Raw genomic sequence first — 144,179 nt, 5'->3', positions numbered from 1 at the left:
TCTCTCTCTCTCTCTCTCTCTCTCTCTCTCTCTCTCTCTCTCTCTCTCTCTCCTTTCAATATTGGTTGTATTCTTAAATTTGAAATAATTTTAAGTTTACAAAAGTGTCTTAACTGGAACAGGAAGTTCCCATATACTTTTCACCAAGCTTTCTCTCGCATAAACATTGCATCCAGTCACAGCATAGTTATTGACACTGAGAAACGATCACCAGTACTGCCAATAACTAAACCAGACTTCACTTGAATGTCGCCAGCTTCCCACTGGGTTCTTTCTGTTTTAGACCTTCACACTGCGTCTGGCTGTCTTGTCCCCTTAGTCTCTCATCTATGACAATGTTTTGGTCTGTCTTTTTCTTGACCTTAGACACTTGGAGGAACACCCGTCAGGTTGGAGAGCTCTCTGTAAGATTATGTGGTATATGTCATTCCAGATCTTGGCTTTTCCCACAGTAGTTTGAGTTATTTTCCTTGAAGATGGCTTCTAAATTTTGTTACTATTTCCTCTCTATGTACTGATAGGTTTGTGGGATTTTAAAAATCTATTTATAACCGGGTGGTGGTGGTGTATGCTTTTAATCCCAGTGCTCAGGAGGAAGAGGCAGGCAAACCACTGTGAGTTCAAGGCCATCCCTGTCTACAGAACAAGCTCCAAGACAGCCAAGGCTACACAAAGAAACCCTACCTTGAAAAAACAAAATAAATATAATATAAATAAAGTACATTTGCTGTGCTTTAGTGGGATTTCAGAGACAGTGAAACTGAATCGTTATATTTAATCTGCCATCTTTATTTGGTAGATAAAAATTTCAGAGAAACATTTTTGGTCACTCTTACTGTTATTGTTCTGTGGGTAGGGTTGTCATAATTCTGCCATGGACATGATCCACAAATGTCACTAGCCTTTGTTTTACGTCATTGTTACAATCTTTAAGAGCTGTGATGAGGGATGCAGCCCAGCCTACAGACATCCATCATCTTGTTCCTTCAGCCCACACAATGCTGTCCATGTGCCTATCATAGTCCCACACCCCACAGCACTGCCCACCCAAGCTGTCCAACTTCTCTCTCATCTGTACTGCCTGCTTGCAGTGAGCTGATGGCTTCTGTCAGAACTACAGATAGCTTTTGCTTCTGTAGTTCGGTTTTCTAGACTGACTTCTACCCGGTATGTTCTCATCAGAACTGTAGAAGTTTGGAAACGTAGTTTTTGTTGGACTAAAGCCTTTGGTGTAGACAAGAAGAAGGGAAGAAGTGGTTAAGCTCTGTTCCTTTGTGTGCGCAGACAGGGTGCACACACATTTTCTTACTGTAACGCAAGCCCAAAATGTTCTTGCCTAGCAAGAAGTGCTATTTTATGCCTAACCACATACAAATAGGTAATAGCCATTTGTGTCCTGTCACATTATCAAAAGGTTGCGTGGAATCTCTTCCAGATTTAGGGTCCCCAGGATGTCAAATCTAAGACTCCTCTGTTGCTCATTTATAACAGGAAACACACGACTGATGCTTCTGGGAAGTGGCCAGTACAGGAGAAGGCTTTTCAGGATGTTGCAAGTCCCTAAGTCTATTCAGTGGTTCCCAGAGTGCCAGTGGCTAAGAAGGGCTCATGGCTTCTTTGAGCAAGACTCAACAGGAAAAATTACCAAACAAATATCTAATGTCTGAGATCACAACTGAGCCTACTTCTTCTGGCAGAACCATTTCTTCTTCTTTTGAGAAGTCCATAGCTTACTCTCTTCTTCCCTGGTAGAAACTGGAAGATGAACATGCGAGTCTAAAGGGTTACTTTCGCTGTCCATTCCGGGCGTTAGCTGTTCAGGCGGTACATTAAACATAGTGTCAAGGCTGGGCGTGCACAGTAGCTGTCTATCAGCAAGTGGAAATTATATGTAAGTCCAGACTCAAGTGAGTCCAGAAGCCACATGCATTTACATCAATGCATGCAGTGTTCTGGCATCCACAATGGCTACTTCTGCTGCCTCGGGGTGGCGGTGGGGCAGGGGGTGGGTGGGTGGGGGGAAGGGTCTCTTCCTCATCTTCCACTTAACGTTTTTTTGTTTTAAATTTTCTATTTTTATTTTTAAAATATATTTTATTAATTTATTCATATTACATCTCAATTGTTATCCCATCCCTTGTATCCTCCCATTCCTCCCTCCCTCCCATTTTCCCCTTACTCCCCTCCCCTATGACTGTTCCTGAGGGGACCTCCTCCCCCTGTATATGCTCATAGGGTATCAAGTCTCTTCTTGGTAGCCTGCTATCCTTCCACTGAGTGCCACCAGGCCTCCCCATCCAGGGGACGTGGTCAAATATGGGGCACCAGAGTTCATGTGAACGTCAGACCCCACTCTCCACTCAATTGTGGAGAATGTCCTGTCCATTGGTAGATCTGGGTAGGGGTTCGAAGTTTACTGCACATATTGTCCTTGGCTGGTGCCATAGTTTGAGCAGGACCCCCGGGGCCCAGATCCGCCCATCATAATGTTCTTCTTGTAGGTTTCTAGAACCCTCTGGATCCTTCTATTTCCCCATTCTCCCATGCTTCTCTCACCTAGAGTCCCAATAGGATGTCCTCCCCTCTGTCCCACTTTCCTGGTAAGTGAAGACTTTCATGGGACATGCCCCTTGGGCTAGTGTGCAGATATAAGTGAGTGTATGCCATTTGAGCACTTAAGGTTTTTATGGAGAGTTCTGTGTCACGCACTGAAGGAAAAGCGAAAGCTTGGACTCTGCCTTCACAAAAGCTCTGTATCTTATGCTAGTACAGGCATACTCACCCAGGGCTGCCACCGAAAAGAAAGCGTCAAGAGACACTCCCGCAGACATCAGGGCTCTGAGCAGTGTCCCAATTTCTCGTGCTTTCCAGCAACAACCCTTTTTCCTTTTAACTAAACAGGACAATTCAGTGAGATGCTCAGGGAGGGGCAAAGGGGAGAGAAGCTATGACTGAGGGAAGTCACTCTCCAGCTACAGAATCATGGACCCATGTATGGTAGGCAAGCGCCTAGAGCAGAGGCCCAACCTTACAAAACGTTGTTTCTTTGTTTCTATAGCTCGAACGTTTTAGGCGCACTCTGTTGTTACATGTGTCCTTGGTCAGAAGCTGTGTTAAGTAGAATATCATGACGAAAGGAGGCGGCTTTTGTGACCGTACTTGTAGAAGCACAGTTCAGTTGGAAAAGTGAATCCGTGCCCAATTGTTTGTCTGTTACAGCTTTGAAAAATTCTTCCAGGGCTGGAGAGATGGCTCAGCGGTTAAGAGCATTGGCTGCTTTTCCAGAGGTCCTGAGTTCAGTTCCCAGCAACCACATGGTGGCTCATAACCATTTATTTTATTTTGGTTTTGTTTTGTTTCTTTGTTTGTTTTTGTTGTTGTTTTGTTTTTTGAGACAGGGTTTCTCTATGTTATCTTGGGTGTCCTGGACTCACTTTGTAAACCAGGCTGGCCTCGAACTCACAGCAATCCACCTGCCTCTGCCTCCGAGTGCCTGGCCTTCATAACCATGTATAATGAGATCTGGTGTCTTCTTCTGGCATGCAGGCATACATGCAGGCAGAACACTGTACACACAATAAATAAATAAATCTTAAAAAAAAAAAAAAAACCTTCCACAGTGGGAAGGATACAAGAGAAATTGGGACAGCTCGGAATGATGCCACTGAGATAACAAAAGTCAAGGGGAAACTCCAGCAACAAGAATCAGGCTCTTCAGGGAGGATGTGCTAGGTACCACATTTGATAGATGCTGGCTCAGGGGAAAGAGAACATGAAATAATCAGGGAGGAAACTATGAATTAACTTAGCAGGGAGGTAAAACACCTCTATAATAAAGACTTTGACATACTGAAGAAAGACTCCGAAGCAGACAGAAAATGGAAACACCGCTCATGGCCAAGGGCTTGCGTTTTAATACTATGAAAATAGCCACAGTGCTAAAAGCGTTCTAGGGGTTCAATGCAAACTCCATCAGTTCCAGCACATTTTTTTTTTCACTAGAACTAGAAAAAAAAAATCCTAAAATCCATACAGAAGCACAAAAGATCCCAAATAGCCAAAGTAATACTATGGTCAAAAAAGCAAAGCTGGAAACACAATTGCCTGGTTTCAAATTATCTTACAGAACCATACCAAAAGCAGTTTGGTGCTGGCAAAATCAACCAACCAATCATTAAATGCAATCAACAATATGGAGACTAGTGGACTAGAGTAGACAACTCAGAAATAAACCCACATCTGATTATAAAAGCAAAAATCATACACTGGAAACCAGCCCTTGTAACGATGGGAAACTGAGAAGACTGTCTATCCATATGTAGAAGAATGTACCTCTCACCCGGTACAAATTTCAAATTTAAAAGCGCATGCCTTTAATCCCAGCACTTGAGAGACAACGGGAGGGAGATCTCTGTGAGTTTGAGATCAGCTTGATCTACAGAGCAAGTTTCAGGACAACCAAGGCTACACAAAAAACTCCTATCTTATAAAACAAACAAACAAAACAAAAACTAAAAGTGAAACTGCCATATGACCCAGTTATAAAACTCCTAGGTGTGTGTCTGAAAAAATGTAATGGGCCACACAGAGAGAGCCCAGTGAACCGCTGTCTACTGTGACACTATTCACGGCAGCCACATTTTGACATCAGCCTATTGCTCATCTACAGATGCACAGACAAAACATGCTACATGTATGTACAAGGGGTTTTACTTGGCCCATAAAGAAAACCAAGATTGTTATTTTCAAGAACAAAGATGGGACTGGACATCATCTGCTATGATAAAGCGAAATAAGCCAGAAACACAAAGACAAATGTTTTCTTTCACATACATGATCTGGATTTAAGGACTTATATGACTATATGTGCATGTCAGCGATGCTGTGACTTGTGGAAGATACTCATGACCAAGCAGTATGTGTCAGTTAAGCAGGCGAAGGAAGGAAGGAATAAACAAATTGATGACAACTTTGGACAAACATTCTTCAGACTCTGGAACTGGAGAAAATAGGGATGGCGGAGAACGAGGACTTGTAAGCCTGTACTGGAACACGCATGTCTGGAAAAGTCGAATGCTTTTGTTCTAGGAAGAACAGAAAGACCAGCAGGTGGGGACTATTTGGGACACTGAATGTGAGAAAAACACACAGAAACTTTTTTTTTTACAATGAATATTATCCATTAATTTTTAAAACTGTTGGGAAATACTTGTATCTATATGGCAAAATTCTGGCTTGTATTTAATTTTGTTCTTTTTGTTTTGTTTTGTTTTTCCAGGAAGGGTTTCCCTGTGTAGCCTTGGCTGACTTGGATTTTCTTTGTAGACCAGGCTGGCCTTGAACTCACAGAGATCTGATTGCCTCTTCCTCCCTGAGTGCTGGCACTAAAGGCATGCACCACCACGCCCGGCTTTTAAAAATTATTATTTTTTTTTATTTTATCTGATTGGGTGTTTTGTCTGCATTAATGTCTGTGCACCACATGCATGCAGTGCCCATGGTGGCCAGAAGAGGGCGTTGGATCTCCTGGGACTGGAGTAACAGAAGACTGTGAGCTGCCTGTTATGTTTTAGGAAGCTGAGACTGGGTCCTCTAGAGAAGCAGCCAGTGCTGTTAACTCCTGAGCCATCTCTCTAGTCCCCCTGGCTTGAGTTTAAATGGAGCTCAGGGAGATCTAGCTCTAACGTAGAACAGCAGCTGTTTTGGTTTGAGACTGTAACTGAGACAAGGTTTCTCTGTGTAGCCTTGGCTATCCTGGACCTGCTTTGTAGACCAGGCTGGCCTTGAACTCAGAGAGGTCTGCCTGCCTCTGCCTCCCCGAGTGCTGGGATTAAAGGCGTGCACCACCACGACCGCCTGGAAATGGTATTTCTTAATGTCTCATAGTAGCTGCCATTCAGATCCATCCCACAGCAGATCTGGTCTAGCATTCCAGGGAGAGTAGATCAGAAGTGAGACGTAACAGAACTGTCCTGCGCACCCATTACTTCCTTGGCAGAACGTGCATGTAGCATAAACAGAGTCTCCTTCATCATGGCTTCTGCTCCTTGGAAAACTTCGTTGGTGACATCAGTTGGTGACATGTTGGAAGAACTGCAAGGATCTGGGTGACTAGGGAGGCTAGAGAAGGAGGAATTTGATCAGTTTTACTGGAACGCAGGAGAATGGGGTATGCAGGAGCGCAGAATCACCACAAGGAGGGTGTTAATCGGGAAAAAAAATTCCAGTTAGGCTCTCCCAGAAGCAGCTCCGGGTTAGAAGTGATAATCAGTTAATTTCTTTCTATGCTGCGCCATCTAGTGTTCATACTCATGTACTTCTTACGTCGTAGTTCGGGTTAAAAGAAGACAGAAGGTTTGCCCTCTCAGAGCCGCGCACGCAGCGCGCACGCAGGGGTGGGGGTGGGGGCAGCCCCATTGTTCCTACACTCTAAGGTTTGCTTGGTCTTGTAGCAAATGCACCAGCCCAGACTGGTGAGTTGCCCACACCCTAGCCCTCCCACGTCCTCCCCACATTCCCAGGAGGCCTAGCTCAAGTTGTGCAGCAGCTCCGCACCCCTGTTTCTCCCAGTTCCCACACTCCCAGGCTTAGTTCACATAGGGCAGCTTGTGCACCAGCCCAGGCACACCTAGCCACGTGTCACAATTGTCCACTTTCTTGGACCACTAAATTGGAATGACCCCTGTCCCTCTAGTTAAACATCAACACTGAGTTCTTCATATCCAATCTAAAATCAAACATGCTTGGGCAACAGCAAAAACAGAACTAAACTTCCACTCAATAGAAGCAGGCATCTCATTTCATATACAGCTAATGAAGGAAGCCCATGTGACTTCCAGGCTATGTCAGAAAACCACAAACAACATGAAACACCAAGACAATACAGAGTCCTCTATACCCTCTAATATGTATAAATGTTCTCTGACACAATGACCTAGATGAAACAGCATTAGACTATAAAAAAACATTATAAATACAATCATAGAAACCAAGGAATTCAAAGAAGAAATGAACAAACAGGATTGGGATAACTCCAAAAGGAAGTTCAAGAAAACACAAATATATAACTGAACGAAATGATGAAGACAACTTAAGATTTGAATTCAGTAATCGAAAATACTGAAGAAATTCAAGCTGAAATAAAAGTGGAATTAAAAAAAAAAAACCCAATTAGAAAACTCAGGATCCAGTAGAATGGGTCAATTAAAGCATCAGAGCTTGATGGAAGAACTGGAGCACTCCATCTATACTAATTAAAAACATGAGAATTCATATTACCTTATCTCTTAGGTAATAATTAGGGAAGATTTCTTTAGTTACAAAAGTGATGTTATATGGAAGCATGAAAGCTGAGCAGTGGTGGCGCACGCCTTTAATCCCAGCACTCCCTCGGGAGGCAGAGGCAGGTGGATCTCTGTGAGTTCGAGGCCAGCCTGAGCTACAAAGAGAGTTTGAGAACAGCCAAACCTAACACGGAGAAACCCTGTCTCAAAAAGCCAACCAACCAACCAAACATATGGAAGCACAGAAGACCCCAGCGAGCAAAAGCATTCTGAACAAAGAGAAAATTTCTGGGGATAATACCATTAAAGATTTTGGGCTATACTACAGAGCTATGGAAATAAAGCCAGCATGGTACTGGCACAAAGCTGGACATGTAGACCAGTGGAACAACATAGAAGACTCAACATGAGTGCTCATGATTACAGTCATCTCATATTTGACAAAGATGCCAAAAATACACACTGAAGGAAAGATAGCATCTCCAACCAATGTTGCTTCGAAAACTGAGGTCCATATGTGAAAGAATGAAATTAGATCCAAGCCTTTCATCCTAAGCAAAAAACCCCAAGAAGAGCAAGGACCCCAAGGTAAAACCTGAAATGCTGAAATTTCTATAAGGGAAGCAAAGCATAGGCGGTACCCTACAAGATTTAAGTACAAGAAAGGACTCTCTGAATAGGACTCCATTGCTTAGAAACTAAGACCAATGAGTGAGAAAAGGGGTCTCACCAAACTAAAAGGCGCCTTCCTCTCTGTCCCTCTCTGCTCCCTTTTCTCTCCTCCCTCCCCCTTTCCCACAATAAACCTTCTTTATACCAGGAAAAAAACACGCCTGTAATCCCAGCAGTCTAGAAGGCAGAGGCAGAGGCAGGCAGATCTGTGTGAGTTCTAAGCCAGCCTGGTCTACAAAGGGAGTCCAGGATAACCAAGGCTACACATAGAAACCCTGTCTCAAAGGAGAAATGGGTACAGAGCCAGGTGGTGGCAGCACATGCTTTTATCCCAGCACTTGGGAGGCAGAGGCAGGCAGATATCTGAGTTCAAGGCCAGCCTGGTCTACAGAGTGAATTCCTGGCAGGACTACACAGAAAAACTGTCTTGAAACAAACAAACAAACAAACAAACAAACAGAGTACAGATCTAAACAGAGAATTCTCAAAAATGGAAACTCAAAATGGCTGAGAATAAAGAAATGCTCAAAATTCTTAGCCATCAGGGAAGTGCAAGTCAAGAGTACTTTGAGATTTCACCTTGCACTAGATAGAATGGCAAAGACAACACACACACACACACACACACACACACACATACACAAGTGACAATTCATGCTAGTGAGAATAGGGAGTGAGGAGAACACTGGAAGTTCCTCTGGAAGTTGGGAATCTATTTACACCAACATGCAACTATACCACTCTTGGGCAAATACCCAAAGGATGCTTCACCCTACCACAGAGGTACCTGTCTATGTTCATTATTGCTCTAGTCATAATAGCCAGAAATTGGAAACAACCTAGATTTCCCTCAACAGAAGAATAAAGAAAATGTAGTATGTTTACACAATGGAATATTACTTAGCTGTGAAAAATAATGAAATAATGAAATTCACAGATGAATGGATGGAACTTAAAAATAAATCATCCTGTGTCAGATATCCCAGACCCAGAAAGACAAATATAGTGCCTATTTGCTTATATGTGAATATTACCTGTGAAGTTGATGATAACCAAGCTATAATCTGTAGAACCAAGGAGGTTAGGTACAGAGTATGGGGGTGGGGTGTGGGACAGAAAATATTATTAAGTAAGGAAAATAAAATAGTTATGGATGAGGGAAGGGAGCAGAATGGGAGGATCAAATGGGCAGGAGGGAAAGGGGGGGCAAGGGATGGAATATGGGGAGATACAGCTACAATTAAGGGCCATTTGAGGGTAGTATGGTAAGCTAACACAGAAGCTTCATTCATGTATATATATATGTATATACACATACATATATATACACACATGAATATATAGAATATATTCTAACTGAAATTACCAAATAATAGAGACAGAACTTCAACTTGCCATCTCTTGTTACCAATGAAGCTTCCAGTTCTAAGATTAGATTAGATTTAATTGAGCTGTTGGCCTGAGGGATACTGCGAGAATCCATCCAGGCTGTTGCCAAGACTATAGGTTGCTCTCTACAAACTGACGGCAAGACCCCCATTGCTGAAGACAACATTTACAGAACTCATCGAACATGGAGACGTCAAGCTGGTGCCTACATCTTCAGTACAGGAAGATGCTCTGAATACTTAGTACCAAAGGAGAAATATAAACACCAACCCAGCCATAAGCCTTTGTATTGACAACGGTGTCTTGCCTGAAAGACATGCTATTACAATGGTGGCACAAAGCTTGTGGGAGTAACCAACCATTATCTGTCCCCACTCCATGAAATGAAAGCCATATCCAAGATTGCTTGGGTGACCAAGAACCTGAGACTGGATAGCCCAGGCACCTAGAGTAAGTTTTTACTAAAGGAAAAAACAAAAGAGTAGTGATACAATGTGTATCTAATGGTGAGTGGGCGTGGTAGCACACACCTTTAATCCCAAGGCTCAGAGAGGCAGAGGCAGGTGGATCGCTGTGAGTTTGAGGCCAGCCTGATCTACAAAGCGATTCCAGAACAGCCAAGGCCGTGCAAAGAAGCCCTGTCTAATGGCATTCTGCTATAGTCATAGATGAATGCCTGGCTCAGCCATCATCAAAGATGCTTCTTCCTGCAGCAGATGGGAGCAAATACAAAAATCCATAGGCAGACATTATGCAGAGAGTGGCAGGCCTAGACACACTCAGCCCTAAGTGGTACATTTCTATCAAATCCCTACCCTGAGGGCTCAGGGAACCCCAACAAAGATGAAGCAAAAATAGTGTAAGATCCAGAAGGGCATGTAGGACACCAAAAAAACAAAAACAAAACCATGGCTCCCTAAACCAACATGACAGATGAACAGAAAAACTCACAACGCCTGAAGCAGCGTGCATAGGGCTGCACCAGGCCCATTTGCATATATATTGTGGCTTTCAGTTTTAGTGTTTTTGTGGGGTTCCTGAGTGTGAAAGACGAGTGGGCCTCAGTTTCTTATACCTTCTCTTAGACTCGTTTTCTTCTATTTGTTTGCTTTGTCGAATTTTGATGTGTTGGTTTTTGGTTTTTCTTTTTCTTTTCTTTTCTTTTCTTTTATTATTATCCCTTTAAAAAGTATTATTTTAAATTAACATGTGTGTGTGTGTGTGTGTGTGTGTGTGTGTGTGTGTGCTTGAGTGTGTGAAGGAGCCCGCAGAGCTGAGAAGAGGCTGTTAGATCCCTAGGACTGGAGATTTAGGCTGCTGTGAGCTGCTGCTGTGTGGATGCTCAGAGTTAAACCCAGGTGTTGTGCTCTTAACTGCTGAGCCATCGCTCTGGTCTCCATGCCCTCTGGGCTTTGCCTGGCCTGGAGTATAGTTTCATTAAATGGTATTGTGCTTCCTTTAAAACTACCTCTCGCCTGTGTTTCTGGCTTGCCGCCCTCCTGTCTCTTGCTCTTTAGGATGATTGTTTTCTTTGAGACTCATTTAGTAGGCTTATTTATCAATGCCTCTTTCTGAAAGGGAGTTGTTGTGATGTAGCTTCTTCCTCTGCCATAAAATGACTGCCTAGTGTGACTGCCCTAACGTGACTGCTGTCCGTCACGGAATAGACACTGTTGAGGTAGCTTAGAGACTATGTTGATCTCTGTGATGGTGGTAATAGAATAAGCAAAATACAACAGAAAAGGCTAGGTGTACGGTAATAGTAATAGGCCCATGAACACTCCAGCAGCAGAGGGAGTGGGGAGTCACTATACTCTAACGTGTCTTAGGTGGAACTAGAATACACAGGGAGTGGGAGGTTGACTGGAATGGAATACGCCAATGACTCTGCTTGCATGAGGTCATTACCTCATACTGATTTTTCCCCCATCCATGCCCTTCTGCTCAGAAATAACGACTCACAACATTCAAGATATGTTTACAAATACTTAGGACATCTCGGTGGGCTCTTCTGTGACTAGCCCATAACTTAAACCAACCCATGTATTCTACTCTACGTGTGGCTGGTTACCTACACTCAGGTACCATAGTCTGTCCTCCTTACATCTTCCTGTACAAATCTCCCATGCCGGGCTCTCTCCCAGAATCATGTCTTCCTGTTAGATGTCCCAACTTCTATTCTAACCTTTCCTGTAGGTCATAGTTTTTTATTGAAAGGTTTTGCACCCATAAAAATACACAGGATATTCTCTCTACAGAACTGTGATTTTTTTTCCCCCAGCAACGCAGATGCATTTCACTTACCCATACTCCATTAACTTCATCCATATTTCTATAATTGACTTAATAGATAAACTCATTGGTCGGCCAAAAAAACCACAAAAAACAAAAACAACAACAACAACAACAGAAAACATGCAATCATATATGCTGGACAGTATAAAAGGGGAACACTCTCTTGCTGTTGGTGAGATTGCACACTGGTGCAGCCACTCTGGAAATCAGTAGCGAACACTTTTGAAAAGCTAAAAGTAGAGCCTCCTCCATATGGCCCAGCTGTGGCGCTCCTTGGCGTATCTGCAAAGGCACCGACATCCTCCTGCAGAGACACTGGCTCAGCGCGTTCGTTGTTTCTTTATTCATAGCTGGGAAATGGAGTCAACCCAACTGTTCTTCAACGGATGAGTGCCTAATGAAAGATTCACGCCATAGCACAAGTGCGTGTGCACTCACACACATGTCCACACACATCAACACACATGCACAACAAATGAGTAAATAAAATTTAAAACAAAAAGGGCTTTTAATTTCTATTCCCCCCCCCCATTTTCATGTGACTGTTTTCTCTGTTTTGATGTTAAACTTGGACCCCCCCTTTTTTAGTTTTATCCACTTGACCACAATTCAGACTTTTATGCATCTTTTGGAGGGATCTATTTCAACTCCTAACAGTGAGTTATTCAGTCATATAAGGGATGTGTGATATTAACACAACGTATGCCTGTTGATGACAATTTTGACTGTGATGGTTTTAATTTTCTCCATTGTAAAATTACTTTATCTTCCTTTTTTTTTTTTTTTTTAAGATTTATTATTTATACAGTATGCTGCCCGCATGCTGGAAAAGGACACCAGATCTCATTATAGATAGTTGTGAATCACCACGTGGTTGCTGGGAATTGAACTCAGGATTTTGGGAGAACAGACAGTGCCCTTAACCTCAGAGCCATCTCTCCAGCCCTGAAGAGTTACTTTTTCAATGTAAACTTTTTTGGTGGGGAAGGAGGTCACCAAGCAAATGCTGTTAACGAGTGTTGAGTGTTCTCCACCTCCTTGAGAACTGAGTGTCCCTGTGATTTATTTGGAGTTACTACCCAATGATCTACTTTTCAAGACCCTATGGCTATTCATCTTATAGTCGGAGTTAGAATACACTTGCATTGTCTTGTTATTCAAATAGTCCCATTGAAAGCTTTGATTTTAGGCTTCCATAGCAGAAACAATTTTATCAGCAAGAGTCCAATCTCTCTGTTCAGTTTTTCAGTTTTAGACTCACAATCTTTTCCTTTCTAGAAATCATTCCCCAAATTCCAAAGTTATATTGGCGTATTTTCTTCTCTACTTTTTCAGTGAGGTTAATTCTACACACTTCTCACAGTCTACCTTTTAACCTGTGCTCTCCTGTGCGACTGTGGAAAAACAAAAACCTGCAGGCACTGAGTGCTGCTCAAGCCAATTTTGTGCTATAAAATCCTGTGTTTAATGCATGAATAATGGCACATAGCCACTGACCCAGTATCTTACGGAATAATCTCATGCTGGAAAGTCCTGTGCTGTGCTTATTGCTTATTTATTGATTTTTGGGTTTTTCGAAACAGGGTTTCTCTGTGTAACAGCCCTGGCTGTCCTGGACTCACTTAGTAAACCAGGCTGGCCTCGAATTTACAGAGATCCGCCTGCCTCTGCCTCACGAGTGCTTGGATTAAGGGCGTGCGCTACCTCGCCCGGAGCTTATTGCTAATTTAACCATCCTCCCTTCAGGCACCCACTCATAAGCTCATCATATCCATAGCTTTGCCTTTCCCCACGTCTCCTGCAGGAAGTAACCTGTGATGGTCAATTCTGTGCCTCAACTTGAGCGAGTTAAGTGTGACCGGCAGATGGTAAAACATTAGTTCTGAGTGTGTCTGTGAGAGTATTTATGAAAGAGACTAGTGCTTGAGTCAGCCGATGGAGTAAAGAAGATCTGCCCTGAGGCAGTGTGTGTGTGTGTGTGTGTGTGTGTGTGTGTGTGTGTGTGTGTGTGTGTGTTTCCATTCTTTTCACTAATATTTATTCTTCTATATAATTTGGAGAATAATCTAAGTCATACTTTTGGTTTTGACTGAGTTAGTTTATTAAATTATATGTAAAAGCACAGAGTGAAACAATAAATTTCAAGAGTGGATGGACAGACAGCAAAACATCATCAAATTGGGGTCTCAAGACGCGCAGCAGAAACGCACCGGAAACCCTGTTAAGGCAGCCAGATGGAGTTCCCAAGAAAGTCTTTAGCAGAGTTGAAGGCCGCCTTAGGTGAGACTTGCAAGTAAAAGAACAAATAGCAGCAGAGAGAGAACTTAATCAAAGTGGGGACTTACAAATACCCAGCAGAAATTGACTGGGGAAGCCAAAGTAGGAGCGCCCAAGTGTGCTTTTTCTCCGTGGATGAGCTTCTGGTAGCTGAACTTCCGGTTTCTCTTTGCCACTGCAGGCATTTTCATACCATAGGATAAGTAACAGCTGTCCTCAATTGCACGTTTTGCGTTTGGGTTGTTTGCTGGTCTTTCCCACACTATCACAGGGGATGGGGAGCCATCCCCAGACAGGTGGGTTCAGAGGAAACAGCTTAAACATACTTGAGTCTGGAGTGGAGGGAGGGACCAACTCACTTCCGTAGCCAGCTTCTCAGGGAGCTCACACAGCACGTAACAATAACGATCGCCAACATAAAGCACACTACCAGCATCTAGCTCCTGGCGTATCGGATGGGGTGGGGACCGAGAGTTTGTTTGTTTGTTGTTTTTTAACTTTTGAACTTGTAAGATAAATACTTATGGTCAGTTTATATTTTTTAGACTATAAGCATCCTTTTTTAGACTATAGGCATCTTGAAGACAAAGTAATTTCCTTCCTTTATTACTCTTGTATCTTTTTTTTAAAAAAACGTGAACTCAAAGCTAGAGAGGCGGCTCAGCAGCCAAAGGTGCTTACTGCTCTTTCAGAGGACGCAGGTTCAGTTCCAAGCACCCACATGGTGACTCACAACTGCCTGTTACTCTAGTTCCAGGGAATCCAATGGCCTCCTCTGGGCCTCAGAGAGCATTAAGCATGTGCATAGGGACACATTCAGGCAAAACATCCATACACATAGAATAAGTTAGAAAATTAAAAATAAACTCAGCACCACCAGCAGTGAAAGCAAGTTCTCTATTAGTTACGTAGAGTGTTTTCAGGTCACCTAAGTTCAACCACATCCTAGGCGCGCTGAATACTGACTGAGGAGGCTGATGCTAAGTGGTGCTCGCCTTGAATCCCAGCACTCAGGAAGGCAGGGGCACGCAGAGCTCTGTGAGTTCAAGGCCAGCCTGGTCTACAAAGTGAGACTAGGCTACACAGAGAGACCCTGTCTCGAAAAGCCAAGAAAGAAAATGAGCAAAGTGATGAATATTAAGCTTCTGTGTATCTATTTGACATGTAGGATTGCTTAATAAAAAGTCATCAATATCTGCAAAATGATTCTAACAGTATTAATAGTGCATTCATAAAACATTACATCATGTAAGTAAATAGCTTATCTATTTACTTTTATTCAGGCTAAGGAGAGTTATAACTTCAAGGATAATTTATTCTGAAATACTATACATATGTTTCACAAGTTTTATATTTAGGAATCCCTGTTACGAACTTGTGAATTCATAGTTCAACCATCAGGTAACTTATGGCTGCCATGCTACCTTAATGCGCTTTATTTCTGGAGGAGTTTTATATTTTGGGTTCCAGTTGTACTCTGGTGATAACACCCTGGTGGGTTTATTGATAAAAAAATGTTTATTTATGTGGCTTTCATATGTGCTGTCAAGTTTACTGGCACTGTCCTCTGTAATTCCCTTTATAGATTGTTTAATAAGGGCTAAAACATCATTGGGTGTGCCACCAACAATGGCACCGTTGTAGTAGAAATCTCCCTCTTCAAAAGGGATGAAGGCCACTGATTTAACTCTTCTCTCATAAGGGAAATCTCTGGGGTTTCTGAAATACCACCATGAGTGAAGCTGAGCTACAGATGTGCCCAAGGTCTCTACTCCAAAGCCATTCTTGAAGACCTGGCTCGCAGCCATCACGAAGAGAAAGTTGACTTCGTATTGTATATATTGCATGATTTTGCTTTTCATGCTGTTCATGTTTCTGAGGCTGCAGTCTTGACACTTGTCTTTATTAGATAGCTTCCATGCTTTAAGTGTCCGAAGAGGGCCCAACTCTAAGTACGGTAGATGGTACCTCTCGTCAGCCAAGATGTAGAAGATAACATTGTAGCCAACCATGAAATACTTATCGGCAGATTTTATGAAGTGTTTCAGGGACTGACTTGTAAAGCTATGAAAAAAAAAAATGAAAAGACACCTACTTCACTGAAATTCCCTAAGAGATATGTGTGCCATTTAGCATCCCAATTAACACACAAGACATTGGCGTTAAGAAGATAGTGGTCTTGTGTTTGTGCCTTCAGTTGTATTGGTTAGTGAAAGAAAGTGTGGTGAGCTTGGGGGCCCTGAGAAGAGACATAAAGTTTGGTACAAAGAAAAGGAAAGAGAGTTAAGTGGCCAGTAATGAGGAGGTTTGCACACGTTTTAACATTCAGCTAATGCTGGAGGGGAAAAACCCATCCCACTATCCACAGCTACATGGGGCAGTGGGAAGTGATGACAGGTCCCTTAGCAGGCAATGCTCTGGACTGAGACAGTCCATGCTGTTTGTTCATCCTTATGTCTCCAAAACACAAAGGGCAAATACCAGTAGTACATACTTTTCAGTAGCAAAGACAGCCAAGCCTATGGTAATGTTCAGTCTCTTATAATATTGTTCTAGAACTTCTTTATTATAAGTTCCTTCCCATATGACTGGAGCGAGCCAACTAGTTGTAGCTGTAACATCAGGACGTTTCCTGTTGAGCAAAACAGAATAGAACCCTAGCAGATTAGCTGATTGTGTCAGCAATACAAGTGATATTGTGAAGTCACACAAGTGATAATAGCTAATGGCTGTAGAGTGCTCACTATGTTTTTAACCTCTATTTTTCCTCTCTCCCCCAACCCCCGAAAACCTAGGGCATTTGTTTTGTGGAGCTGGAGAATAATTCCATCAATAAAGGCACTTGCCATGAAAACATGAGGACCTGAGTCTGCTTCCCAAGTCCCCATGTCCAAAAACTGAGGACCTGAGTCTGCTTCCCAAGACCCCATGGCCAAAAGCTGAGGCATGGTACACACCTAGAGACAGGATCCCTACGACTCACTGGCCACCCAGCCTAGCCCACAGAGACCTCCATGTTCGATTAAAATCTGTCTCATAAAAGTAGAAACACACTGAAGAGGACAATTGGTATCAACCTCTGGCCTGCACATGCACCTGCGTGCGCGCACACACACAAACACACACGCTGTTCGTTACTCCCTTCTCAGCTTTTCCTTTATGCTTTAGGCACATGGCTGCGATACAGGGGGAAATAAGACTACTAGAACAAAGAAAATTAGTAGACTTGTTTCTGATGACTTGATGGCAGGGTTAGCAGTCACAAGTAATCCATCTGAAGTTGAGGCGTTAAGTCAAACCCAGTGAGATGCACACCTTAGAAGGAGTTGAATTTAAAATTAAATGAGGTTGTAAATTTAACTACACCTCTATGTCCACACAAAGATAAAATCTGGTAATCCTTACCAGTGTGCTAACAATACTGATGGAAATCACATAGTAACAAATTCTTTAGAAGTTCACCATTGCCGGGCAGTAGTGGTGCAAGTCTTTAATCCTAGCACTCGGGAGGCAGGGGCAGACGGATCGCTGTGAGTTCAAGGCCAGCCTGGTCTACAAAGCAAATCCAGGACAGCCAAGGCTACACAGAGAAACCCTGTCTCAAAAAAAAAAAAAAAAAAAAAAAGTTCACCATTGCTATATTAAGAATTCTTTAACATACATAGTTATTTAAGTCTCCCTGTACTGGGAGTGTACAGGCATACATTTATATTTAAATCACAAACTTTAAAACACAATTAAGACAGGCCTACTGGGGTGGTAGATGTGGCTCAGATGGTAGAGTACTTGCTTAGCATACCCTTAGCTCACCACTTGGGAGATGGAGGCAAGAGGATCAGGAGTTCAGAGTCATCCTCAGCCACATAGTGAGTTCGAGGCCAGTGTGGGCTACATGAGATCCTGTCCAAAACCAAAACAACCCAAAACCTGACTGCATTTTTGTCACAGCGATGGTGTGCTATATATTCAAATAACATCCCTGTCAACCATGGATTATTCATGGCCATTTTGCTTCTGTTTGTTAGTGTTATTGTTTGTTTCCTTTTGTTTTTTGGTAGTGTTGGTGTTTAAACCCAGGTCCCATAAAACCACTGGCAGGTCATTTGAGTTTTCTCAAATGTTGAATTAAAACGTAAAAATATCATGAATACACTGGCTGGGCAAATTACCAAGGGGATACCTGTTGCTATAGCAAAAAATGACAGCCCAGAGAACTGCCTTCCAAAGAACACAAAGAGCTCTCTGGGGTGCTCCTTACCACTCTCCTCTCCATTGTGGTGCCTCAATCAGGCAGCGCCGCTGAGGGACTTGGGGTCTTCAGGAATGAAGGAGATCACAGCAGACGCCACAACCGGGGGCTGAGGAGGCCGTGGGTCTGGTTCTTACCTGCTTCTGCTTGTTATCCATCTCCCTAACAGCTGTTGGGACAGGACTGTAACAATTACACATGGGGTAAATTATTTCCCCCTCTCTCTCTTCGACTTTGTAGGATGAGTATTAGGGGGTGGCTAATGTTATCACGTGACTGTCCTGTCATCCTCCTGTGATGATACAGTTGATGGAACCTCATGTTTATCATGTTTGAAGACATGAAGGTTTTCACATCAGTGAAGGCCTTGGGAGACAGTGCAGTCTGTGAGAGGCTGTTGTGCTGGTCACTTTCCATCTATCTTCTCATCCATCCTCATCCCTTCTCTGCTCTGGGGAAAGATTGTCACCCAAAGTCCTTTGATCTATGGCTTCTAGTAGGGTCTACAAATGAGAAGTGCCAGTGAAAACTCAGAGGGCACGAAGGGAGAGAGGTCAGGCTACCTGTTTTCTGGTTTGTTTTTCCTCTTCCATTTTGTTGCACGGCAGTGTCCCTCTCTGGGTACAGTGTCGTTGCTGGAAGCCTCCTCTTCCACAGCTCCGGCAGTCCCTGATCTCTTATAAAACCATCCCACCTCCCCTTGCTCCTCTAGAGCAAGGCGTGGTCACAGCCAAGAATGAAATATTCGATATTATAAAACTAATATCAGGTAAATATGTAAAATAAGTAAAACATTACTAATACTTACCTACTATAGATTGGAAAATAAATAGTATAATAAGTGTAATTGAATAGCCTAAGTCAAAAATTAAAATTTTTATCCTTTAGTCATTAATCTTTAAAAACGTATTTATTTTCATTTTCTAAGCGTGAGTGTTTTGTCTGCAGATACGCATGTGTACCACACGCATGCCTGGTACCCAGTGATGCCAAAAGACAGCATGGGACCCCCTAGAACTGGAGTTATAGATGGCTGTGAGCTGCCAGTTTGCTCCAGGGATCCTCTGTGTCCACTTCTTAAGCATAGGGAGTATAAGCTGAGTACCAGCATTTATGCGGCTGCTGGAGATGAAAATCCGGTCCTCACATGTATGCAACATCCACTTTACCACACAGAGCCACCCCAAAGCTTGCAACCTGTAGCTTCTAAACCAATGACTCCTTGTTAGAAATCCATGCTCTTATCTCACACACACACACACACACACACACACACACAGAGAGAGAGAGAGAGAGAGAGAGAGAGAGAGAGAGATTGCAAATTATCACACAATGTCAAGGAAATGCATAAATGCATTACTAACATTTTATAAACATACCATGTAAACATAAAGTCAAACATTACACAGCCATTACAAGCAGATAATGATCTCCCCTGAGTGTTAATGCCAAATGAGCGTAATAGAAGAACTGACACTAGCAAAACATAATATATGCATGGTGGAAATGTCACAGTAAAACCTATTTATTTGTATAATTAATATGGTAATTACAGCGATAGTAAATTAAAATTTAGAGGAGTCAACGCTGGTATTTTTAGGTTGCACCTGAAGACATCTTCGCCTTAATAATACCAGGAACGTTAAATCAGATTGAATATGTCAGCTTTCTTATCATGCCTCTTTAGCTGCATGAGTTTTGGAAAGTAGACCATACACATATGAAAAAGCTTACAAGTAAAAGGTCTTAGAACTAAGCCCATTCTGTGTATCTTGAGCACCTACACTTTGATGACAGAGTAACATTTTCTTCAAATTGAGTTACATTACTATTTTGTTCTTACTTGGGATTAAACCAGGCTGAGAGCTGAGGTTCTTCCAAAGGATCGTTCCTAGGTGCAAAGAGAAGACTCACCTCAGGGGGCGTCCACTCAGTGGGCATTTGCCCCGTCTGTGATGTAAAGGACGTGGTTTGGTGCAAAGAGACAGACATTGGAAATGTTATCAATCGTATCAAATGGAGATGGCACAGAAATATCTCAGTGGTGAGCCCAACAGCAGGGTGGGGGAACTGAAGAGAGGACTTAGCAAACCGGAAACATAAAGTAACAAAACCACTCAATTTGGTCAATGGAGATTTAAAAACTAAAAACAACAAAAAAGTAGTTTGAAGAAATGCGGTGGACCGTAACAAAGGCTTCTACCTGGAGTCTCAAGAGGATAGGAGAGTGACGCTTAAAAAAAAAAAAGTGTATGCTGGATAATTTGCTATTTTTATTATTCTAAACTTGGGCATTATGCCTTCTAAACATGTATGTATGTATTTATTTATTTATTTTAGACCTCGACTGCAGTTTCCCTTTCTTCGAGCTCTCCCAGTCCTTCCCCACCCCCTCCTCGGACCTCCCGCCCCCCCCATCCACTCCTCCTCCCCTCCTCTTCAGAAAAGGGGAGGCCACCCATGTACATCAACTGGCCTTGGCATATCACGCTGCGGTAAGACTAGGTGCACGTTCTCCTATTGAGGCTAAAGGAGGCAGCCCAGGTAGAGGAAAGGGTCCCAAAGGCAGGCATCAGAGTCCGACAGCCCCTGCTCCTGCGGTTAGGAGTCCCACATGCCAGCCAAGCCGCAGGACCGTCACATATGCGCAGAGGGCCGAGGGCCATCCCATGCCTGCTCTCCGATTGGCAGTTCGGTTTCTGTGGGTCCCTGTGGGCTAGATTAGTTGACTCTGTAGGTTTTCTTGTAGTTTTCTTGCCCCTTCTGGTTCCTATAATCCTTCCTCTCCCTCTTCCAAAGCATTCCCCAAGCTCCACCTAATGTTGGGGGAGGGGAGCTCGCTGCATCTGTTTCTATCGGTTGCTGGGTGAAGCCTCTCAGATGACAGTTATGCTAGACCCCTGTCTTCAAGTTTAGCAAAATATCTGTAGTGGGTGTAATTGTGTTTTTGTTTTGATCCCAAGTGCGGGATGTGAAACAGACTTCTGCGAGGGTGTGCAGTGATTGGTTCCTGGAAACAGACTTGTGAGAGAACACCTGGTGTGTTTGTTCAGTAGAAGAGGAACTGCCTCTTGCAGAAGCATGGCCTTTGCCAACTGATAAACATTCTAGTACGGACTCTGACGGGATATATATACCCCAAGCAAGAGGTATGGTTTTGGAATTGCTTCCCATTGTCTGGCTGTTCATCATTCTGCTTTGAGACACTCCTAGAAAGAAACGCTCCAGAGAATGCTGCATCGAGGTTCCGGGTTCCGGCTGCTGCGGTTGCAGTCACCTTTGCTGAACTGCTGGTTTGCTGGAATCCTGATGATGGGGAGCGGAATCTCTCCCAGGAACTACGTCTAAGAAGGTCTACTTCTCCTGCCCCCATTAACCTCTTTTCTATCCTATCCAGGGTAGGTGTGTTCAAAGGGAGGTGTAAGCATCAAATAACCCCAAATAAAGTAGGTTTGAAAGAGTTCAAAGCCTACAAATATCATTAATAGTGTCAGGGATGGGCTCCCTCTCATGGCATGGGTCTCAAGCTGGACCAGTTGATAATCCCCTCAATTTCTGCTCCAGCTTTACCCCGGCACATCTTGTAGGCAGGACTAACTGTAGGTCCAAGGTTTTGTAGCTGGGCTGGTGTCCCAATCCCTGCATTGGAAGTCTTGCCTGGTTACAGGAGATAGCCAGTTCAGGCATCATGTCCCCCACTGCGAGGAGTCTTAACTAGGGTCACCCTCGTGGATTCCTGGTTGCTTCATTGACCTAGGTTTCTAGCTCGGTCCAGAGATATCCCTCCCCCTCCCCCCCCCCCTTGCAGTTGTCTCACCCAGTACAATTCCTCTTTGTCCTACCCCAACTTAATCCCTCCTGTTCCCATCCCCATCCCCACCCCTGTCCAGTCCCCACCTCCTCCTTTAAAGTACCTTTCTTTTCTCAGCATCTCTGTTAGGAACCCACTTTGCTCCATCCGCTCTTCCCTCCACAGTTCTTAGAATATTCACGAGACAGAGTCTTACCAGCAGACATACATCTTCTGTAGGTGATCCTTTATTCTTTAAGGGGGAAAAAAAAGTCAATTTAGCTTTCAATTTGAAAAAAAAAAAAAAAGCCTATACATAATAAAAATAACAAAAAAAAGCCAAACAAACCAACAAGCCCCACTGCAGTTGAGGCCTCTCCTTTCATGTATTTGTACACACTAAACGCTCACTCTGTGCCTGACTTAAGGTTGCAGCAATGAACTACGTAACAAAGGCAGGCCTGCTGGTAGTTTGTTGGCTGTGTTAAGATTTATAATGCCCAGCTGTGAATCTCCTTCATTTAAGTAAAATAACTCTGGAGGGCAGATAAGTGTAGCCTCAGGTACCAAAGCGATGGGGTAACTTTAAAGACATTACCGCTCACAGCTGCTTTTCAAACAGGGTTGGTACCATTGGTACAAGGAAGACAGAGTAGAGCGCTGGAGAAGGGAGAATTTAACATTTTTCTGTATCTGGGAACATTAGCATGTTAATGGTCCCTGTCTGCACCCTCTCCCCACCCCACACCACACACAGCCTTGTTTCTCTGGCAGGTTGGTATTTTAGTCTCATTCACAATGATTGGAACTTTGGTGCTACAAAGTTGTTTTTCCTAAAAACAAAAACAGAAAAAACCTAAACTAGCAGCCCATTGTCCCACAGACGTGTGTGTGTGTGTGTGTGTGTGTGTGTGTGTGTGTGTGTGTGTGTGTGTGTGTGTGTTGCACTGGGGGAAGAATCAGCAGAGAAATTCAGATTGAACTGATTTTCAGGCTAATATATAATATTATATATAATATATAAATGTTTGCTTTGGTTTTTTGAGGCAGAGTTCCTCTGTGTAGTCCTGGCTGTCCTGGAACTCACTCTGTAGACCAGGCTGACCTCTGACTCCACCTGCCTCTGCGTCCTGAGTGCTGGGATTAAAGGTGTGTGCCACTGTGCCTAGCTCAGAAAAGGTTTTAATAAATGAGTGCCTTAAGAGTAAAATAGGCCCTACCCAGATCTAGCCAATCCCTACCCAGATCTAGCCAATGGTCAGAACATTCTCCACAGTTGAGTGTGGAGAATGGGATATGTCTTTCTCACATACTCTGGTGCCTCACATTTGACCATGTCCCCTGGAGGGGGAGACCTGATGGCACTCAGAGGAAGGATAGCAGGTTGCCAAGAAGAGACTTGATACCCTATGAGCATATACAGGGGGAGGTAATCCCCCTCAGGAACAGTCATAGGGGAGGGGAATAATGGGAAAATGGGAGGGAGGGAAGAATGGGAGGATACAAGGGATGGGATAACCATTGAGATGTAACAAGAATAAATTAATAAAAAAAATAAAAAAGAAAGAAAAAAAAGAGTAAAATAGGACCTGGAGAGATGGCTCAGAGGTTAAGAGTACCGGGTGCTCTTCCAAAGGTCCTGAATTCAATTCTCAGCAACCATGTGGTGACTCTCAACCATATGTAATGAGGTCTGGTGCCCTCTTCTAGCATGCAAGCCTTACATGCAGGCAGAACATTGTATACATAATAAATAAATAACTCTTTTTTTTAAAAGGATAAAATAGGAAGCTGGGGACCTGGCTTAGCAGTCAACAACAGTGCTGCTCTCGCCCAGGGTCTGGGTTTGGGTTCCCAGCATCCACGTGGTGGCTCACAACCTTCTGTGACTCCTGTCCTCCCCTGCCACTGAATGAACATGGTACATAGACATATATGTAGGCACTCACACATACACAGGAAACAAATGTAAAAAGTTGAAGAGTAAAAATCAGAGAGGAGCTCCCAATGGCCTCTCATTGCCTTATCTTTTCGTAGCAGCGTTATTAGAGGGCACACAGCACCCAGATGACACAGGAAACATGTCCTTCCTCCCCACCTGAACACAAGGCTCCATGAGACAAGCGACTTTAGGTCACTGTGCTGTTCTACACCAGCTGGAACCAAGAAATTGATTAATACTTCTTGAAAGTAAAAAGAAAAGAAAAGAAAGAATTAATGTCTACATCTGTCAAAGAAAAACTGATTTCTTTTAAAATTAAGTTGGAGAGGGCTTTAATGCCTTTGTGCATTTTAGGTCAGCTAGGCCAATTATTAATAACTGTGATACGTTGGTGTTTCATATTTACCTGGAGTACTGCTTAGTTAATGCCAACAACAAAGCAAGGAAAATTAGCAACAGCGTTTTCCATGTATACTTCATTCCCTCCTAAAAATAAAGAATGAGAGCAAGTGAGAGAGAGGGAGAGAGAGAGAAAGAGGGAGAGAGAGAGAGGGAGAGAGAGCACAAGGGGGGAGGAAGAGGGGAGGGAGGGAGAGAGGGAAGGAGATTTCAGTTAAAAGGCTGAAAATAAAACTTTCTTCAGTGTCTTCCAACAGTGGATTTGCAGAATTTGGTCACCAACTGAACTCAGTGTCTGATTTCAGATCGCTCTACTGTCAAACAACATGTGTCACAAAGATAATAAAGCCAAAATTTAATTAAAGACCTCAGGACTAATGACCTCAAAATACACTGTCTCGTAGGAATATAAAGACAATAAGTCCCCACTATTGAGTGTACATGGGTGATACCACATACCTACACAAAAACTGGGGTTTGGGAGACATCATTGGAAAGTAACACTTGCCTTGCCTTTGGGTAAGGAAGAAGACAGAGGTTTAATTGTTTTGGACATTTATTTAAGTGTAGGACTCTGCTGGTTAAGGTAGAAGTCTGGCCCTCTTTAGGTAGCCAGCTCTGTGCTCAGACTGTAAAGAATGGACCTCCCTTTGTCAGTAGGGCCCTCACCCCACCTGATGTGGCCGGTCCAGATTTTTGTAAGGGGCATCACATAGCCCTAAAAGAAAAATACAGGCCTGACCTTTCCTGAGATAACAAGCACAGGGAATTTCCCCGGGGAGTACCCCACCCCATGCTGAGATCTTAGCCTCCAATAAATGGTCTTTAACTATGCCTTGGCACCATCCCCTCACACACAGGATAAATAAGTACTCTTTTCCATCCTGTGATAAAGGCTCCGTGTTACTGAGGCATGGTATCCCTGCATGTAGATGAGGTATCCTGACACCCTGAGCCCTAGTGCATCAGACACAGTTACTCCCACTGCCTAGGGCTTATAAATCCTTAATTCACAAGTTAAGTTGGCTTGACTTCTCATTCCACAACGACTGACTGGGACTCCATTTATTCTGGGGGAACTGCCGCTGGATGCCCCGTGCTCAGGCAGCAATGGCAGAACTGCCTTTGCAGTCGATGGGGCCTGCTTGGTGCTCCACCCTGGGGAAGCATCCGTTGAGCCTGTTTCACCCTGCCTGCCAGTGGATTTCGGGCATCCACCCCCTTCCCCTGCCCAACCAGGTGCAGTAGATGAATCAAAGAGCTAACAGTGACATCAGGCATGGGAATTCACTTCCCACCTGTCCCCTGGAGAAACTAGGAAGCCAGCTCTGTGCCCATATCAAAAGCCTACCCCCAAAATGCTCTAACTGCCAGAGACAGAGAGAGAGAGAGAGAGAGAGAGAGAGACAGACAGACAGACAGACACACAGACAGACAGACAGACAGACAGGACCTCTGATCCTGAGGCCTACCCATTTCTGTCTGGAAGCAAGCAGCGGTTGCACCAACCTGTGGCGATCCAGTTCGGTGCCACCAGGTGCAGAACCACATTTAATGATTAAGAAGTTTTAGGTGTGTCTCTATTAACGCAGTGGCCACCAGCTCATGAGTAGTTACAGGAACCACTCATGTTCCAAAAAGGGAAGTTTGAAAACAGAGTATGAAAAAAAAAAAAAAGAAAAGAAAAAAGAAAGAAAGAAAGAAAGAAAAGAAAAGAAAGAAAGCCTTTAGTCCTAGCACTTGGGAGGCAGAGGCAGGTAGATCTCTGTGAGTTCGAGGCCAGCCTGGTCTACAAAGTGAGTCAAGGACAGCCAAGGCTACACAGAAAAACCCTGTCTCGAAAAACCAACCAAACAAAAAGAATGTGCAGGACATAGTAGGTGCAGGAGGATCTCTGAGTCTGGGGCCAGCCTGGTCTACGTAGTGACCAGCCAGGACTTTATAGAGAGGCCCTGGAGGGTGGGAGGAGAAATTTTAAGATATTTGATTTCAGTGTTAACCAAAGTTGAAGTGAAAATTTGGAAACATGAGTTAAAGAAAATATTTGACTAAAGTTTCATTTTTACCTCTTTCTAAGGTATCCCCTCAAATACTTAAGGCAACAAATATGACTTACATTTCTATTGTAAAGTTCTGCAAGTACCATACTGAGTTGTCGTTGGACACAACCGCTATGTCTCAAGAACAATGTAAAATGTTCACTGTTTACATTCAAGGTCATTTGGGAAAAGGTTTGGGTGAAGTAAGACTGTGGCTCCTTTAGCCAGGTTATTTCCTGTCCATGTGCCCTTAGTGACATTATTCTAAAAAAGCCAAGAATACTTTGACATATCACCCATCGTTCTCTATGATAGGGTTGTTTGATAGCCAGCTCTGACTTTTACCATGATAACCCAAAATCTTATACATTCCTAAGAGTCATGTTACCTTTAGTTTTGATGATGTAAACATAAATAATAGGGAAAAAAAAAAACAGGTCAAGAATTATATGGTACCCTTCTGTTGCCAGAGTTTTCTCTCCTGATGACATCACTGTACTGTTTTGATGATGGAAGCATTAGAATCTGCTGCCACAGTGACACCTGAGGTAACACCTTGTACTTGTGGCTACAAAAATAGAACTTTGTCTCATTTGAAAACTTCAAAAAAAAATTTTATTATATTTTGAGGGTTGGAGAAATGGCTCAGTGGTAAGAGCACTGTCTGCTCTTCCAGAGGTCCTGAGTTCAATTCCCAGCAACCACATGGTGGCTCATGACCATCTATAATGTGATCTGATACCCTCTTCTGGTGGGCAGGTGTACATGCAGCTAGAGCTCTCATATACATAAAAATAAATAAAAATATTTTTAAAATATGCTTTGAGTTTCCTTTGCTATTTTCCTTACCTTTCCCCCCCCATTTTTTTTGATTATTTGGGAATTTCACATCATGTACCCCATCACACTCACTCTCCAGTCCTTCCAAGTCCACCCCTGCCACCCAATTCCTGTGACCTCCCCACCAAAAAAAAGATGAAACAAACAAACAAACCCATAAATCCAATTATCCAATTTGTATTGCCTATGCCTCAGTGGAAAATGGTCAAACTCCCAGTCACCAGCCCCTTAAAGAAAAAGAGCCCACCCTCTTTCTCAACTGTGAGTCTGAAGTCATCGATGCAAAAGTATCTTCCTTGTCCCTTACCGTCTTTGGGAGATTGGACATCCACATGGATCTCTGGTGTCAGCACGTGCCACCTACATCAGCATGGTCTCCAGTGGCAGTACAGACCACAGTCATCAACACAGCCCTCTGGTAGAGCTCAGGCCACAGACACCATCATGGACATCAACATGACCTCTGGAGCAACTCTGGTCAAAGACACCAATATGGTCCCAAGCCACAGTCTGGACCACAGACATCAACATAGTGTGTGCTCCTCCAACCCCCACCCTCAGCAGCACAGACCACAGACATCTACATGGCCTTATTTTGTCAGTGACATGAGCCAAAACCATCACCACGGTCCCTAGCTGCAGTAGGACCACGGACGCAGACACAGCCCTTGTTGGCAGCATGAACCACGGATCTCGGACACGAACATGACCTCATGTGGCTGCAACAGGCCACTCCTCACATCAACATGGGCCCTCAGTGAAAACACAGCCATGGACATCAACAGAAGCTTCATGTGGTAGCGGCATAGACCACAGAAACCACGTGGCTCTCAGTGGTAACATACAGTTTTAACTCACACTTGTCACTGTCAGACTCTAGTCTCTCTCTCATTGGCCTGGTTCAGGGTTTCTGGTTTGTGGACCATTACAGGGACTCACCTTGGATATCCTGCTGTGGTCCAGAGTCAGGGTGAGCTTTCAGGTAGACAGTGTGTCAGGGTGAGTCCCAGGCTGCATCACACCTCCCTGCCCTTGATGTTGGCCTCCCTGAGGCTCACTGAATTCTACCTTTGCTCTTGGAGCCTGCAGGCAGCACCACAGCACGCCCCCGCCTCCCTGCCCCCATCTCTCAGCAAGACGGAACAGTGAAGTCTGCAGCCAGAGCAGGTCTAAGCAGGGGCCAGCCCTATTTAGTGATGACATTTGGTTCCACAGCTCCTAGATAGAGGTTGTGGTGGACCAACTCAAGCACTGGATCTGGACCCAGATGGCAGCAGAGTTGGTCTTCCAAGCTTCCTCCAGTTTCCTTATCTTCATGACATTTACTTATAAAAATATTTTGGATGATGTGTGTGTATGGATGACTGAGAAAAATGACAACCATTTCCCCATGATTTTTAGGCATCGTTTTCTCAGGCAAAGCTAGTGCCCCCTTATTCCCTTTTAGACTGTTTCCATGGTGCTTATTTTTCAGGACTATAGAAATAATGCATTTCAGGTACTAAAAGATGATAAATGTAATTACACTAACACACTGAGATAGCCACACATAATTTGAGATAGCAAGTGCCTTTTCCCCCTGACCTTTAAAACTAATTTTGTTCTTGTTATTGAAAGGGATGCAAGCATATTTATATGTATGTGCACATGATAAAAATATTGTAATATAAAAAAGGAGATCCGAGGCACAATGAGTCTTCTTTTGGCCAGCACCTGATGCTTGCCATTCATTACTCCCTAGGCCCATCATCAGACGCTGTTACGGGCTTCACGGCACATATATTTTGAACAGATGGCTTTCTTAAAAATACGAGGCAACAAAAGTCAGCATATTAAACCCACTCTTATCATTTTTACCCTTTTTTTTCTTTTTTGGCATTAGAACATCTATTTATTTTTTAATATATTTTATTAATTTATTCATATTACATCTCAATTGTTATCCATTGTTGCTTTTTCGTTCAGTCTACTTTGAAGGTCATTCCATAACACTTCATACAGAAGCATCTCGTTACTTCCTACAAATGAGCTGTATTGTAGTCACAAACATAATTATGCACCGGTTGTCTACTGCCAGACAGTCTGCCTGTGCCTCTGCTGCTCTAGGAAGTGCCACGCTGGGATAAATATTCTCTGTGACGGTGTCGCACCAACCTACCGGGCTCCTTCCTGAGTTCATATGCAAGATAAACTCCTAGAAATGGAATTTCTTGGTCAAGAGGTTAAACTTCAAGCAAATATTATGGAATTGTTCTTTATAGTAATCATAGCAATCACACTGTGACTGGATTAATTTGTGTTTCTTATACTGATGGTAAGCATCATCTCATGTTTTGGAGCTGTTGTGTTCTACGTAAACGGCCTCTGGCATTTCTTTCTTTTCTATTAGATTTTTGTAACTTTATACTTAACAAGATTCATCTGTCAAAGCCATATGGATTTGAAGATTGACAAATAGGTTATTTGAGCAAAATGAAGCTTGAATGTGGACTCACACATAGAAACAACTTTGATAAGTAATAAAAGTCATTAGAGAAAAAAATGTCCTTTTCAAAGATGTCTCAGGAATGATTATACATCCATCTGCAAATAGGGCTGATCTCTACTTCACATCATATACAAAAATTACTTCAGAACATTTCATTAACCTAAATGTAAAAAGTCTAAAACCATTGAAAGACTGAGAAAACACAAGAAAGAAAGAAAAGGAAAGAAGGAAGGAAAATGGAAAGAAGAAAGAAAAAAGAAAGGAAGGAAGGAAGGAAGGAAGGCACTGTTGAGAAGGAAACTGAGGATTGAGAGGAAAATTTGTACAAAGGATCTGGGCAGCCACTTCAGCAGGAGCAAAACATAGCACACAAGCACACTGAAAAGCAAATAAAAATAAAAATTCCTATGTCCAGAGGGCATTACTTTTAGGATCGGCTGCCCCACTCCACACCCCTCTGGATGCCAGAATCAATCTGTGAATGTTCCACCATTACCAAAATGGGATTCTGCTTGCTTAAAACTAAAGCACGCCATCTTAGTCACTGCTCTATTGCTGTGAAGAGACACCACGACCACAGAAACACTTACAAAGGAAAGCATTTAGCTGTGGCTGGCTTACAGTTTCAGAGGTCCATTATGATCATGATGGGAATCATGGCAGCACACAGGCAGATGTGGTGGGAAACAGGGCCACACACAGGCAGACATGGTGGGAAACAGGGCAGCACACAGGCAGACATGGTGGGAAACATGGCCGCACACAGGCAGACATGGTGCTGAAGAAGAAGCTGAGAGTTTTACATCTGGACCTGAAGGCAGCAGGTAGAAAGGCACTTCCTTCAACAAGATTAGCAAGGACACACTTGCTAATCCTTTGAAATAGTGCCACTCCCTGAGGACCAAGCATTTAGGGCTATTCTCACTCAAACCGCCTCCCCATACATCAGGTTTAAACACTCTGAGTCCTTGACAACCAAAGCATTGGGCCCTGAGGTATGGTTGTAATGCTGAGTCCCAGTCTTTGACCTAAGATGTGGTAGCCATTTCTGTTAGTTACTTTCCTAAGGCTATGAAGAGACACCACGACCAAAGGAACACCTCTTCTGGCCTCCACAGGCACTGCATGCACGTGTTGCACACGCACACATAACACGCAAGCACTCATACACATAAAAATAAAATAAACAAAAATTTGAAAGTCCGTACCTACTATATGTTTGTATCCTGATAACTTTCTAGGGCTCCCTTTGTTTGTTTTGAGACCAGCTCCCACCAAGTGGCTCAGGCTAGCCTTGAACTAATGCAACTCTCAAGTTCTGGGACGATAGAGTGTGAGTCGCTGAAGGGAACAGCTCCTCTCCTCAAGAACCTCCATTAAGGCCTCTGTAAATTTCCCCTGCTGCAGGCTGTTTCAGCTTCCCCTCCCCACCAACAACTAGAATGTTAACAATTCCAAGAAAAACCACAGGCTGATAACTGACCCCGACCACCGCCACCAATAGATTTAAAAGTCAACCTGACCTATCAATAACAGCTTGATGACTCACTACTGCTTACACACGGCTCCTTGCTATTCGGGGTCGCTTCTCCTTAGGGTGGAGGACGACCCCAACCATTGGAACAATAAAGCCTCTTGTTTTTGCATCGATCCAGTCTCTGTCTCTTATCTGGGGCTTCTAGGAATAGGCTCTCCTGACTAGAGTCTTACATTTGGTGCATTGGCCAGGAAATGAAGGCCCTGTGAGAGGGGAAGATCAAGGTCAGAGGGGAAGCTCAAGCTCACCAGTCATGTCCCGCGGTTGTCTGTGTTTGTGTTTCACTTTCTTTGTGTGTCTGTGTGTTGGCCAACATCTCCTGTCTTACTTTTGGTTTGTTCGCAAACAACGGAACTGCTTCAGTTATTGTCCCTAGCAATGGGGCCGCTTGGGTTAGAGTCCCAAGAATACAGTCGTCTTCAGGACGTGGCAACTGTCAGGGACCAGGAAGATGCTTCAGAGGGGGGATGGGGGAGGGAACATGGAGGGATTCCGTTTCTCCCAGGTCGACTGACTCCCGGGACTGCAGGCAGGGTCTGTCTGTTGATCGGGCAGTCACCACTCCGGGTTTTTCTGCCATTGGCAGTGGCGAGCTCTTGTCTCTTTTTGTTTGAGTGTGGATTCGGTTTGTGGTTTGTTTCTTTTTTGTCTTTGCGTGACTCTTATGACTAAGAATCTTTTGCAGGAATTCCAGATCAGGTATGGTTCTCTGTTTCAGGTAGAGGCCAGTTACGGACTAGGCTGCTTTGAGTTTGGTTTCTGGCAGAACTTGACGGAGCCCGTTGGCTCTCAAAACAGTTGCCGTTCTGAATTTTGGTACCCATCTGGTTTTTCTCCCCGACCAGTGGCAGTGGCAGACTATCTGTCTGTTGATTGTTTTTCTTTTCGTTGCCTGTGGACCATGACTGATGATATTTTTGGACATGGAATTAGGCGGGTCGCTCCCGCAGCCAGCATGCAGTCTGTGTCCCATTTTTGGTTTTGCTTTGGATCGGGTCTTCGGTGCGCAGTTTCTGTTACTCTTGTCTTTGTGTGGTGTTTAAATGTTGTTTTATATTTTATATTCTGGTGGGAGGAAAAAGGGCCAAACTTCATCTGCTGGCTGTTAGGTCTAACTCATTTGAAAGATTCTCAAGAAAAAAAGGCAATAAAAACTGATAGACTGGCTCTGTCCTTGGAGCCAGGCTGGGAGTCTCTTGCTTAGACCAAACTGGCAGGAAGCCCAGGGTTGCCTGAACTCCTAATGAGCTCCAGCAGGCTCAGAAGCCTTACCATGGTGAGTGCAGGGTCACTACCCACAACAGGGAGAAATAGGGGGTTGGGCAGTGGGAGCTAATGGGTCTTTATGGGGACTGGGTGGTAAGCAATGACCAGATGAAGCCACTGGTAAGGTCCTTTTCAGTCCTAGTCACTCCTTGGATTCCTTAGCAATGGGCTCTGAATAACTTTCACTATTGGGGGCTGCACATTTTCAACAGGGGCTTGTGTGCCGAAACATCCCGGGCAGGATGCCAAACTCAGATAGTCCTAGTTTCCCTATTATCTTCCACAGGTTCTGCCTTTAGCATTTAATATTTAGGTGTAAAATCCTTTTATGTTATAAAATTAATAAGAACTGTAATGTGCTAACCAGGCAGGCAGCAAGATGCTCCTCCCTTGAAACTACAGCTAGGAAAAAAATTAAGAATTTTGTCTATTTTACTATATATTTGTTTCTTATTGACTTTAAAGGTATAAATTATTATGTTCTATATATCTTGGTTATAAATTATTGGTTATTGAATATGGTTAAAAATCTTTAATATTTGCAACAAATAATTAAGCTTGTAATTTAAGTCTGGCTCCATTCTAAACAGCAAATGAAATGAAACAGATCTCCAACAGTACTAGACTTATGAAAGATCAAATTTTACCTTTCTGAATTTTGGTTCTTTTCTTTTGCCATACCAGTACATTTCTGTGTGTACTCAGTTTGTGTTTCTGTTTGCTTGTAACCGTCTCAGTTCTAGAAATGGACCAGGTCTCAAGCACGATAAAGAGGCCTGTCCCAAGCATGGAAGGCCCTCCAGGGGACCCCCACCATGAACATGGGGGCTACTGGATTCTTGCTGGCTGGAAAATGCCTGAGCCCTCAGCCAGCAGCGGCACGCCCTGCTCCCCACCCGCTTGTGCTCTCTGTCTTGAATGTGTAGCGCTAGGAGAGACGTGGAAACAGGATTGCTAAGGTCTGCCTACTCTCTCCTTGTCTTTTAAGTTGTCCCACCACTTGTGCTGAGAAAGCACCAAGATGACACTGGAACTGGAGGGTTTTGGGGCGGCGGCTGTTTGGCCTTGGGGAAGGCTTTTTCCAGCTTGCAGTCTGGTCGCAAGCCTGGTCCCCCAAGCACGGTTTGTCTGCCTGTCTTAAAATGTATTAATATATATGGCCACTACAGGTTTGAGTTGATGGGATGACCTTTGTTACAGATGTTAAAGGTGGTTAACAACAAGAACAAAGTCTTTGGCATCTGTAGCAAGGGTTAACTTGTAAATTAAAGTTGGAGTCATTCTAGGCAGCAAGTGGCATAAGCCAACAGGTCTCTAAAAGGTACTTTTAAATTAAGGATTTCATGTAATTGTTGTCCTCTATTTAAAACTAGACTTACAAAAGATAAGATTTAAAACTGTGTTTCTTTAATAAGATATTAAAGCTGCACCTCCAGACTATATAGCTTAAGATTATTACACTGTGAACTCTTGTCTAAAGATTTATAGTTTGCTAAGGCCCAGGGGTCCCGCTCAAACTAAGGCACCAGCCAAGGACAATACAGGAGGTAAACTTTAAACCCCTTCCCAGATCTAGCCAATGGTCAGAATATTCTCCACAGTTGAGTGGAGAGTGTGATACGACTTTCTCACGTACTCTGGTGCCTCACATTTGACCATGTCCCCTAGAGGGGGAGACCTGGTGGCACTCAGAGGAAGGACAGCAAGTAGCCAAGAAGAGACTTGATACCCTATGAGAATATATAGGGGGACGTAATCCCCCTCAGGAACAGTCATAGGGGAGGGGAATAATGGGAAAATGGGGGGGGGGAGGAATGGGAGGATACAAGGGATGGGATAAACATTGAGATGTAACAAGAATAAATTAATAAAAAAAATAAAGATTTATAGTTTGCTTATAAATTGTGATGTTTAAAATTTAAATTCAAGCTCTTTTTAAAAATATATGAGTACATATGCACTTGTAACACAAATCTTATATGATTCAATCCTAGTTCAAAATATTCTTTATTTGGTGGTAAAATTTTAAGGTTATGAAATTTGATTCAATTTAGCAAACTGCTATTTTGCAGATTTTAAAAATGAATGATTCTAAAGATACCTTTAGTGTTGGCTCTGTCTCTTAACAATTAAACTTTATTATACAACCCAATGATCTTATACAAGAGGGAAAAAAGGTTAAAAAAAAAAAGGTTGAAAATAGACCCTTAGTTCTGTTTCTCCAAGTCATGCTTTGTACCCCTTATATGATAGACTTTATGTTTGTCCAGACCTGCTTCAAGATTGGAGCAGTTACAAGAAGAAGGGGGGAATGAAGGAACCAGCCCCCCTACTGGAGAACCTCCATTACGGTTTCTAAATTCCCACTGCTGCAGGCTGTTTCAACTTCCCCTCCCCATCAGTAACTAGAATGTTAAAAACAATTCCAAGGCTGATAACTGACCACTACCACCCACCCCCAGGGCAAAAAGCCCCAGGGCAAGTCCCTGTCTTAGAGATTTAGAAATGCACTCTTTAGACTAGCCAATAGATTTAAAAGTCAACCTGACCTATCAATAACAACTTGATGACTCGCTGACTTGCTGATGCTTACACACTGCTGCTTAAGTCTGTCTGTCTGTGTAAAAGTATAAAAACTGTGCAACACTGCTGTTCAGGGGTCACCTCTCCTTAGGGTGCAGGATGACCCCATCACGTTGGAACAATAAAGCCTCTTGTTTTTGCATTGATCCAGTCTCTGTTTCTCATCTGGGGCTTCTAGGAATAGACTCTCCTGACTAGAGCCTTACAGTCACCATGACTAATGTGTTGGCTGGTTTTGTGTCAACACGAGCTACAGTCACTTGGGAAGATGGAAGCTCAACTAAGAAAATGCCTTAGCCAAAACGACCTGTGAGCAAACAAGCCTGTGGGGCAATTTCTTGACAGATGGTTGATATGGAATGGCTCAGCCCACTGTGGATGGGTACCCCTCCTGGGCTGGTGGTCCTGAGTGGTGTAAGAAAGCAAGCTGAGCAATCCATAGAGAGCAAGCCACTAAACATCACTCCTCCATGGCCTATGCTCCAGTTCCTGCCTACCTTGAGTTCATGCCATGACTTTCTCTCAATGATGCGTGACATGGAACTATAAACTGAAATAAAGCCCTCTCTCTCCAAGTTGTTTTGGTCATGGTGTTTATCACAGCACTAGAAACCCCAACTGGAGTCTAAGACATTACATCTCAATGTTTCTGCTTCGCGAAGGCTCCAGTTGACGTGCTCTGGTGGAGGTGGGCATCTATGCTGCAGGTGGCTGTGTCTGTATATGGGAGTCACTTATTATGCTATCAGCAAGCACGGGTAAATGACCAGTGAATTGCTGCGGGATATTTGATCCCATTCTGATCCCCGAGATTGAACTGTAAATCCCTGTTTCTTGTGGTTGAGCCCTAACATATCTTTAATCCAAGAACTTTCAGTTTATTATAAGCAGGTGATTAAGGTGTGGTTCGGCCACCCTTACACACACCTTTAAGGGAAGAGCTATCTGTATACAGGATTTAGTAAAATTAGCCGTAGGTCAAAAGGTGGAGCAAGAAATCAGCTGACAGGGATTAAAGCATAGGAGGGACTTTGAGTTGAGGGATATTTAAGACAGCATTGAGAAGGAGAAGGGGCCTTTGGCACTTCTTTGGGCGTGGAATTTTAGCTTGAGCTTTTTAAGCTCTTGAGCTCCTCAGCTCCCTGGCCTTTGGGTTTTGGGGGGGGGCTTTGAGCTAGCAAGCCTTTGGCCTTGGGTTTGTTTTTTGGACTTTTCCTCCCGGGCTGTCAGCTGAGCTAGTGAGCCTTTTGGGACATGAGCTGAGTAGGAAGGTCAACTGGGTGCTTTCTCTGCCCCTCTGAGCTAGCAGGTTTTTAATCCACAACATCTGGCTCCTGTGTTTTTATCGCTAAAATAGAAGGATCTGGGATTTTCAATGAAAACTACAGTGGATGGGCAATCACAATGTCTCTGGATGAACCTGGTCGCAGGATGTGATAGTTACAGTACCACACAGGGTAAGGATGTGAGTGTGTACAGAGACCACCCCCGCAAGATTCTCTAGTGCACTTATCCCTCCATTGTCCTGACTAGGAAGATTCTCAACGGTACATCCCGCATTGCTCTGGATCACCATGTAACTATATGGCACAAATTGCTCGCCCCTAACTAACAGTGGCTACATAAAAGGACTAAAATTTTTCTCCTGAGTGTGCAAGGTCATTGATACTCAATAATTAAATCCTTTCAAAATTATCCATCCATAAATAGTTCTCTGTTTAAGTGAATCTGAACGTTTCAGTGCCCTGACAGATTGAGGCACCGGTGCCAGAAGTGGAGCCATAGACAACGTAGAGATAGAATTGCTTGCCAGGTCTTGTTTACATCTAGACGTAACTAAAATATAATGTCAGCACTCAGGAATAGGCATTTAGCACCCTGCGGAATATAGCAGAAACGAGCTGATTAAATTAGCTCTAAGACAGGGGGGCCTACACAAGCTACTGTACCAACCAAGGACAATGCATGCAGTAAACCTAGACCCCCTGTTCAGATCTAGCCAATGGACAGCCAATCCACAGTTGTGTGGAGAGTGGGGACTGACTCTTTCATGAACTCTGGTGTCCCCATTTGACCACATCCCCTTGGTGGGGAGGCCTGGTGGCACTCTGAGGAAGGGGAAGCAGGCATTCCGGATGAGACCCGATAGGCTGTGATCACATGGTGGGGGAGGAGGTCCCCTTTTGTCACAGGCCTAGGGGAGGGAAATAGGGTGAAAGAGGGAGGGGGCAATGGGAAGATACAATGAGGGGATAACAATCAAGACATAATCTGAATAAATTATTTTTTAAAAAATTAGCTCTAAGAAGCTATATGTGGTAGCTCATACCTGTAATCCAATCCCAGCACTTGCAAGGTTGAGGCAGAAGAGTTGTGCAGTAATTTAAGGCAAGCCTAGACTACAATTATGAATTGTAGGCTAGCCTGGCTACAGAGTAAGTCTCTGTCTCAAAGCAAAAAGCAGAAGAAGCAGAAGAAGAAGAAGAAGCAGAAGAAGAAGAAGAAGAAGAAGAAGAAGAAGCAGAAGAAGAAGAAGAAGCAGAAGAAGAAGAAGAAGAAGAAGAAGAAGAAGAAGAAGAAGAAGAAGAAGAAGAAGAAGAAGAAGACACATCTTTAAAATCACACAATAAATTGCAATTGAAAGCCAAAGATCTTGAGAGTAATTTGGGCTCCCACAGTGAAAATGCACAGTAGTGATGAGGACATACTGATGACGGTGACAACCACTCCTCCTGTGACATTTTGCACGTGCCAGGCACTGCTCTCAGCACTCTCTATAATGAAATAAGTATTATAAAGAAAGCAAGGAGTGGGGCTGGAGCACTTGTTTTCCTAGAGGACCTGGAGGGCACGGTAGCTACCAACCGACTGGAATTCCAGTTCCAGCGGATCCAACAGCCTCTTCTGGCCTCTGTGGGCACTCAACGCACGCGGCGCACATACGTACATGCAGGCAAAATGCCTATGTACATAAAAAAAGAACAAATCTTTTTAAAAGGTAAACTGGCTGTTGGTTTAAATGCTGTGCCTGACTACACTGGAGTGCTTAAAGAAAAACTCAAATCTGAAATCAGGTCTCCTTGTGAGTCTAGCTTGCACTGGGCAGCTTTGGTCCTTAGGACAATGAGTTATCACTGGTGGCCCTGGATTTTGACCCTTTTGTGCCTCTTAGCATCAGTGTCTTTGATATTATTGCAGTAATTTCATCATCTTTGCCACCAATCTTAGCCTAGAAACTCCTTGTTTTAAACACCCAGATGCCGTGATTAGCTCCTAGTACACTGAATAAACAATACAAAATTTAAAAATAAAGACAGGCTATAGGGGCTATCCTCTCTCACCTCTGTCCTCTCCTTGCCCCCTCTCCATGTTTGCTGAAAAGCCAGAGGGCAAGGCAGAGAGCAACATCTTCATGCCTTCTTCCTATTGTAACCCCTCCTTCATGCAAGCAAGGTCTTTCTAGGCAGACAGCTCAGCCTCAGTCACACACAGCAGAGACCATGTAACGGCTGCCATGGTCTGTTTATACTCTCATCCCATATGTGTTATTTTGATATGTTCTTTAGCTCATCAGCCACTTTGGGGGCATCCCCGTATTCTCATAGCCAACCCCCTTCATCAAGAAGCCATGCCATCCACATCACATGAAGATGTTCACTCTGGAATCTCTCCCCAGAGTCATGGACACTCCTCTTCTGTCTCAATTGCAAATCTTATTATCTACAGTAGGGGATAGCAAGAAGGTATACCACCATATACTGCGTACCACACGGAAGTTGAATATATATATATGTATCAGAATAGTCCCTGAAGACAGTCCACTCTCAGATGGCTCAGCCTCAGCTGCATGTATTAGCCACCATAACAGAAGCCACACAACTGCACCTCCAAGGCCCATCCTTGGTTCTGTTGTGTCTCTATCACAGAACCAAGTATTATATGACTTCTCCTACAAAATCTGTGTATATGCATCCCAGATAAGGGAGGCAAGAACAGACCAAAGACATGTCTTTCTTAGTGAGTCGAAGAGTTTATTGTTGTTACTTATAGATGTGTGGGTAATTTACACTGACATAAAGCCTCTTTTATTTTCAGCAATCATTAACCATTTATGTATCTTCAGGGAGGCAGGGGGGCACCTCATGACTCTCAGGCACCCTTTCTTCCTACCTTCTATGAGGGAGTGTTGATGGGCCCTATTTTGTGAGGGTCTCAAAAATGACCATAGCTTCCCTGATTCAAGATAGCAATGACAAGCCAAGCGTGGTGGCGCACGCCTTTAATCCCAGCACTCAGGAGGCAGAGGTAGGTGGATCACTGTGAGTTCGAGGCCAGCCTGGTCTACAAAGCGAGACCAGGACAGCCAAGGCTAACACAGAGAGACTCTCTCTCCAAAAACCAACCAACCAACCAAACAAGACAGCAATGACTACATTCAAACTGAAGACATTCAGCTCTCATCACCTGGCATAGATAAGGTTTCCTTTTCTACTTCCGGAATCTACTCTCTCTGTGAGCTGACATTATATTTGCAACGGTCTCGCACAAGATGTGAAATTCCCACCTACCTATCTGCTTTCAGCGAACTCGCTGTGACCCGCAGCTCCCTTACTGCATCTTTCGGAATGAACCGGGGCGGGGGGGGGAGGGGGGAGATGAGTTGGTAACCACTTGTTCATTGTTAAAACATGCCAGGTGCTAGTTTTCCAAGGAAATTGATACTCTTCAATTCAGCAACTCAGGGAAGGGCTAGAAACTTACACCAGCCTTCTAAGAAGTCCATAATACTTAACCTCCCAAGAGAGTTTAACAGTCTGAATATCAGGAGTCTTATCCTGACGGGAGTCCCAGCAGAACTCTGGCGACAAGAGTTTAGTGGGTCTATGGAGAAAGAAATACTTGTTTAAATGGCTCTCATCATGCCAAACAGTTTCAATATTTTTTCCCTTGTCACTCATAATTCCTTCCACACACTCCTTGGTAATCTTGAGGACCTCTGCGGGCGTGCCTCCAAAAACAGCGGCATGGTAATAAAAATCCCCCTTGCCCTCTGGTATGTACGCCTCTGAGGATTCATTTCTCTCATAAGGTACAGCGTTTGGGCTTTCCTTATACCAATAGGCATGTAACTGGGCTACAGAGTCTCCCGGAGTCTCCAAACCATAGTTGGCTTTGAATACTCGATCCACATCCACGCAGAAGACATAGCCGACCTCATACCGTATGTGATCCGCGATGTGCTCGCTGATGATCTTCATGCGCATCATGCTGATGTCTTGCCACTTCCACTCTTGTTTAATTTTAAAAATCTTCACTGTCCGGTAGCGATTCAGATTTATCCATGGCACATAGTAGAAATCATCCAACATGATATAAATGATGACCCTCTGGTTGACCATGAAAAAAGTGTTAGCAGAATTCAGGAAGTTACCCAAGTAGAGCCACAGGTACCTGCAAAATAAATAGGCAGCGGCTGAGTTCCAGCGTCCAGGTTCAGGGGAACACACACAGTCTCAACCACCTGGGTATGGCTTCTCCGGCAATGCAACTCCGCAAGCAGAGAGCTGCTGTTCTCTTTGAGCAGAACGGGAGAAAGTGAAGCCATCTACTCTCTTTTCCTTAGCAGGGTCTACAGATCGTAGAATGGAAAAGGGGCTCTTCGGGAGAAGGAATGAAATTAGTGAGGTAAGGAGGCTCGTTTTTGAGCCCTGTGCAAAATGGAAGCCGGAGTTCGTGGTTGTCCAGGCAACCCAGGAGGAAAGGCAAGGGGCCTCTGTACAGGCTTCGGCTGCTATCTGTGCGTTTCGATGAGTGGCTGGTACTGTTGCTTGCGTTGTTTTGTATTGTGAGCCTTATGATGGTAGCAGAACGGCTGCGCTGGAGATCCACATCTCCTCCTTCGAACCCAGTAAGAGATTCTCAGGGTAATGGATAGACTCAGGGTAAGTTTGAAAGAGGAAAGGTAGCCACTCGGGCGCCACTTCCATAGCGCTTATGTAATCCTTAGTGATACGTCCTGGACGTTGATCTACATTTTGAGAAACAGGCTAATGATAAATCATAACTACTGGTCAGGAGAAAATGCTGTAATTCATCAAATCAAGTATTATTTGTGAATGATGAAAAGTTATCACTGAAGTCACGGCTCAGAGCTGGGTGCTGTCACTCGAATCCAAGGAAGTGAACTGTTGCCAATGTTTCTTTTTGTGGCATGTTTCAGAAATCTTTGTCTCCCTAGTGAAAATATTCTCTCACATCTTGTATTAGCTTTATTCTTTTGTCATTTGCCCATTATTTGTTTGTATTAAGTTTTACACACGAAATGGTACAGAACGTTTTTTTTTTAAGGGGGTCTGTTTAATTAATCATTTAAAAATTTGACATGGAACACATGAGTTAGGAAGTTGCAGTGGCCCAGTCTCATGAGTAACTACACACTGAAAGTGGGGTCACACAATTAGTGACAGTCTTGAGGTCACATGTACATGACGTCGGCCCCGTCTCCCTGGGATCTTGGCCACTGTGTTTTTTGGTATCACTGCCTCATAGGAACATCAAAAAAATTGGTTTGTTTTTTTTCTTTTTCAGCAACCAAACTGTCTTTGTTATTTAAACCTACAGTCATATTAATTTTACCCCATATGTATATCTTCTCTCTTTGTGTAACAAGTGGTTTTTAGTAAGGCAGGACTTTCTATTTTTGAATGTTACTAAATTTACAGAACAGGTTCCCTGGGATGCTAGAATGCTCCCATACATATGTCATCCAGCAACTGCCGGCATCCTCTCTAGGCACTGTGCTTTTGTCAAAGTGCGGAGACCGTCGGTTGTCACGTGCTACTCGCTAAACTAGAGATTTCATTTTGATTTATCTCGAGTCACCTCAGTTGTCATGACTCAGCCCTGGACACACAATGGGCTTCGTCCTGACAGACGCTTGCTCCCCTCCAGCCTGCAGCAGCATCTCTGTGACTCATGACACTGAGGTTCTGAAGGGTCCGTATCAGGATGTTTCCTAATCTGTTTCTCTTTTTTTCAGAGTTTGTCAATTTTATTGACCTTTTGTAAAGGATTAATTTTGGTTTTAATTTTATTTATCTTCACCCCAATGCTTTATTCATTTTGTTTGTCTTAGGTTGTTTGCTCTCTTCTATCCAGTTCCTTAAGGTGAAGGTATTCTTATCTACATGTGTGTGTGCATGTGTACTATGTATGTGAGGTGTGTGTGTGTGTGTGTGTGTGTGTGTGCATAATGTGTGCATGTGTGGTAGTGCAGATGTGGTGTATATGTGCTCATGTGTGGCTCCAGAGTTCAAGCCCAAAGACTCACAAGAAATAGAGAATCCCTCTTTTTTTTTTTACCTGAGATAGACTCACATGTAACCCAGGCTAGCCTCAAACTTGCTGTATAGCCAAGGATGACCTTGAACTTCGAATCTGTCTGTCTCCACATCCTCAGTACTGGGATGACACCTGTGAGCCACCAGTGACCTGTTCCTGAAGTGCTGGAGGTCACCTAGGGCCTTGTGCCCTCCAGGAAAGCACACTGCTACCTGAGCTGCATCTCCAGTCTTGACCTATTGGGTGTTTAAGAGTGTGTCATTCGGGGCTGGAGAGATGGCTCAGCGGTTGGGAGCACTGAATGCTCTTCCAAAGGACCCAGGTTCAATTCCCAGTACCCACATGGCAGCTCACAACCGTCTGTAACACCAAGATCTGAGACCCTCACACAGACACACACGCAGGCAAACCACCAATGCACATAAAATTAAAAAAAAAAAAGAGTGTGTCATTCAGGTGAGTGAGTAAAGAAATGTAGTAAAGTTGGATATAGTGGTGCACACTTGAGAAGATTTGGAAAGAACAAAAGGACTAATGGGAGGAGAGAGGGGGAAAGAGAAGGGATAGTGGAGAAGAAAAGTATGGTGTGTTTTATTTCACATGCAGAATTAGAGTATAGTGGGGTAGGATGGCAAAATAGAATAATGAGATGTAACCCTGAGCATAGGACAGTGTGGCATACATGGATGAAAATGTCATAACGAAATCCATACTTTGTATGCTAAGTTAAAAAAAAAAAAGTTGTCCTGTTCAAAACAATGGTCACATTTTCCTCATTTTACCCCATGATTGATTTTCTAATATTCCATTTAAATATGACCATAGAAGACATTTAGTTCAATTTCGGCTTTATCATTTATCTCAACTCTTGTAACCTAAGCGTGGTCTTCCACAGAGAATGGTCCGCGCACATGGCGAGAACGTCTGTTGGGTGGACTGTGTGCTATGTGTGCTTCTGCAATGTTAAATGTGTACACTGGGAAAGCGCTGTATGACGGAAGAGAGAGGCACCGCTAGTCACAGCACTGGTGAGAACTCTGCTGGCGGGCCTGTCTCCCATGCGCAGCACTGACAGTGCCGAGTGGCGCAGCTCAGCAGCACACCTCAGCGGCTACCTCTGCGCTCCCCTGGCAGCATCCAACTCTCCTCACATTTTGGGTATTTGGAACACACTCTGAGGCCTGCAGATTGCATACATGTACCCAACGTGATGTCTCCCTACACTTGGTTCACATTTTGTATCTGGCGAATAGTCTTCAAAGTTTCCTGTTTGATTTGCAATATGTCCTGATTGTACTGAACTCAATGCTTTCTATCTCTTTTTTTGGGTCAATGTCCATTGTCTGTGGCATTTCAGAGAACAGAAAATCAGTGCAGTGTCCACCCCCTCTATCTTTAGGTAGAAATATTTTCCATTTGTTTTTCTTTTTGAATAGCTGACTTTTATGGCTTTGGCTTTCTATCCGATTAGGAATTCAGCATAGATTTACTTTTGTTTTAAAATTACTGGCTGATTTTTATATGCTTGCTTTTTAAAAAAAAATATTTATTTGCTTATTTATTTATTTATTTAGTATTCTGTCTGCATGCCTGAAGAGGGCACCAGATATCATGTGTAGATGTTTGTGAGCCACCCATGGTTGCTAGGAATTGAACTCAGGACCTTTGAAAGAGCAGCCAGTGCTCTTAACCTCTGAGACATCTCTCCAGTCCTGTATTCTCATTTTTTAACATTGTGATTCATGGTCAGAAAATGTAGCGTATAAAAATCCTGCTGCATATAATTGCAGCTACCTTATTTTGTTACATTTCTCTGACAGTCAATATGTATATCTTAGTGGGATTTTTCTAAAAGCAGTTACATATCACTGGGGGGGGGGGTGCATAGGAGGTAGAAAAATACTGGATTAAATACAGAAGTAATGAAGAGTGGTATACACTTGTATTGATATGGTTAGGGAAAGACCCATGAAATTAAGTTAGTATTGCGGGGAAGACTGTGAAAATCAAATTATAGAATGACACTGAGAAACTGGGATGTTTTTGTGGGCACCAAATGGCTGTTGCTACCTTGAATTATGGCAAGAATTGGCTTAGAAAGAACAATTATAAAGTAGACTTGGTAGATTATCTATTTTCTGCAATGAAAAGCCTGAACTTAAAAGACACTCGGCACCATTACCTACCTCCCCACTGCAAACACAATCAACCCCACCATAACGGGATGCCTTTCATAATACTTTGCCAAGACTGATGCATTGTAAGTATCGCTCCACACGATTGGAGCTGACCAGCTAGTAGATCTCAGGCGCAGGTGTGTTGAATCTGCTGCGTATCTGTAAGAAAGACAGAATTTTAAAGTAAAATGCATTATCCTACACCATCAGGAGAAATGCCGCTAACGGGTCAAGCCTTGTCTTAAGGTAGTGTCCCATTACAGCCAACCCAAGGTCTTGACAGTTCTGCTAACCTAGGGAACCATCGTATCAGAAAGGACCGTATTGAACAGTCGGGAGGGTGAGACAACTGTGAGTTCAAGGTCAGCGTAGACTAGGTCTCAAGAAAATAAATAAAGCCGAGCGTGGTAGCACATGCCTTTAAATCCCACAGAAGCAGGCAAATTGCTGTGAGTTCGAGGCCAGCCTGGTCTATAAACTGAGTCCAGGACAGGCAAGGCTACACAGAGAAACCCTGACTTGAAAAGAGAGAGAGAGAGAGAGAGAGAGAGAGAGAGAGAGAGAGAGAGAGAGAGAGAGAAAGAAGCCAGCAAACAAATGTAAGTCAACGAAAAAAAGGAAAGAAAGAAAATAAGGGAGTAGAGTGATAGTTTAGCCATTAGGAGTGTACACTGCTCTTGCAGAAGACCACAGCTTAGTTTCCAGTACTGGGATGGATGTCTCACAGCCTTCACAACTCCAGCTCCAAAGGATCCAGTGCCCTCTTCAGGCCTTTACGGTTCCTGCACTCACATGTACAATTTGCATATAATTAAAAATTATATATATAATATATTCCATATATGTTAGGAAAGAATATTATATATTATAATTTACAAATATGTACATATATGTATAAAATACAAAATGTTTTCATTTCTTTCATTTTTAATTTCCCCTTTATAGCCTCCTGGATTCCTCTTCTCACTTTCTTTAAATCATGGCCTCTTTTGCTATTAATTGTTTTTGCATACATATAAGTATCAATATGCTTATATGTATTCATAACTACACAAATGTAACTTAATAATATATATATTAGGGAAGAAGGCAGCAGGCCAGTCCGTTACATAAGTAGGCTCCTACAGGTAAGTAGAAAACATGGACGGAAAGCCAGGGAATACTCATGCGCAGATTTACCCCTGTTCTCAGGGTCTGAGCTGCATCTAAGCCCTTTTTCCCTGGGGACAAAATCTTCCTCAGACTTAGAACAGAATTTCCTGGTGACCCTAATCCTCTTCCCTGCTGGAATGCATGGCTTGGAGTGCAAAGTCTTTGGACACATCGGATTTCTTGTGCTCAGAACAAGGAGCCCCGTATAAATAGCAACAGAGCCTTGGGCCTGAAAAAGGCCACTATTACTAATGATCATATTTTGGGTGACAACAGCTTGGTGTTTTCCCGGCTTTACATTTCAGGAGACATGTACTCCGGAAGGACAGCAGCACGCAGGGAAGTGAGGAGTAACCAACCCAGGAGGCCTTTTATATGGTAATTTCCCTTCTTGATGTAAAATTTGCGTCTTTAATTTTTTTTTTTTTTTTTTTTTAGTTAGACCTCTTAGAAGCTTAGGAAGCAGGATTAACGACCACAAATAGGCATATTACTCCATGTATAAGTGTATTTCATATATACAATAGCAAATATGTTTGTTTCGGTTGATGCAAACAGTTGTCGGTCAAGTTTTAAATAGCAGGATTGCCCAAAGTTGGGACTAGGGAGACAGCTCAGTGGTTAAGAGTGCTTGAAGCTGCAGCCAAAAGCTCCAGTTCAGTTCCCAGCACCCACATTGGTGGCACACAGCCATCTGTGACTCCAGTTCCTGGAGACTCAGTGCCCTCTTCTGGCCTCCTTGGCACCATGCGTGCGCACACGCGTGCACTCCAAACGGTGTTGCTGGTGCCATCTGTCAGCATTCATGTAATTAACCCCACAGACGGAGGAGCTGCATTCTTCTTACGTGGCATTAAACCAGGTTGGGAGCTGTAGTTCTGGCTGGTTTTTCAGAGACCTAAAAGAAAGACATAAGATAGAAAATTCACAGTGAGCAATACTGATGAAAGCTGATGGTGAGAGCAAGGATACGGCTACCCAGCAGCCTTCACTGCGTTTGTAGTTCCCTCACAGAGTCACCTGCTTCCAAGAGAATTGAAAGCTCCCTCGAAGTCGGGCGTGGTGGCGCACGCCTTTAATCCCAGCACTCTGGAGGCAGAGGCAGGCAGATCGCAGTGAGTTCGAGGCCAGCCTGGTCTACAAAACTCTGTCTCAAAAAACCAAAAAAAAAAAAAAAAAAAAAAAAAAAAGAATGAAAGCTCCCTCGACTTTCCTGCCATCTCAATCTCACTTCCAAATGTACTATGGATTCTTTGGTGTTTTGTTCGAGACGGGGGCTTTCCATGTAGCTCTGGCTAGCCTCGAACTCACAGAAATCTGGCTGTCTCAGCCTTGCCTTGGCTGTGTTTTTGTTTTGTTGTTTGTTTTAACAGTGGAAAGAGATGCTGTTTTCTTTGCTAGGTGAGCATTAAATATCTTATTTGCCGAGGAGTCTTCATGTGAGATGTGGCAACAGCTTTTATGAGGGTTTCTCTGACACCCATTTCTCCGCATTTTCTTAGCACTCTCCAGTGACTAAACTCCCCAGTTTTTTTCATACGATTTGGACTTCCCCAGGAACCCTTGTATATTCTACTGCTTTATGCAGGTCTTGGGGTTTTAGATGCCACCCAGTGAAGGTGGTTAATGCTAAAGTCATCATCTCACCTGCAAGTCCCTCCTTTCATAGCTGCGTGCACTGACAAGGCACAGCAGTAGCCGCTCTCCACTCAGGAGCCCCCTGGAAGCTCGGCATCAAACCCTATGGGCTTCAAAATGTCTCTCAAGTCTACCGCCTAACTCCACCCCCTGCCGCCAGCATCTTCAAGCTGCCAGCATCTCTTTCTGGGTCATGGCAGCAGGCTCCTAATTGATCTCACTTTGTGTCTGTGTGTGCGTGCGTGCGTGCGTGTGTGTGTGTGTGTGTCTGTGTATGTGCACGTGCATGCATGCGTATGTGTTTGGTTTAGTGCTGGGGAGTGTTCCCACCACCTCATGCTTTCATGCTTACTAAATAAGCACTCCCCCTTGAGCTAGATCCCCAACCTGGAAGACTTAAAAGTCTTCATAGGATGAAAAATTTAAAACTCTCGAAGGAAGCAAATGATCTTCTATGCACCCATCTTCCAGAATTAGCTCTTGGCCCCCTTTCCTGTCATTCTCCGGACTCCTGCTTGGTCTCTCATATTGTGCATCAGAAGCCCCGACTTACCATGTCATCATTGTTTCACAGTGTTCATGTCTGCACTCCTCAGACAGCCACACATTTCCCATTGTTTGTTTGTTTGTTGACACAGGGTTTCTCTGTGTAGCCTTGGCTGTCCTGGACTCACTTTGTAGTCCAGGCTGTCCTCGAACTCACAGCGATCCGCCTGTCTCTGCTTCCCAAGTGCTGGGATTAAAGGCGTGAGCCACCACCGCCGTCTGGCTCCAAGATCCATCTTTTTTACTGTTCCAGTCACATCTCTTATTTCCGTATAAGCTGCTGAAAGCTACTGTCCCCTGGTAGCCGTTGCTATTGAGATAGGTTATTGTATATCCTAGGTTGGCCTTAAACTCACCATGGAGCAAGCACCACTGCGCACCAACTCAACTCTTTTTTTTTTTTTTTTTTTTTTTTTTTTGGTTTTTCGAGACAAGGTTTCTCTGTGTAACAGCTCTGGCTGTCCTGGAACTCACTCTGTAGTCTAGGCTGGCCTCGAACTCATAGAGATCCACCTGCCTCTGCCTCCCAAGTGCTGGGATTAAAGGCGTGTGCCACCACCGCCTGGCTCAACTCCTTTTTAATATATTGCTTTCACATGTGGCCCAGGTAGACCCAGTCCTCTCGGGATGTTATAAGTGACAGAATCATCAGGAGACACAGCACCTGGGCCCCGAAAACATCAGAAAGTAAAGCTGCTGTTGGCCATCATGGGCTCCCACAACAATCCTCTCTGAAGCCGTGATTGGGTGGCCACTGCAACCTCCTGACAGTTTTTGCTTGCTACTGTTTATTTTATTTTTGAGAAATCATTGCACCTCGCCCCTTCCTTCCTTCTAACCTTCCCGTACACCTCCCTCCTGGTGTATTTCAAATCCGTGGCTTTGTTCATATGTTTTTAGGGCTGATCACTTGATATCAGAAAACCAGTTGCTGTGCTCTTCCCTGGGGAAAATGATTTCTCCATTCTCCGAGTTTCTTAGCTGTGTGTGGTTCTTTGTGCCGGGTTGAGTGCTTGTGATTTTGCCTCCCCTGCCACCCACTCTGCCTCGTCCATCGGTGTCACTTTTGTTCCACTCATGTTTGGGCAGTCTTACAGGTAAGACTCAGTGGGTGTGGCTCCTGATGGTCGGTCAGCCAAATCTCATACCTGCGTGCCAGCCCAGAACTTCCAAGGAGGCAAGGTTTGTAGAGCCTAAGCTCTGTCGCCTGTTAATATGGTTCTCCTAGGCCATTCTCACCCCTCCATCAAATACGGCTCTCTACCCATCTGCTTTTTCTTTGATTCCCAGCATTCTAACTTTAGTTTTCACCAAGATGTGTTTATAAAAATGGTGCTGGTGTAATGTGACTGCAGGAAGCATGGACTCATGGGTACTCCAAGCCCTTCAAGCAATTTTGTCCTCAAAGGACAAGTCATACCATATTTGTAAATAAAAACTTACCAGCATTGATATGTCATCTGCAGTTTCTTTGTGCTTAGGAGAAAAAAAAGCACTATATTACTTTGAAATGTATACAAGGGGTTTCCATAAGTCATTGATCTCTTTTATTAACTAATGTTTCAAAATACACTATTGGAAGTACATTATCGATTGTTTATATGATGTGGTAAACATGATAAAGATTATTAAATTAGAGCCTCCTATACATTCATTATCTTTTCCTTGTCATGCTGGAGACTGAACTCAGGGCTTTGTTCATTCCGGGGCAGTGTTCCACCGCCAAGCTAAAATTTCCCAACCCTTCCCTACATCTTAGGAAACACCTCCACCTCCTAATAATTCTTAGAGAGAAATAAATACAATTAATACCATTAGCAGAAACTTGTTAGTTACCTAGGAAGACTTTTTATTTACCTCACGTTTATGGAGTGAATGCATTTTGTACGGAAAGACGCCAACAGTAAAGAAGATGTCTCCTGCTTCCAAATGGCAGTTTCTCTTTGACATCTTTTTATGAGCATTATGCTGCCCACAGTAAGTGGTAGCTTCACACTGCTTCTCCTACAGCTTCCCCTCTCCCCCAAAACAGGGGTTCTCTGTATAGCCCTGACTATGCTGCCTCGAACTCACTCTGCAGACCAGGCTGGCCTCAGACTTAGATACCTGCCTCCTTCTGCCTTCCAAGTGCTGGGACTAAAGGCATATACTACCATATCTTGCCTATAGAATAAAAGAAGGAAAAAAAAAACCTTTGATATCATTAAAAACAAGTGACTGGGACAAAGGGCTTTATTTATGCAGACCTACTGGGGTATCGTTCATATATACTTGAACTAATGCATTTGGCTGCCTTATTTAAGGAGCAATCCTGTTAACTTATGACTCATCGTATTTTTTTTTCTTTGGTTTTTTGAGACAGGGTCTCTCTGTGTAGCCTTGGTTGTCTGGACTCTCTTTGCAGACCAGGCTGGCCTTGAACTCACAGCGATCTGCCTGCCTCTGCCTCCCAAGTGCTGGGATTAAAGGCGTGCGCCACCACGCCTGGCAGGATTCATCAGATTACCAAGAATACAACAGTTAAGTTTTCAGTTACCTGAAATAGTATTCGTTATACTGGGCATACAGAGCCATTAAGATCAATAGCAACAGGATTGATATTTTGTATCTCATTCTCTTCCTGGAAGAAAAAGAAAAAGATGAAAGTTGCCTAAGTTTCTACAGAGTAAGCCGTGGGAAACCCTGTTTCTCTGTGACTTCACCTTAGTAACACTGACTAGAAGTTAAGGAATTGTGGCTCCTTGATTGTTAAAATTCTGCTTCTCTCCAGGCATGGTGACACACGCCTCTAATTCCAGCACTTGTGAGGCAGAGGCAGGCGGGCTGCTGTGAGTTCGAGGCCAGCCTGGTCTACAAAGTGAGTCCAGGACAGCCAAAACTACACAGAGAAACCCTGTCTCGAAAAAACAAAACCAAACCAAAACAAAAATTCTACTTCTCAGCTTAAGCCACATTGTGGGGTGTGAGTCAGAAGAGTTAGTTATGAAAACACGCACATTAGTTTTGGGCAAAGGGCTGCTCGGGCCACAGCCATCCTCAGCAGCCACTTTCTGTTTCTACTTTCTCAGCTTCTGCAAATGAAATAACCAACACGGTGACTGTGAGTCTATAATCTTCACTCATTAAGAGAAGTTTACCAAGTACCCTTAGCTATTAGGGGCTCTGGGTGGTATAAACCATAGGATGGGTCCACATTAGCCAGTGGCCAAACTCCTTCCCCTTCTCTTTCCACCTAGAGATCAGAGGCAACCTGACTATGCCCACATATATGGGCTACTCATCATCGACGCCATGCCATAGGACCCCTGAAGCCTATAGAAGGGGACCCCTACATTGCTGTGTGGGCCTGAGCTCACGTCAAAGTCCTCACTGGGCATTTACAACTATCCTTTACCTCAAAGTCCTCCTTGAACCCCAAATCCTGAGACTTTCCAACTTTGACTCTAAAGACCTCTATACTAATAAAAGAAATTGTTAATTCTTTTGAGTAATACGGTACTGTCATGATCACAGTAAGAACAGTGACAGGACTGACAGCAGCGTAAGACTTACACTTTCTCTAGACTAATTGGAAAAAAAAAAAAAAAAAACCCCAGCTTTGTGTGCTGCCTGGAGGCTCCACCATATCGCTTGCGTTATCTGTATGCTCACCTTGGACTTTTAGCCATGCAGTTTACAAAGCCTAGCCAAGCATGCAAGGTATCCCTTTTCTCCCAGTGCTCATGGAGGCAGACGTGAGAATGGCAGTGCAAGCTTGGGGTCAGACTGGAACCCACAGCAAGAGCTTAGCTCAAAAATAAACTGGCCTAGACCTGAGTTTGATTCCCCAGTACAAACATGGAGGAAGGAAAGAACCATTTCTCCTACATTGTCTTCTGGTCTACACACACACACACACACACACACGTAATACAAATTTCTCTCTCTCTCTCTCTCTCTCTCTCTCTCTCTCTCTCTCTCTCTCTCTCTCTCTCTCTCTAAGAGTTTTACTATGTAGCCCTGGATGACCAGCAACTCACTATGTAAACCAAGGTGCCCTAGAACTCACAGAGATCCTCCTGCCTCTGCTTCCTGAGTTCTAGGATTAAAGACATGTGCCATTATAGCCAGTGTAATGTCTTTTTTAAAGTTACAAAATTGTGTTACTTAATCCACCCCAAATGAAATGGTCTGTGTATGAGAAAAAGGGCTAGACATCACTCAGCTCAGCTGGCATGAAGAACAACCTCCCCTGTGGGTTTCCCCACATCATGAAGGAACTCCACACAGGCCTTCATCACAGACCCTTGCCATCCTTGGTCCAGTGGTTGGAGAAGACAGAACCTTAAGAGGGAGGACAGTTTGAAATGTTTGAAAGCTAATCCAATGTGTTGGCGTTCTGTCACTCCCCATTTTTGTGATTTATTATTCCAGGTTTTTGTGTGTGTGTGTGTGGATGGTGATGTCATCAGAGTCTCTTGAAGGTGAGAGAATCTGATGGTTCTGATCTTAGCAATTCGCATGCTGGAATTTACTTTTCACAAGCAGAAGACCAGATTTTGACTTTTTATCTAGATGTATTTGTTGAGAGTTCCATGCGCGACTCCTGTGTTTACATCATTTCCCCTCCTCTAACGCCTTCTGTGTTTTCCTCCACATTCCCTCTCAAATTTATAATAGCGTCTATAAGTAAATATATATTTATACACATATATACATATATACATATGTATGTATGTATGTATGTATGTATGTATTCCACTGATCCCATTTAGTGTTGTTTATGTGTACATGTGTTTATGGATGAGGAGTTAGAATTGGAGAACCTAACAGGGAAGCTCATCCATGCCAAACAACAACAACAATCAAAGAAATGCCAGATTCTTCCTCCCATACCAACTATTATTTGCCTATAGACTTTATTCTAGGGGTGGGCTTTGTAACATATTTGATAACACTGTGAACTCCGTGTTTTAAAAAATATTTTTATTTAGTTTTTAAATTTATGTGCACTGGTGTGAGGAGGGTGTCAGACCTTGGAGTCACAGACAGCCATGAGCTGCCATTTGGGTGCTTGGAATTGAACCTGGGACCTCTGGAAGAGCAGACAGAGCTCTCAACCACTGAGCCAGCTCTCCAGCCCCTGAACCCCATGTTTTTAGTTGTGGTGTGGCTCAGCCTTAGCATATATACCTTTAATCCAAGAATTTTTCTGTAAACAGGATTAAATATAAAGTTAACTCTAGGTCAAGAGGCAGAGCAAGTAACCAGTTGACAGGAAATGAACATAAGAAAAAAAACATAGAGAGTGAGAAGAAATCCGGAGGATGGATAGAGACCCACAGGAAGTGGTAAGGAGGGATAGTGAGTTAAAGAGTATTTAAGGTATCACGGAGAAGGATATGGGGCTTTTTCCTGAGTAGGAACAGCTTTTTCTTTCTGTGAAGTCAGCTGAGTAGGAAGGTCAGCTCGGTGCTTTCTCCGGCCCTCTGAGCTAGTAGGCTCTCGCCCCAGCATCTGGCTCCTGAGTCTTCAGTGGTAAAATGGAATGATTGGGCTTCTGTGTTTTAAAAACAACACCCACCCATAATGGAACGCTGACTGGTTTTGTCACTATACGTACAAGCATACTATTGCGATTTCATGCGCACAGCTTCCCTGTCATGTCCAGAAGACAGTTGTCTTGGAAGCAGACATCCCAATCCTCTGACTCTTATCATTTTTCTGCCCCCTCTTCCCATGAAGTTCCCTGAGTCCTAGGCAGACCAGTCGGGGCTGGGCACTATGGTCTGGGTTGTGACCAACTGTGGATCTCTGTGACAACCACCTGTTAAAGAAAGGAGTTTCTTTGATGAGGGGTGTGAGCTACGCTTGTCTATGGGTATTAAGGATATGTATTGAGAATACAGTTAGAAATTAGATTGGCTTAGGAAGAAATGGCAGTAGTGGGGTTTTCTCAAGGGTCTATGACCTCCCTGATCACAGGTTTCTAGAACCAGGCATGAACTCCCTCCTACTGAAGAGGCCTTATGTCCAACAAGACAGCTGTTGAGTGTGTTGGCCTTCTGGTTTGGATGGAAGGGTGTCCGTCGTGCGACTCAGGAGCCAGGAACCACACAGCTCTGAGAGGAGGCCTCCTCAGCAGAGGCACTGCAGCTCCCAGGGGAGGATACTCCCAGCTGAGCTCAGGAGCCTTAGCCCAGCTCCACTTCTCTTCATCGTTCCTTGGCTTCTTCCAATGAGAGAGTCACACCAGGCAGAAAATCTCTAAAGGTGATTTGTTGGGAGGGTCCGGGGTACGAACCGACAAATTCAGGGTTGGCTGTCCTTACTCCTGGGAGAGGACAGCAGGGAACTGAGCAGACACAGCCTTTATATAGGACTTCTTAGGGGGCGGAGCTTTCTAAGACAAAGATTTCCAGGGTGAGGATTGGTGGGATTTCAGGTCCTGAGCTTGAGGGAGCTCAGGGATTAGAGGGTCTTCCTGTTTGGGAATTGATGGATTTTTCCTGCTCACGGATTGGTGGATTTCTGTGAGAAGCTCAAGGATTGGTAGATTTTCCTGCTTGGGGGGGAGGGGGATTGGTGGCTTTTTGTTCAGACTTTTCACTTGAAATTAGCATAATCTAGGAAGGGTCCTACTGAGGGACTGGAGATGACCTTTGTGACAGTTACAGAGGCTGGAAGCACTGTTATGGCAGAGAAGTCTGGGGGAGGGGCCTGGCTGCTGGAGCTGCTCAGGCAGAAGAGGCCTGGCCACTTTCCTGCCTTGAGGGTTCCCCAAGTTTACAAAGTATACAAACTTTACAAAGAACACAAAGTTTCCAAAGGGAGTCCACATTCCCTGAACCTTGAGTCAGCCAACTGTTGGTGTCCCTACCCCTCCACCAGAAGTCTTGCTTGGTTACAGGAAGTCTGACTCTGTTGCTGGTTCGTGTTCCATATCCCCCATCATCACCCTCATAGATGGCCTGGGAGTTTCCATTTTCCTAGATTTCTAGCCTGGCCTAGAAATAACCTCCAACTGATTCCAGTTCCCTCAGTTCTCTCTACCGACGATCTCCCCACAGTTGATCCCTCCCCATCCCCTCTCTCATAGAGCTCAGAGCTCCAGGAATCTTGTAGAAGGATGGAAAGAACCGGAGAGGTCAAGGACACCACAAGAAAACATACAGAATCAACTACCCTGGCCCCATAAGGACTCACAGAGACTGACCCATGAAGGAGAGATAAACCTGTTTTTTAGGATTCAAAGTGCGGGATTGGAACGGTCTCGTGAGAGAACAGGTGAGGTTAATTCACTAGAAGAGCAACCACCTCTTGCAGGAGCTTAATTGTTGCCAGCTGAAAAGATCCCGTGAACAGACTCTGGGAGGAGATATATAAATGAGCCCAGAACTGGAGGCAGGGCTTTTTTTGAGACTTGGAATAGATTTGGCTGTTTGTTGCTGCACTTCAAGACGCTCCTAGAGAGAACCGCTCAAGGGAAGGCTTCGGGGCACTGGCTCCTGCAGAGGTTCTGGGTTCTGGTTACCCCAGGTTCCAGCAGAAGAAATCCTGCAGCTCACGCCCGGAGAATCATTCCTCGGAACTGATATTCTTACGGTTTTGTTATTGTGTCCATTAATCCTCATTTCCTATTGTTTTGGTTAGTCCGGTTATAAGTGACGTATGCGCAGTCACTAAGTTGTTAATAAAATATATTGGCTAAGAAAATTGAGCCTACAGACCCACCAACCAGAGAGCAGGCATGGGAAGGGCCTGGGCCTCCTACACATACGTAACAGATGTACAGCTTGGTGCTCATGTGGGGCCTCTCTAACAGCAGGAGCAGGGGCTGTTTCTGACTCCTCTGCCTGCCTTTGGATCCCTTTCCTCTTACTGGACAGCCTTGTCTAACCTCAATAGAAGAAGTGCTACTATAAGATATGCAAAGGCGGGTTGATGTCCATGGGGGGGCCTCCCTTTCTCTGAGAAGAAGGGGGTGGGGCATGGGGGGAAAGGAGGTGAAAGGGAGGGACTGGGAGGAGAAGAGGGAAAGGAAGCTCTGATCAGGATGTAAAGTACATACATTAATGGAATGAATGGGGAGGGGGGAGAGAGAGGGAGAGAGAGGGAGAGAGAGAGAATTTTAACAAAATCCAAACAATAAAAACCCAAAACCAAAACCAAAGCCACACACAAAGACCATATTGTCCTAATGTAATGGCAGCGGTCCCCAAGCTTCCCAGAACTGAATCACACCGAAAGATTTTAAAATCCCTGACGTCCAAGTCCCACCCAAGCCAGCTGGATGGCAGCAACCTTTGGGATGAGACCCAGATGTGAATATTCTCAATCCAGGAGATCCCAAAGTGCAGGCAAGTTTGTGAACAAATGCTGGGTCCCCAGACACTAAGAAAGACCCAAAGCACCCTGAGCTGCTTTGGATTCTGGAGACAGTGTTCCATTGGCGTGAATGTCCGGCAGCCTCCTGTCCACTTGATAAATATAAGAAGCAGTGAGCCTCCCCTGGAGGTCTTCAGCTGGTCCAGGCTACAGGCACGTTACCTTCCCCAGTGGATGCTGATGACAAGCATTGCTTACATGGTAGAGTAGCTTTGAGATGGATGGGATAGGTCATTGAAGGTTGTAGCTCACCTTGACAGGCCACTTGGAGCAAGGGCCGCTGAATTCCAGGCCACTTCTTCAGTGCTCCCTTCTCAGTATGTGTCGAGTTGCGACCACAAAATACTGGTGGCTGGGTTCTTTACAAAGGGAAAAAAAAAAAAAAAAGATTTTGTAACTTTCAGTTCCAGAAGCCCAAGAGCCTGCCACCAGAATCCACGTTGCTTGTGGCAGTTGGACCCACAACAGTAAGCCAGAAGTGCTTTGTGCACAGGAGCCTAGCATTGAGAGGAGGAGGGGAGTGGCCAGCCTTGCTTAACAGCTGTGTCACAGAAGCCCATCTCCAGAGTAACAGCTCATTCACAGAAAACATTTAATCCCTAGTCAAGGCCTAACACAACACTGCCTACTGGGCCCAAACTTCAATGTGAACTTCAGCGGGGAGAATCATATTTAAACCATAGCAGCCTTTGAACAGACAACCAATGTCTGTCCTTTAAATTAGCATTTTGATTGCCCTCTGTGCCTTTTTATCCATTGTAGTATATTTAGGGGTGACTTAAGCCTACTGTTTATCTTGCAAACTGCACACAACACACCTACGTCCTGTCGGAGCAAGGACGCAGATATTCTAAAGAGACACAAATGTCCCTGCCCTTGACCATCACAGTGCTGAGACAATGTCCTCTAAGGAACTGGTGTTTCCTCCGTAGGAATCTCGTGTTGATAGAATGAGAGGCTGAAGACTGGTATGCGCCAGAGAATGGGCCTGTCTCCTGGGAAGAGATGTCACATAGTTCCCAAAGCTTGTCCTTCAGGACAGACTGGAGCTGGGACACCGACTGTGGTACAGCTCGGCCTGGCCAGGACTGCCTAGTTATGCATACCTCTTACTTCCTGCTTCTGCCTCTTATTTCCTACTTAAACATGTTTCGTGCCAGAACTCTGAAGAAGGGCTTGGGGGTGGGTGTCACTGGGCCACTTTATTTCTTCCTCTTCCAATCGTGGCTGCATTGAATAAATCTCCTTTTTGTGTTTTTTACCATGGCCTGTTTCTTTAATTAGCCTAGTGGGGGATGTGTGGCCAAGCTTAGCTAGTTAGAGCTGCCAGGGCCCAAACTCTGACCCTAAAAACTCCAGTAACAGTCAAACGGGTTGTCTGTAGAGCCCAAAGAAGCAATTGTTAGATACTTTAAGAAACCCAGCACTCTGCCAGGAGTGGTGGCGCAAGCCTTTAATCTCAGCACTTGGGAGGCAGAGGCAGGTGGATCTTTGTGAGTTTGAGGCCAGCCTGGTCTACAAAGCCAGTCCAGGACAGCCAAGGCTACACAGAGAAACTCTGTCTCAACAAACAAACAAAGAAACCCAGCACCCTGATCTATCTGCAAATGCCCCCATATCCTGCTGTGAGAGGGAGCTATGCTGAAGTGTTGCAGGGCAACTTTGGGCCATGCATGGTGGGAAGATGGATGCATTTTGGAGGTCTGGGAAGGTTGTCTGGGTTTGCAGCATCCACCGTTTTTAGCTGTCGAGATCCTCCACGTCCTTGGTTCTTGCTTATGTTATGGTGATGTCCTTATGAATTGGTTGCAAATGATTAAAAAAAAAAAAAAAAAAAAAAAGGATGATTAAAAAAGAGAAAGGGGGAGGGAGAAGTACTGTGGCCTAGGGTCTTACTGATTTCTGTGCGTGCTGCAAACGCCACAGTGATGCCATTGAACACACAGCTGGGGAACACGCTCCCACAAGGGAGCTTGTTAGTCAGCTCTCCCTCGGCTTCTGTAGATCTCTGCATCAGCCCTCCAGTAAGCACCCATGGGGCTTAGACAGATCAAGGCTGTTTAACCAAGCCTGGAACTTCTTTCCCTCAGGACAGTTACAGGTAAAGTCTCTGGGAGTGTTCTGATTTCGCATAACTCTCCACGTCCCCATCCCTTAAACTACAGAGCCAATTCCATTTATGTGCAGAATTAACACCTTTCTACAAATACGAAGCCTCCAGTCCCGCCAAGGAGAAAGTTTTAAATCACGTCACAAACTGGTTGTCTTTGGAACTCCTGCCCTCTAGTGTCCACTCAAGGGAACTCCTTTGTCTGAACTCTGGGTTCTTGGGAGGAGAAAGTTGGGCTTTTGAATTTCCCACACAAACAAATGTTTCTAATGGTGAAATCTTAAAGAATGTGACACCAGTCATCCCCCCTCCCAGGTTGGCACTAATGACATTTCTTGAAATGGGGTGAGGTTTGCCACCCTGTGTGCTGTTAGTCATTTAGCAGTGTTCCTTGTGCCTACTCACTAAATGCCAGTAGCACCCACACTCACACACCAGTTATGACAAGAAAAATATGCCAAATGGCTGCATGGGTGGGGTGGGGATGGGGTGGAGGGAGGACTCCCAAGCTGAGAGCCACTGTTGTGCTGCTGGGACAAAAGCAGGCCAGGCTTTACTCCCTTCCAAGCAGCACCAAACCCTGTCAGCCACAGCACTGGCTTAAGAGCCTCAGGCTGAACACAAACTGAAACCCCTAGGCTCCCAGCTTGTGAACCACAGGAAGAAGGCTCCCGATCACTGTGAGGAAGGAGTGGCAGTGTAATGCCCCAAGTTGTGAGACCGCTCTGCCCCCGAAGACCACCAGGAATCAGCTGGATGCAAATCACAGTCTCGTTTTTTAATCAAGCTCTGAGCCTGGACCATCAGCCCCCGGCCCAGGCTCTCAACTTGGTAAATAAGATTCTTTGTGATGGTCTTCAGGGGGGATCTCACAACTTGGGTATTACATTAGCAGGACCGTGAGGGAGCTGGTCACACTGCACCTACAGTCAGGAAGCAGGGAGAAACACTGGTGCTCTGTCTGCTTTCTGTCTTGGACCCCATATTGACTGGTACTATCCAGTTAGAGTGGGTCCTGTGACCTCTGACCTTGTGACCAATCTAGTAACGCCCTTATACACAAGCCCCGTGTCTTTTACATTGGGAGGGCGTGGGGACTGTGCCTGGGCTGGAAAGATGGCTCAGTGGATAAAGTGTCTGCCACATAAGCATAAATTTGATTCCTGAGAACCCAAATAAAATAGGGGTGAGGTATGAGGCTGTAACCTAAACAAGGTGGAGACAGCAGACCCCTACCTGGATGGAGCTTGCTGAGTTCCATTCAAGGTCAGTGAGACCCTGGCTCAAGAGATAGGGTGGAAAACAACTAAGGAGGGCCTCCAGTGTCAACCCCTGGCCTCCACACGCAGGCATGCACACACACATGCATGCAAAACACATGCGTGCATACACACATTGCTACTGAGGCATGATGGGAAAGGATGTTGCTGCCTTCACCTCCACTTTTAGTAAACAGCTGTGCGGCAGAGCCTGTGAGATTAGGTGACATACGAGGAGCTGGCTGGCGCAAAGGCACACGCCAGTCTGGACCTCCTGGAACTCTCAATCCCAGAGGGGTCCAGTGCAATATTTCCCTTACAAAAGCCTCATTCCAATGACTGGTGTCACAGGCCTGCCAAGCCTGTCCCCAGGACTTGTTACCCCTCCATGCCCTTGTGTTGGGGACAGTAAGCCATACGGCCAGTGTTCAGCCATCTTGTCAGAGCCTGCACCTTTAGGCTCCTATTTCTCCAGCAGTCTGTCATTTACCAGAAACCAGCTGACCCTGTCGTGGTTTGGCAGTTAGACTACAGATAGGTTTAAGATGGAGCCACCCTGTTGTGGCTGATCAGTTAGACTAGAAAAAGATAGAGCAAAATATTCAGTGTGGCAGAACGTTGTGAACCTGCCTGGAATTCCCTGTCTTGAGATAGCCTGCAGCTAGGTATCCATAGCAACCCTTGCATATGCAAATACCCATTCCCCCTGCTCCCCCACCCCTGTGCCTATAAAAACCCTGTGAAATTTTTCAATAAATGGGGTTTGATCAGAATCCAGACTTGCCCCCATTTCTTCGTGTCTTGTGTTCTGTCCTTCATACAGGTTGATTCTCCCCTTGAGCTTTAGTGGAACCCCAGATGGCCGGGACACCCTTGCTCTTCCTCTCGACTCCGCCTGCCCTCATCTCACAGGTCCCAGAACTCCAAGTTTCCTAATTTTAAACAAAGCACCCGAAATTCACTGTGTGGCGTACCCAGGTCACAAGCCCGTCCCTCAGCCAGTCATTCCCACTTGTGACATGCAAAGTATCAACGATCTTAGCCGAGATAACCCCCTTCCAAACACGGCACCTGTTTTCATCGACATCAGACTCCCTAGGAACCACCCCACTGGGGCCAGGAGAGCCACAAATCCACAGGACAGCCAGACAGCGCCCTCATGTGCTCTGTCTCTTTCCACAAAGGCTCTGCCAGGCAATATCATGCATGTACACACACACACACACATACATGCACACACTCGCACACACACATAGCTTTATAATTTGGGAGTGGCCACCAAGCTTGCTCTTTGTAAAGGATATTTCCAGGTCAGAACGGCTTTTCTGAGCTGAGGCCCTAAAATTCCGTATGACCATAGACAATCAAAATTGATACTTTTAAACATCTTTGGGAGAAAAACCACATGGCCAGACCAGAATATACTGAGAAAATAATTTATTCAGTTGTAAGCCAGAATTTTTATTCTAAAAATGTTTAAACATTACCTTTAATAAAATCCTAACTTTACTCATTAAGGGTTTAAAATTAGATGAACTTTTAAAAAATCAAGAAATCAATCCCCTCAAAATTCCTTTTCTACACTGTGAGAACAGATCCTTTCTTTGTCTCAGGACCGTTGAACCCTCCCACGTTAGACCGCGTCAGCACATGAGTGACAGAGGCAGAGTTCCTAACGGATGTGTGGTCTCACTTGCGATGCCCACCAACTGAGGAATCCTGTGAGAGTTGACTCAGTGTAGACAAACGTAAGATCCTTTTTCACTGAAGCCCTCAAGACAGAGCAGGGGCTTTTTAAATAAACCACCTGGAAGTAGAGCTAGATGGCCAAAACTGGAAGACAAACACAGTATAAATACACACAAACATGGAAACACAGACCGACCATCTCCTTTACGTTGATTTGTTTTTAAGTTACCATACATTGAGCCAGTGGCTCTCAGCCTTCCCGGGGCTGCGACCCTTTAATAACAGTTTCTTGTGTTACGGTGAGTGCCCCCCCAACACCATAGAATTATTTTCATTGCTACCTCATAACTGTAGTTTTGCTACTGCTATGAATCATAATGCAAGGATCTGTGTTTTCCAATGGTCCAATAATTTGGCTCTGCCCCCACATGCCAAGGGGTCGCGACCCACAGGTTGAGAACCACTGGCATAGACGCTGCTACCCAGTACATTTGGCCGGCTGCTGCACTTGTATAGTGCAGATAGAGCAGGGGGGGATGAGATCACGTGACGGAGGGCTTCCTCACCAGTCCACTCGTTCTTGTCGGTCCTCCATGTTAGAACGCGATGGGCTGAGGAGCCTTGAGGTTCAGAGAAGGTGGTAAGACCAGACAGTGACGGATTTATTTTCTGTTGAAAACCGGGTCCTTGTAGTTCCACTGGTGGCACCCTCCTTCCCAACAGCACCCTTTCCCCTCTCCGCAGAACTTAACGCACAAGACTAACGGCCTGAATGCACCTGCCGTTCATTTCCTGCTGTTAGTCATAGATAAGAAAAGCTGTATTTCCAACTCAAGTCAAGCACCAACGCCACGCCATGTGTCCCTTCAGCACAGCACAGCCTCTAAGTGGTCAGTCTCGTAATTTCCTGGGGCTCTGAACGCGTGGCCACCAAGGTACCCATCGGCACCTTCTGCCTTCTTTATGCACAGAAGGCCGACAATGGCCTAATGGGGCCTAGCCTGCCAGCGGCTGCAAAGCCTATCTGTGTTACTTTAGAATCAGCGCAAGCAGGAAGGATACGAAGCCAAGGCAACAGCGCTCCCCACTCTGACCCAGGCCCTCTTGTTGCCAATACCCCGTTCTCTTGTATGTTATCTGATGGGCAGAACGTTCCAGAGTTTTCTTTACCTATGGCAAATTAATTTTGATATCAGCCTATATAGTATTTCCCCCAAACCCAGCATATATGGGAAATCACTGAGAATTTACACCTGATTACTTACCATAGCCTCGTTCTCCCATATTACAGGGCTCAAAGTTATAGGGAGAAATAGTATGTGTTTGCCACATTGGTGGGCTTTGTCTGATTCCTTAAGTTAAAATGAAGTGTTATTACTTTTTTTTTTTTTTTTTTTTTTTTTTGAGGAATTAGCCGGAATAATGCTGTCAGATTTAGGAATCTACCATCACAATTTGAAGTCAGACATTATTTCTAACCAAATTATACTCTTTTGTCTGCCAAGCTATCTTGACACTTTTAATATCTGAAGGCAGGCCTATCTGATAGTCCCAGCAATACTCTGGAGAGAGGATTTTAGTCGGTTTGTTGACAAGGAAATACTTGTTGAGGTGGCTCTCATCGTGCCACTCTGCCTCGATGTCATTTTTCTTGTCCTGAAGGATCCCCTTAAAGCACTCCCTGGTGAGATTGAGAATATGGATGGGCGTCCCTCCGAAAATGGCGGCATGGTAATAAAAATCTCCCTGTCCAAACGGGATGTACGCCGCCGACAGCTCCCGCCTCTCATAGGTGAACTCGTCAGGGCTGGCCTTGTACCACCAGGCCTGGAGCTGAGCTACCAACTGGCCCAGGGTTTCCACACCAAAATTGTCTTGGAAGACCTGATCCACATCCATACAGAAGACGAAATCGACCTCGTGCTGTATGTGGGCCAGGATGTGCTCGCCGATGGTGCGCATGCGCATCATGCTGATGTCCTGCCACCGCTTCTCGGATCTGATCTCGAACACTTGTATCGAATGCAGAGGGCTCAGATGTACCAAAGGCATTTTGGAGGCGTCGTCCATCATGACGTAAAAGATGACCCTGTGGCCAACCATGAAGTACCTGTTTGCAGACTCCAGAAAGTCTTCCAAGTAATGCTCAATGTACCTGAAACAGAGAGGGCCATGTTTAGCCACGTGCTACAACGCTCAAATGATCTGTGTTGTCATGTGGAGGGACACATGGTAGCATAGCACGCTGGCCACTCTCCACTAGCTGGTCACTCGGTGCTTGGAGAAAGTGGAATAGCTTCTCCCACTCCCACCTTGGCTAAGGACCGCACCGGGGTGCGCTCAGCCCTGTTCCTCTTTCTCTTGGGAGCTGGCCAGCCTGAGAGACAGGCATCTCAACTACTCTGCTTCGCAGCAAGCCTCATGCTAAGGCTCTGTCCTCATATTTAGAAGCCTGCTGTCAAAGAAGGAACTAGCTCTTGAATATTCCCCTCGAAAGGCCAGTGTTACTACGGCCAAGCCAAACACAGCGAGAGTATGTTGCCGGAGTCCACTGAGCGTTTGTAATTCAATTTTTTTTTTTTTTTTTTTTTTGGTTTTTCGAGACAAGGTTTCTCTGTGTAGCCTTGCCTGTCCTAGACTTGCTTTGTAGACCAGGCTGGCCTCAAACTTACAGAGAATGGCGCACAGGATGCAGATTTACTTCCACACTGCATGGTCATTCCACAAGCCTCCCATGGGCTGCCCCAAATGCCACTGTACCATCTAGATAGATGAATTATGATGTTATGAATCCACCCAAATACTAAACAATCTTGAATTTCACCTTATTTTAACTTTTTTTTTTTTTTTTTGAGACAAGATTATCATGACCAAGAAGAGACTTGATACCCTAAGAGCAGATACAGGGGGAGGAAATCCCCCTCAGGCACAGTCATAGGGGAGCGGGATAAGGGGAAAATGGGAGGGAGGGAAGAATGGGAGGTTACAAGGGATGGGATAACCATTGAGATGTAACAAGAATAAATTAATAATAAAAAAATTAAAGAAAAAAAAAAAAAGAGTATCATGAATACCATGCTGGTTTCGAACTCACGATGCAGTCAAGGGTGGCCTTGAGCTTCTCTTGCTCCTGCTTAGGATTCCAAGGCCATGCCACCACATCTGCAGTTTGTGTGGTGCCTAAGAACAAGCCTAGAGCATCACACATACTAATCAGTCATCTAAGCTACGGTGCAGCTCTGTTTGAACTCTTTTTTTGTGACTTTTCAAAAACAGCATTCTTTGGGTTCCGTGGTTAAGAGCACTGGTTGCTCGTAACCAGAGGTCCCGGGTTCAATTCCCAGCACCTACATGGCCGCTCACAACCATCTGTAACTCCAGTTCCAGGAGATCCAACACCCTCTCACAGACACACATGCAGACAAAACACCAATACACATAACATTAAAAAAAAAAAAATTTAAATAGCATTCTTTAGAATAATTCTGAATTCTGAGCAAACCCGAGCTTGAAGTACCAAGAGCACCCACACACCTCCGGTCTGGACACATGAACAGCTCTGTGACAGTTGGCACACGCTTACACTGATATAGGGCACGTCATTTACACTAACGCTCACTTTGGAAAGCGTGCATAGTGTCAGGTATATCCGCCACTTTTGTATCACTCAGAAGACTTTTGCTGTCTTGAAAATCTTCTAGGCTCTTCTTCCCCGCTCCCTCCCCTGCCCCCCCGCCCCCCCCCCCAGCTCCTCACAGTCAAAATTCTTTCCCTGAAACTATAGTTTTACCTCTTCCGGAACCAGAATCTGAAGTGGAACGGTGTGGACCTGTCCTGCTCAGGGGCCCCTTGCTCTGACGGGACACCAAGACCAAAGGCAACCTCGCAAAGGAAGGGTTTACTCAGCTTACGCTTCCACATTGCTGTTGATCATTGAAAGAAGTCAGGACGGGAACTCAAGCAGAGGAGAACACAGAGGCAGGAGCTGACACAGTGGGCTAGGGCCCTCCCCCATCAACCACTAAGAAAATGACCTACAGGCTGGCCTACAGCTGGATCGTATGAAGGCATTTTCTCAGCTGAGGCTCTCTCCTCTGGGATGACTGGAGCTTGTGTCAAGTTGACATAAAACTAGCCAGCACAAGAACCTTTCCAGATTGGGTTCTTCACTTAGTGACAAGTGACAAAAATTCTTCCTTGTTTTCTGTGGCTTTAGAGATTATTTTGTAGCAATGAATAATGTCCTATTGTTTGACTTGAGCAGTTTATTTTTCCGTTTGCCTTGCTTGCTTCCAAGTTTTAGCAGTTATGAATAACGTTTCTAAAAATATCTATGCAGGTTTTTGTGTAGACATGTTCTCAACTCACTTGGGTCAATTCCAAGGAATTTGATCGCTAGATTATGATAAGGGCATGTTTAGTTTTGCAAGGAGCTGCCAAAATTTCTTCCAAAGTGGCTGCGCCATTTTGTACTCCCAACATGAACAAGGGTTCCTGTTACTTCATATATTTTCCAACATTTGGTATCATCGGGTTTTTTTTTTTTTTAATCTGGCCATTCTAATAAATATCTCATGTCAATTTGACTATTTACTCATTCAAATTGACATCGTATTGATGTCTTTTACAAGCTCAAGTTCCAGCCTGCCTTCCAAATCACACTAAGGTGACTGCAGTATGAGGGAGAAGTCAGAGGGTCTTTTTCCAAACCGTGAACTTACACAAAGAATATGGATGGCTCAGAGTCAGTTTACTGAGCACACAAGTAGCCAATCACGATGTTCCGGATGCAACAGTGACTGGTATTCTGTTTTTTGTTTTTCTCTTGTTGTTGTTGTTGTTGTTTTGTTTTTCTTGATGCTTGGGTTGTTTGTGTGTGAAATAAATTGCACTCTTAGTGTTGGGTGCCAAGACTCCATGGCAAGAAGTCGGGACAGACTTCTGTACTCTGATCTTTAAGAAAAACCAGCGTGCCCTGAAGTTTAGGAAACAATTCTTGTGTGTGTGGGAGGTGGTGGGGTGGCGTCACTGTGACATCTAATGGAAAGTTTAAAAAGGTTAACTTTTTTTTTTTTTTTTTAATTCAGGTAGCTCCAGGCATTGAGATTAAAAAAAAAGACAAAGCAAGCTGCCACACCTCCCTCAAGGTCCAGGTGCACTTTCCCTAGGAGTCATTCTGTTGACTCCTAAGTGGTTTTGCTATTGTTGGTGATGTTTTATGGGTTTTGGAGACTGAGTTTCTATGTGTAGCCCTGTTGCAGACTTGCCTAGCTGGAAGCACAGCTTTCACCAGGATGTGGGAGGGACTCCCAGGGCCTTTTGTTGCCTTTCTGTTTTCTGGCTTTCTGCAGAGTTGTGATCGCACGATTGATAGCATTGTGGGACAGTGGGTAACGTTCTGTTCCTTTGGGGGGGGAACACCAGGATCAAATCAATGTGCAGAGTGGCTGTCTTATCTGTGCCTACACGGTCTGCTGAGCTGGGCCCTGACTCCAATCCCTAAACAATACAAATTCCTCCAGTGAAAGGTCAGGGAGTCAGCACACTGAGCAAAGTCAGGACTTCCCAAAGACAAGGACATCTGAGCAACTGTGTGTGTGTGTGTGGGGTGGGGGGTTTCCTGTGATCTCATCACAGTGTCTTCTTTTAGGTCCTATCTTGTCAAAGCTCAAAGTCAGGTCAACATGCTCCTACCCCTTTTGTACATGGCATGGGAGTCAACTTCCTGTTCGTTTTGTGGCTTTTTAAGAATAGAAACAACCTGAACAAGAAACAAAACCAGCAAGACTTTTCAGCAGGTAAGGGTAACTCGCTGCCAAACTTGGAGACTTCAGTTGGATCCCCAGAGCCCACACAGTGGAATGAGAGGGCCAACACCTGAAAACCGTCTTCTGACCTACTTGTGCATACACACGCACGCACACACCTTTTTAAAAAAAGTAGCACAGAGTGATTCAGAGCAGCCCACACCCACACTCTAATGTGTCTTACTTTTTTGGTAGCTCTCTCACAATCCTCACTTAGCCTTTTGTTGTTGTTGTTGTTTTGTTTTGTTTTTGAGACAGGGTTTCTCTGTGTATCCTTGGGTGTCCTGGACTCTCTCTGTAGTCCAGGCTGGCCTCGAACTCACAGCGATCCGCCTGCCTCTGCCTCCCAAGTGCTAGGATTGAATACGTGTGCCACCACACCCGGCACTTAGCCTTTCTTAAAACACAAACCGGGTGGTGGTGGCACACACCTTTAATCCCAGCACTTGGGAAGCAGAGGTAGTTCAAGGCCAGCCTGGTCCACAGTGAGTTCTAGGACAGCCAGTGTTAGCATATTGCCCCCAGGCTGCCTATCCACCTATGATGTCATTACCTACCAGCCATTAGGTGTGCTCCTTCCCAGGATTATAAAATGGGCAAACTCCCCTCCTCCCAGCCCCCTCCCCCACCCCTTCTCTCTTTTTCCTCTCTTCCTGTCTCTCTTGCTCTCTCTTCCTTTTCCTCTCTCTTTCTCTCTCTGTCCCTCTGGGGTGCCCCCTTCCCTCTCTCCCCATGCTTCTAACAATAAATTTTATGCCATGTATGTTGGGTGGTTCATATTTCATATTTAAAAGCCAGGGCTACACAGAAAAATCCTGTCTTGAAAAACAAAAATGAACAAACAAACAACAACAACAACAACAACAACAACAACAAAAAAGCCACCTCCTTGAAAATGCAACTCTGACTCAAATAAATAAATGAAAGAAAAAGAAAAAAAGAAAAGGAAACTTAACGTTTTATTTTGGGGTAAGCACTTCATTCAGTAAGGAAATAAAAACAGGTTATGCTTTATACCAATAACATAGCTTGACCTTCAAGTACGAAAGAGTACAATTTTCCTTCATGAAATGCTCTGAAGAAGGAAATGGGAGTTACTGTAACTAGTGTTAGCAGCTGGCATTTGAGGACTCCCCAGGAAAGCCCTGGAGGCCAGGGAAGAAAGAGTGGCAGGTGTGCGGTTAATTATGGGTTCTGGTGGCATTGAAGACCCTTTATCTCCTCTCTGGTAGGAATGGGTAGACTTACCTACTATTGATTTTTTTCCTCCTCAGCCTTCATTAGAGAGAGAAATCTCCTGTCTAGTAACTCAGACAGACTGCAGCCTCTGTGGGGCCATGGGTCCCCCTCACAAATACCTTGACAGTAGAACGAGAAAAAGTTCAAGGGCAAGACACTTACTTTCCCACAGCAAAGACTGTGAGCCCCACGGTGATTTTCTGTCTGGCATAATACTTTTCCAGCAGAGCTGTGTCGTAAGTGCCTTCCCACACAACTGGCGCCTTCCATGGGGTCACTGTCAAAACCTCCGGGCGGTTCCTGGTGACAAAACATACAACGCCATGAGTCAGAACACTTATGCTAAGGTGAGAGACTGGCTAAGGAAAAAGAGGCCAGGCAAGATCTCTCCGGAGCAACCGTCCATGAATCCTGATTCTATCTTCATCCGAAATGCTTGAGCAGAAGTGACATTTGTAGCAGGAGCACCGGGCCCAGGCACCGCGGAGGGCTGCCCAGGCACTGTCTTGGATTCTCATTTAGTGATACCATGAGGCACGGCTTATTCATGTAGCCTAGGCAGTCTCAACCTCCCTTGGTAGCCAAAGATCACCCTGAACTTCTGACTCTCCAACCTCCATCTTCCAAGTGCTGAGATTACAGGCATGAACCACTGTACCCCCTTTATGAAGAGCTGTGAATCCAACTCGGGGTTTCATGTATGCTAGGTAGGCACTCTGCCGAAAACCCACATCCCTGACACCTTTGCTTTTCTCTCCAGTCTGCGACTGACATACTTGGGTTGTTACTTGTCCCTGAGAATATCATCAAAGCTTAAGAAGGCCCCTAAGATGTGATACAGGGTGGGTGAGAGAACAAAGTCAGAGCCGAGAGAGAAAAGGCTCTTCCTGTCTGCCTTTGGCTGGAAAGAGCCCCAGACTAAGGGGCTGCTGGTGCTATCGGCATTGAAGACGCTCTAAGGGCATGCCTGTGCCCCTCCCAGAACTTCCCCAGCAGTCTGAAGCCAAGGCCTGGTACCAGCTAAGCGGGGGGGTGGGGGGTGGGGTGAGGATGGGGGGTGCGGACTTGTCTCCCTAGTAAGGGTTCTCACATAGTTCTACCAACTTGTGAAACCACACTGAAGGACAGACTGCTGTGGTGGCAAGGATGGGCCAGTGGTGGGCAGGACCACACACTTACCAGTTAAGTTACAGACACCTCTTACTTGGCACTTGAACCTAAATGGCCATCTGTGCCCCCAAAGATAGAACTAGAATTACAAGACCTGTATTTGTTACTTGCCAATGTGGACACACCAAATAACCTCCTTCCTCCTATTTTTACTATTCTCTCTCATTATGATTATGATTATTATACAGTGCTCTGCCTGGGTGTACATCTGCAGGCCAGAAAGGGGCATCAGATCACATTGTAGATGGTTGTGAGCCACCATGCGGTTGCTAGGAATTGAACTCAGGACCTCTGGAAGAGCAGACAGTGCTCTTAACCTCTGAGCCATCTCTCCAGCCTCTCTCTCATCTTTAGAACTTGTGAAACATCTGCATGTGTGCTATGCACACTGGCACGTATGTGACTGCAGTGTGTACGCACACTCAGGGCCGCTGTTGGGACTCTTCGCTGAGACGGGAACTCTTCAAGAGAGCCCAGAGTTTATCAGCAGGTCCGAGCCTAGGCAGCCAGCTTGTTCTGGGGAATCCGGTCTCCAGCGTGGAAGCGGTGGACGCACCAGCAGGCTGCCACACCCACCCAGCATTTTAAAAGGGTGCTGGGAATCGGAACTCAGGCTTGCATAGCAGAGTGAGGGCTTTGTACCCGTGCACCGTCTCTCCAGCCCCACTCCTTGTCTCTGAGTGTGTTGTCAGGGCTGCCCTGGGGTAACACTCATGACACCAGAGCCATTTTATAGATAGGGATGTCGAAGTGCCCAGAAAGAAGGGGACTCCGTGGAGCACAGCACAGCCATGGCTGGAAAGCAAGGCTCTGGCAGGACACCCTGCCTGCCCCCGCCACCCCCCCTCCCCGCCACACACATACACACTGCCCACATTTGTCTCTTCACTAGGAACATAAAAGGGACGAGGAGTCTTTTTCCATTACTCAGAAAGCTTGAATGAGACCCAGCACACCAACACAGGGAGCCAGACAGGTAGCAACAGTGACTGCAGTTAGAACAGGAAGCAGCAGAGCTCAGCAGGGGTGGAGTCTAGGCAGGAGCAAGGCAAAGACTCATCCTGGACCTTTGACTCATGTGGAACAGACTGAAGTAAAAAAGAATAAGTCCTGGGTGGGAGGACCACTCCTTGACCACGCTCGCTTTGCTTTGCCCAGCATTTGCCTGGTATTTACTAAGCCTCACTGGCTCCCAGAGCTGAAGTCCTGCCCTTAGATGGCCCTGGCCCTGACCTGGCCTTTGCCTGTGCTTCACAGGGGAAAAGCCACCCAGCAGGGGCTGGAAGGAGACTGGGGTACACCCTGGACCTCGGTGGTTGCACACACAGCCCTGCCGCTGCTGCAAGGAGCCAGGAGAAATGTTGCCTGCACCTTTCATGGTAGCCGGTGGGCAGGGTAGATGGCACGAACCTGGGCCTGTCATTAGCAAAGTAGCTACAGAGAGCCTGCTGGGGAGAGTGGGGAGCTGCCCACTCCCAGGCTCTGCTCTCTAACTCTTGAGGTGCATTCGGTCTCCCATCCTGGCCTGTATTGCCTCTGGCTGGCCTCTCTTTCTTCCTGCAACAGCTGGAAGGCCCTCCGCTTGGTGTCCTGGCAGGGCAGGGAAAGACCTATTGGCCACCTGCTCTCCTGGCCACCTGGTGCCTTGTGCCAGCTTGCTTGAGACCTCAGAGTGAGTCTCGGCTCCATCTCTAGCATACCAGGCGTGCCTGTTGTAGGGTGGGCACAGGTCTTCGGGGCTCCCCTCAGCCATGAGAGATGCTGTAGGGGACTCTGTACCAACCCTAGGCAAGCTTGTCCTTATCACAGGCCTGTGACACGTTGTATTCGTTATCCAGGTATGAGAAGCAAGGCTCAGGGAAACTTACTAGCGTGTCCAAGGCCATTATCACTGGTCATGGATGCTGACAATTACATATATGAATATGGAGCACTTTCTAGGAGACTTGGTTACCAAAGAAGGTTCTTTCTTCTGAGACAGGGTCACTGCTGAAGTCAACTGTATCCCCTCTGGTCATTAAAGCAATCTTAAGTGCCAGTGCTCTGAGCAGGAGTACAGGATGTTACATTACGTCAGCGCCATGTGCAAGTAACCAACTGTTTCCTATTTAATCAATCAGGAGGCTGCAACAGGGAGGTTAAGTAATTTGCCTGCAGTCACACAGCTACTAAGGGGGAACAGTGGGACTTGACCCCAAGAGAGTCTTTCTCTAGGGTCTAGTGCTTCGAGCTCCAGCTCCTGCTGTTCCTTAAGTGGACACTCATTGCCCTATTGATAAAAATCTGGTGAAACCCCAGATTTGCCTTGGTCCACTCTGCAGGTACCGAGGCATGTCGTCAGCGCTGAACTGTGACAAGCGTTTGTGCCGCTGGTGTCGGGAGCTCACAGGAGCCAGCTCTGTGGGTTGCTCACCTGTAGAGTGTTATCCTCCTGCACTCCGGCTTTATCGGGGGACTCGTTTCAAAACAAAAAGGGAAAAATAAATAAGCATACACAGACTCCATTTCTCAAAACCTGCGGTCCGTGAACGTGTTCTCCCTCACCTACCACAGCCTCATTGGCTGCGTTGTTGATTCTGCCTGTCAAGGAAGGACGCCTCAGTAGCTGTAACCGAGCCAACTCCCTTGGTTGTGCTTGTTGTGTAGGAGCAGGCAGCATTACACTGGTTCAATAAAAAGAGTGAGTAGGCCTGAATTTAATGTTTTGTGTACACAGGAGCTAACTACAGGACTTTCACTCCTGCAGTTAATGTCCTCAGCAGCCACCGCCAGCACCTACTGGCATGTCCAGTGAGGCTACAGAAGGGGACTGAGCCACTGGTCACTTAATTTATTTATACAAAGAGCCAAACTGAAGTTAAGCCCTGGCCCAGAGAGATGACACCTACTTCTTCCCCTTGAAAGCCCCTCAAATCCCATGGGTGCTCAACCCACCAGCCACTCCTTAGCTACATGGCCCCTCAGGCCCTGACTGGAAGAAATCCACTGTCCACTTTGGTCACTTGAAACGGAGAGCTTCCTTTGAGCCCAAAGACAAAACAGCACTATTAAAAATTAAAACTAAATTAAAAGTTGAAGCGTCCTGTTTGCCAGCAGTTAATTGTTCAGTTCCACTGACAATTATAGCATGTCCGTGACCCTTGACTGAGAAACCAGACAACAGCTTGGAAGTGCAGGTGTGAGCAAGGGGGTGGGGGTGGGGGGAGTGAGAGGAGACCAGCTTCTAGGAGGGGGGCCCTGTGCCTGAAGCCAGCACAGTCATCAAATCCCACAACCTCATCCCCCCCAAAGAAGCCACTGTGATACCGTCAACTGCCTTAGCCAGCATCACCATGATGCAGTTCTAGAAGGAAGAAGAGGTGGCAGGCAAGGCCACTCAACGCCCTTCCTTCTGAATGGGGCACTCAACACTGTCACCTTAGCATCCTCACATCCACCATACAGGGTGAAAGCTTCAAGGAAAATAAAGCCTTACCAGGGGTTTGTTCTCGGCTGAATGTCTCTACGCACAGGTACATTACTGGTATCCAAGGGCCAGCTAGAGCAAATATTAAAATTCTGTGAATGAGGCCAGCAAGATGGCTCAGCAGGCAAAGGCCCTTGCGTGAGACCTGACAGCCAGAGTTTGATCCCAGACTCCCACCCAGAGGAAGAACCAACTCCCACAGGTTGTCCTCTGCCTTGTCACACACAAATCAATGAATCAATATTTAAAATTCTTATGGATCACATAGGAGACTGTGTACTCAGACTGTAGTAACCCATGAAAGAGCCGACGGCAGCACCAATGGGGGATGGCTGTGGAGTGGAGAGAGCATGTGTTAAGAATCTGAGAGCAAGAATTGATAAAAGAATTAGACTGTAAGTGGACAAAGAAAAAAAAAAAAATCTCCCAGACTCGGAGTGAACTGTTTACTGAGATGAAAAGTGAGAAAGAGCAGGGCTGGATCAAAATTGAGAAATCCATGTGGGTCCTGTGATCCAGGCAAAGAGAGATGGCAGCAGGCAGGTCGATACAAGTCAGGGCACAGAAGCACGTGTGCCAAAGACACAGCCGTGAGAGCCGGGCTCTCCATGTTGTCTTACGCCAGGCTGGGGCAAAATGGAAAGTAGACTACAACGAAGAAGAGGATGTGATGCGTCAGTGCCCAGACACTCCTGTGGTAGGAAGAGGGAGAAGTGAGAAAGTATAAAGGCCAGGAGTGACCAAGACAGAAAGCAGAGGCCACGGTGTGGAAACATGCACACTCCACACTGGACTGGATCTGTGGCGGTTCACAGGAAAGGCTACATTGATACACAATTTTTTAAAAAAATGGCATTTAGTTACTTATTCAGTCACTTATTCAAGAAACATATTTTGGTACCTTGAGAAGGCTTTTTGTTTGTTTGTTTTGGTTTGTTTTGTTTTGGGTTTTTCAAGACAGGGTTTCTCTGTGTAGCCTTGGCTGTCCTGGACTCACTTTGTAGAGCAGGCTGGCCTCGAACCCACAGTGATCCACCTGCCTCTGCCTCCCGAGTGCTGGGATTAACGGCGTGAGCCACCACACCTGGCTCTTGAAAAGGCTTTTAATGTGATGGTAATTAAAACCAATATTTTGTGTGCATGTGTAGGTGTGTGTGTGTGCGCACACTCAAAGTGGAGACTAGAGAGCACTCTTGGGTGTTGTTTCTCAGGTGCCATTCATTTACGTGTATGGAGAGGGGTGGGGGGGGGCAGGGAGGGAGTTTCTCACTGGTCTAAAACTCACAAATTAGGATAGAGTGGCTGCCCAGGGCTACACTGATCCACCTGTCTCCATATTCCAGTGTGAAATTACAAGTGAATTCCCCTACATCTGGATTTTGGTGTGTGTGTGTGTCTGTGTGTGTTGTGTGTGTGTGTGTGTGTGTCTGTGTGTGTTGTGTGTGTGTGTATGTGTGTTGTGTGTGTGTGTCTGTGTGTGTTGTGTGTGTGTTGTGTGTGTGTATGTGTGTTGTGTGTGTGTATGTGTGTGGTGTGTGTGTGTATGTTGTGTGTGTGTGTATGTGTGTGTTGTGTGTGTGTGTGTTGTGTGTATGTGTATGTGTGTGTGTGTATGTGTATGTGTGTGTGTGTGTGTGTTTTAATGCATTCTGGAGATTAAGCTTGGGTTCTCAGGCTTGCAAGGCAAGCACATTATTGACTAAGACGTCTCCATAGCCCTCAAAGCCATACACATTTTGGTTTGTTTGTTTTTTGAGACAGGGTTTCTCTGTATGGCCTTGGCTATCCTGAACTCACTTTGTAGACCAGGCTGGCCTTGAACTCACAGAGATCCTGCCTCTGCCTCCCAGAGTCCTGGGATTTCAGGCATGCACCATCGCACCTGGCTCCAAGCCATATTCTTTTTACATTTGCTTGCCATTTGTTTCCGAGGGAAGCTGAGTAGGGCATGAGGTGGCTGTGGCCTGTTTCTTCCCTCTGCCCACAGTAATTCATTCACAGTGCAAATGTCACAGTAAGACTGCCCCATACTCTTCAAGAAGGTGCTCAGGGGCTACCTCTATCTGTCCAGGCCCCTGGACCTCATCCCCATCGAAGAGGCTTAGCAAAGCTGCAGTGCTCCCAACTTTTTACACTCATAGTGTCTCCCAGGCAGCTGCCCCACTGCCTAGCCTATCACAGGACACAGGCGGGATAGACCCCCGACTCTGGCACAGTGGCATGACTCTCCCTACTATCCTGAGAAATAAGTGGACCTGCCAGAACACACCCATTTTCTCCAGGGCCCAAGATCCCTCCCGAAGGATGAGGCAGTGCTCTCTCTCTCTCTCCTTCCTCTACAGCTGTTCCTGCTTCCCTGAGGGTTCTTTTTCTCCTCCAGCTCCTCCATCATTGAGACAGAACACATCCGGTCCCCGACCCGGATGCCCTCATCTACAGATCTCCCTGCTGCCTGTACTCTGATGACACCTCATCCTCCATCTCCAGCCAAGCTCGTGAGCACCTGAGTCCCTCCACCCAGAAGCTCCTTGACACCTGCACCACACAGTGCCACCTCCCAGCTGCTAAACCTCTGTCTGCTCCTCGCATCCCTTTCCTGGTAATGCCTAGCCATGCCACCACCACTCACAAGTCCATCACCCTGGGCGCTTCTGTTCTTAGTCGCTAAACCACATATTTCTCGTCAGTTGATCACATGACCTCAGTAACTGTGTCAAATACTAGCTTCACATCAACTGTCCTATAAGACTATGAATCCCCCCCACTTCCTCCCCCTCCTCCCCACCTCCTCTCTTTTCCTTCCTCCTCCCCCTCCCCCCTCCTTGTCTTCTTCATGCATTGGTCCTCACACATGATAAGCACATACTTTGCTACCGAGCTACACAACCCCAGGTCAAGGTCAGGAACTTCTGATGTGTACCATATTGTCCCCAACACAATACCTACCATAGTGTTTTCTAAAGCCATAATTCCTGCTGAGAAATATAGAATCGGTTGTGATTAAATGAATAAATAGTTTATATTACATCCAAATACGTACACATACACAGAAACAAAATTCCACGTGTGAATACTCATCTTGAGTGTGATGCACTTTGATAGTCTATCCTATTGTAGTCTTATGTGTGCATGCGTGTGTGTGGTATGTATGGAGTGTGTAAGCATACACATTCCACGACACACACGTAGAGGTCAGACAGGTGACCATCCTCACGCCCCACCATGTCTGAGGCAGGGTTTCCTACACCAGCCTGGCTGTCTGTGTTTCCATTTCGATGCAGATACACGGTCATCACTGCATGTGCATGCCACCGTAGTTGGCTCCGCATGGCTCCCAGGGGGCTGACCTCTAGTACTCACACTAGCACTCTACCCATTGTGCCAACTCCCTAGCTCTTGGTTTGTTTTATATAGCCAGTTTAGGCTCAATGCTTTGGGCTAGTGTCTGAAAACATGAGTGCCCAGGGAGCAGCGGTATGGCAAATAACCAGCTAATAAATCCTAGTTCCTGATAAGCATTTGTGTAAAGAGTGAATTCATGGCCCGATAAATCTCTCAGCTCGTAATATCTACCTCACAAATACGTTAACTGAATCTAGAGAGAGTTTTCTTGGCCCACTCCAGATTCTGTGGATTTCCACAGCATTCTAAGTGACGTGGAAGGCTCTTTTTGTTCAGGGTTTTGTGCTTCACCTACCACTGGCCATTTCCTGTCACAGTTACCACAGTGCTCAGTCTGTTCGGTTCAACGTACCCAGATCTCAGTTTCTTAGCCATAATAGATGCTAAGACACCCCACTTCTGCAGGCACCATGCTCAGCATGCCCCACGTGGCCTGCACTGGTCCCACCTCCGGCCAGCTCCTTCGGTGAGCCTTACTCTGCTCTTACTTTGGATTGAACCAGTCCCACAGCGGAGGCTCTTGAATACTGTTTTCATGTTTTTCCTTTTCTCTCCCTCTTTCTACGTCCTCTTCTTGATAACTGTGGGTCCTGTGTAGAAAGAGAAAACAAAACTGGTAAGCACAGGTGTCTGGGCAGTATGGGACTCTTCTATGCCTCGTGTCTCAAGGTAGAGCATGCATCAGTTTCATGGTACTGAGTGGACTGGGGCGCCTGTGGCACTGAGCACTGATTCCTAGGCACTGTGGGTAAAAAAATGCAGCGTTTGCCTCTCTGGCTACCATGCTGGTCAGAGGTTAGATGTCAATGACCTTGTAACCTTCTGTTATTTCAGGAGTAGGGGAGACTTTTTAGAAAAGCCCTCCAAGGGACATTTCTGTTGTTTGTCTATTCTGAAATTTAAACTTCAGCTTGGTCTTTCACACACACACACACACACACACACATCCTTTTATTTATTTATTTATTTATTTATTTATTTTTGGTTTTTCGAGACAGGGTTTCTCTTGTAGTCCTGGCTGTTCTGGCTTCACTTTGTAGGACCAGGCTGGCCTCGAACTCACAGAGGTCTGTCTGCCTCTGCCTCCTGAGTGCTGGGATTAAAGGCCTGAGCCACCTTGCCTGATCTTCAACCCTTAACTGGAGAAAGAAAAGGACACCGGAAGAAGGGAGGAAGGGAGGAGAAGAGGAAGGGGAGATCCTCAGAACTCCACTTGTAAGATAGATTCCTCCCAAACTGGTGAGATGGCTCATACAGTAAAACTGCTTGCTGTGAAAGCCTGACCATCTGAGTTTGATTCCCAGAACCCACAGCGGAAAGACAGACAGAGTTGTCTCCCAAAAGATGTCTTCTGAGCTCTATATGTGTGCTGTGGCATGCATGCACCTGCAATCATATATACACCATACACACATACACACACAATAGCAATAGAAATTAAGAACAACAACTACAACAACAAAAAAGATTTCAGTAAGGCAGGAGTGCGTGAGAAGGCCATGGACCCTCTGCCAGCATCATGAATGAATGAACTCATCCCGATCCCTTACTCATAGTTAAACCAGCCTGGAAACCACCAGTGCTTCTGTCTGCTACTTCCAGCAACCTCTGGAATTCTAGGAAATGAAAAAGAATATAAACAGGTCTAGAAAAGAAGGCGGTGGTTCCCGCTGCACGGGGTTTCCAAACTTTAAGGAGCAGAGTTTACTATTAAAAATGAACTTCAAGCTGCAGTTCATGAAACAGGGAGATGAAAAATCCTGAGCTAAAAGGGAGAGGACAAGCCTGAGGTGCCTCAGCTGTGCCCTCCCGGAACCCCTGAAGGATGAGGGGCAGGGACAATAGAACAGTGGGACCCTTCAGACACATAAGCCTGTGGTCCAGAACTCTGCTTGCTAGTAGAGTAATTGTGGTCCACACGCACCCCGTGTAAGCCCCACCTTTCTCCTCTGAAAAGGATGGTCGATGACCACCACTCCATGGAGGGTTTGGAATGCCCAGTGAGCAGCACACATGGGAGAGCTTGGTGAGCTTGAACGTGGCTGTGATGGAGGTGAACTTAATTAAAATAATCCACCTTCCTAACAGTGAGTGCAGGTGTGTAATGCGTGCGTAATACAAAGGCCGGTCGGAGAAAAATTCCAGTTGCCCAATCAGTGATGACTTCTGGAACTGTGAAGATTGCCAAAGGGGATGTTAGGAAACTAGTTATAAGTCCAGGACAGACAAGGCTACACAGAGCATCCCTGTCTAGAAAAAGAAAGAAAAGAAAAGAAAGGAAAAGGGGGGGAAAAAAGAAAGAAAGAAAACTAGTTATAAAAGCTCTTAGGCCCGACTTGAGATAATTTGGTCTCTTGGATGAAAGGGGTGGGGCTGGCAAGGTAACTCTAGGCATACAGTGTCAGGGATGTTGTTTTGAGATGGGGTCTTGGCACCTAGTTCAGGGTAGTCTCGAACTCACTAGCTCAGCTGTCCTTCCACTTGGCCTCTGGCTGCGATGACAGGCACACTGTGGCACACCTGGCTAAGAAACCCACTCTAGAGGTCATCTGCCTCCAGAAGCACCTGAGGGGAAGGGAAACCGGGGGGGAGACGAGGGTGAAAGAAACAGTCGCAGCAGCAGCACCATCAGCACCAGCAGCACCAGCAGCAGCAGCACCCAGCAGCAGCAGCACCAGCACCAGCACGCATACCAGCAGCACCCAATCACCAGCCACATCAGCACCATCAGCGGCAGCAGCAGCAGCAGCACCATCATCAGCCATCACCACCACCACCCAGCAGCATCCACCACACCACCCCGCAGCACAACCACGCAGCATCAGCATCACCATCATCACCAGCAGCAGCATCACCATCCTACATCAATCATCAGCATCACCATCATATCATCATCACCATCATCACACACATCTCCCCTCATCATCACCACCACCACCACCATCATCACCACCATCATCATCACCACCACCACCACCACCACCACCACCACCACCACCATCACCACCACCACCACCATCATCATCATCATCATCATCATCATCATCATCATAATTCCACAGGGAATAGAAAAAGAAAGGCCAGCAAGATGTCTCTATGGGTAAAAAGGTACTTGCCACCAAGTCTGATGACCTGAGTTCAATTCCTGGAACCCATAGGGTAGAAGGAAAGAACCAAATTATCCACCACATTTATGTACACACACACATACACACACACAGAGACACACACGCTCACATGCACACAGACGCACACACACAGTAGGTAAAGTGCTTGTTTCTAAAGCGTGAGGGCCTGAGTTTAGATCCGCAGCATTTACTCACAAGTCAGACAGAGTGGTGGACGGTGGACAGCTAGAATCCCAGCACTTAGGTGGGCACAGGGGCGGGCGATGGAAACAAAGGATCCTGGGAATGGCTGCCCAGCCAGTGTAGGCAAAAATGATGATACCTGGCTTCAGAAAGAGACTCTGTCTCCAAAATTAAGGCAGAGAATAACAGGGGAAGATACTAAAGTCGACCTCTGACACACACACAAAGGCAAGCACAATTACAGATGCATGCGCGCCCACGTGCACATCCCACACACCAAGAAAACACCGCTGATTTGGTAACCCCAGTGTGTACTTTCACATGACCTTGGCAATCCCAAAGAAAAGTTTCACATCGATTCTCATTTTTATGGCTAAAATACAGGCTTAGGGTAGCTTTGAGCAGGACGCCAAGGTCCCTCAGCAGGGCCAGGCGTAATCTCAGGGAATGAATTACACTCAAGGGAAGGCTAAGGTGATCTGAAAGCCCTTAGGAAGAATAATTTTGTCTGGAGCTTACTGAAACTAGAGCTTAACATGGCTCCTCCCTCAGCCCCTCCAGCGCATGGCTCCCCAGGTTCTTTTATCAGTCAGCCAAGAATAATCCCCATGACACCATACAAAGAGTCCCCTGACCAGAACCCAGGGCAAAACACATGTCACTATTCTATAAAGACCAGTCTGAGGACTGGCGGGATACAGCCCTGACCCCAGGGCCCTAGGGGTCCAGCTATCTCTCCTGGCCTCTCTCCTCCCCACACTATGTACTATGGCCAGAGCATCCCTCTTCGGGGTGTGTAGAGAGAGATAGAGGGGATTTAGGAGATAGAGACGTCCAATAGATACAGAGTTCAGAGCACTTACTTTGTGTGGTAAATCCACAAGAAAGAGCCTTCTTGGCTAAAGGCAAACAAATAAAAACATGTCACTACACTTTAATTCGCAGGGAATCCCCACAGGCACGGCCAAGGAAAGGAAGGGGGCATCCAAACACTCTCAATTCCTGTTCTCGTTTTGGGGATTTTTCTCCCTTCTCTTTCTCTCTTTCAGAGTCAGCCAGCTGTTCGGTGACAGGAAGTCCCCTTCTGCCACATTCTCAGATGCTGGGCAGTGAGGAGGCCGGGGAAGGTGGAAAGACTGTGGCCTACTGGCCCACACACTGAGGATTTAATCTTCCTGCCAGGAAACAGCTTGGCACATTCAGCTCAGATCCCTTCGGCAGAGCAGACCCCAAGGTTGTTGCTTTAACCAGCACCTGAAAGGCTAGGCCAGGGAGAGCGACTTCCCTCTAGTCAGTCGTTACATTAACTTTTAATACTTCTTCCAGCTCTAGAATGACACTTTATTTCCAAAAACCTTCTAATCAAATGCTTTCCTGGGTCATAGATGATGATGATTATTACTACTACTACTATTATTATTATGCATATAGGTGTTTTGCCTGCATGTATTATTGTTATTGTTATTGTTTATTATTATTATTATTATTCATATAGATGTTTTGCCTGCAAGTACATCTGTGCATCACTTTTGTGCCTGATCCCTTGGAGACCAGAAGAGGGCATTAGATCCCCTGAAACTAGAGTTACAGATGATTGTAAGTCACCATTGGGTGTTGGGACTCAAATCAGGGGTCCTCCGAAGAAGCAACAAGTGCTCTTAACCACTGCGCCAGAGCCATCTCTCCAGCCCCTATTATTATTTTTTGACACAGGGTCTCACTGTAGCCCTGACTGTCCCAGAAGGCAATGTTATTTTTAAATGATTTATTAACTATTTGTTGGACATATTCACTTAGTTAGATTTAAATCCCTTTGAACACAGTGCCACCTGCCTCTCTAGAGTGAACACCCTTGGTCAGCCTCAGGTCATTGCATGGCCTGCTTGGACAGTAGCAGAGACCTGTTCCCTCTTGGGACTCTTGCAGAAAATCAAGTGATCTCATGAGTCAGAAAACAATGTATCTAGAGTCTCAGCATCAAACAACTACCCTGAAGCAGCCAGACTGCATCTAGCCATGATGCTCAGGGCTCGAGTCTTAACGCAAAAATAGCACTTCTTCTGAGTAGCCACGCCTATATGGGCTCTTGAGCCTTCAGTGTGTGTGTGTGTGTGTGTAGAGAAAGAGGGGAAGGAGGAAAGGAGGGAAATGCCTTATGTGTGCAGTGCCTACAGAGGCCAGAAGAGGGCACTGAATCCCCTGGAGCTGGAGTTACTGGCCGCTGCCACCTACTGCCCAATGAGGGTGCTAAGAAACTGAACCCAGGTCCTTCGGAAGAGCAGCAAACACTCTCAACCAGTGAGCTAGCTCTTTAAGTCATCATCTCTTCATTCTGTGAGCCACTCAAAAGACAGAGGCACAGTTCTAATTAGACAACACCAAAGTTGCCTAATCAAACTCAGCTCATGGCTTGCCAGCCATCCAAGCAAGTGCTCCAGCCCCGGAGGGCTCTTACTCTCTTGGACAATCCCAGCCGTTGGGGTCATTTCTTCCATCTGCCACAATCCTGATGCCATGTTTTGCCCCTCGGGGCAGACGCTGCTACTGTGCGGTGAATATGGCCACCCTGTGTCTATTGAAACCCTGTCCCCAACATGTGGCACTTGGAGGTGGGTGTCTGAAAAATAACTAGGTTTAAATAGGAGTATAAGAATGGGACCACATGATGCAGTTAGTGTTTTTTAAATAAGAAAAGCAAACAATTCCAAGTTGCTTCTTGTCCATCACGTTTGGGTCTGGGGAGAAGGTGTCTGTCTGTAAGCCGAGGGCACCTGGGATCTGACAAGGACGGCACCTTCATCTGAGACTCTCTGGCCTTGAGAACACAGAGATAAATTCCTGCTGTTGAAGTCGCCCAAGTTGTGGTACCTGGCTATGATGACAGAGATGACTAAGGTGAAGGTGATGGCGGCAGGGGGAGCTTTCTTGTTTGCTCATCTGTGGTGGAGAGATGGAACCCGTGCCCTTGTACAAGCCCTTGTACATAGCCACTGAGCTATGATTTCTGCTGTTTGTTTTGTGTGTGTGTGTGTGTGTGTGTGTGTGTGTGTGTGTGTGTGTGTGTGTGTGTGTTGACAGAGTCTCATTCCATAGTTTTAGGCTGGCTTTAACCTTACTGTGTAACCCAGGTTGGCTTCAACTCAAAGTGATCCTCCTGCCTCAACCACTCAAGCGTGGGGACTGCCGTATGATCTGCCACACTTGGGATAGTACCCTCATTTTCAAAGGTGGACAACTGAAGACCGGAAGAGCTGAGGAACTTGGCCAAGGTCACACAGACAGTAGAAGAAGCCCAGGACCAACCAAGCAGTGTGGCTTGAGGGTCTAGCCAGGATGCTCTCTCAGCTCCCAAGAGCCCAAGGGTGGCCACATCTGACTAGCTTCCTCAATTCAAATGTCCTAGTTTCCAGACCTTTGTAGTCAGTCACGCCTTAACTAGTCATGCTTTTTCTCAAAACCAGCTATTCAGAATGAAACAGCTGAACATCCTAGAAGTGGCTCTACGTTTGCCACCCTTTGAAATGTGTATCTTCTGCAATCTGACTTAGGTTGCCACTCCTAGTCCTTCCGGTACCTAAGGAGACAGTTTTGGCTTCTTGTAACCAAGGGAGTTCCTGTGAGTCATCCTCCAACTTTAAAACTCAAAATTCTGAAAGAGATAAATCAGATGTCAACCCAGATCACAGAACCCGCAGGCCACTAAAAATGCGCCACTGTGGAAATGGTAATCTACTGTGACTGCTCTCCAGCTAGCTCTGGACTTGCTCAAGTGGAACAGCGCTCAGACGGTGTCCCTTCTTTAGGGGCCTGCGGGGACTTTGCTGTGGAGATATATCTCTCCCTGAGGCCAGACACTGGAACTTCCAGAAGCAGAGGCAGCACAGAGATCTTAATTCACAGCTGCCTTTGACAAGAGGGAAACATTCGTTCACTCTGCTTTCCAAAGCTGAGCGGAGGAAAAGGGGGGATGAGGGGAGGTTGGGGAAAGTGCTTCAGCCAGGCACAAATGAATCACTAGGAAAACTTAATATTTTTGCAGCAAAACCCAACAACTTGGATGGCTCCTTTAAACCTACAAATATCTTAGGACTGCAGGGCTTTAGGCTGTTTTCTCATGGGATTCTTACCTGCTTTTTATTTATGTCTCTTTTCCCCTTTATTCTTATTATTTTTTGAATTTTATGCGTATGAGTGTTTTGCCTGAGTGTATGGATGTGCTCCATTTGTGTTTCTGGTGCCCATGGAGTCTAGAAAACAAGGTAGGATTCTCCTGGAACTGGAGTTACAAGTGTTTGTGAGGCATCATGTGGGGGCTGGGAATCAAACCTGGGTCCTCTGCAAGAGCAGCTGAAGGTGCCTCTTAGCAGCCAAAGCCACCTCTCCAGCCCCTTTTTATTTTATTTTATTGAGACAGTCTCCCTGTAAGGCTATAGCTGGCCTGGAAGTCACTATGTAGACAAGCCTGGTCTTAAACTTGTAGGATCCTCTTGCCTCTGCCTCCCAAGAACAAGGATTCCATGTATGCACCACCCAGCCTGGCTTGGAATTTCTGGTCTCTGCTTATACAAATTACTTGAGATTGTGGTTTTGGCTTCATGTGCCTTCTCTCTAGGTCTAGGCTACAGATATGGCGAGAAGGAAGATAATTACTCAGAAGTCACCTAGACGGTCTGCGGTTTTAACGACCATCCAGGGCTCAAGGCACAGGAAGGGTGACTCCTGTTTACGGCTCAGCTCCTTATGTCTGCCCTGCTTGGTCAGACAGCCAGCACCATTCACATGGGATGAAAATGGCCGTTCCATCTCCATCACTCTAGCTGGCTTCATAATTACCTGTTGACATATTCCCAAAACACGACGACCACAGTTGAGACAACCAGCGTCGACAGGATTACTTTTCCCTTGACATTCATTATTTTCTCCTGTGGAGGCGGGGAGAAAAAGAGGGGAAAATAGATTAAATAAAATGGAGAGATGGCTTCTGGGGCTGGAGAAACAGCTCGGTGGTTTAAACAGGTCAGTGGAACACTTGCTGACTTCAGTTACCAGCATGCACAAGGCAGCTCACAGCCTTCGGGAACGCCCTTCTTCTTCTGGCCTCCACGGGCACCAGACACACAGGTGGTGCACATAAATACATGTAGGTAAAACACTCACACACATAAAATAATTTAGATGATGGAAGTGACGAAAGACCTCTGCCCACAGCGTCTCTAAGGGGATACACTTATGTGTAATTCTGTAATTCACTGGAACCTGAGGCGTGTGTGTCCCCCTCCCCCAACGCCTCAAGAGCACAAACCAGCCACGGCCAATTAGACCAGTGCAGTTAATGAGGCTGCGTGTGCTGAGGAGGATGCTGAGCTCTTCCATGTGGGCTAAGAATCCTAGTTACCTCTGACCCTGGGGGAGGCAAGCTCTCATTCACCAGCTCTGTTGTCCTGGGTACTGACGACATGTTCTAATGGCTCTTTATAATCTAGGCTACACCCACCTTTCAGCCCCACCCACAACACACACACACAAGCAAGCAAGCCACTGGAACTACAGAAGGGAGTCCATGGGTGTCTTTAAAGCACTGCCTAAGATTGTGCAAGAAGGGACAGGGTACTGGGCAGAGGGGGGACTAACAGGTTGGGACGTACATCAGTGCAATCAGGGAAGGCACCACCCTGTAGAAGGGACACGGGACACGAAAGGGGAGTGTCAGTGGTGAAGACAAGTGGTGCCACCACGATAGAGAGGTGAGAACTTCTGGGGAGCAGCATCCACAATGCAGAAGGACATAAAAACCAAAACTTACCTCAGAGTGTTTGCACAAGAAAGAAGGGGAGGGGGGGGGAGGGGTGGACAGAGCTCTCAATGATGCATGGGGAGTTGGGGAGGAGTTCAGAGGGCCTGTCCACCTGCTGAGGGCTTGGGGGAAGAGTACGAGAACCCCAACATTAGTGGGGAGAGTCACAGACTAGTCTAATGGCCGAAGAAAGGGAGCACCTGTAGAATGCATTTGCACGTGGCTGTGCCTATATTAGGGAGTTCTGACGTTAACATTTTGATCCCTCACTGCACTCTCCTCCCCAGGGAGGAATTGTTCCTCAAGACTTGCTGGCTCTTGGAGATTCCAAGAGCTCAGACAGGACATGGCTCTGAGCCACAGATGACCCAGCCACTCTGGAGCCAGGCCTTGTCTATCTGGCCCAAGCACCTCACAAGGCAATGGGTGCCGGGCCTTATCGCCCAGAACATCAGACACCTAGAGACCAGGCTCGCCAAAAGGACGCTAAGTAGATCCCAACTGCCCTGTCCTAACGTTCTGGACACCTCCAACTTCCCACTCTCAGTATCACTGGGGTGGTATTCCAAAGGCCACTCCGCATCCCCCCAGAAGGAAGGCTAAGTAGGAAACTCATAAGAAGACAGGCTGAGCAAGCCATGGAAAGCAAGCCAGAGCACATGCCTCCATGGCCTCTGCATCTGCTCCTGCCTCCAGGTTCCTGCCTTGAGCTCCTGACTTCCCTCTGTGACAGGAGTGCAACCTGGGATCTGTAAGGAAATTAACCCTTTCCTTCCTGGGTTGCTTTTGGTCATGGTGTTTATCACAGCAACAGAAACCCTGACTAAGACTATGCTCTGGGGATTGAACTTGGGTCCTCAGGCTTGGCAGAAAGTGCCTTTACCTGCTGAGCTATCTCACTTTCCTTTTCATTTTAGGTAGTAGCTAAGAATAAGAGGCATTTTGTGGAACTGGCTTCTTTTTTTTTCTCCCAGAACAGGGTTTCTCTGTTATCTTAGCGGTCCTGGACTCATTTTGTAGACCAGGCTGGCCTCGAACTCACGGCGATCTGCCTGCCTCTGCCTCCCAAGTGCTGGGATTAAAGGTGTGTGCCACCACGCCTGGCTCTCTCAGAGCTGGCTTCTTAATGAGCTAAACAAAGACAGAAGCTGTGAGCTTCTCTCAGAAGGAAGAGGCATCTGCAAAGCAGCAGAAGGCCTCCAGGTTAATTCTAGACGTGAGCACAGAGCATGTCAATCAGCTGAGTTCAGTTTTGAAGCCTTCCGCCTGCACGTGAGTACCAGGCTGGGCCTTGAGAGAACAGCGTCTATTTAATATAGTCCATTTACTAAGTTTAGCCCAGAGGCTGTGGATTTTAAAAGGCCCTGAGTGACCAGGATGACAGCTGACCCCTAGTCCTTGCTCTCCTTGCTTCCTAAGCCTACTTCTCCTACCTTACCTCCCACCCGGAGACCTGAGCCAGTCGGAAGCCTCGACTCCCTGGTTTTCTACAGCTGGAGCTCATCAGTGCTGGGGACAGAAAGCCCCAGGCAAGGCCAGGCTGGCCGCTCATCTTCTGGTCCCTTCCTTCCTTTTCAGGGGGCTGCTCTTCTACCTCTGAGAAGCTTTGTTTGCTCTTCTGCGAGTGCCTCATTCTGTGTGTGACATAAGGAACCCCAACCCTCTCCCCTCCCCCCCCCTGCCAGGGACTTGGGTGACCACTGAGATTCCCAAGCCTTAGTTCTCTGAGCCAAGCCCACCTACACCAAGTTGACCCCACTGCACTTAAGGACACCCCACAACAGACTCAGAGGCAAAGAGCCCCAGGTGTGAGATGACAAGAATCTGAGGCTGCAGCTTCAGATTAGGGTTTGAGTTTTAACATTACACAAGAAACTAGAGTTCCTTGGCCCTCATCCACATCTCTAAAAGCCTTGGAAAATCAAAAAAACAAAAACAAAAACTTTGTAATTCATAGGGCATCACAGCCTCTTGTAATCTCTATTCCATTTGAACATTTCTTCGCACAAACATTAATGTGTCCTGTTATTTGGTCCAGCTGCGTGAGAATCTACACCTTAGATGCTAAGCCATCCACTGCTCCAGAGTCTGAATTCACCTATCTGAGGCCAGAGTTTCAGATTAGGCACCGGGGACCCTACAAGAGTAAGTTCAACTAGTGCTCTTGTTTTGACAATGGGGATAAGAGTGATGCGGGGAAAGTGCAAATTTGAGGCCAGCCTGGGCTACACACAGCAAGACTCTATCTCAACTAAGACATAAGGGCGAGTAAGATGGCTCTATGTGTAAGCCAGCTTTCTGAGAAAGCCTATGGCCTGAGCCTGATGCCCAAAATATGCCATGGAAGGCATATGACTCTGACCACCGTATGTGCATTCTGGCATATGAGACCACACACACACACACACACACACACACACACACACACACACACACACACGCATGCTTTTAATTCCAGAACTCAGGAGGCAGGAGCAGGCAGATGACAGCGCATTCTAGGCCGTCCAGGGTTACATTGTAAGACTCTGCCTCAGGAGGGAGGGGAGGAACAGGAAGAGGGAGAGGGAGAGAGAGCTAATGATTTCAGAGCAATGCCTTTTGGAAACAGCCTTCCTTACCGATGTTCAGAAAGGCTGCTGCTGGGAGGGTCTGCTGAAAATGAGGGCTGGTGCTTAGAAGTGCTCAAAACGTTTAGAGGAGGGAGACCTCTAGAATACAGCTTCTACAACTGACGCAAACGAGGGACATTCAAGGCAAAGGGAGACTAGCTTTAATTTCTCTAATCAAGTCCTAGGTCGCCCTGTGCTTTCTGAGAGGCAAAGGCAAGTCCCGGCTTCCAGGATCAGCTGCACCAACCCCACTCACCTAGCACCAAATGCAAAGCCTCTCACAAGTGGAAGGGACGTGACGTGGAGCAGCAGCGTGGCCTGTGCCACCAGAGCCAGTCCTGGCCAGCGCTCCTGACCCCCACCTTCCACAGCCCAGTTAGGTGAGCGTGGCTTTTGTAGATTTCAGAAATTCACATCAGAGGCAACGCTCCAAGCATATTTCTGTCTTGGCTTCACTGATGGCTTGGAACTACGTGCCCCGTGTTTGTGGCTAATCGCGCCTCAGGTGAGAGCCTTGCAAGCAGAAAGCTGTGGGAGTGACGCGTCAGAAATGGGCACAGCGTGCTCCCTAGAATCTGGAACCCACGTCCCCTGGGGAGGAAGGACTGGCAGGATGGCCAATTAGTCTTTTACAACCTTTTTGGTTTTCTCTCTGGACCAAATGAGACATTTGGCAGCCAGCATGGTCTAAAAGTCCTTCAAACTGCAGTTCTGAAGAGTCATGGATGGCTGTCTTCCCTACCGGGTAAGAAATGAGTTTGACATTTTTTGGATCTTGGCTCCAAGATGACAATGATAATAATAATAATAATAATAATAATAATAATAATAATAATAATAATAACAACAACAACAACAACAACAGGAGGAGGAGGAAGAAAAACAACAAACAAACATGCAATGATCACACCAAAGAGAGCCGAGCGCCCATGTGTCCTGCACAAACTGTGCCTGGTACACGCCCAAGGACAAAGCCATTAAGAAATTCTTCATTCGGAAAATTGTAGAGGCTGCTGCTGTCAGGAGCATATCCAAAACAAATGTCTTCGATGCTCACACACTTCCCAAACCCGGAGTCAAGCTGCACTACTGAGTGAGCTGTGCCATCCATAGCAAGGTGGTCATGGCAAGGTCATGAAGCCCGCTCCGAAGGACCAGATACCCCCCACCGTGATTTCCACCTGCTGATGCTGCCACATGACCTCCACCAAAGCCCGTGAAAAAGAGGTGGCTTCAGGTGAACAGAAGAAAAAACTATCTAGAGAAAGTAAAAACAGAAGTTGTACTTTTAAAGAAAAGAAGGCAGGGCATGGTGGCCCACACCTTTAATCCCAGCACTCCGGAGGCAAAGGCATGAGGATCTCCGAGTTCGAGGCCAGCCTGGTTTACAGAGCGAGTTCCAGCACTGCCAAGACTACACAGAGAAAACCCTGTCTTGGAAAAAACAAAATAAAACAAAAGACAGAGAGAGGGAGGAAGGGAGGGAGAGAGAAACAGAGACAGAAACACAGAGAGACAGACAGAGACAGAGAAATAGCTAGAGACAGAGAGACAGGCAGTGAAATGAGTTTAAATCACACAGGAGACCCCTGGGTGATCTTAGGCCACCCAGTGGTTCAATCTGTGATAGTGTGGAGCCCTTCTGCCACCTCTGAGACCCTGCGACTCAACGCTCTTGTCATCTGTCTCTAACTCCATTCTTGGGCCACTCCCAGGTTCAACCTTGCCAAGGCTAGCCCCTGCATGGATTCTCAGATGAACCTGCACCCCAACTCCTGGGACATGTGCCAATGCCTGTGACATCTCACAAGGTAGATGTCTCCACCTTCCAGATTCCACCTCAGGGTTCAATGGACACCCCTCAGAGACCCTCCCAGATCCAACAACCAGATGGAAACATTCCTTGCAAATAGTTCCTCTCTGGAGGGGACACTGGGCAGTCCTGTTTTCTCTATCTCATTTCAGGGCAAAAGGTGAACCTCAGCTGGAGGCTGGATGCACAAGGGCTCTGGAAAAGCCATTAGCACTAGCATCACCATGGAGAGCAGGGGACAGGCAGAGAGAAAGCGCTTGCCAAAGAAACTAAATCTCCTAGAAAGTGCTCTTGGCCTGGAGCAGAATCCTAATACTCCCACCTGAAAACCTGCCACCATGGCCTGGAGCCTACTCCTCTTCCTCAAGGAACAGCCAGGCACGATGAGTCCAGATTGGCACAGGCCACCCTGACCCATCAACCACCATGGACCAGACTACTGGGTACCAGCGGGTTCTCAAAAACATAGACACATGCATAAACAAGGCCACTGTGGAGCTTCCATTCCAGAGAGACAGGCAGAAGGTTAAACAGACCATAGAATGTCCAGTAGTGACCAATTGCCTATTGACTGTGCATGTGCTCTCTGTCTCTGTCTCTGTCTCTCTCCATATTTCTCTCTCTCTCCCCTCTCTCACATGCATGCAAGCACATACACACACATGCTACTGGTGATGGGACTCTGTACACCAGACATGCTAAGGAAGACTTCACCACCGTCCTAATCCTCTGCTTAAGAAGCCAGCCTTTGGGTCCCCCAAACCCTCAATTATAACCAAGAGTGTTTTAATCCAGCACTACAGGTAAAAATTAGACTAGGTGAAGACTCTGGCCCCAGCAGAGTCCCAGAGGTGTCCCCTGGGGAAACTGCTTTAAGCTGAGGTTCTGTTTCATGTATAATATGGACACACAAACATCTTCCTTGAGGCTCTGCAAAGCACAGAAGTAGACTGTGCCTACAAGGTACACTGCGCCAGGCAACCAGCGTGTACTCCACAAATGGCAGCCGTAACCATGGCAATGCTCTTTAGGGAAAGAGGTTCCCGTCATGGATGCAGAGCTGTGTGTGCACCAGAAACAAGAATGCCAGGCCCATATGACACCCTGTGACAGAGAAGTTGGGATGAGCCCAAGACCCCAGTACACCCAAATCTGAGGCAAGGCTGCAGCCAAGCCACCTTGCTGCCTCTCATAGGCGCCCACATTAAGCATTTGCCAACATCAGACAGAAAAGCGGCAGAGGCCATCCTTCTCAAAGACCAAGGGTCAGTATCCTATCCTGGAAGCAGAGTTTCACAGTCCAGAAAGAAGTCATTTGTACCAGCCTTCTCCTCCCGGCTGTCTCTACTTACCCAGGCCTGGATGAAAAATCAACCCCAGGGCTTACCCCGTAGGCACAAGAGCTCACCCTGCTGCCATGATCCACATGGATGACAGCCAACCAACATATCCTCAGCACAGAGACTGGCTTACCAGGTCCTATAAAGCTTGGGCCTTTGGATCCCCTCATAAGATGGAGTTTTAGGTGCCTGGAGAGATGGCTCAGTTGGCTGCTCTTCCAGAGGTCCTGAGTTCAATTCCCAGCAACCACATGGTGGCTCACATATACATAAAATTAAAAAAAGAAAAAGAAAAAGAAAAGATGGAGTTTTATTCACACCAGAATACAGATAGGAGAAAACTCAAGCACTTTCTAAAGCACTTTCTAAAGCAGAAAGGGTTCCCTAGAGTCTGGAGAAATCCCTGACTAGCTCTGGCAGCTGTCTGAAGCTGGGAGGGTATGGGGGGGGGGGCAGGAGCAGGGGGGGACGGGGGTGGGAGCATGGGGGAGGGGCACCCTGCTTATTCACCCACTGGGATCCCAGAACCTTGTATAGCACCCAGGACCCACCTTCTCCCAGCTCAGGGGTCACAAAGGGCCGGGCCTGCAGGGCCTCTCCAAACTGACACTCAGGTGGAGCTGCCCTGTTCCACTGCCTCTCAAGGAACAAAGTCTACACTCTCTGAGGATCTGCCTAAAGCCACCTGAGCAGGAAGCTGTCCAGACCATCCTAGTTGCAACACCGCTAACAACAAACTATGGGACCCAAAGCAGTTCTGCCCAGTGCTCAGCAATAAGCAATAACCACTCATGAACTACACCAGAGACCAAGTGACCTCATCAATCTTTTGGTTTCTTTTCTTTTTTTATCTTTTTCTTTCTTTTGCCTCTCTCGTGACTTCCACCCTTGGGTCCTGGGGTCTTACATGACGTCGAGAAGTGACTCTTGCAAGCTGTCCTCTGACCTCTACACACACACACACACACACACACACGCACGCACGCACGCACGCACGCACGCACGCACGCACGCACGCACGCGTCCTCCTCCCCAACACACATGCTAAGTACATGTGATTTAAAACGACACTAGGACATCAGTTCTCAATCCGCGGATCTCGACCCCTTTTCGCAGGTGTCGCCTAAGACTCCCCCCTCCCAGAAAGCACAGATATTTGCATTATGATTCGTAATAGTAGCAAAAGGAAATAGCCACAAAGATAATTTTATGGCTGGGCACCACCACAACGTGAGGAACCATATTGGAGGGTCCCAGTGTTGGGAAGGTTGAGAACCACCAGTCTAGACTATCTTGTCAGGATTCCGATGGGATGGGAATCTGCAGCCCTGGGGCTGGAGAGATGGCTCAGCAGGTAGGAGTGAAACTGCTCACAACCACTGTGGCCCCAGGGACTTGCGCACCTGGACTCATGCACACACTGCCCACTCACACAGACACGCATGCATGGACATGACCAAAAGCAATCAAAATATTTTTTAAATTTGCATCTAAAATGTAGCAAGTGTATCATGCACCTCCACACATCTCATCCCCTCATTTTCCATTTCCCCCCATCATTTTCTTGTTTTCTGAATGCCGTGTTTGAAGGACTTGGCCTTTTCACCTACTGTGACATCCCTTCTCATAGTTTGCACATTCACTTCCCTGCCTGATACTGTATCTACAACTTTAAAAATCTTTTTCTTAAAGCGCCTTCCGCCCCCCCTCCCCCCCATTGAGTCAGCTTATACCTGCTTCCTTCCTGAGCCAAGCCTGGGCTAAGCCTTTCTCCAGCTGTCCTCCAGTTCCGTCTCAACAACCCTGGGCATAACTGTGTTATTAATCCCATTTTGCAGACCTGAAAACAGGCTCAGAAATGCTAAGTGCCTTGCTAATGTGCTCAGCACACAGTGCTGGAGCTGGGATTCCATCACGGGAGTTGGCCTCCAGGGCCCTGTCAGCCATCCTGGGAAGATGCAAGTCTTTTTAATGCCACTCAGGGTTGCCACGTTGTGACTGACCCCCCCCTTTCCCCCTCAACTGGCCAAGCACTAGCTAGGGTCAGCTTTTCCTCAGGCCAACTGGGGAGCCTGATGGGCCACTTTGCTGCCACTAGCAAGGTACCTCCTGTGTGTGCCTCCCGTGGCTTTCTTTGCTTTCTGGCTGAGAGCAAGCATGAGTGACGGGGTAGCTGGCTTGAGGTTACTGAACACTCGCGGAAGCGATGGATTTTAAGGTCAGAACATCATCCAGCTCTAGGTTTTGTTCTTGGCAGTGGAGCAATGTCAGGATAGGGGGGCATTTTATTAGAAGATTCCCCATGTGGAGAAAAACTGATACAATTGATGGGGGCATATAAGAGAGGCCAGTTTCAAGTTATGCTTTTCATTAAGAAGGAAGGTTGGAATCTGGACCCGACCTGGTGGGTAAGCGGACTTTCTGCTTACAGGGGGGGCTGCAGCTTGGTTGCCCAGCACCCACATCAAGGTTTACAACTTCCTGTAACTCCAGCTTCAGGGGATCTGGCCTCTGGGCCCACAAATGCTCGTGAGCGCACTCGTGCTCACACACACACATACACACACACACACACACAAATATTAATAACAATAGGGTCAAAATAAACACAGATTCAAGAAAGTGAGACCCAGGTCTCTGATTAGATCCACAGTCAACTGTCACTCTGCCAGCCGTTGCACACCATCGCAGGCAGCGCAACCTGTTCCAAGGAGCACCTTACTGTCTCTGCTTCAGTCTCCTCAAGAAACCCAAAGCCGAATGCAGCCACCATTTTTCCTGGCTGCCCCAGGAGCCACCATCAAACCGTTTTGTACAGCAGAGACATGCTAGTGAGATGCCTGGCTGTTCTGAAGGCTCAGCAGCACCCTCCCACAACGCCCTGCCCAAGACTCAGCCCTTGCCCCTGCACTGTCAGCCCAGAGAACCCCAGGCTGCAGCCTTGACTGGCCCAGCCCTGGTCCGGCCAAGAGACTTGGAATGCCAAAGTGGCTGAGCCAGCATTCCACCAGCCCCTGCTTCCAGAGCCACTGGGTAAAGGACAACAAAACCATAGAAGGGACCAAGAAAAGGTTAGGGAGGGAGCAAGGATCCTCCCTCAGGTGGGACCATTTGGTGGCCTAACAGTAGCTCCTGGTGACCCAAGGCTGAAAGGCGCAAGTCCTTTGACCAATGCACATACCTCATTGTCTGCTGCGGTCCCTTCAGAGCAAACAGCAAAGCAAGGGAGTCCTATTGAGCTCCGGCCTGCCGAAGGAGGCACAGCTCAGAGGAAAGGAAGGTGCCGTGTTCCAGCTCCTGTCAAAAGAATAAACAGCTGTTTCAGGAAGAGGGGGGTGGGCAGACAGATCCCTCCGCAGCAGTCACAGGCTTTGTTCCCTTGGCCCCAGGAAATGGGCTGGTTATCAGGACTGTTGACTCAGGTCTACATGCCAACGCAGAATAGAGGCTCTGGACTGGTCCTCTGACTCCCTTGCCAAGAGGAAAAACCAAATCAGGCTAGGAGTCACAAGAGAGGAGGCCACTGGCCTCCACATCACCCATGGGGAGCTGTGTTGGGTGCAAACAACCTCAAGCGGTACTCCCAGGAACAACCAATGGAGAAGTGTGTGAGACGGCCCAGAGTGAGAAAGGCGAGCAGACAAGGCACTTTGATGATGAGGTGCCTAAATATGGTTCTGAGGAAAGCTCTCCTCCACAGCCCAGCTCTGGGAAGTAGCGCTGCTTTGTGGAACACTGCGCTTTAGAAAATGTGAGAGCTGGGTGTGGTGGCGCACCCCCTTTAATACCAACACTCAGGAGGCAGAGGCAGGAGGATCTCTGTGAGTTTGAGGCCAGCCTGGTCTACAAAGTGAGTCCAGGACAGCCAAGGCTACACAGAGAAACTCTGTCTCTAAAAAAAGAAGAAAGAAAGAAAGAAAGAAAGAAAGAAAGAAAGAAAGAAAGAAAGAAAGAAAGAAAAGGAAAATGGTGTGGCTCTCCATATAGAAACTCTTACTATATTAACTTGGAAAGGCTGCAGAGGCCGATACCTGTTCCTGAAGGGACAAGGCCTTACCCCTTCCCACTCCTCCACCCCCCCCCCTTTTAAGACAGGGTCCTGGAGTAGTCCATGAACTCAGTGTATAACCAAGGATGACCTAGGACTTCTGACCTTGGCACCCCATCAACAGCAGTAGAAGGATAGGTGTGCACTCCCATCCAGTTGCATGGTGTGAGGGATGGAACCCAGGCTATGTGCATGCTAAGCAAGTGTCCTACCAACAGCCAAGTTTTCCAAAAGGCCTTAGAAGCAGCGTTGCACGTGGCCCACGTTGGCTCAAGCAGGGAGGTGACACTCAAAGCCCCCCTGCCCCAACCCTCCACAAATGGCTGGAGCACTGCCGGGAAGTCTGGGAACCCTAGACAGCTGGGAAGGGGCCCGTGCCAGACAGGAAGGAGTCAAGGCCTGGCTCCAGGTCACTCTGCCTGGAATCTAGCCCTTTCCTCCTGTTCTGAGAAGGAACTTCCACGGCTTCCTCCTCTGAGGGCAGGAACCAGTGGATCGTAACCTTCAGGGACTGGAAGCTCTTCCTAACGGTTTGCTTAAATCCTATCTGATGGCATCCATCCATCCATCCATCCAACCCATGGGGACACGTGCCTGTGACACAGGCGTTCTTCTCCCAACTCCAAGGCATGAGCATCTGAAGGTGGCATACCCCACACTGGACCCCAAGGCCCATCAGCAGCAGTAAGAGCAGGCAAGCTGCAGGCATAGCACATCGGCTAGAGGACCTCAACATTCAGCACTCAGCAAAAGGAGCCGGACCCAAAAGGACACACTCTAGGTCAGCCATGGTGGTGCACGCCCACGATCCCTGCTCTGGGAAGGGTGGGGCAGGCAGGCAGGGCTCCAAGGCCAGGCTTGACCCCATAGTGAGCTTGAGGCCAACTTGAGATACATGCAACCTTGTCTTAAAAGGGGGGAAGTGGGGAAGCAGGGGCATGAGCTGTACAGCTCCACATAAGATTCTGTGCTGGGAGCCAGGCGTGGTGGCACATGCCTTTAATCCCAGCACTCGGGAGGCAGAGGCAGGAGGATCACTGTAAGTTCCCGAGAGATTGGTTACATAATGTCTTATTACCTTCAAATTTTTAAGATGACAGTGAGACAGGTAGCACAGCTGCTGAAAAACACTGGAGTTTGGAGAGGATTGCTGAATTAGACCAATACTTTAAGGATGTGTTAACCTCAGAATGGAAGACAGGAAACGTGTTGCGTTAGGGAAGAGGCTACGCCTTTATTTCCACAGGAAACAAAGGAAAGCATTGGATTCTTTCAAGGCTAGTAAAGATTTGACCAAAGGAGGCCTCCCGAAAAATCTTAGCTGTTGACATGGAAGATGCAAAGGAAGAGACCCAGAACAGTAAAAAAGCAGGTGACACATATACTGATCCGCCTACGTGGGAATAGCTAGAGAGACTGGCTGAAGGAAAGGTGATGGTTCATCAAACTAAAAAGCCTTCCTATGCAGCAAACCTACTCCTGGTTATGGTTTCTATGGTAACTATACAGGTAACAAGGTTCAAAACTTTTATTCCAAACCCTCCGACTATAAAGAAGAGTAAGTTGAGGAGACATGGATGTCTCTGCAGGAGCCAAGCAATCTTTTTGGCTTCCTGGTCCTTGTGACTTATTACACGCCATCCTTTCACATGGCATGGACGGGGATACATAACCCCCTATCACAGCTTGGTTACGCAGTCCAAACTCACTCACAAAGACTGACAGGCGCTTTTCACCTGCTCATGCTTAGAGCAGAGAATCAGCATTAGCCGATTTGTGCACATTGCACATTTCATACGCGTGTTAATACAAAATCTCCCTACAATGCTACTTTTAAAAGTTTGTATAAGCAGGGTGTGATGGCGCACGCCTGTAATCCCAGCACTCTGAGAGGCATAGGCAAGCAGATCTCTGTGAGTTCAAGGCCAGCCTGGTCTACAAAATGAGTCCAGGACAGGTAAGGCTACACAGAGAAACCCAGTCTTGAGGGAGAAAAAAGGTTGTGTGTTTTAAAAGCAAAACAACCAGACACCAGTGAAGTTAAAGTGCCCCTGACCCTTGAGGATGCAAAACCGATTCTGAGATGCTAACTATTTATCAGCTCCATCGTCCTGCCAGGTCCAGGTGTTCCCTCAGAATCTGCATCCAGAACAGCTTCAAAGGTGGTCCAGCCTCACAGACTGCTTCAGCTAGGTCTCCCCACTTTCCTAGCCCAAGATGGCCCCACAGAGACTTGGCCAGCATCCCAGCCTTCTTAAGGCTCTCCAAAGATGTTGCTGACCCTAGACAACCAGGAAGCAGTCTAAAGAACACAGCACCTTCCCTCGTGCCTCACCGTCACCCCTTCCTAGTTCCTCATTTTTAATTAAACAGAAAGAGAAGAGTGTTAGTGCACAGGCAACTCCACTGCTCTTCGCTCGGGGACCTAGCAGTTAGTTGCTCAAGTCATCACCTGCCACCTCCAGATGGTCCAGGTGTGCGCTGCAGATAAAAGGATCTCAGCCACCCCAGATCTCTCTCTCTCTCTCTCTCTCTCTCTCTCTCTCTCTCTCTCTCTCTCTCTCTCTCTCTCTCTCTCTCTCTCCCCCTCTCTCCCTCCCTCCCTCCCTCTGTGTACAAGGTTCTACTTTCCCACTCTTTTACTCATTTATTTCTGATTTCTTTGTATTCTATACTACGCCCCCCCCCCAAATCTTAATATTATATTGTGAACTATTTTGTAAGAATTTGTAACTTGTTCATTGGGTATGGCTTAAAATCTATATAATCTGCAACAAAATCTGGCTTTAAACTTTTAACAAAAAGCTTATAATTAAATCTATACGTGAGTATCTATCTATCTATGCATCTATATCTTCTCTCTCTCTCTCTCTCTCTCTCTCTCTCTCTCTCTCTCTCTCTCTCTCTCTCTCACACACACACACACACACACACACACACACACACACTAAAAAATCAAATACCAACCATGTGGCTGTCCTTCATCTTGGCTAGTGACCTCCTGGATGTCGGTGGCCACTTTGCTGGCAGAATGACCTCATGGTATAAAGCAACAATTGTAAAACTTCCTAGCCTCAATGAACTTTTCCTTTTCGACTAAGCAACAACTCTCAAATATTTTTGCTTGGTTCGGACTTTTCTGTGATGACAGAAATGTAAGGGTATATTTGCTACAGTGCCCTGTATATGTGATTTAACTCTGGTTTAGAATATGCTAAATATGAAATTTTAAGGTTATGAAGATCAACTCAGATTAACAAAAGCTAATTTAAAATGTAATTCTAACTACTTACATCTTTGCTAATTGCTCAACACCAGGCTGGTAGAAAATTTAGATAAGTAATATGATAGAAAAGTAAGGTTATTAATCTATATTCTTTGTCTTTAATCAAGATTTATAAACTCCTAATGCCTACTCAGGTTCACAGTAATGTTTGTCTAACTTCTTTCTCTTTTAAGCATTATCTGTTTGGATAAATTGCCATAGCGGCCAAGATGGAACACTATAATAAGGTCAGTAAGTTGCCAGTCTCTCTATGGACAGCACTTGTTTGTTTGTTTGTTTATAATTTTTGGTTTTTTGAGATAGACTTTCTCTGTGTAATGGTCCTGGCTGTCCTGGAATTCTCTTTGTAGACCAGGCTGGCTTTGAACTCAGAGATCCACCTGCTTCAGCCTCCATGAATGCTGAGACTAAAGGTATGCACCACCATGCCTGGTTATGAACTGCATTTATGATTAAAAGTTTTGTTTTGATAATAGAAGAGCCTTTATTCAAAATTGCAATTTTTAAAGGTTAAGCCTAAAGTCTTAGTCTTATAAAAGCTACTATTGTAAACTGTTAAGGATAATTAAGAAATGCAAGTTGATAGTCACTTTTTGTTTGTTTGTTTGTTTGTTTCGATACAGGGTTTCTCTGTGTAGCCTTGGCTGTCTTGGACTCACTTTGTAGACCAGGCTGGCCTTGAACTCACAGCAATCCACCTGCCTCTGCCTCCCAAATGCTGGGATTAAAGGCATGCTCCACCACCCCCCGACCATCAGTCACCTTTTCATCTATTCAGATATATAGTGGTCCTCAAACACTTCAGAGATCTGCAGAATATGACATTTAAAACGTTTTAATAAAAAAAGCTGTTTGTGATAGACAGGCACATTGGCTCCTGGGAGCACGCTGATCTCCAAAGAAGATGATGGACACAAAAGCCCCTCCACCTGGAGTGTTCTTTAAGTGTGGCAAAGCTAGCCACTGGGCAATAAGCTGCCTTTACCTCAACTGCTGACAGCACACTGTCCAACTGTGGGCAGGCAGGACACTAGGGAGTTGATTGCCCTACTGTGCCGAGACAAGATAGGGCAGTCCCCCCTAAGGTCCTACTCCACAGGAAAGTCTGTCAGATCTTCTGGGCTTGGTGACCAAAGACTGATGCCTCCACCAAAAACAGAGGAACCTAGGGTGGCTGTCCAGGTAACTGGTAAGTCTGTGTCATGTTTAATAGATTCAGAAGTTGCTTGCTCTGCCTTTCCTGTTTATTCAGGTGCAATTTATCCTTCTTGGATCTCTGATGGGTTTGAAGACTAGACCAATAATAGAATTATGAGCTTGAGAGCAGAAACCAAGGCTTAAGCTGCCTTCTCAGTTCTCTCTATGTATAAAAAGCAGGCCATGGGCGTCACCTAGAGCCGGTACTACTAGGCCTAAACACAGTCTATCTTGTTAGCAGTGTACGTAAAGTCTGAGGGTACAGAAGTGTAAGTTGTGAGGATCTAAGAAGGTGTTTTAGGCTCTAGGATGGTGTTTTAGGGTTGCTAAATGAAAGTTAGGAAGGTTGGAGGGCGTGAAAACTTAACTAGTGATAAGAAAGTGATTTAAGGTATTAAAAGGAATGAAAAAGGCTTCGGATTCCCTTTCCCTGACTATGCTACTGCTGTATTGAGACTTCAAAAATTCAGAGCTTTAATATTAATCAATGGGTCTCTGATGATATTGTCAGAGCCATGAGCTCAAGATCGTAAATTTCCTTTGGTCATCTAAGTATTGCTCAACAGGACTTTTCATTGTGTGGAGCACTTTCTCCAAAGTTGCCAACTACAATCGGAGTGAACATTGCATATAATTCTTACCCTGACAGTGCTCATAATTCTTCTTATTGTATACAGTTTACTGGTGTTAAAGATAAAGCCGTTACTTGGACTAAGAGGGGGAGAAGTTGGGGTGACCTACCCCCCATACACACATATTGGGTCAACTGGTTACGAAGTTGTGTCCTTGTATTCTCAATTGTTAACTGCTGACAGGATATACATAGCATTGTCACTCTATAGCCCACAATACCCACTCTCTATACGTAAATGTTTGTTGCTTCCCCACCTGCCCAAAAATATGATTATCTGAGATTATCATGTTAAAAGCAAGCTGCGGTAGGGGAGGTCTTCTAGCCCTCAATCTGGACAAAAGGGACCACTAAGAAAGGGACAAAAGGGTGTGGTCCTGCTGCTGACTGGGTCAGAGTGGGTAAGCTATGGAACCTCTCCCACTATGCTATCAGCTTTTTTGTATGAGAAAGGAGTGTGGCTTTTGATAAATAAAAAGCTGGTGGCTGGGGCTGGAGCTGGGGCGAGGGGACAGGAATAGAACAGGAACAGGACAGGGAAGTTAGGTGGTCTGGGTGGATAGCTGCCTTGTACTATACAGATGTCTCCATGTCTTTACTGTGGCTGGTCACAACCGCAGATAGGGATGCCAGTGCTCTGCTAGATTTCTCTTTTTTTTTTTTTTTTTTTTTTTTAAAGGGAGATTTACTTTTATTGTTTTTAATTGTGTGTATGTGTGTGTGCGCGCGTGTGTCTGTGTGTGTGTGTGTGTGTATGTGTGCAGATATCACCAGAAGGCAGAGGTGGCAGGTCCCTGTGGAGCTGGAGTTACAAGCTGTTTGTGGGCCGGCCAACATAGGTCCTGGGAACTAAAGCTATGTTCTCCGTAAGAGCAGTATGTACTCTTAGCCACTGAGCCATCCAGCCCCTGCTTTCTCCGTTGTGTTCAGCCCAAGTCACAAGCCCACAGTTAGGGTAGCTCTTTCCCTGCCCAGTTCAACCTTTCTGGGAACATTCCCCTCCTAGATATAATCACAGGTACGTTTCCATGGTTGATTTTAAGTCCCATCAAGCTGGTAGTCACAATTTTCCATCATCAACCAGGCATGATGGCATACAGCTTTAATCCCAGTATAGAGAGGCACAGACCAGCAGATCACTGAGTTTGAGGCCATCCTGGTCTACACAGTGAGATCTTGGCTTGTACGAGTCCAGGTGGCCTGAACTCAGCAGTAACATTAGCTAAGCAATGTAACATTCCAGGTGGCTTGGACTTAGCCATCATAACAGAGTTGTTAGCTGAGCAAAGCAAGTTAAGAATTGCAGGCCAGTAACAAGGGCAAACAAAGTAACAGTGAACTGAGAAAAACAAGTTAAAAATTCTCCACTAGCCTCCATTTCAACCCTGCCCCCAGAATTTACTGCCCCTACCCCACCCTACTTAGAATTCGCTACCTCAGACCCCCACTCACCTAAAAGGTCACCACGGCTTATCTGGTCTCTTGTCTGTGTTGTTCTGTCGCTTCTTTAGACATGGGGTATTGTCTAACAGCAACTTGCTGGGCGGTAATTTTTAATTCCACCACCACAGGAGGTTGTTGGGTGGGCTCTCCCATTCCTGTGGTTTGGGCCCAGGCTTAGGGAAAGGTGTAAGTCCAATAGTCCATGTCTTGGCCGCCCTAGCTTTTACCAGGGGATTCAAAGAGTTTGTATTTATCATCTAGTCTGAGAGCTAGCACATGGATTGGATCATCAGCGGGTCCTCGGATTTGGGGTCCCCCTGGAAGGAAACGGACTTGAGCCCCCATCTTGTTGAGAAGATCCCTTCCCAATAGCTGGTAGGGGCAATCTGGAATTACCATAAATGAGTGGGATACCCGTCCCGTTCCAAGGTCCACCATTCTCCGGGTAGTCCATGAGTATTATTTGGTTCTAGTGGCTCCCTGGACCCAAGACTTTATTTGACATTTTACCTTCCGCTCTCAGAAGAACTGAATGTTGGGCCCCAGTGTCTACCAGGAAGGAGACAGGTTTCCCCTCCACAGTGAGCATTACCCTGGATTCAGGGAGAGGCTCCGAACTCCATCATCCAGATTCAGAGGAAAGAGGAAAGCGACAGAACAACACAGACAAGAGATAAGATAAGCCATGGTGGTACCTGTTATTCCTTATTCCGCGACCGACTCTGGTCCTCAAGGGGCTTCAGATCCCAGTGGGACCTGCAAATGCTAGACTCAGATCGTCGGAGTCTATCCCTGGAAGCTCAATTCAGAGTCAGAGTTCAGAGTCGATGCAAAAGCAAAGGAATTTTATTGAGCCGATGCGCCGGGGTCCACTAAACTCCGAGGAGATGGAAGATCCCATTCTGCAAGAGTCGGGCAGAGCTTAGCGACAATGGTTAGTTAACATGTGATAGGCTAACAATAGGTGACCTTTTAGGTGAATGGGGGTCTGAGGTAGCAAATTCTAAGTAGGGTGAGGTGGGGGCAGTAAATTCTGGGGGCAGGGTTGAAATGGAGGCTACCAGGCATCCACCAAGAAGGCACAAATCTGTCAGTGAGAGGTAATGTACCTGAGGTATCTTCTGAAGGCTGGGCAGAGATGGTTGTCAAAAGCCAAAAAACAGACCATTTTAAACCTGCCAAGCCCAACAACATCTAAACAGTTGAGGGAGTTCCTGGGAACAACTAGCTTCTGCTGCCTATGGATACCAGACTTCGCTGAGATGGCTGCCCCCCTTTATCCTTTAACTGAGGGTGGCCAGCCTTTTCACTGGACTGAGACTGAACAGGGCGCTTTGTAGCGCTCAAACAAGCTCTGTTGAGTGCCCCAGCATTGGGACTGCCTGACTTAACTAAGCCCTTCCATTTATATGTGGCTGAGAATAATGGGATTGCAAAGGGAGTCCTCACGCAACAGCTGGGCCCTTGGAAACGGCCAGTGGCCTACCTGTCCAAAAAGCTGGATCCAGTGGCATCAGGGTGGCCTCCTTGTTTGAGGCTTATGGCTGCAATGGCCCAACTTGCCAAAGATGCTGACAAGCTAACCTTGGGCCAACGACTAATGGTCACTACCCCCCATGCCCTTGAGAATGTAATCCACCAATCTCCAGACAGATGGCTCACTAATGTCAGAATGACTCAGTACCAGATGTTGTTGTTAAATCCAGACCAGGTATCTTTCTCCTCACCCTCGGTCCTCAACCCAGCCACTTTGCTACTGGATCCTGACGTCGAGACAACAGATCATGAATGTCTACAGATCCTGGCTGAAGCTCACGGATGGAGAAAGGACGTATTGGACACCCTGCTACCAGACACCGAGGTAACTTGGTACACTGATGGAAGTAGCTTCTTACAGGCCGAAGCAGCAGTAGTTGATGACAACAGTGTTATCTGGGCTAAAGGGCTCCAGCCAGGAATGTCGTCAGCTCAAAGAGCCGAACTCATCCCCTTAACCAAGGCCCTCCAGCTGGGAAAGGACAAAAAAGATAAATATTTACACAGACAGCAGATATGCTTTTGCTACCGTGCACATCTATGGGGCCATTTATCCACAACTCCTGTCCTCAGACCAAAAAAAAAAAAAAAAAAAAGAGAGATTAAAAATAAACAAAAAAAATCCTGGACCTCCTGCAGGCTTTACACCTGCCCAAAAGAACGAGTGTCATCCATTTCCTGGGCCACCAGAAAGGCAGCTATCTGGTGGCCCGCAGGAATAACCGGGCAGATAGGGCTGCAAAAGAGATGGCCCAACAACATGTGGTCAGTTTAAATGCTCTGATGGCCAAAGTCAGGCCGCCCCTATCTTCTAATATCGGGTCGGCCACCTATCGGCCTCTAAATAACTGAATAAAAGGATGGCCCTACGTATTCAACTCCAAAGAAGATAAGGACCTAATTAAAGGATACCACTCTAATTACTACTTTTTAAAAAAAGACAATGAAAAGCTATTTAAAAAAAAAAAGTCACTCTTCCCTGGGAACAGGCTATGGACTGGATCTCTTAGATGCACCGCTGGACCCACTGAGGCCAAGACAAGTTAATACAGGCTGTAAAAGCCTCTACCATGTTTGTTCCAAGGCTGTGGGAAATAGTCAAAGATTGTACACGCCTGTAAGTACTGCCATCTGGTCAACAGTTGTGAAGGATATAGCCAACAGGAAAAGAGATTCAGGGGGACAGGCCAGGAGTCTACTGGGAGGTACACTTCACTGAGGTCAAGCCAGGATAGTACGGCTACAGATATGTGCTAGTCTTTATAGACACTTTTCCCGGATGAGTAGAGGCCTGTCCTACAAAGCAAGAAACTGCCAACATCGTAGCTAAGAAGACCCTGGAAGAAGCCCTCCCCCGATTCAGACCACCCAAGGTAATAGGGTCAGATAATGGACCTGCCTTTGTCTTGCAGGTAAGTCAGGGACTGGTTTCTGTACTGGGGGCCAATTGGAATTTACATTGCGTGTACCACCTCCAGAGCTCAGGACAGGTAGAGAGAATTAATAGAACAATAAAAGAGATCTTAACCAAATTGACCTTAAAGACTGGCGCAGACTGGGTGATGCTCCTTCCTATGGCCTTTTCCATGTAAGAAACTCCCCCTACAAGCTGGGATTAACCTCTTTCGAAATAATCTATGAGGGCCCTACTCCCCTAGTGGCCTATCGAAGAATCATAGGATCATCCTTCTGATATCATGGCCTGGCTGTTAGCCCTAGAAAGGATACAGAGAGAAATATGGTCTCAATTGTCTGTTCTTTATGCCCCAGGGACACCTGACACCCCCTCACAAGTTCTAGCCAGGAGACGTAGTGTTCGTGCGGCGCCACCAAGCCACTTCCCTAGAACGATGGTGGAAAGGACTCATACTGTCCTGTTGACGAACCCCATTGCTGTCAAGGTAGATGGAATCACTGCCTGGATCCACGCTTCCCACGTCAAGGCAGCCCCAAAAGCAGCTCCGGATCCGATTGAGCCAGCATGGAACCTTCAAAAGACTGACAACCCCCTAAAAATCAAGCTCAAGAGGGCAGCCGTCGCCCCACCATGAGAACTATGATCTTACTCCTGACTGTATGTACTATTTGGAGAAAAGCCCAGCCTTCACCCCATGTACCCATGGAACTGACCTAGTCTGTCCCGTCCAGATCAGGAGACACTGTATGGTCCATAACAGAAGATCACCCCCCTTTCTCCTGGTAACCAGACCTTTACCCTGACTTATGCAAGCTCGCAGCAGGCTCAGTCCTTGACGTCCCACACTTATACCCCTCCCAGCCAGACTCACTGATTATCACCGACAGGAGCGGGGACAGAAAGCTTAGGCTGGACCCTAGCTATTTTGGATGTGTTACCACCTTCAGAAGAAAACGGCTCCAAACCCTTACTTTTGCCTACCCTAGAAATCACTGAAAAAAGTCACAGGCAGCTAAATGCAGAGGGTCCTCTCACTACTGTCAGGCATGGGGTTGTGAAACTACTGGAAACACTTACTAGAAGCTATCTTCCTCATGGGGTTTAATCACAGTACAAGCTAAGTATACTGCGCCTTCCCATGTAGATCAAGAACCCCAACATAATTGCTGGGGCTGGTGTCACCCCCTTCTAATAAAATTCACCCCCACCTGGGCAAATTATGTAAATCTTGGACCAAGTGACATACATGGGGCCTGCGTCTCTATAAAAAACATGGTGATGATGGCCTATTATTCACCATAAAAGTTACTATGCTCTGAAAGACGTACACAGTAGGACTAAGTCCCATCTTGGCCACCAAACCATCACCTCCAACTACCCCCATACCAAGGCTATCAACTAAAGATCCATTGTTCCAATTTACCCTGGGCTTTCCTTCGTCCAACCCGGACCCCCAACTACAGCTAGTTTCTAAAACGTTCTCAGTCCTCAATTAGTCCAGACAGAAGCTGACTGAGTCTTGTTGGCTCTGTTCCTCCCTCTCCCTGCCCCTCCCCCCCCTCCATACTATAAAGCCTTTGTCATAAACTCCTCCCTTCCAGCCAATGTCACTGATCCCCAACAGTGCAGGTGGCATCAGATATAAGATGCCCAGGTATCTCTCCAATCTGTCACAGGACAGGGTCAGTGCATTGACAAAATCACCGGTGAGTTTACAGGACTGTGTATTTCTACACTTAAAAAAAAAAGTCCGGGCCAGACCCAAGGGCGTACTACATGGCCCTGGACAATACATAGTGGGCCTGCTCATCAGGAGTTACTCCCTGTGTCTACTCAAAAGCCCTAAATAAAGATTTCTGCGTGTTGGTTCAGTTAATGCCCTGTATCAACTACCACACATAGGAGTCTCTCCTAGATATCTGGGATGTAAAAAACCATAGACTCCCACAGGAACTCATAACCTGACTAACAGTATCCACATTGTTGGGCTGGGAGTACTTGGAGCTAAAACAGGGGCGTCTGCCTTGGTGATCCAAAGCCAAAATTACCAGGACCTCAGGGTGGCTAGAGATAAGGACATAAAACACCTCAATCTATATCCCACCTAGAAGACCCCCTGTCCTCCGTACCTGAAGTGGTGTTATAAAACAGGAGGGGGCTAGATTTACTTTTCTTACAACAAAGGGGTCTCTGTGCAGCCCTTAAAGAGGAAATGTTGCTTTTATGCTAACCATTCTGGAGTCATAACGGACTCTATGGCCAAACGCAAACAAGAATGAGAAGCCAGTCTAGGGTGGTTTGAGTGTTGGTACAATTCGTCTCCCTGGCTCACCGCCCTAATTTGCCCCCTCCTAGGTCCCCTCCTCATCCTCATGATAACCTTCGGCCCATGTAGTCTAAATAAGTTACTGACTTTCATCCCGGAAGAGAATAAATACTGTCCAAATAATGATGCTAAGACAACAAAATGCTTGCTTAGATAAGGGGGCCACCCTAGTGGAGCATAAACTGTAATCAGACTATTCCAGGATTGGGATAGTTACAAGGAAGAGGGGGAATGTAAGATTCCAGGTGGCCTGAACTCAGCCATCACAACAGTAACATTGTTAGCTAAGCAATGGAAGATTCCAGGTGGCTTGGACTTAGCCATGGTAACAATAGCGCTGTTAGCTGAGCAAAGCAAGAATTGCAGGCGGATAACAAGGGCAAACAAAGTAACAGCAAACTGAGAAGAACAAGTTAAAAATTCTCCACTAGCCTCCATCTCAACCCTGGCCCCCGGAATTTACTGTCCCTATCTCATCCTACTCAGAACCCCATTCACCTAAAAGGTCACCTATTGTTAGCCTATCACACGTTAACTAAATAACCATTGTCACTAAGTTCTGCATCTGTATATGGTATATTAATCCCTGACTCTTGCAGAATGGGCTCTTCCATCTCCTTGGAACTTGGTAGACCCCGGCGCATCAGCTCAATAAAATTCCTTTGCTTTTGCATTGACTCTAGACTCTGATTGTCAATTGCGCTTCTGGGAGTAGACTTCGACGATCTGAATCCAACAGGATCAAAAGTGAGGGCCGCTAACCGTGCAAGCGCCCTCCCCCCTCATTCCTCCTTGCACCTTTGCTGTTCTTGTGACTTCTGGAACTTGCCTGATTTGATGCCTGAAAGGGGGAGACAAACGTGTATTCAAATCTAAGAATTTACTAGAAAATTCTAAGATTGTTCCATCTAGGGTTTTGTTTTTGTTTTTGTTTTTGTTTTTCCTCCTATTCTATTTTGTTCAATCTCTTATAACAAATTAACGCAAGCATAAAAATGCTTTCAGGAAGTCATGTCTAATAGAAGAGGTTATAGCAGAAAATTAAAACAAAAACAAAAAAACCCAAAACTCCCAATCAGATAAACAAAATAGCTAGTTCAGGCCACTGGGGAAGTGTTTTTTTCTGTCTGTCCTTGGAATGAGACAGCTCTTGTTCAAGTACCACAACATTTCTTGTCCTGTGACCCTCCCTGGACATCATCTTCCCTGAGTCTCAGCTTACTCACCTATAAAACAAGGGGAGTGTGCTGAGATATTTATTTGCCTGGCAAGAGTGAGGTCTTGAGTTGGCTCCCTGGCACTACAGAGGGAGGAGGGGGAGGGGAAGGGGTGCTTTAGCCAGGCTCTGTGGCCCAAGTCTATAATCACACCAGCTAAGGAAAACAATTTGAGCAAGACATCATTTAAAAAAAATTATTTAGCCTTTGAATTAACAAGAAGAGCGACAAACACACCGGTAAAGGTCGTGGAACCTAGAATGTGCTTAGGAAACAGTTACTAGTCTTATTTACTGTCCTAGGAACAAACTGTCGCCACTTCCCTATAGGTCATAAACCTAAATCTACCGGCGAGCCTTGGGTGTTGACTGAATGAATGACTTCAGGTGAGTTGAGCTTTTAAAGACTTGGTTTCTCCTGCCTGTAAAATGAGAATAGCAAAGCCTCTCTCTCAGAATCATAAAGAGATGGTACCCATAAAGTGCTTGGCCAGAGGCCTGTATTAACAAGTTCCCAATAAATAACAGTTTTTCAGTGCATATAGATGAGTATTCCAGAGCTCTCCCCACAGGCTCTGGCACCATTTGCTTGGTGTGTCTAGAGCCACCATGTACCCACGGCCTAAAAACAGCTAGCCCTGACTTGGCGTGGACTGAGCAATTCCCAGAACCCTTCTAAATCATCTTTCCTACCCCAGCCTTGACAGTAGCCTTGGAGGCGGGGCCTTGGTACCCTTAGCAGGAAAGGTCAAGGGCTCTGGTGGCTTGTCCCAAGTGACTTGGTGGGATTGGATGCCAGGTTCAGGCAAAGCCAAGAGCTCTTTCTTACTGCCCCATATCTCATAAGAAGTCTGCAAACGGAAGTAGCAAAATGGCTTAGTTGGTTAGGGCACTTGCCACCATGCCTGAGTTTACATGGCAGAAGAAGAAAGTTAGCCCCAACAGGTTCTCCCCTACTACACACACACACACACACACACACACACACACACACACACACACTATCCCCCACACTTACACACACACATACTCACAGGCACACAGACACACAGCACCACCACCACCACCACCACTACCACTACCACCACCGCACACAAATATATTTAATCTGCAAGAAGCCTAGTGATAGAGCTCAGTGGTAAAGCACTTGTCTAGCAAATAGTACTTTAAAAACAAAAACAAACAAACAAAGAAACACCTGAGGTCTTCAAAAGCCTCAGAGACATACAGAATATGGTATTTAAAGACGTTTTTATTATTTTAAAGATTCTTTGACAAGAAGACAGGTAATCTCCTGGCAACACCCAGCCTACCTCAAAGAAGATGATGAGAATCAGAAAACCTCCTTATAGAGATAGTTTCAAATGTGGCAAACAAGCCACTGGGCAAAATGCCCTCATTTCTGCCAAAGACAGAATTCTGTCTAAAAATGGGCAAGCTTGGATGCAGGCAGAGCTGACGGTCAAACTCTGCCAGGACAGGGTAAGCAAATCCTCAATAGTTCCTGCCTCACAAATATGTCAGTCAGATACACTGGGCCAGAAGGCTGAAGATGATGCTCCAATGTTATAGAGAGCTTTGAGTGACTGTTCAGGCAACAAACTGTCTCTGCCGTTTTTCCATTTTGGAAGCTGCTGACCAGCACTTCCAGTTCACTCGAGTAATTAAGTTTTATTCCTTCTCAAGTCTCTGATGGGGTTGAAGACCAGATAGTTTAGCCTTACAATTAAGCTTAGTTGTATAGGGGTTAAGATGTTTTTAGATCTAGATAGATATTTTAAGTTGATAGAGATGAGATATGACAGATATTGAGTAACATTCAGAATTTTAGATGCACCAAGATAGGAAAGATGTTTTCTTCAAGTTTGCCAAATACCAATCATCAAAATACTGTGAATGTACATATATATAATTCCTGATTGCTTAGTGGTTCTTCCTACTGTATGTAGTTTATTTATGTGTAATAACATAAATATATATGGAAAAAAAGAAATATAATTTTTTAAAAAATGAAAAAAAACAAAACAAAACCCACCCTGTAAGCCACTGGTCCAAACCAGAGGAAGCTGGGTGTTCATCTGCTTACTCATTTGTGAGGTAAAGATCAGCATGTGGTGGGTGCCAGGCACTGTGTGGGCCTACAGTGGCACGGCACGTAGATCCTGCGGGCATCAGCGTTCAGTGGGAAGATGGACCACGAAGCCAACCACTTCCTTGCTGGGGGAGTGTCCTGAGATGTCCACAGCAGAAGCTTCACTTTCAAGCCCCGTAGATTTCTAGAGAATTTTGAGGCTAACTTGAAGGCCTCCCCTCTGGATTTCTTCCCTCTTAAGCATGGCCCCAATATTCTGAGCTATACCACTTTACAGGTGAGGAAACTGAGGCACCAGGGAAGGGAAATGGCACAAGCATGATTTAAAGAAGCTGGTTGAGCCAGGCGTGGTGCTCGGGAGGCAGAGGCAGGGGGATCGCTGTGAGTTCGAGGACAGCCTGGTCCATAAAGTGAGTCCAGGACAGCCAAGGCTACACAAAGAAACCCTGTCTCAAAAAAGAAGAAGAAGAAGAAGAAGAAGAAGAAGAAGAAGAAGAAGAAGAAGAAGAAGAAGAAGAAGCAGCAGCAGCTGCTGCTGGCTGAGACCCAAACTGCCCCATGAGACAGTGCAGGAAACCACAGAGATCAAGGAAGGGGCTGGAGACTGGTGTCTGCTGTTGTCTTCCTAAACAAGCTCAACTGCGTGTGAAAACACTCCAGTAACAGCCAGACTGCTCACGTGCACGCACAACACACACACACCCCTGTTCTGGACTCTCTGATGAAAACACAGGCCACTGCCAAGATGAGCTTCACCCTCCGTGAGATGTGGACGAGGGGGTGAGGCGCTGCACTGAGAGACCAGTCATCCCTTGCAAGAAACACCTCAGACACACACCCACAGAGGTGTTCCATTCACCAACCACAGCAGAGTGGGACCTACAGAACCATATAGAAACCCAGCTCCATCTCCTTGCTTCCGCCTTCCCTATACACCCCTCAAGGGGCTTCAAGCTCTTAGCGGGTACCCTTACCCCTGCACGGTCACCTCCTTCTGCCCGCGCCTCCCTCCCGGCTTCAGGCTTCTGTTCCTCTAGAGATGTCAGCAGACAGCCCTCGGATACATTCTCTTTCTCTGCTGAGAAGTAGCATTGGTGTTTTCTTCTCTGGTTGTGGTTTCCGGTTTCTCAGCCTTCAGAGTAAGCCACAGGCTTTGGACCAGGGGTGCGGGGGTGGGGGTGGGGGGCTGTTGTCAGCAAGCTTGGGACAAACGATAGTTTTTAGTGTTGTTTAACTAGGTATCTAAAGGAGTTGCTTGGCTAAGGTCGTATAGCATATGAACCTGCCAGGGCTCGCTTTCTTTGTGTCAGGGAACAGATTCAAGATTCGCCTGGCTCCTTGAATGAGCGCAGCCCCCAGCTGACCCAGGATGATTGCCGACTGAGGGAGGGTCAGGTCACCTAAAGCCCCCATGAGGCACATTCTATTAGCCCCATCGTACAGAGCGGGAATCAAGTTCAGAGCTGGATTCCCTCCGTCAGGGTCAAAGTCAGAACCAACCGCGCCCGAGAATGTGACCCTCACTTCATCCCACTATTTGTTTTCTACGAGGTGGAAGATAAGGGGTCTCAGCCCATTTTACAGGTGGGTACCCAGCTCACTTCTACCATGCTGAGAGGCAACCTCAAGAAGGTGAGGTGGCCAGGCGGTGGTGGCGCCCACCTTTAATCAACCAGCACTCGGGAGGCAGAGGCAGGTGGATCGCTGTGAGTTCGAGGCCAGCCTGGTCTACAAAGCGAGTCCAAGATAGTCAAGGCTACACAGAGAAACCCTGTCTCGAGAAACAAAAACAAAACAAAAGAAGGAGAAGGAGGAGAAGGAGCAGGAGGAGGAGGAGGAGAAGTGGGGGCTGGAGAGATGGCTCAGAGGTTAAGGGCACTGACTGCTCTTTCAGAGGTCAGAAGTTCAAATCCCAGCAACCACATGGTGGCTCACAACCATCTATAATGAGATCTGATGCCCTCTTCTGGCCTGCAGGTGTACATGCAGGCAGAGCACTGTGTACATAACAATAAATAAATCTTTAAAATAAAATAAAAATTAAAGAAAGAAGAAAGTGAGGTGAGAAGATATGGAACCACAGAAGGAGGGAGGAGTCTCAGCCTGTGGAAGGATGCTCCGTACTTCCGCTCTGCCTTTCTGCAGAACCAGCTGGGCCTGGTCAGCACAGAGGCTTCAGTTACCCCTACACGGTTCTCTTTCAGCCAAGAAGAAACTTCCCTGTCTCCGAACTTCCCTTTGGCTGGGCATCTCTTCAAGCATCTGTTATCTCTTCCCTCAGCGAGCACCAGGCCTGTCTGTCTCCTCGTCTCTTTCAGGTGGTAACCGTCTTAAGGCCAAGGATCTGTAGCTCATACAATCACATTCATTTTGATGATTCCGGTAACAGCAGCCATTGCAAACGCTCACCACTGAAGACCCCCCTGGGCACATGGCTCTCACTTCATTCCACTCCTATTGATTTTCAACGAGGTAAGTACTGAGATCAGCCCATTTTACAGATAGGACCGGTGCTGAGAGGCACCGTCAAGTATCAATTCTTTCATCTCATACTGAGGCTTCAGTAGGCCTCAGCTCTTCTCTTCGCCTGCTTTAAACTGATACTAATACATATAAGTTTATAGAAATAAAACTTTATATTTATAACCAGGCCATGTCAGAAGAGGCCCGCCAGCTTTCTCAGACACCAAAGGAGCCCAAGGCACATGAAGGAGTCTATCCTCTTTCAACTCATAGACTCGGGGTGTTCCTGTCTGCTCTAGGGTAAATGACTCTTTGGTCACCCCTACACAAGAGTGGAGAGTGGGGCCAGTGGGGTGGCTCAGTGGGTAAGAGCACTCGCTGCCAAGCTTGCCGACCTGAGTTCTATGCCTGGACCCACACAGTGGAGGGAGAACAGACACCAGCAAGTTGTCCTCTGACCTTCACGTGCATACATACCATGGTGCCTGCATTTGTGTACATGTGCACGCGCACACGTGCGCACGCGCACACACACACACACAGTGAAAAATAAATGTTTTCCCCACCATAGAGCAATATAACAATTACAACTAGAGTTTACAAGTAAAAAGACTAGTATACACAGTTCAAGACAGGGTCTCTCTGTGTAGCCTTAGCTGTCTTAGACTCACTTTGTAGACCAGGCTGGCCTCGATTCAGAGATCCACCTGCCTCTGCCTCCTGAGTGCTGGGATTACAGGCGTGAGCCACCACCTTTACCTTTATTTTATTTATTTATTTATTTATTTGAGATGGGTCTCACTCTGTAGCCCTGGCTAGCCTGGAACCCACTACATAGACTAGGTTGACCTCAAACTCACACCTACCTCTGCCTTCTGAGTGCTGGGATCAAAGGCGTGTGCCACCATGCTGGCCTTGAAAACAACTTGTAAAGAGCAGGGCCTCCTACACCAGCCCTTGCACAGTGGGGCTGACCTTGAACTTCAGCAGCAGATTCCATTTGTAACACTCATCACAATTAACACGTTCCATATTTCTCCAATAAAAACCTCAATTTCAGCATCCAGCGAGCACCAGTTGCTAATTCAATCATGGGCTAAGGGGATGGCTTACAGCAGTCACCTCGCTACACAATCCTGGCAGAGCCCACCTTGAAGTATGCATCCTTGCAGACAGGGAGGCTTATGGCACTCAAAATGCTAACTGTCCCATGTGCTTTATACTGAACTTATATAAACTGCAGGTGCCCAAACAGAAATGCTGAATCTCAGGCCAGCAGCACTTTGTGAATATTGGAGAACCCGTGGCTGCGACCATGTGCCCCCCCCCCCAAATCCAGCCAATCTCACCAGATAGCTGCTGGACTTGTTAGAAAATCAGTGCTGACAGCTGAGTCCCAAGACCCTCCGTACCTAGGGGACCACGTGACCTCCCACACCTGCCTATCTGGGCTTTTCTGTTCTCCAAATATTGGACACATACTGGATCCTGTTACAATCAAAATATCTACTGAGTTGTGAGTCTGGCCCTGTGGGAGATGCAGAGATTGGACAAATGCCTCAGGTCTTAGCCTAAAATGCTAACATTGTAACAAGACAGGGAAGCCTGGAAGCAAAAGAAACTGAACGGGAGAGGAAGAGGGAAGAGGGGGCCACAGAAGGAGGAGGGCATCTCACCTGCGGAAGTAAGGTAGGCGGTGCGGAAGTAAGGTAGGCGGTTCTCTGACACTCAAAAGAGAAATAACAACAACAACAACAACAACACTGTTGACTTTGCAACAATGTAACTCGTATTTTCTTGTACAAAAGGAGCCGAGTGTAAGGACGCCAAGTGAAGTGCAGGCCCCGCTGCTGCAGGGAACACGGTCTTCCTTTCTCAGCCCTCCGGGTCTTGCCTGTATTTAAGTAAATTTCAAATAAAAATGGAAACAAAATAAATCTTCTAATGAGCCTCCTCAGAACGCGTCTGGTGTGGAAAGCTCAACCCAAGAGAAACGGGGAGATACAGAGACTGGGTACCAATGGGGACTACTTGTCCCCTGCCCCTGCAGGGCATAAGCCTCTGCAGGTTGGAATACCACTCTGTTGGTAACTTTCTGTCCCTTCTGCTTCTGTGTGGGGTGGGACCCCAGATCCAGAGCAGCCTCCCCGCCTCCAGCCTGCTCCATTCCACACCCACTCTGAGCCAGTGTTTAAAGGGTCTGCTAGCCAGGGTGAAGTGGGAAGGACGGTGCCACATTGCAAGTTGAGGTGGGGACTAAGTCTTGGGATATTCCTTTGAAACATAGTCTTCACTGGTGACCAGGGGGAGGGAGGGCCGCCAAAATGTAGTCAGCAATGGGTGTCAAGGTTATAGGAAGACAGAAAGTAAAACAAGGGCCTGACGTGAGAACCGCATACACGCTCCTGAGACTTGGCTTAAGGAGAGAGGCCTGCAGGCCCTTCCTGGATCCAGCTCATGTGTTGACCTTCTTGGAGGCCTCTGACTGGTCAGCCAATTCCTGGAGGCTCAAGGACATGTTCAAGGTCACAGTTAAGAGACAGCTGGCCTCAGAGATTTTCGGGGTGTGTGTATGTGTGTGTGTGTGTGTGTGTGTGCGCGCACGCACGCGCGCTGCTGTAAGACACTGCCTTACATGTGTTCTATGTCTGCTCTACCTCCCTCGCCTTGCTTTAGGACTTGGAGCAGCAGTTTTTGGTACCGCAGCCCTTCCAGCAGCTGCCCTTTAGATACGAGACTACATCCTGCCTCTTCCTGAAGTCAAAGCAAGGGAAGCAGGTGAGCACCAAAGGCTCCAGTGGGGCCTGAGTTCATCTGAAAGTGCAGCAGGTGGTAAGAGTCAGCCATCTCATCCCCAGTCACCGCCTCCTTGGCCCTCAGGTCCCCAGCCAATCCCTGCCTGGACTTACTTGCCGGGTTACTCCCTCTCATAGCACCTTCTTCTCCTTTAGGGATCTGGCCACCGTTTGGACACCTGTAAGGGACTGTTTGCTTGATGTTTGTTCATTTCCAGCGTAAGAGAGAAAATGCTCGTCGGCCAGCAGTCAGCAGAGAAGGCTTCTAGTGTTTGCTGTGTGCTGGTTTGAAAATAATTTGTTCTCTTCCATGCCCCGACGGAGCCCTGTGCCCACCTCAGCTCCTCAGCTATGGGATGTGGAAAAGTGGACCCCTCTGACATTTGTATAATCTCACATCATATTCATAATTCATGACCTCTGGCAAGCTGTGAGCCAGGGCAGTTCTCACGTGCTTTTGACCTGCCTCAGTTTACCTATCTACGAAAGGAAGGTTTAGCCTGTTTTAGGCTCTTTCCACCTCCAACTGGTACAAGTTTGGTAAGGAGGCTCTACCCACCCACTCACCCTTCACCCAAAGTTCCACTTGGGTCCCCACAGCAAACCAGAAAGGTGACATTGAGCAGCAGGCAAGCAGCCTGTGGCTGGCCCTGTGACATTTACGCTGTCTGAAAGGGAGGAAAGAGTTTCTGCTAAAGCAAGGCCTCAGGCCACTGTCTTCCTCTTCGGGGCGCCCTGGCCACCCGACTTCACCCACTCATAGGAGGCTAGTAGCACAGAACAGACCAAAAGCCACTGGTACAGTGATGACCAAAGCAGATGCGGTGAGGGGCTCAGCACAGTGAGCTATCTGGCTCCTGTGACCTCAGAGGCCCCGCCCCGCACGGTATCTTCGGTGAAGAACAAGTACTGGTAAACATGAGCTATAGAGCAGTAACCTGGCTCCTGGACCACCTCCCTCTCCCAGCTTGCCCATGTCCAAATGGGGTGAACAGAGCTCAGGCAGTGGAGACCATGTCCCAGGGGGCATCGCTCTCAGAAAGCAAAGCTGAGCGTCAAGCCCAGCCTGGCAGGAAAAGGAAACTGGATGGGAAGAGGGGCAGGAAATCCTAGACACTGCTCCAAAGCAGAAGGATCATGGGACTGGTCACTGGGCATGGGAGACAGCTGCCGTGGAAGCTTCTAGAAGCTTGCTCTGGAAGGCAGAGTGACTTCAAGCTGCTGAAGTGCTACTTCCAGATGTGTTTCCATTCCTACCGCTCTGTCCCAAACCACTCCCACCAGAATGGACACCAGCCAGCCTCTGTCTGGAGGGGGCTGTGTCACACCTCTAGGGCAAGGGAAGTTAGGATCAGCCACGCTGCCTCTCTGCTTTCCAAAAGGAGTCTGCAGTTGTGCTGACCCCTGCATCTCACTTGCAGAATGGGTAGCCTTCATTCCAGAAGCTTCTGGACTTTCTGAGGGGAGATGTGCCATTAGAAACCGCAGTTTCCATTTCAGATTTGGATTCTTTCTAGGTTAATAATATAAACTACTCTATCGTGACACTGGGCAGTGGGTGGACCGCAATCTTGAATCAAAAAGCCAAGCCCCTACACAATACTACATGTATGACACTAAGCCAGGTACGTTCCTCTAGCTAGGTGCACTCCACGAATTTTCAATTTATAACCTTTCTTTTCAAATCACTATGAGGGTTTGCCGCAGCGCAGCCCCGTCGTAAGTCAGGCATAGCTGTACCTGTTCCACCAATAGATGAGAAAATGAAAGTGAAGAGTCTCCCAGGGCAGTGCCTCTCAGTGCATGGCCTTGAGTCATTTTACTGTATATGACCAAAATACCAATCCCTTGGGTACTAGGGGGAGGGGGGTCGAGGCAGCACTGTGCTAAGGGATGTGTAAAGTGGTATGCAAATGCGGAGGGGTGCTGTGTTCTGACTCCTGGGGACACACCACTGGGTCCCAGCAGGTTCTGTGCTCGTCAGAGTTCTGTGTCCATCCATTCATACAGGCACCCACCCGGTTAGTCCCCTTCACCTCACCCTAACACGTCTTCCCTAACAGCAAAGGAAACAGCCTCACGTTTTCAGCGGGCTCCAAGGAAGGCACGCTCAGCACTGTTCAGAGGGTCGGCTCCCTCTGAGCACAGTGCAGAAAGCTGGGCCTAGACTATCGACACCAGAGGGAAGCCATTTTGAATTCAGTCTGCAATAGCAGCCGCTGAAGAAAGAGGAAAATGGTCAGTCCTGAGAATCAGTACACCCCTGCTCCATCCCTGAGGTCACTCAGTTGTGGATCGGTGCCTCGCTGTGTGGACGCAGGGGGCAAAGGACCTGTTTCTCCCTGGGGGCACTACTTTCCGCTATACCGCAGGCATTTTTTCTGCCGCTCCTGTACCTGAAAACCAAAGACCTGTTAACCAGCCAGACTCCCTCTGTCACATCAGCCTCCTTGAGGACTCAGCAGCATCAACTGTAGCCCCGGCTCCTGGAAGTACAGCCTCAACCAGGGTTGTTTGAAGCAGCTTGTTACTCGACCTTTTGCCAGCGCTTGCCTTGATTAATTCTAGATAACACTGTAACCATTTCCTGGTAAGCCAGATGTGGAGCCTGTCTCATGGTGTTCTATAGAGTACATGGCTTCTTAAGCTGTGGTCTGCGGGCCCCCTAGAGCGGCGTGTTACTGAATGAATGAGCCGCAAAACCTTTGCAACAATGCGAAGCTATGAACACGCAATGCCCCAAAACCCAGTTTAAAACCAAACATGCAGTGAACCGAAGGTGCTCACCCATCTTGCATCCGGCCTCTTCTGAACACACGACGACGGGCAGTCTGCAGTGGTCACACCATCACACCACTTGCCCCACTCACCCCCACCTACTGTGGCTGCTCAACTGTCACATGCTGAAGTAAACCAAAGTGAAAAAGCACACCAGCAAAGAGCTGCTCCTTGCCCTCCTCAGCCAGCTGCCTGGTGAGGCTTGGGTACAGAGGTCTTCCACAGCTGAAGGAAATGCTAAGTGTCAATCCTCAAACCTTTCTTTTTCTTTGGCAGAAAAACTGAGGCTCAAGGAAAAATGCGCCTCATAGCAAAGGTGGGGAGGGCAAGAAGTCTGGAAGGCTCCTTCCTTCCCTAAACCCATTCCATCAACCAAACCACAATTTTGAGAGCCTACAAGGTACAGGGCAGGGCCCAGCTTAGCCTGGGATTCAGAAGTGAAGCCAGCAGGCAAACTGCCTCTCCTCGGGCCACTAACATCCCATTTGGCAAGTGTTAGCTTTCTGCCCCGGAAACAGTAATGGGGATATTCCGCTCATAAAGAGAAATGGTTTTGTTCATGCTTTTTGAAATGTCAAAACAGAGTTGATGGCCTCTTGCTTTGGGGACCTGGCAGTACTTTGTCATAAAAGAATGTCACTTATGCCATGGCCAGGAAGCAGAAGAAGAGGAGGAAGAGGAGGAGGAAGAAAAAGGAGGAGAAGCCAGTCCTGATAATGCTAGACTCAGGTCGTCAGAGTCTACTCCTGGAAGCCCAATTGAGAGACACAGTCCAGAGTCGATGCAAAATCCAAGGAATTTTATTGAGCTGACGCACCGCGGTCCACCAATCTCCGAGGAGATGGAAGACCCTGTTCTGCAAAAGTCGGGCATTAATATACCATATACAGAAGCGGAACTTAGCTACAAAAGTTAATTAACGAGTGATAGGCTAACAATAGGGGACTGAGGTAGTAAATTCTAAGTAGGGTGAGGTAAGGGCAGTAAATTCTAAGTAGGGTGAGGTCGGGACAGTAAATTTGGAGGGCAGAGAGAATTTTTAACCTGTCCTTCCCAGTTTATCTCACGTTGCTCAGCTAACAATGCGATGGCTATTTCCAAGCAGCCTGGATCTTACAATAGCATGTACTTAAGATCCTAGCATGGAGGGAACGGAGTCAGGAAAACAGCAACTCAATAGTAGCCTTGGATACCTAGCGGGTTTTAGAACAGTCTGGGCTACCGGGGGGGGGGGGGGGGGGGGGGGGGGGGGGGGGGCCGAGGGGGGGGGTGGGGCCGAGGGGGGGAGTCGGGAGGGTTTGAAAGTTCTTGCTGCTCTTGTCAAAACTTGCTTCCCAGCCCCGACACCGGGTGCTCAGAACTAGCTGTAACTCCAGTTCCAGGAGATCTGATGGCCTCTTCTGGCCTCCCTGGGCACTCTCACATACACGCCCATACACACATGAACACAGCTAACGACAATTTGTTTCAACTAAAACAGAAGACAGAGAAAAGAGTGGAGTGAAAGGACACTAGCCCACTGGAGCATGTGGCTCCGGCAGGCGCCACCACAGTCTGGTTCCTTATTTGGCCACTTCCTCCTCCTGAGGCCACCCACCAAGGTCCAGCTATCAAAGCCCCCTTCCTGCTCACCTAATTAACATACTCAGTCATCTTATGGTGTTTCTCCCTTTACTTTTATAAACTGCCATTTGCCTACAGGCCACGTCTGTCTCCACCTCTCTCTCCAGAGGCAAGCCTTTGTCATCAGTTCCCCAGTCCCCTGCCCCTGGGACAAATGCTGCCCCCCCCCAACCTTGATCTCGTCCCCTTCTCCTACCTCTTCCCCTCCTATCTTTAACTCTTATTCCTTGCCCTCTGTCTCTTTGGGGCAAATAAATCTTGTGTCCTGGGCTGGTACTTTTCCTTTCATCTAGGAACCCACTGCTCTGTCAAGTGCACACCTCCAGGGACCTGAGACGTCCATCTGGGCCCTGCTTCTCAAAGTTCTCACCGTGGGACGGGAGCCTTCAACGAGTGGACTTAGAGGGATGGTTAGGAGCCAACCTAAAGCGATAAACAAGCCCATACAGGAAGCAGGGAGTGTCAAGAGGGTTATAGAGCCGGGCGTGGTGGCGCTCGCCACCTTTAATCCCAGCACTCCAGAGGCAGAGGCAGGCAGATCTCAGGTCTACAGAGTGAGGCCAGGACAGTCAAGGCTACACAGAGAAACCCTGTCTCAACCCTCCCCCTGCCCCAAAAGAGGGATTATATAGCAAATGAAATGTATGAGTGAGTGTGGCGTGTGTGTGTGTGTGTGTGTGTGTGTGTGTGTGTGTGTGTAGACAGGGCCCCCTATAAGCCAGCCTGTCCTCTAATGTTGGTGAGGATGATTTTAGACTCCTGATTTTCCTCTCCCGACTCCCACGCCGCCATCTCCCAAGAGCTGGTGTGTTCACCACCTCTGCTACCATTCCAGGCTCAACCAAAAGATCTAGACAAAGTGACTCAGGATGCGGGAGGGTCTAATCCGGAAGCTCTCTCAACACAGGCACCTCAGTTAGGGGAGGCCCCATATAGATGAGCCTGTGCCCAGCAGTCAGCCCCAAACACATATGCTAAATGAACTCCGTAGGTTCTTTTTATGGATATATATATATATGTCTATGTGGCAAAAAAAAATAATAATAATTAAAGAATAAGAGGCCATTTAAAAAAAAAGAGATACCAGGGCTCATTTAGACACATTTACAAGGCTTAATGAGTCATACTGAGAACAAAAGTCGCAGCAACTCATCCTTTCTGACCATCGTGTTAAGTTATCCTCTGGGTTCACGTTTATCAACTGAACAACCAACGTAGGCAGTGGAAAATACCACAGTACTGTGGCATCCCCTGCACCTTTCCTCGGTTCCACAGGCAGCACTGGAAATGGACAGGGTGGAAACATTTACACTGTGGAAATTGGCAAACACCACACAGCAAGGTGTTATGTTTGGAAGAACCAGTCACCAAACATCTGCCGACACCACAGTGCCTCCAAGCCGCCTGCGACTGTGAGAGGCCGTGTTTTCCTGTGGGTGAGGTAGGAGTCCCTAAACCACCCCACCCTCAAGGTGGTAGCCTGCCCTCAACCATGCGGGCGTTTTGGGTGGCTTGCTATATCTATTTTTTTTTTTTTTTTTTTTAAAGAAGATGGTTCTTTTTGATGGGAGTGGTGGCTCACACCTTTAACCCCAGCACCCAGGAGGCAGAGGTAGACAAATAACTGAGTTCAAGGTCAGCCTGCTCTACAAAGCAAGTTCCAGGCCAGCCAGGGCTCCACAGGGAAATTCCATCTCACAGGGGTGGGGATGGGGGTCAGGGTGAGGGTGATGATGAGAGGAACTTCTTTCTTCAAAAACGTACATCAAAGGTGTAAGATGGAGACCATGTTTGTTTGTTTCTGTGACCAGGTCTCCAGTAAGTATCCCAGGCCAGCTATGTAGCCAATGATGACCTTGAGCTTCTGATCCTCCTGCCTCCGCCTCTGAAGTGCTTAGCAGGCCTGCACCACCATTACCTGCTTTACGCTGTGCTAGTAGCAGAAGCCATGTCTTCATGCATGCTTGGCAAGTGCAGGTACTCCATGCACTGAGCGGAATCCCTGGCCCTCTTTCTTTTTGACAAACTAGCTCTCCATATTCAGGGGTTGGGTGTGTAGCTCAGGACGGTGGTAGAGTGCTGACCCAGCAAACACAAAGCCCTGTGCTCACTCCTCAGCACTGGCCAGCACTGAAGCGGGGAAAAGGTCCTGTTCTTTTAAGTGTCCCAGAGAGATAACAATTGGAAGGAGCCTCGAGACTCTTGGCGTAAGGCTGCACAGCTCCTCGAGGGTTTCACACTTGGGGAAACCTCCTTGGAATGCGACTCCAGGGAACAGCAACAGGGGCCTTTGGTGACTGTCCCCGTCTCCACCACCATGACACCACACATGTGCCCTTTCTAAAGTCCTCAACATCTCATTTCATATGTGGGGATACGGAGGTCCCTTGGCATGGCCACTGCCCCTCTCCACTTCCCTAGAAGACTCGTTTCTTCCCTCAGAGGCTGCCCAGGGCCCTCCCTAAGCTGCAGAATTCTGTAGCTCCATGCCACTGATAGATTTGGTTGCTGCCCAGCTGGTGGCAAGGACTCTACACCCACCACCAGAACCAGACAGACAAATGTCCCCCTTCTGCACCTGAATGTAAAGGGACCTAGCCCAGGTCAGTTAGCATAGCCTAGGGAAGTGACCTGAAGGCAGCAAGGTCCACCAGACCCTTGGTAATTACAGGACCCTGGACTGTTCAGACTGAACTGGTTTCCCATCTACCCCCGGGGCCAGACTCCCCCTCTCCTGTCTGTCCCCACAATCTCTGACTGATACATTTTCTGACGATACTTGGCATTTGGACACAGTCACTGAGCACCTCCATGGTGACTTTCGTTTAGGACATATTAACGATGGCGTCCCAAAGCACTCAGTTCAGTTTGCATTTAGAGAAATGACTTATGGGGTAAAGAGATGGTTAAGAACCCTGTCTGCTCTTCCAGAGGTCCTGAGTTCAATTCCCAGCAACCACATGGTGGCTCACAACCATCTGTAATGGAATCTGATTCCCTCTTCTGGTGGGCATGAAAACAGAGCACTCATATGCATAAAAGAAAAATGGTTTTTTTTAACCTTCCTTACATGGTGCTGGCTAACACACAAAACCAGACGTTCCTAAGGACCTACAGAAGCCATCAGCAAGCCCAGACTGTGCTCCTACTCTTGGGGAACCAAGTCTCTTCAACCTTGTTGCTGATTTTGTGAGTGCCGTGGCTTCTCCCTCAACCCCATGCCACACAAGTTCCCCTTAGGGCCAGTTGTGCGGCCACAGGAGACCTCCCCTCCCCCGGGCTTCTAGAAGCAGGGGGAAGCAAGCAGCTGCTCCCTGCGTGATGCAAACAGAAATACCAGCCCTCTGGGCAGCTGAGCAGGTACCAGCTCCCTCCTCTAGGCTCCTTTTTGGCCTCCAGCCAAAGGAGATCTCAGCATTCTAGAGCAGCTGCAGGGAGGGCAGGATGGCTGGTTCCTCTTCCCTCTCAGTGTGAAAATCACATCTGCAGGGAAGCCTTCCCTGGTCACCTCAGATGGGACCAAGGCTCTCTCTCACATGCCCAGGCCCTAGGCCACTCTCAATGCCCATCCCATGGCTAACCACAGTCTCCACCTCTCCCCACAGGCAGCCCTTGGGGGGTTGGTCTGGTGCTTTGCACTCTAATGCTAATTACTGGCCTCCCAAGATCTGATGGCCATTCACCTACACAGGTCTTTGTTGGGTAAAACTTGTTCTACCTAATTTAAAGTTGATAGGTTGGTAAAGTTGCTGAAGGCTGTAACTGGGCAAAAGAGAAGTAGGCGGAGTCAGGCCTGGGGGGCCCTCAGGAAGAACATGAGGCTGACAGGAAGGAGAAGGGAAAATGGAGAAAGAGGAGAGGAAGCTGGAGAGAAAGAAATCGCCACGGGACAGTAGGAACCATGAGCAGGTGGCCATGGGGGCTGGCCTGATGGAACAGAAGCTGTCCCGGCAGGTACAACTGTAGCAAGTAACTTTGGAGTTTGTAGCTGGGACATAGAAAAATCACTTAGAGGGTTGTTATCTACCTAGTTATGGTGCCTTAAAGCTCTTATAAAACTAAGAGGTCTCTGTCTCCATTATTTGGGAACTGAGTAAGTGCTCCAGCAACCCTGAATGAATGAGCAAACTCAAGAATGGATTGAGGGAGGCTGGAGAGATGGCGCAGAGGTTTAAGAGCACTGGCTGCTCTTCCAGAGGCCCTGAGTTCAGTTCCCAGCAACCACATGGTGGTTCATAACCATCTATAATGTGATCTGGGGCCCTCTTCTAGCATGTAGCTGTACATACAGACACAACGTTGTATACATAATAAATACATCTCTCTTTTTTTTTTTTTTTAAGAAGAAGAAGAAGAATAGATTGAGGGTAACTGTTTGAGTGCTACACGGCTGACAGAGTCACAGTGACTTTCTGGGCAGGTGACGTCCTGATATTTATACAGCCAAGAGCGAGCTGACACTAACACGAGTTCCTCTGAGAAGAATGTGTTCTTCCTCTGTAGGTTTTGCTTTGAGGACTCATTTCCTGTGGTTCGGACTCCTTTCCTTGGTCTTTTGTTTAGCAGTGGATGCTCAAGGAGATCATGTGATCAATCTGTGTCCGGTGCTGGTTGGCTGGCAAGGAAACTGAGGCCTCCACAACACTACATCCAGCAGCACTCGCACTAGGTGAGACATGGCCACCTCACTTTCAGCCCATCAGCCCCCCGCAGCACTAGCACTAGGTGGGACATGGCCACCTCACTTTCGGCCCACAGCTCCCCCGCAGCACTAGGTGGGACATGGCCACCTCACTTTCGGCCCACAGCTCCCCCGCAGCACTAGGTGGGACATGGCCACCTCACTTTCAGCCCACAGCCCCCTTTGTGGCCAGCGAACAGCCCAGACCAAGCAAGGGATGTAGGTCAGAAGTTTTCAACCTTCCCAGTGCTGTGACCCTTTAACACATGCTGTGGTGAGCCTCGATGTAAATATCTGTGTTCTAATGGTCTCAGGTGACCCCTGTAAAAGGGGTCTCAACTCACAGCCTGAGAACTACTGACCTAAGGCAAAGCTCCTGAGAGGGACCCACAGACTCCAATGAAAGAATCTTGTTAATAGCCAGTAGTCCTGGGCTGGAGAAATGGCTCAAAGGTTAGGAGCACTGGGTGCACTTTCAGAGGACCTGAGGACCTGCGTTCAATTCCCAGGACCCACATGGCAGCTCACAACTGTCTGTAACTTCAGTTTCAGGAGACCTGACACCCTTACACAGACATACATGCAGTCAAAACACCAATGCACATACAATTATAAAAACAAAAACACAAACACAAGTCCTAGGGTCATGGATGTACCTAGCTCAGTTACTAGTTTGCCCAATATCCAGGAGGACTTGAGTAAACTGCCAGCACCTTATAAACTAGGTATAGAGGCCTGTAACCAGGCAAGAACATGGGGTGTGTGTGTGTGTGTGTGTGTGTGTGTGTGTGTGTGAGAGAGAGAGAGAGAGAGAGAGATATTAGTGTGTGTGTGTGAGAGAGAGAGAGAGAGAGAGAGAGAGAGAGAGAGAGAGAGAGAGAGATTAGTTCTAAGCCCTCATTCCCCTTCTCCCCAGCATTCCCAGCAGCTGCCTCTGTCTGTCTCTGTGTGCCTGTCTCTGTATGTGTGTGTGTGTGTCTGTCTCTGTGTATGTGTGTCTGTCTGTCTGTCTCTGTATGTGTGTGTCTGTCTGTCTCTGTGTGTGTCTCTGTCTCTCTCTCCCTCTCCCTCTCTCTATGCCCCAAGCAAGAGCCTTCTCTACTTCCCAATGACCCATCAGCTGCCTCCATAACACCTTCTCCTTGGAGCTACCAAAGGCTCCAAGGCACACTGTGGGAATTCAAGATCTAGCCTGCACGACTCAGTTCTCCCAATTCATTCTTTATTCTTGGCCCGAACATTAGCACTCTAAGCCTCAGTTTACCTATGGGTAAAATGGAGACGTGATGCCCATTCTGCTCCCTTCCCAGGATCACACACTCTCGCACTTCTCAAACTGACCATTGTGCAGACAGTTCAACTCTGAGACTCTGACTCCTTCCCGATTTCCCCCAAGGTCTTATACTCAGCCCATAGTCAGGAAAGGTCTTCACTCCAGAGCCTCTAAGAAGTGCCAAGCCCTTCCTTCCTTCTGCTTCCAGGCCTCTCTTTCCTCCTCCTCCTCTATCTCAGCTCGCTCCACAGGAAATTCCCACAGCCTCTCTCACTTCTGCACCCTAAAGCTCTGCAGACTCCACATGGCCAGCCCTGGCCGGAGACCTAGACATTCTATCCTTCCTCTTTTTAGATCCAGGAGGATTCTCAGATATAATTCTGGGTAAAGAAGCATGCCAAGTGGTGACCTACTTGGCAGCTACCAGCTGTGTAGCCCCAGTTCCAGAGGGCCCGATATCCTCTTCTGTGCTTCCGAGGCACCAGGCACATGGTGCACATACATACACGTGGGCAAACACTCTGACATGTAATGACTTTAGTCGTAAACGTCTTTAAAAAGTTAAAAGACCATACATCATGACCAATCGGTTTAATCCCACATGTTTGATCAGTATATGCAAATCAACAAATATGATCGTCACATAAATAGACATAAGGGGGAAATCACATGATCATCTTGATAGGTACAGAAAGACACTTGACCAAGTTCAATATGCCTTCATGATAAAAAGTCTGATAGGAACTGGGAAGAGACAGAACATACTTCAACACAATAAACAAACATAGCCAAGATTAGACACAGGAAAACTGGCCATTTCCTCTGAATGCTGGGGTTAGACAAGGGTACCCACTCTCTCTGCTCACACTCAAGGGCACCCACTCTCTCTCTGCTCACACTCAAGGGCACCCACTCTCTCTGCTCACACTCAAGGGCACCCACTCTCTCTCTGCTCACACTCAACGGCACCCACTCTCTCTCTGCTCACACTCAACGGCACCCACTCTCTCTCTGCTCACACTCAACGGCACCCACTCTCTCTGCTCACACTCAACGGCACCCACTCTCTGCTCACACTCAACGGCACCCACTCTCTCTGCTCACACTCAACGGCACCCACTCTCTCTCTCTGCTCACACTCAACGGCACCCACTCTCTCTCTGCTCACACTCAAGGGCACCCACTCTCTCTGCTCACACTCAACGGCACCCATTCTCTCTCTCTCCTCACACTCAAGGGCACCCACTCTCTCTCTCCTCACACTCAAGGGCACCCACTCTCTCTGCTCACACTCAACGGCACCCACTCTCTCTGTTCACACTCAAGGGCACCCACTCTCTCTCTCTCTGCTCACACTCAAGGGCAGCCACTCTCTCTGCTCACACTCAAGGGCACCCACTCTCTCTCTGCTCACACTCAAGGGCACCCACTCTCTCTCTGCTCACACTCAAGGGCACCCACTCTCTCTGCTCACACTAAAGGGCACCCACTCTCTCTGCTCACACTCAAGGGCACCCACTCTCTGCTCACACTCAAGAGCACCCACTCTCTCTCTGCTCACACTCAAGGGCACCCACTCTCTCTCTCTGCTCACACTCAAGGGCACCCACTCTCTCTCTGCTCACACTCTAGGGCATCCACTCTCTCTGCTCACACTCTAGGGCATCCACTCTCTCTGCTCACACTCAGGAGGGCATGAACAGAGTGAAAGTGGAAAAGAAGAAGTCAAAGTGTTCCCACTTTCGCTTGACAAGATTCTACACTTAAACACACCTGGCAGTTGTGACTCGTGCCATTAGCTTCAGCACTCAGGAGGCAGAGGCCAGCCTGGTCGACAGAAGTGAGTTCCAGGACAGCCCGGGCTATACAAAGAAACCCTGTCTCAACAAACAACCCCCAGCAGACTCCACCAGAAAACTTTTAGATCTGATAAACATTTAAGTAAAGTTGCAAGATATAAAAGCCACTAGCTTTTATATATACCAAAAATGAACCTGCTGAGAAAGGAATTTGGAGGAATATTCCATTCTTAATAGATTCAAGAGAAATATATAAACATACAATATGCCTAGAAATAAACCTAACAAAGGAGTTGAAAACTTCTACAATTAAAACTTTAAGGCACTGAAAAATAAATTGAAGGGGCTGGAGAGATGGCTCAGAGGTCAATAGCCCTGGCTGCTCTTCCAGAGATCCTGAGTTCAATTCCCAGCAACCACATGGTGGCTCATAACCATCTATAATGAGATCTGGTGCCCTCTTCTGGCATGCAGGTGTGCACACAGGCAGAACACTGTATACATGAAAGAAAGAAAGAAAGAAAGAAAGAAAGAAAGAAAGAAAGCAAGAAAGGTGGAAGAAAATATATAAATAGAAAAAATACTCATAATTTGGCAGTATTGAAAATACGAAAATATCTGAACTTTATTATGAGTGTAGAAAATCTACAAATTCAGTGCAATCTCTATCAAAACTTCAATGACATTTTTGGTGGAGCTAGAAAAAAATAATCTGAAAATTCATATGCAAGCACAAAAGACCACAGACCGTCAACTCAATACTAGGCAGAGAGAAAACTGCTGGAGGAATCGCAATACTTGCTTCTATTGAGCCATAGTGGCAAGGACAGCCTGGGAGAGGCACCAACACCGACATGTACAGCAATGGACAAGAATAATTCACACTTGTGGCCACTACATTTTGACAAAGTATCAACATCACACACTGGAAAAATCCTATTCAACAAAAGATGCTAACAAAAAAAAAAAAAAAAAAAGAATGCTGCAGAAGAATTGCAGAAGAATAATATTTCTAAACACACACACACACACCAATTCAAAGCTGAGCAAAGACTATTTTAAAAGCTGAAACTCACCGTGCTAAGGAGAAATACTTCAACATATAGGTACAGGTGAGAGGTTCCTGAGTGGAAGAAACCCCAGTAGCACAGGAAAGAGCCCCACAAATGGACAAATGGGATTAGGAGAAGTTAAGGGGCTCTGCACAGCAAATGAAAAAAATCAGCCAGGTAAAGAGAAGGCCCGCAGACCGAGGTCTGGGCTGTCTGTATCCCACAGACAGCAGTTACTGTCTAGCCTATATAAAGAACAGAAAAACAAACAAACAAACAAACAAAAACCTAAGCACGTCAAAAAAAACCCTGATGAGCTGAACTGGCCTCAAAGGAAGAAACACAACAAAAGGCCAATGTTTCTTTTAACCTGTTCAATATACTCAAGCCATCAGGAAAACACAAATTAAAATGGCTTTGAGAGTCCACGCCACCCTGGTGGGAATGGCCACCATCAAGACAACCAATGAGAACAAATGCTGGCGAGGACGCGAGGCAAGAGGGGCCCTTGTTCACTGCTGGCGGGAACGGAAATCTGTGCCAAGGTTTCTCACAAAACTCAAAACAAAGCTGCCACCACAAGACCCCCCCTCCACCATTCCTGGGCTCTGATCCCACCACCGGACCCTTGCCTGCCCGTGGTGACTGCTGGTGTATTCATAATAGCAAAGAAGTGGAATCCGCCTCACTGTCCATCGCAGGCCAGGGGACATGAGCGTGTAGGACATGCAAACACACATGGGAATCTTATTAAGCTATGAACACAAAGTGAAATCTGCAGGAAAATGGGTGAAACTGGGAAACATTATATTGAGGTGCCCAGGTTCAGAAAGGTACATAGCCCACATTCTCCCTCACACGCTGATCCTAGCCTCTAATATTTATGTATTATGTGGCTATGTGTTAGTTATGTAAGTGTGAGCGGAAGTTAGGAAACCAGAAAAGAGAGTGGAAAGCTTAAGAGACGGGAGTGCGGAAGGTGACAGAACACACGTGGAATGAATGCAAAGGGGGGAGGGTTACTGGATACAGAAGGGTCCAAGTGAGAGGAAGGTGGGGGGTGGGGAACTAGGGGAGGAGAGGAGAGTGAAGCTTTGTGTAAAAATATTTCGATAAACTTACTACTCTGTGTGCTAATTAAAAACTAAGGGGCTGGGGAGACAGATCAGCAATTAAGAGTGTTTTTTGGCTGCAGGCGGGCACAGTGACACTCGCCTGTAATCCCAGCACTCAGGAGGCAGAGGCAGGTGGATCTCTGTGAGTTCGAGGCCAGCCTGGTCTACAAAGTGAGTCCAGGACAACCAAGGCTACACAGAGAAACCCTGTCTCGAAAGACCAAAAAATAAATAAAAATAAAAAAATGTTGGGCATCCTAACTACAGAAAGAGACTGAAGCTAATCTGGGCTACATAGACTACATAGAAAAACCCTGTCTCAAAAAACGACTTCTTGGGCTGGACATGGCGCTGTACATCCTTAACCCCAGAACTCAGGAGGCAGAGGTATATCTGTTAGTTCAAGGCCAGACTGGTCTACGTATCGACTTCTAGGCCAGCCAGGACTATGTAAGGAAACTGTCTAAAAACAAACTTCCTTTGGCTGGCCGGTTAGCTGAGCAGGTTCCAGCACTTGCCAGTGGGCCTAACCATCTGAGCTCAACTCCCAGGAACCTCATGGTGGGAAGAAAAAACCAAGTCCTACAAACTGCCCACTGACCAGCACGCATGCACCGTGGCGTGCATGTGCCCGCATACATGCACATACAATAAGCTGTAACAAAAAGCATCAATGCTTCTTGCTGGCTGAGCTTTCGTGGCTCCCTCGCCTTTCACTCTCATTGTATATGCTGGTTATCTATTTGCCCAGTGGAACCTCTCAGCCCCATCCATCCTGCCCCCATCACCCCGCAGCACTGTTCTGCACCCCTTAACAAGGAACTCATTCCCTTCCCTGCCCCCCACTACCAGCACTCATGATGGACACTGTAAGAAAATGGATTCTGGAGCTGGGCATAGTGGGTGCACGCCTTTAGTCCCAGCACTCCTGAGGCAGAGGCAGGCAGATCTCTGTGAGTTCAAGGACAGGCTAATCTACAAAGTGAGTCCAGGACAGCCAAGGCTACACAGAGAAATCCTGTCTCAAAAAAAAAAAAAAAAAAAAAAAAAAAAAAAAAAAAGGAAAGAAAGAAAGAAAATGGATTCTGTTCTGGACTTGTTGAGTATTGCAGTACCTGAGATATCCAGAACTATCCGCTTAAACACCAGGACTGGGGAACCAACACTGAAGATAAGGCAAATGCTTTAGATGTTATATTTAAAGCCAGAACCATTCTTGAATTTACCTAGATTATCAGGGACAAGAACCAAGTCTGAGCATCCCAGTTTTTAACACAGAATATGCTAGAGCCCAGGAAGTTCTGCATAAGGCCACCACTGTGAGGCAGTCAAGCACAGGAAGACAGGTTAGTACCCAATAATGCACTTAACAGCCACACACATACTACATACACACCCCTCTCCAACGTCCCCAGCAGCCTTAGAAATCTGTTGCAAGGGCTGGAGAGATGGCTCAGAGGTTAAGCGCACTGACTGCTCTTCCAGAGGTCCTGAGTTCAATTCCCAGCAACCACATGGTGGCTCACAACCATCTGTAATGTGATCTGATGCTCTCTTCTGGCCTGCAGGTGTACATGAAGACAGCACTGTATACATAATAATAAATAAATAAATCTCTAAAAAAGAAAAAAAGAAATCCATTGCAAATAATTTACCAGTATAGCCTAGGGTGCAAATAATTGACACAGTGAGATTATAGTGTATTTCAAAGCTGCAACCACTACGCTGGGCAGAATCTACACTACTCTAATCCTATTACCAATAACTTGCCAATCTGATGACTCCTGGGGCAGCTTCTTTCCCATTTGTCACCTGTCCAGCTACCAGCTCTTCCAACCTCCTCTTGGAAGCTCTGCCTTCCACTTCCTGTCCTTCTGCCCAGCTGATTGGCCAAACAGCGCTTTATTAACAACTGCTACATCTACTCAAAGGCATTCCTCCACAATTCCCCTTTTAAGTCTAATAAGAAGCCCTCCTTTACTCTCTACCAACCTAAAAACATCTTAACTCCTAAACAACTAAGCTTAATTGTAAACTAAACTATCTGTCTTCAATCCTAGCAGAGACTCGAGAAGGAATAAAATCAATTACCTGAAATAACAGGAAGTGTAGGTTAGCAGGTTCCAAAATGAAAAAAATGACAGAGATAGTTTGCTGCCTGAACAGTCACTCAAGCTTGCCCATTTCAGGCCTCATTCTGTCTGTGGCAGAAAATGAGGACATTTTTGCCCAGTGTCTGGTGTGCCATATCTGAAGCCATCTCCATAAGGAGGTTCCTTGATGCTCATCACCTTCTTTGAGGCAGGCTGGGTATTGCCAGAAGTTAACCTGCCTCCTCACAGGCCAGGCATGGAGGCGCCACGCCTTTAATCCCAGCACTTGGGAGGCAGAGGCAGGCGGAATGCTGTGAGTTCGAGGCCAGCCTGGTCTACAAAGTGAGACTAGGACAGCCAAGGCTACACAGAGAGACCCTGTCTCAAACAAACAAAAACAAAATCCTCAAAACAATAAATATATGTTTAAATGCCATATTCTATTGAATCATATCTATTAACCTAAAATGTATATTCTTGTGATAAAAACAGAGAAGTATTTGACATGACCACAAATCGATCAACTTAACAATTAACTTGTATTACTAATTATCCTAAACAGCCTACAATAGCATTTTAAAAATATTGGAAATAAATCCTGTATCATAATTGAGTTGATTGGGTATAATACCTCATATTAGGGTAGAAATATATATGTGTGTGAAGAATAATCTTAAATTTGAATTCTATACCAATGCATCAAAATTAAACTTATTTTACATCAATATACAAAATTCTACACCAATAAATTAAAAATAACCTTCTGAGTAACAGTTAAGGCCTTAAGTTGAGGAGTAGATTCAATAATCTACTTTTTGTCCTATCATTCCTATATATTTCTATATTCTCCCTTCTTTCTTTTAAACCCCTATCTCCATACCTAAGAAAGAAAAAAGAAAACAGAGAAATCCCTGAGTCCACTTTCATTTTCTCTCTGAATAAGACCAATAATAACATAACAAACTCCCAATGAAAATAAGCATCCATAGCCCAAGAAACATCCAAAAGCTTACCCAACCCCCCTTAAGGGAAATGGGGTAGCACTCTCTTTTTAAGGCCTCTTCTGGCTGATTTGGATGGATAATACCCTCATATCAGCCAAAATTTTTTTTAAAAAACTGGGAAGATGGTTAAACAAGCTAGAGATAGCATTTGTGGTCCAGTCTCTAAATGTTGAGAAAATCCAAGCTTAATAGAATTCCTGTGAGGAACAGACTGAAATGCTGGACCAATTGGAATCTGGAGCTTTCTTCAAAGCTGTCCTGTCTGATGAGGAACAGCAACCAAAGCACTTGGTGCTGGAACATGAAGGATGCAGGATGTCAGCATCTCAGCATGCTGGAGGATGAATCCTGTTAGGTCTGATCCAGCATCAGTGTCTGGTTCTTTTGTTCTGAAAACATGTAATTTCTCAGAAGCGTTACACAGTCCTAAAACTATAAATGTATGAGGTGTGTAGGATGCACAGAACAATCAAAGCAGGTTCTCTGCTCTTTGTATGAGCAGAAGAAAGACATATGTAAGTTTTGATTCATGCCATACAAAGAACGGCATGCAATAATATGTCACGGGCATTCTGTAACTAACAAGAAACATTGGCTGTGCACAGACATTCATGTCTCAGCCAGTCTCAGAGCTATCCTCATGTAAAGGGATTAGCAATGCAGGTCAGCTGCTTGTTCTGCAGTTTGCATTCATGTACGTATAGACTGCCTTAAGTTGGCAGTCTCCCTTTCATCCAGGTCTGTTTCATTCTGACCTCTTTCAAAGAGGAAGTATAATATCACCATTACCAAGGAACATACAGTCATTATCTAATTGAAATAAAGCCAAGATTGTATAGTTCTAAACATCCTTCTCTAGGCTCTAAAGTGCCTGATGTATAGGCCCGACCACTACTGTTTCCCAAGAGAAAGCATCCAGTTTAGAGACAAGCCGGTTGCCCTCAGCAAAAGAAAAGGCATTAAGCTTTAAATAAACTTATGTATACCCTAGGCATCTTGTACCTAGGTTTTTACATTTGTTGCAGGTGTTTTTGTCTCACTCCTCTCCATAGGGGATGAACACTTCCACCTCTTAAGCATATGAATTGTAGCCTTTGAATTTCTGGGACCTAACTAGGCTGACATGTGCTTTGTCACATATAAGTCCTCTGTGTCTCTTTGCATCAGGCATGACCACCATCTGTCCCTTGTGAAAGTGGCTCACATTTAGAAGGATAAACCAGACACCAGCAGGGACACCTCAACTCAGTCAGCACCAACAGAACATATCTCTCAGACCAATTACCCTTTGGTACCACTTGTCCCATGGAAGCTCTACTTTCAAGGAGATTGGCTGGCCTTTTTAGAGCAGTGACATCATTTTTCCTTACATAAACCTAAAATTGATGCGTATCCATCCTTTAGACATACAATCCATTGTTAAGAAAAAGGAACTTACATAGTAATTTTAAGGGAAAAAAAAATCTGTCATTTTTAACAACTCCTAGACAGTCTCTGCAAGTAATTTATCTTAGCAGCAGGGAGGTCATGCCCTGACTTTCTGTGGAGAACAGGCTGGTCTAGAACTCACAGAGAGATGCACCTGTCTTTGTCTCCGTCGTGTTAGGATTAAGGGTGTGCGCCACCACTGCCCTGCACAAAGATCTCATTGCAATTCAGAAATCTTCAGAAATCTCAAGCAAAAATCAAGCCAACAAAAAACTTCTAAGTCTTGGGTCAGTTGTGCCAATTTAGGCTTCAGTAAGCAAAGGCCTGTCCATCATTTCTTGGAATGTAATTATTGCTAACTCCCATAGGTGGACCCTCTCCAGAAAGAGCTGACAAACACCTTGCAGCTGAGGAGCTCTGAATTCCAGCCGCTATCAACTCTATGGAGAAGAGTCCTGTATCTTCTTCCCTTCTCGTTGGTAAATTAGCCTCGCATCTCTGAGCTTTCTGCCTTTCTCCCAGAACTTTCTTAGAGAGTGTATGGAGAAGCTTGACTATCACTAAGCACATTGCAAACAAATACATTAACAATAAAAGCCAAAACAAAGCCAAAAAGGATCCAGGAGGCTTCTGCCATAGCGACTTGGAGAGGGACCATAGCAGCCTCTATTTTATTACTTTTCTAGGTGGTTAACTCCATTCTCCACGTTGGGTTAGAAGACTGCCAACCTCCTAGTTCTGCCTCTCCAACCTGCCATGTGTCTGTAGTCATCTCTGCTCTGTGAGAGCTGAGCCCGCAGGCAGCGAGGAGCACCGCCTGTGAAATGCTCTGGCCCAGGGAGGCACGTGTATTAAGATATGGGGAAACAAAACAAAACAAAAAAACAAACACCATTGCTAAGGAACCATTCAAAAGGCTCTGCTTTGCCAAGTCTGCTCAGTTTGTCTCCTGTCCGCCCGTAGTAGATTTTAAGCTTAGGTTCTCTCTCTGGGAGCTATTTTCCCCCTGCCCCACCCCCAGCCCGCCCACCACCACCACCACCCTGGCCCCCCCCCACCGCCAAACTACGATTTTTCAAGGGCGTGGCTACATTAAATCCATTGGGCAACAATTTGTTGTAAATTACTCATCAATATGGCCTAGGGTGCAAGTAATTGACACAGTGAGATTGTAGTGTATTTTAAAGATGCAACCACTACGCGGGGAAGAATGCAAACTATTCTAATCCTATGGCCTCAAAAACCTACATATATACTAATAATTTGTCAATCTAATAACTCTTGGGGCGGCTTCTTTCCCAACTGGCAATTGACCAGCTACCAGCTCTTCCAACCTCCTCTCAGAAGCTCCGCTTTCCACTTCCTGTCCTTCTGCCCAGCTGATTGGCCAAACAGCGCTTTATTGACAACTGCTACATCCACTCAAGGCATTCCTCCACAGAGACCCTGCTACCCACCACCTGCATCAGGCTACAGAAGTTTCCCCAACCCTGGCAACAATGAACTTGCGACAACTTCTATCCAGATACAGTTGCCGATCCAACTTGCATAGCTTTCAGATACACAAGTAATAAGACAAAACCATGCCCTCTAGCAACCTTTTAGGGAAAATGCCCTAGATGAACACATGATTAAAATCAGATAAATTATAAGAAAGGGCATGTACAATAAAAAAATTTAGACCTAATTGTAAATCAAACTAGAGAAACTCAGATTTCACCTATTGGTAACCCATCCCTCCTTCCCTTGTATGACGGAAAAGGAAGCCCTCAACAAAAATAGGGCCTTTAAATGTCCTCATATCAGTCTTTCCACCCCCATGTTTTATATTTTTATTTTTAATTATGTATACATGCCGCATGGGGGAGGGGGTTGTGCACATAAGTACCCAAGGAGTCCAGAAGAGGGCAGTGGATCCCTGGAGCTAGAGCTATCAGCACTTGTGAACTACCTATTGTGGCCATGGGAATTGCAGAAGCAGCAAGTACTCTTCAACAGCTGAGCCATCTCTCCAGGGGCCTCCCACCACCCCAGCCCATCCCCACCATCAGCTTTATCTCAATAAAATTTTCTTGATTCTTTTGTAAATCTATCAACTCTGTTTTTGGCTTGTATTGTTTATAATAGCGTCTCACTGTGCAGTACTGGCTGGCCTGAAAACTCACAATGATCCACCTATCTGTGCCTCCCAAGCTCTGGGTTTAAAGGTATGAAGGTGTGTGCCACCATGGCAAGCGAAAGGTTCTGATTTTGCTTTGTTTCACTTGTGTTCTATTTCGGTTTTTGTTGTTGTTGTTGTGTTGTTGTTGTTGTTTTTGAGACAAGGTCTTACTATGTAGTCCTGGCTAGCCTGGAACTTACTATATAGCCCAGGCTAGCCTCAAACTCACAGAGATACACTTGTGAACCCTCATTTTTGTTGTTGTTGTTGCTGGTTTTGGTTTGGTTTGATTTTTTTCAAGAAAAGTTTCTCTGTGTAGCCTTGGCTGTCCTGGAGTCACTTTGTAGACCAAGCTGGCCTCGAAATCATAGAGATCCACCTGCCTCTACCTCCCTGAGTGCCGGGATTATGGGCACCACCAGTACCACTGTGCCCGGCTCCTCGTTTTCAATTCTTTGGATAAGAGTTGTCGAGAACCTGAAAACACCCAGCCTGCACCCTGCCTACCAACAACAACTAGTCAACCACCATTTGGTCCCTTCCCTTCCAAACCCCAGCCCGTAGTGGGCCTGCATGTGTAGTGTACCCCTGCTCATGGTCACATCTTCAAAACCCAAAGTTCAACAGAAAAAACAAGCAAGCAAACAAACAAACAAGGCAGCAAGGCAGTGACACTGTCAAACAGCCACTCACATGGCTAAAATAAAAAAAAGGCCATCAGTGCTAATATTGTCACCAACTCTAGTTCACACACACACACACACACACACACACACACACACACACACACTTCAACAGCCTAGTTGACACACACGCCCATCTCAGCTCTAGCTCTTACACATACACATACGTGTGCACACACATCTCAACAACTCAAGATCCCATACACACGCACACACACACATTGTGCATGTGCTTTTGCATGCTCACGAACACATGCATGTGCAAACATATATCTCAACAACTCCAAGTCTCATCCACTCCTGGGTGAACACCAACGCTCTAAGAAGGCTTTAACAAGAATGCTTGCGTGCTAGCTCCAAACTGGGATGGACTACCTGGTCATTAATGAGAGAAGGGATAAACAAATGGTGGCAACAGAATGCGGCTTAACAATAGCAAGACTCAAGCTGCTCAGAAGCACACTGCAATTGCATCTCAACACATTATGTGAGTGCAATAAACCAGATACACTTGGTTCTGTTTACATGAAGTCCAGGATTGGGCTAGATCAATGGGCGAGCAACAAACCCAGGAAATGGTTGCTTGACCGTAGGGTGGGGGTGGGATGGGGGTGGGGGTGGGGTGGGGGTGGGGGTGAAGGTGGGGCAAGGGTGGGGTGGGGTGGGGGTGGGGTGGGGGTGAAGGTGGGATGGGGGTGGGGGTGGGGGTAGGGGTGAAGGTGGGGTGGGGGTGGGTGGGGTAGGTGGGTGGGGTGAAGGTGGGGGGGGGTAGGTGAAGGGGGGTGGGGGGGTGGTGGGGTAGGGGTGAAGGTGGGTGGGGGTGAGGGTGGGTGGTGGGGTGGGTGGGGTGGGGTGGGGGGGGGGGGAGTGGGGTGGGGGGGGGGGGGAAGATGGGATGGGGGGGGGGGGGGGGGTGGTCCTATGGGTGTGATGAAACACCATGACCAAAAAGCAAGTTGAGGAGGAAAGAGGTTTATTCAGCTTACACTTTCAGATCATAGTTCATCACTGGAAATCAGGGCAGGAACCTGGAGGCAGGAGCTGATGCAGAGGCCAAGGAAGAGTGCTGCTTCCTGGCCTCCCGCCCATGGTTTGCTCAGCCTGCTTTCTTTCTTTTCTGGGTTGTTTTTCAAGACAGGGTTTCTCTGTGTAGCTTTGTCTGTCCTAGACTCACTTTGTAGACCAGGCTGGCCTCGAACTCACAGCGATCCGCCTGCCTCTGCCTCCCGAGCACTGGGATTAAAGGAGTGCGCCACCACCGCCCGGCTTGTTTCTAAATTCTTTTATCAACAAGACTAAGACTCTGCAGAAGAGAACCCTGATTCTCTGGTGACATATTTGTCCTATGAGGAATCATAAACAAGGACAAAATGGGTGACCAGACCCTGTGACCCAGGGAAGCTCCTGCAGTGGCCCCTCAGTGCCTGCTCTTTGGCTGTCCTTACAATTTGATCTTCCGGCTTTATGTGTCTGTGACCATAGCTCTTAAGGCCTTTGCTTGATGGTAGCAGGCATTTCTTGGAGAGGGAAGTATCTGTAACACCATGAGGTGATTCTTCAGGTCTTGAGACATTTTACCTAATGTGCCAACTGTGTCCTGAAGGGAACTGAGATTTCCCCAGAGCCATAGCTTCCAATACATTGGCTAGGATAAAAGCTCTTTAAGAATTGCCTCCTCCTGAAAAAAAAAAAAAAGAATTGCCTCCTGGCCACTCTAATTCTTCCGGGAAGGAAATTGAAGCCACATCTAAGAGGCAATTATATCTTTACTCTGTGTGTGTGTGTGTGTGTGTGTGTGTGTGTGTGTGTGCACGCGCTGTGTAAGAGAGAGAATCTCTGTGTGTGTGTGAGAGTGTGTGACAGTGGCTGTGTATATATAAGTGTGTGTGTGAGAGAGTATCAGAATGTGTGTGTGTGCGTATGAGAGAATGCCTGTGTGTGTTTTGTGTGTGTGAGTCTCTGTGTGAATGTGAGAGAGAGTAACTGTGTGTCTTATGTGTGTGTGATTGTGTGTGTGTGTGTGTAAACCTTGGTCCCCACTGATCAAAGGAACATGTGGATCCTGACCATCACCAGTTAGTGAACTTAGACCCTAGTACCCAAGGCACTTCAGGAGCATGTACCCCAATTCCCAGTAAACATCTGCACCTTTATTCTTACCAACCAATGCAACCCACTTGTCAATTACCCACAAGGTCTTAACCACCCAGCAGGGAAGTACAGCCAACGAGTCAAATAACTGGTGAAAATACAAGATAAAAGCGGATGGCTAGACTTAAAAGGGACGAGTCCAGCCTTAGAAGCCTCCATGGGCTACTGGCACACCGAGGAGGCCAGGCAGAGCGAAGGACTCTCAGCTTTTCCTGACCACAAACAAAACGCTGTATCCTGTGTGTCTGTGTATCCTGTCAGGTGGCGCATCAGCTTTCCATATGTCTACAAAACCAGACTCAGGCCGCCGAGACGGTGTCCAGATTTCCGTGGTGGAAATGAGTTCTGTCTGTTATGACCTTAGCAACAATCCTGTTGAGCTCAGGGGCTACGTGACTGTACCTCCGGCCTTCTGGCCTGGAGCCACCCTCAAATGGACTTTCTCCTATCTGGATCCCCAGATTACTCCAAGGCTAAAAATCAACAAGTGTGGAGATGCTAAACCCTTCGATGCCTCCATTTCAGATGGAAGTACCCAGATCCACTAGGCATCCAGCTCCTAAACCTTAGGTTTCAACTCCTTTTTTTTTGGTTTTGTTTTGTTTTTCTCTTGTAGTCCTGGCTGTCCTGGACTTCTGTAGACCAGCCTGGCCTTGACCTCACAGAGATCCGCCTGCCTCTACCTCCTGAGAGCTGAGATTAAAGGCGTGCGCCACTGCGCCCTGCCTGGTCTCAACTCTTGAGGAAATATTAGTTAGCTAGACAACCATTAACAAGCATGGGAGCCACTGAAGATGGTCTTCTCCCACAGATGTGGGAGTGTGAGGACTGTGTGGGGCCAGTTAAGGGAACGCTCATTTCTCTGAGTCAAGAGTGGAATCTAAGCCCTATCTTTGGCCTTGGGAGACATGACATTCTTCCCCGCGCACTCCAGAGACAGGTTTCTCTGTGTAACATCCTTGGCTGTCCCAGAACTCAGTTTGTAGACCAGGCTGCCCTGGAACTCACAGAGATCCACCTGCCTCTACTTACCATGGGCTGAGATTAAAGGCATGTGCCACTGCCACTGTCAAGTGATCTGGAATCGGGAATTACCAGAGATTTACCAGAGAGTGATCACTCTTTCTTAACAAGGTGACATAAACTCCTAGGGACATTGTGCAGAAAAAGGTTCACTTCTTTTTTTGTTGTTTTGGTTTGTTTTCGTTTTTTCAAGACAGGGTTTCTCCGTGTAGCCTTGGCTGTCCTGGACTTAGTTTGTAGACCAGGCTGGGCTCGAACTCACAGTGAACCACCTGCCTCTGCCTCCCAAGTGCTGAGATTAATGGCATGTGCCACCATGCCGGGACTTTTTTTTTAAGGCTTGGGGATCAAATTTGTCCTAATCATAGAGACAATACTTGATGAGTGAATGAGTGCTAGGATTAAAGGTATGTCCCACTATGCCCAGCTACATTCTGATCAGTCCCAAAGATTACAATAATATTACGCAATATTTTCCTCTCCCTTAAAATTATTCCAGCCGGGCCTGTCAATCAACTGGATCTCTGCCAGGCGGTGGTAGTGCACGCCTTTTAATCCCAGCACTCGAGAGCCAGAGGCAGGAGGATCTCTATGAGTTCGAGGCCAGCCAGGTCTACAAAGCAAATCCAGGACAGCCACAGCTATTACATAGAGAGACCTTGTCTTGAAAAACAAAAAAAACAAAACAAAGCAAAATCAACTGGATCTCTGTAAGTTATTTCTGCTCCCATAGGTAACTCCTTCCCCATATTCCCATAAGTAGCCCCAATGAAGCTCATTGGTTCACTCTGGTGCTATTCATATCCTGGTCTGTCCTGGGTTCTCTATCTGGGTGACTAGATGCTCCATCCTACTTCACAGGAATTGATCAGCCTGGACCAGATATAAGGGCTGTCTGTCCAAAACATTCCAATTCATTAAAGCAAGACACCAGTTCATTAAACCAAGAAATGCTTATGACTTGTGGACTTTAGCGTATGTAAATTACAGTGTAATTAAAAATTATTAAACAACCCAGCACTCGGGAGGCAGAGGCAGGTGGATCTTTGTGAGTTTGAGGCCAGCCTGGTCTACAAATGGAGTCCAGGACAGCCAAGGCTACACAGAGAAACCCTGTCTCAAAAAAACAAACAAGCAAAAACAAAAACAAAAAAAATTAGCAAACAGGCTTAAATACCCAAAACAAGCAGAAAGCATATTCACTTCAAACAAAATAATATTTATACCCGGCTGCACCTGTGTAATTGCTCAGCCCCTAGCCCTCGCAGCCTCTCTTCCACTCACTCCCCCCCGCCCCCAGGCCTTCCCCCACAGCCACAGCCTGTCCCTTAGCCATTTTCTAGACATGGTGGGCAACTGGCCGGAATGCATTCCCATCTCAGAGTCGATTTAATCCCCCGGTGCCCATAAACCAGTTACTTGGCTTCTCTAGGGAACCTGGGAGACCCATTTACCCTGAAACTCCCACATAGACCCAGAAGTGCCTGCGAATAACTCAAGGTCAGCCCCAGGCCCAGAAGTGTCAGAGCGCTGGGGAAATCGCTGCTCCAGGCCTGTGACTTAGGACAGTTTCCTGGCAAAGTTCAGCCACAGGGGGTCAAGATAGTAATCAATTGATCTTCTCACACCCAAACTCAGGCATTCCAACAAAAAACTGGCCCTATCAAAGGGGATGGCGACAGGAGGACGAAATACTCTGGGGAGTTCCTAACACTGAGACAATATTGGTTTTACCTAGCAAGCTTGGAGGAGCAGGAGCCACGGCCTCCAGGTACACTTCCTCGGTCTTTTGGGGCCTGAGTCAATGAGGTTCCTGAACCAGGCAATCCCAAAGGAAGCTTCCAGCAGCCCTGCATTTAATCTCCGGGACACCTGTTACTTGCAACAGCGTCAGCTCAGATCCTCATCTGGCTACCATCAGGAAGGAAGCAACTACTCTCAAAAATAACTGTGAAGAAAGTGCCTGGTGCCACCAAAAGGCAGTGGCTCCCGTCGTCCTGATGCCCCAATCCCTGGGCACCCCGAGCCATGAGCCAGCCCCCTCGCCTTTGCCTACCCAGAGCCTGAGGAGCGAGGTCTTCAGCAGGGAGTATTTCGCATTCCAAGAAGAGTCTGCCTGGGAAGGTGTCTCCCAGCTAAGGAAAAGGTAAGACCAGGGCTCCACCCGCAATCTCCGGCCTCCCGAGACACACCTATCTACCTCCAGGCAAAAGAAAGAGGCAGTCGGATCTGTTCTGGGGCCGATAGTGCCCAGACAAGCAAAACCACAAAAATAAGAGTCCCCGGTCGCCGGTCCTTCCCCCTGGGGGAGGAGCTAGTGGCGCTGACGCCCCCCGCCCTCCTAACCTCCATCCCGGCCCCGCCACAGAGAAGACAGCGATCTCTCCAGTTGCTTTGCTCCCTTTCTGCGCCCCAAGTCCAGCCATATTTCCCGCTTTGCTGTTTCTTGGATGATTTTCAAGAGTTTGTGCAATCGCATATGTATGAAAATGCCATAATGAAACGCATTACTTTGTATGCTAACATAAAATAAAACGTGTGTGTGTGTGTGTGTGTGTGCTCTTCTGTTCTGTTGACCAGTTTCCCTGCCATCTTCAAACGCTGGATGGTGTCTCTTTGCAGTAGGAACGAGGTGGTTTGGAAAAGTTGGGACGGGATTACCTCCCATCACCCCACACTGCAAAGTTAGTGCCTGAGACTTTGCTCAGGCTTGGTTTTGCCTTGGTCCTTCCTCAGCTGTTAAGAGTCTGCTACCTATCTGTCTCTGTCTCTCGAACTTGGGAGCCCCTCACTTTACCCATACCTGCACTCCTTTCCCATCTTGTCGGGAAGAAGAGCCATCCCGCCCTGCCCTGTCCTACAACAGGAAAAGACACCTTGAGATTTTCACTGGTTAGTACTGATGGTCCCAGGACGCCCTGCCCTCCCCTCTCCTCCCCTCCTCTGTCCTGCCCTGCCCTACCCTGCCTTGTTTCTTGGGTGCCCCAGGGTGGGGGCTACCCCAACAAGCAGACGAGCAGGCCCTGGTCTAGAAGGTTCTATAGGTGCAGCGACGCGGTACAGGCTGGGACTGAGGCTCGAGTTCAGAACTGGACACAGAGCAAACGATCAAGAGACCAGGACAAAAGCAAGGACCGTAGAAGGGCTGGGCCGGAGCAGCGGCGCTCCCCACTCACTCACACCGCCTCCCCACACGCTGCTCGTGGCTTCAGTGCCCGACACTCCGCGGGACCCACCTGATCTGCAGAACCAGGCCCGGCGGATGCGGTCGGCCGCGCTGGGAACAGGACGGCGCTGGCGGGCGGCGCCCTGCGCTGCAGGAGACCGGGTGGCTGCTCCGCCCGGGTGTGCCGGGCCGGGTGCGCGCCTCCTCCCGGCAGCGCGAGGCGGCCTAGGGCGCAGGCTAGTGGTTTGCTCCGACCAGGGAGTGAGAGCCTAGTAGGTCCCCGCCCCGGACACAGCGCCCGGCGCGAGTGCACGTGTGTCAGGCTGAGGGAGGGGTGATGTTTGTTTCATCTCCACTCAAGCAGAAAAAAGCCTGAAACCAGCACAAAAAGAAAAGGGGGGGGGGGAGTCTCCAGTCAGG

General features: G+C 46.6%; 3 protein-coding genes across 6 annotated transcripts; all 3 read right to left on the bottom strand.

Annotated features, from left to right (window-relative positions):
• Positions 1-15,322: 15,322 nt before the first annotated feature.
• On the bottom strand, positions 15,323-24,377 carry LOC127206897 (N-acetyllactosaminide alpha-1,3-galactosyltransferase-like 1). The gene is made up of 5 exons (XM_051166201.1): positions 24,304-24,377; positions 22,173-22,208; positions 20,009-20,056; positions 16,411-16,548; positions 15,323-15,980 (listed from the first exon to the last, which is right to left on the bottom strand). Exons 1-5 carry the CDS (start codon positions 24,375-24,377, stop codon positions 15,323-15,325), a joined length of 954 nt encoding a protein of 317 aa, XP_051022158.1.
• Positions 24,378-39,746: 15,369 nt separating this feature from the next.
• Positions 39,747-44,923, bottom strand: LOC127207183 (N-acetyllactosaminide alpha-1,3-galactosyltransferase-like). Its single transcript, XM_051166548.1, has 2 exons — positions 44,577-44,923; positions 39,747-40,500 (listed from the first exon to the last, which is right to left on the bottom strand). The coding sequence occupies exons 1-2, from the start codon at positions 44,759-44,761 to the stop codon at positions 39,807-39,809; spliced, it is 879 nt and encodes a 292-aa protein (XP_051022505.1). The 5' UTR covers positions 44,762-44,923; the 3' UTR covers positions 39,747-39,806.
• Positions 44,924-62,724: 17,801 nt separating this feature from the next.
• Ggta1 (glycoprotein alpha-galactosyltransferase 1 (inactive)) lies at positions 62,725-143,977 on the bottom strand. 4 transcript variants are annotated; one of them, XM_051166163.1, is made up of 7 exons: positions 143,830-143,977; positions 94,461-94,576; positions 84,557-84,645; positions 80,587-80,622; positions 76,901-77,002; positions 68,537-68,674; positions 62,725-63,483 (listed from the first exon to the last, which is right to left on the bottom strand). In XM_051166163.1, exons 3-7 carry the CDS (start codon positions 84,634-84,636, stop codon positions 62,790-62,792), a joined length of 1,050 nt encoding a protein of 349 aa, XP_051022120.1. In that variant the 5' UTR covers positions 84,637-84,645; positions 94,461-94,576; positions 143,830-143,977; the 3' UTR covers positions 62,725-62,789. The 4 variants fall into 4 exon arrangements, with proteins under 4 accessions (XP_051022120.1, XP_051022119.1, XP_051022121.1 ...); XM_051166162.1 differs by lacking the exon at positions 143,830-143,977 and adding an exon at positions 142,650-142,745; XM_051166164.1 differs by lacking the exons at positions 80,587-80,622; positions 143,830-143,977 and adding an exon at positions 142,650-142,745.
• Between the last annotated feature and the right edge of the window lie 202 nt (positions 143,978-144,179).

The sequence above is a fragment of the Acomys russatus genome, chromosome 24 (genome assembly GCF_903995435.1).
Source record: "Acomys russatus chromosome 24, mAcoRus1.1, whole genome shotgun sequence".
Lineage (NCBI taxonomy): Eukaryota > Metazoa > Chordata > Mammalia > Rodentia > Muridae > Acomys > Acomys russatus.
This window is presented reverse-complemented; position numbering and strand designations above follow the sequence as displayed.

Coding starts and splice junctions, on each gene's coding strand:
- LOC127207183 (XM_051166548.1), bottom strand. CDS start 44,761: ATGCATTTTACTTTAAAATTCTGTCTTTCTTACAGATACGCAGCAGAT. Junction 40,501..44,576: donor ATTGTGTTTGCAGTGGGGAG/GTAGGTAATGGT, acceptor TTTATTTTGCAG/GTACCTGTGGCTCTACTTGG.
- Ggta1 (XM_051166163.1), bottom strand. CDS start 84,636: ATGAATGTCAAGGGAAAAGTAATCCTGTCGACGCTGGTTGTCTCAACT. Junction 80,623..84,556: donor TTTTGGGAATATGTCAACAG/GTAATTATGAAG, acceptor GTTTGCCTTTAG/CCAAGAAGGCTCTTTCTTGT. Junction 77,003..80,586: donor TTGTGGATTTACCACACAAA/GTAAGTGCTCTG, acceptor CTTTCTACACAG/GACCCACAGTTATCAAGAAG.
- LOC127206897 (XM_051166201.1), bottom strand. CDS start 24,377: ATGAAGTATACATGGAAAACGCTGTTGCTAATTTTCCTTGCTTTGTTG. Junction 22,209..24,303: donor TTAACTAAGCAGTACTCCAG/GTAAATATGAAA, acceptor TCCCCCTTAAAG/AATAAAGGATCACCTACAGA. Junction 16,549..20,008: donor TCAGCCTGGTTTAATCCCAA/GTAAGAACAAAA, acceptor TTTGCTCAACAG/GAAACGTCCTGATGTTACAG.